At 39.5% G+C, this 144,179-nt stretch overlaps 1 protein-coding gene across 1 annotated transcript; it reads left to right on the forward strand.

The window, feature by feature from the left end:
• Nucleotides 1-18,432: 18,432 nt before the first annotated feature.
• Nucleotides 18,433-89,518, forward strand: LOC122790428 (cytochrome P450 1B1). Its single transcript, XM_044057964.1, has 3 exons — nt 18,433-19,114; nt 19,741-20,773; nt 83,549-89,518. Exons 2-3 carry the CDS (start codon nt 19,746-19,748, stop codon nt 84,138-84,140), a joined length of 1,620 nt encoding a protein of 539 aa, XP_043913899.1. The 5' UTR covers nt 18,433-19,114; nt 19,741-19,745; the 3' UTR covers nt 84,141-89,518.
• Nucleotides 89,519-144,179: the final 54,661 nt, after the last annotated feature.

A 144,179-nucleotide genomic window follows, 5' to 3' on the forward strand; every position in this document is an offset into this window, starting at 1 on the left:
AAAGACATTGGTAATCTCCAAACTCTGGACCCTACCCAGTTTGGATTTGTAAAAGGCAGATCATGTCTCCTAAACCTGATTGACTTCTTTGAAGCAGTCACCAAAGCCATAGATGAGGGTAAAATGGTTCACACAGCTTATCTAGATCTCGCCAAGGCTTTTGACACCATCCCCCACTCTGGAATTATAGATAAGCTCACTAAACTAGGTATAAATCCCTGTCACAAGATGGGTTGCCAACTGGCTCATGGAAAGAACCCACACTGTGAAAGTAGCCGATTCCAAATCCGACATCAGACCAGTGACAAGTGGAGTACCACAGGGTTCAGTCCTGAGTCCTCTCCTGTTTGGTATCTACTTCTCTGAGGTGCAGGCCAACATGGAAGGTCTTTGGCTAACAAAGTTTGCAGATGACTGCAAACTAGGAGCCATAATCGAAACTCCTAACAATGTGGACAAACTGCAAAAGGGCCTCACTGAGACAGAGACTGGTGTCAAAGCCATGGCCTGAAGCTCAATGCCAAAAAGTGTATTGTCATCCCCTTTGGTAAAAACTCTGTACCCATGAACTACCACATAGCTGATAGTCTACTTAATGCCATAAATGTGATAAGAGACCTTGGGACACAGGTGGACAGTAGTCTCTCCTTTGATAATCACATCACCACAGTGGTCAGGAAATCCTTTTACATGGCTCATCTCATCACAAAAGGATTCTCATCCAGAAAAAAAGAGGTCATTGTTCCCCTCTACTCATCACTCATTAGACCCATTATAGAGTACAATGCCCCTTTTGGTATGTACCTCACAAGACATCTACAACAACTGGAAAGACCACAGAAATACCTCACAAAGATGATTACTGGCCTCAAACAGATGCCCTATGCAGACCGTCTCAAAAAACTACAGCTTTACTCCATCGCATATCGCCTACTCAGGGGCGATCTCTGCCTAACATACAAAGCTATGTCAAACCCAGAGCTGTTGGACATGCTCCACTTAAAGAAATCCCAATCCCTCCGAGCTACACACTCTAGGGACCTAAACCTTGTCACCACAATGAACAGAACATGCTGGAGGGATAGATTCCTGTCCCAGAGACTTCCCATACTCTGGAACAGACTACCTATCTATGTCAAACAGAGCTCCTCTTTAGCACTCTTCATGAAAACTCTTGATGATTGCATGGGAAATGGGAAATTCACCCCGGGGATCACTTCTGTGGCTCTGCTCAACAGGGGCACAGGAAAATAATTTTCTTGGGTGGTGAAAGCCAGGGTACATTTTTTGGCTAGACTTGTATGGGCCCTAGGGCTGATAGCCTAGTACCTACCTATGAACCTATGAACATGAAGTCTGAAATTCAAATGCCTGTCATTTTTATTTATTTAACATTTGTTAACCAGGAACGTCTGACTTGGAACAAAAGCCAATTTTCTACAGAGGCCCAGGGAGACACACGCCTTTGTAACATGGGAGGACACCAGACCACCCAGAGGAAACCCACACAAGGAGGACATGCAGACTCCACACGGAAGGCACCCTCGCCAAGAATCAAACCAGAAAACCTCAAGCTGTGAGGCAACAATGCTACCATTGCACCATCAACTGTGTACTGAATTAAAAATCCACAGATTTTATGAAGAACAGAACAGAACAAAAATATGAGGCAAAAATTTGCAAAGTTTTCACAGAGGGTGATGTGTAGGGAATTCAGGCTCTTGCTACCTGCACCCAAGGTAGAGGGTTCAAGCATGAAGTATTCCCTACCCAGCACCAGTTAGGAAATGTTCCGAGACTCGCAGATTTGTTTTTTTTTTTTCCTTTTCCACAGCTGGGGGAGCTGCAGTCCTTCAGTCCTATAGCATGAGCCACCCCTGACTATTCATGTATTACACATAGATATACATTTTTAAAGAAAGAACATATTAATGTGTTTTTAACTTGAGAGCACACCCAATTAATTAATTCATTTAAGTTAATTGTGATTAATTAATTGAATTGTATATAAAAATGAAAAAATCCAGCACTAAGATATTTCCAAGGACAAAGCCACGATCCACTCACTGTTCACTTGAATTTTTTAATTGTAAGAATCACATACACAAATATAGGTTAAGCGCTTTCATCTAAATAAAAAGACTTCATCAGAACACACAATATTCAAAGTACAACCATTATATAGTTAAAAGCCTACCAAAATCTTGTGCCAATTGCATTAATTAATCAATTAACAATAATAATTCCAGGCCTATTATTTCTGGGAGCCACAGCAAGGCCTTTCCTTTTGGAAGGGTGATTGATCGTTGGCTCAAGCATATGTACAGTACTATCAAGCACATTATGAAAGACTCATGGGAATTTTTAGGTGTTTTTACTCAGGAAATTTGGAGCACCAATATGATATTTGTCACTATAGATATTAAAGATTTATTTTCCTGTATTCCCAAGACGGACGGTGTACACAGATTTCTCAACAGCCTATAAAAACACAGTGGGCTTAACTCAGATAAAATCAACTTACTCTCTGAATTTTTAGATATTGTACTTGATAACAATTTCATTTATTATGAAGGAGAGTATTATAGGCAAACCTCTGGCGTTGCTATGGGGGCGGCTTGTGCCCCCATATACGCCAACTTGGTTCTGTTAGACTGGGAAGAGGAATTTGTGTTACATTCAGACTGGAAGGAACATCTGATATGTTATGTGCGTTACTTGGATGATTTATTTATATTATGGAATGGGGACGAGGTACAGCTCCGAGATTTTATTGATTATATTAACAACACCACCAGCTACTTGCGGTTCACATACCAATACAATCAAGGGGGGATAAATTACCTGGATACCTTTATCTACAATGATGGTACCTCTTTTCAGTCTCGGATTTACAGAAAAGAGACCTTCAGCAACGGATATCTACACTTTGATAGTGTGCACCCTTTGTCACAAAAACGTAGTATCATCAAAGGGCAATGCATCAGAGCGGCTAGGATGACCTCGGTCAAAGACAATATGTTACTTGCACTGGAGTTCATCGGCCAGCTGTTTAGAGAGAAAGGGTATCCTAAAAGAATGATTGATGACGTTATTTCGTACGTCACTAATGAATGGGGTAAAAAATATCCCCCACTTTTGGGTACAGGGCTGACAACACATAGTGATCTAAGTCTAGTACGGACTCAAAAAAGTGATTATTTAGAAGATCAATTCTCTAGGGCTTGTATATTAAAATTTGGACAACATGTTAATGATGTTAAAGAGATAATTAATGCTAATTGGAACATCATCACTTGTGATGAGGGTATTAAAGATAAAGTTAGTGACAGACCGAAGTACGTATACAAAACTGGCACAAATTTAAAAAGGATTATTGAATGGAAATCTAATAACAAATGATCTAGTGCTTTGTTAAACAGGACAGGAACCAGGAAATGTGGTCATTGTACCCAATGTTGTTACATTTTTGAGGATGAGGGTACAATTTTGAAAAATTGTATTAAAAGCAAGATCAGGTTTTGCTATGGCAATTGTCAAACTCAACATTTGATATATTTGGCATTATGTTGTTTCTGCCCATGTTATTATGTGGGCAAGACGGATCGTAGGTTAAGGAATAGAATATACGATCACATATATTGTATTCGGAAACAAGACTTGAATAATGCACTTTATCGACATCTAGCCAATGGTTCTAACTGTAGTAGTTTTAAATTTGCCATTTTAGAAGTGGTTTCACCTTGCCCCAGAGGTGGTAACATCAAGGCTGTTGTAGGAGAAAGAGAGATCAAATGGCAGATTAAGTTAAATGCAGCCTGTCCACCTGGGTTAAATGAAGTTATCTCCACCAAGCCTCTCATTAGAACTTGAAGTATGTATAATGGTTTTTGATTGTTTGCTTTATTGGGAATATGGAATACAATGTCACAGCATTGTGACATATCTTTATTATATTTGTGATTTTATAATTTTTTTACATATGGAATCAAATTTTGTGGTTATATGTACAATCAATTTTACTGTCTCAGATGCTCTCTGAGACATGGGTAGGTTTCGTGACAGTTGAATTTTGTCTATTTTAGTTTATACATTACTTACTAGAAATGTGGTTTTTAAAGGATTTGTGATCCACATAAATTTTCAGTATTGTTTGTTTTTTATTTACAAAGTTTTTTATTTATAATACGATATGTATTTCCAGTTGATGGATGTTTATATCACACAGGGGCATTGTGATTCACACGCTGGTCATTATTATTGTTAATTGATTAATTAATGCAATTGGCACAAGATTTTGACGGGCTTTTAACTATATAATGGTTGTACTTTGAATATTGTGTGTTCTGATGAAGTCTTTTTATTTAGATGAAAGCGCTTAACCTATATTCGTGTATGTGATTCTTACAATTAAAAAATTCAAGTGGACAGTGAGTGGATCGTGGCTTTGTCCTTGGAAATATCTTAGTGCTGGATTTTTTAGTTTTTGTTGGATTCCAGGGATGTTGTTGTATATGAATTGTATATAAAAAAAGGGGGAAGTGTGTATGGTTTTGTATCTGATGAAGTTCCATTTGTATTGAGTGTGAAAGGGAATGAAAGCGCTTATAACCTTACCCTGCCTGGTGTCTGGTTCTTTACAAGGAGAAGGTATCCTGTGACATTTTTGTTGGATTGTTTGCTTTTATGTGTTTTGCTGTTAAGAAATGGTCTCCAAAACTGTAAATGGTAAGGAAATTGTAAGGAAATAAGGAGAAGGAACACAGTCAGATACATTTTATAATCCCCCTAATTTTAGCTGTAGAGCTGTGGTACACTGAACTCCATAGCTCTCAACCATCCACTGACAATGTGTTGGAATATCACCTCTCATAATGTGGAGCAAATGGGCAAAATGTGAAACATATACTTCTCATAATGTGGAACAAATGGGCAAAATATGGAGCACTACCTCTCATAATGTGGAACTAATAGGCAAAATGTGGAACATTGCCTCTCATAATGTGGAACAAATGGGAAAAATGTGGAACATTACCTCTCATAATGTGGAATAATTGGGCAAAATGTGAAACAATACATCTCATAATGTGGAACAAATGGGTAAAATGAGGGACACCTACTAATAACTCTAACAGGGAAGCTCATTGCATAGTTAAAATTGTTATACTGCAAAAACTGTTCTTGCTGAATTATTACTATTCAATATTAGTGAACATTGATATTTGCTAAAAAATTCTCAGTGTGACCATATACCGCTTAATGTGGAACAGAGTGGAGCTTAGAATTGTTAAGATCCAAAGTAAAACATTTTCTGTACATGGGCATTTTACATGGAGCATTTTGACAACACATAAAATAACACGTTGCCGATATAACAGGCAAATTAAACAGATGGTAAACATACTTTTTGTGACTGTGATCTTCTTAAAGAATTTTGGAAACAATTTCAATATATGTCTCAGACATTATGGCCAGATATATTTGTTATAAATAAGCAGCTCCTCCAGTATATGTCATTAAAGATTCGTTACTACGAATGTAGTGTTTTTGGCAAATGCAAGAAAGACAATAACAAAATTGGAAAAAATCGAATCCACCTAACTTTTCTGAAGTCATTACTATAACAGACTTGGTATATTAAAAGTAAATTTAGATCACTGATTTAAGATCCAAAGGTAAAACAGTGAATTATAGATACCAGCCAAAATTATCATTATTATTATTATTATTATTATTAGATAAATGGAATCTGAACACTGTGAAGGTCTAATTAGCTAAAATATAGTGTAAAGATAAAATAAAAAGTTATTAAACACTGACGCTTATTTTGAATAGTGTAAATAATTTGAATATCATAGTAAATATTACAATAACTTTATAAATGTTAAAGTAACAATCTATATGCATTTAAATACATATATGACATAGAAATGGTCTTTTAATTGTCATCAACTCATTTTTTTCTTTTTTTTTAATTAATTAATTAATTTATTTATTTATTTATTTATTTATTTATTTATTGGGGTTTTTTTTGGCAAGGGGACAGAGTGTCACGTCAACAGTGACCACTACCTAGAGCCAACGTTCACACCGCCAGGTGGCAATAATATGTACTATAAACATATTAAATATAATATATATTGTTTGTAGTATGTTATTTAAAAGCTGTAGTAGAGATGTTTAAAAAAGAATGCCTTAGATACGAAACAAAGTTCTTCATAATGAGATACAGTGACAGGTATGCAAAGATTTGAGTCTGATGTTTATGCCCTTTGTGTGCAAAACTGCAAATGATACGTTTGTCTCGCTGGGTCTAACTGAGTCTAGCTGTAAACAGAAGATTCGCCCATTTGAGATTCACCCAGTTTACTTTTGTGGGTAGAAGCTGATCCTATAGCTGTTGTGGAAGCATACGAGGATTTCGGCTCAAAAGTTTGCTCTGTTCCTCCTGAATCTGATTTTGGGGGGGGGGGGGGGCAGTGCTGCATAACAATAAAAACTGACAATAATTCCCGTTACAAATTTTTTTTATTTCAGATCATACATACCGATTCATGCCATGATGCCCTCGTCATCTATCAACTGTATAAGTCAATGCTACCACAATTTTAAAAAGTAGCCCTGGTCTGGTGCGTTCGTCCCAGATTCTAAAATTGAGAGATTGAAAGCTGTGGGTGGAAGGAATTGACATGATGTAGTTTAATTGCCATGGTTTTGAAAATTAAAGTAAAAATACGTCTTGACAGACTATTACTATTACTATTCCACATGGTAACACAACAGCTGCAAACGCACAGGTGCAGCCTGCCCCCTTCTGTTGGGTTAACCAGGTCATCAAAACACACAAACAAAACAAATACACAAATAAATAGCATTTCAGCGCTCGTTGCCTTTCGAATAGGCTTTCAGATTACAGTCGAATCTGTAATTAGTGGCATCAAAAAAGCTCGGCTAATAATTTGCAAGTCGGGAAAAAAAACGGCAAGTTGTAAAAGTGAGCGTTTCAAAGCATACTTGTTGTTTTAGTATTGCTGTTTTCCCAGTAAACACCACCAACTGAAAATAAAATATCCCCATTTTTGTTAATATTATTTCTATCTACGCTGTCTGTTTCGACAACCTTAATAATAGATAATAAAACGGCAAAAGGCTGGGGTACATGAAAACGAAATCGCTCAGAATTTTAAGATTTAAGGCATTTGAAACCGGAACCAACTTAAGGCTTCCTACTTTTTCCATTGTACAACCTGCATGTTCGAACCCATAGTATATAAAATTAATTTATAGCAGAATATTAAATGATTCTGCTCTACTGTAGTAACAACTGCAGCTGCGCTTAAGATGAAAAACAAACAATCCTGCTATGCATTTCCTCTATTTTGAAGATTTCTTTATCACTACGTGCTTCCGCTTTGGTTAAAAAAACAAATATTTAAATTATGTTTATAAGAATATTGGCATCTTGTCTGTCCAGTGCTTATTTGCAACTGTCTGTTTCTGGTGTTTTTGTAAAACAAATTGGAAATAAAGTTGATTAAAATTACCAGTTAAATCAACATCTCCGCCAAGCAAAAATAATAGGTGTCAGGGGTCCAAAAATCAAGGGTGGATTTTAAATATTTCTCTTTTAAACTTAGATTTTTTTTTTTGCATTAGCATATATTTCTGAAGGATACAAAGTCTGAAACTCAAATGTCTGTCATAATTTGAAGATTTCAATCGTCGATGATTTGCCAGGAAACCACAATTTTTGTGAGGAACAGACCAAAAATATGAAGCAAAAATCTAGACAAACTGTGAAAATATGGAGGTTTGAGAGGTATATGGTCTCTATTATCCATTAATGTCATTACTTTACTTTTAGGCATATAGTATTCTGGCCTCTTGATTCTTAAATTGCAAAACATTTACAAACACTGAAATAAGCTGAGCAACCTTATCTTGATGTATTTAAGACATTTAAACAAATGGAATGATATCACCTGCCCTGTTTGTAACTTTAATATTTCTCGTAATTTAAATTAGTATGCTTTAGAACGAAAATAGAATATGTGGAAAATTGTTCTTTTGAAAATTAAAAAATCCAAGATATATGTAGCAGTGGGTAAACGATGGGACCATGTTAGAAAACGTGATATGGACGAGATGTAGAATTAAAAACAACCCGGTGCATCAAATTGCATAAAATAATTAAAATGAGACCAGGAAAGTCAAATCGATAACACGATTGTATCCAGTCTTCGGCTCTATGTGTGTGTATCTATGTTTATATGCATTTGCTTGCATAACTTTTCCTTCTATGTTTAGTTACAATTCTATATATTACATACGGTGTTAGATCCCACGATCAGAATACTATATAATTTATTCCACACACCGGGGTACTTTTACTATGAAGCAGGGCACTTTGAGATTACAAAGCTGACCCTGTGCGGTATGCAGCGGTGACAGGGGAGTGGCACTTTTCGCAAAATCCGTGCCCCCACACCTAAATAATCTGAATGCTGCCCGTACCTATCAGCTGCTACAAATACTGCTGAGGTGCACCCATGTTTTCACACTAAATTTCATTTATACATCACAGGGCAGATTTTATACACCGACACAGTGACTTTTTGAAGTATAAAAACATTGATTATTAGTGATGGTCTCTAAATATGGATGTAGGCAGTGAAATCCATTTTGTGCTCATAGATGCTTATTGTGGTAATTTCACTCAAGTTGCTGCCCCCCCCCCCCCCCCCCACACTAGACACACACATTTACATATGTGCAACATTTTCAACTGCTCAGTCTAGGCATTGTTTTTAGACTTCCAGTGTTGTTAGAGGCATTAAACTAGTTGGTGCTATACATACTATAGCTTGATAAAGTCCCAGTGTTTCTAACATACTCATAAAAGAATTGTACTCTTTAAAGTACAAAGAGTATGCGTGGCTACACCCTTGTCTATAACACACGGTCTGTATTTACAAATTACTGCATATGTCCCTGCTGCGTTTTGTGCTTCCATTTTCCGGCTTGATCATTTGCCATACAACTTGTCGACACTGTCCCCCACAATGTCATACATTTTGCCAAAAAAGGCTGAGAAATATGAGTGCCTCTACAAATCCTAGGCAGCCAGCTACGGTGACGGAGTTGAGCTGAAAGGCATCGACTGTACATATTTGCATTCACTTTGAATGTAAGTAGCGCAGAAATCGAGAAATATAACAGGACTTTTTATTGCTCCAGCAAACAACGAAATACGACTTGTAAATGTAGTTAATATCCGGTAGTCACTGTACGAATCGACATTGACTACTGTCATGTTAAAAAAAAAACAAATAATGCCCTTAAGCTAGAGAGTCAAGAAAAAAGGGGGTCAATGGGCTACCCTGTGGTGTGCAAACTAGAAGTTCAGTGAGTTAAACTTCTTCAGTAATTCAGATTGCATAATTCGCTTGAAGTTACACTTCTACTAAAAGCCACGCTTGGGTATGTGTTTAAAGCTGAAGCATTACTTCCATTGTTTTCTTTTCTTAATTAATATGCTTAAAATTCTAAATCTTGTAAAAAAAATCCATCTGTGTGTGTGTGTGTGTGTGTGTGTGTGTGTGTATATATATATATATATATATATATATATATATATATATATACACACACACACACACACACACACACACACACACACACACACACACATATTATCAGGGATTAAGCCAATGGCCATGGCATGCAATCACGTTCCTTTGTACTAGACTCATTGTTTGCAAACAGACAAAGTGCTAAACTCTGCTTGCAGAGTTATTCCTATAGGTTATAAACCATGGGACTTCTGTAGAGTTTAACTCACCACTGGCATCCTGTAATAGCCAGGGCGAAGGTCCACAGAACTGAGTAAATTCCACCACCCACGGTCCATATCGCCTGTGTCACATACTTCTTCTTTCGGCTTTTCACGGTTAGGGGTCGCCACTGCGGATCACCTGTCCGCTCATGATTGGCAGTGGAGTTTTAACGGTGTCGAGTTGCCAGCCCGGCGCCCAACCTTCCACTGAAGGCACACACACACGGCCGTCCTCACACCTAGGGATAATTTAGAGTGCCCAATCCACCTACAGCATGTCTTTGGGATGTGGGAGGAAACTGGAGCACCCGGAGGAAACCCATGCGACCACAGGGAGGACATGCAGACTCCACACAGAAAGCACTCCAGCCGAGGATGGAACCGGAGAACCTCTTGCTAACCGCTGCACGATTGTTATATATTGTTTTATTATTTATTATTTTATTACACAAAAACTAAAGACCTAAGTTCCATTTGTAACATTGCTTGATTGGCTAATGAAGTTAGGGGTGGGGGGCAGAATTAACACCTCGATCCCCCTTCCTTAATTTAAAAAGTTAGATGTTAGACGACCACAGGGATTTTTTTCTCCCGCATCATATTTTATGGCGGGGCAAACACCATAATTTTTGCCCCAGACCCCTTCTATGTGACTGGAAGAAAAAGCGCAAACTTTTACAAACACACACGAACACACATACACAATCATGCACAAAGGCACGCACACTCACACACCTATTTGCACTGTCGCAATGTGTATTGTTGGAACACTCTTAAATTTTCCTCCTCACTCTACCAACCTTCGCCACTTCAGCTCCTATTCTAACTATTGTTTCTCTGTTAGTTATATTTAATAAATGACTATGCTGGCACTATACTCAGATAATCCTGGCCATTTATATAGTCACCTTGTAATGTAAACACATCTGTCTATGCAAGTCCGTCATGATGCAACTGCGCCTCCCATATAAACAGCCTATCTACCACATTCTGTTAAACTTCCTATTAAAATGTATACCTGCACATTTCTTTACTCTTCACTGTAAAACTTGTTTATTTTGATATGCTTGGATATGCCTGTTTATCCACCACACATGTAAAAACATAATGTACACGACTTCTTGTTCGTCTGTAATTTTTTTTCCTCCGTTCTGTTTCTGATGTTATGTTAGACCTATAATTGTGTTTCTTTTCCTAGAGATGGCGCCGCCCCCCCCCCCCCCCCCGCCATATTCTGTTAAACCATTATATCTAAAATAATTATCTGTAGATACATTTTTTAATCTTCTCTGTAAAACTTGTTTGTTTTTTGATATGCTTAGATATGCCTATTTATCTACACATGTAAAATTGGGTGTGCATGACTTTTTGTTCATCCGTAAATTGGCTCTTTTCTCTGTTTTGCTTCTGATGTTAATTACGTGAAAGCTATTTTTTGTAACTTTTTCCTTGTGATGGAGCGGTTCTCCCCAGGCTTCTGCTGAAAATGTGTTTCTTGCCCAGTCGGATTTCCCCGGTGACCAAATGTCAAATAAAACTAAATAAACAAACTTGTGATTTCAGGAAACCGTTTCCTACTTACAGTCTACTGGCACTGTGTGCGTCCTTAAGCGTTAAGTGTGCTGATTGTGTGATTTTGGGGCATCACTGCTGAAGTGAAACCCCGACCCGATGTGCAAAATGTGAAAAGAGGTAGAGGGATGGATGGATGGATTGCTAATTTTGCTGTGTTTATCAATGGCGCTATACTAATAACAGACCGCTGACCGAGGTGGTTCACTGGCTCTCAGTCGACATCACACCATTGGGTTTTGTGACAACCTGTTTCTTCACCCGAGAAAAGAGTCTTTAGACTACATTTCATTACATTTAATGGGGGCTGGCAAATGAACCACGAAATAAAACTGGCTGCAACGGATCAATGGTATTGGCCATTATCGGAATTCCATAAACCGTTTATTTGCACGAAATCAAATGAAATGTGGAGTGGTCACTGAAAAAAAATGCAGAGAATGCTTACTGGGTTTGTTGGCTCTGCTGTTTGGAATAAGAACCTGGTCAGATTTGTTAAGTGATGCTTGATCCTGTAAAGACTGCAGACGATTATCCAACTAAAGCTTGACAAGTGAAACTGAATTGATGGGCAGTATTGACTAGTGTCTTGTTGATAAAGCCAGGGGTGTAGCCATTAATTTACATTTTGTACTCAATCCTCATGTTGTTGCCTACACCACCCACCTGCCATTTTGAAAATGTATTAAACTTTGAAAATGCTAGTCTTAGACATATAAATCCGTAAAAATCTATTTTATAGGTGCTCCTTTCACACAAGCATTTCATTATACATCTGTACTAGAAATATTCGTTTCTTAAACTAAAATTCTGCGCTTAGTTTCCAAGAGATGCACAGAAAAAAAAATGTACTTAATTGAATACACTGCGTATGCCTGTGTATACCCTTGCATGCAGTGCAGAGTGTTCTGGGGAGAAATTATGCCCTTTCTGTGGGAGTATGCATGTTATAATGAGAGGGTTGTATTTTATATTGCACACTATTCCCACAAAAGTATGCAAGGTTTTTATAATACTGGATTCAATATGATTGTTCTACTTAATCCAATGGGAGCGTATTCACAAATAAACACCATTCATACCTCTCAACCTTTTCAGGGGTGCCCTGATTTTGACTCAGATTTTAGCTCTACCTCTCTTAATCCTTTCTAAAATTGATGTGACTCAGATTTTAACTCTGTCCCTCTTAATCATTCCTAAAACTCACGATGTTTGGAGAAAATGTGGTGAATTACACTTAATAAATAATGACCATAATTAGAATTATAGTCTTGCTCCAGAACTATATGTTTGCTCACATTCTCTTATACTGTCAACGTCTCAAATTAATAGTGTCAATATTTTAAAAGTGTGATTGCCCTCGATTATTTCTGAATTTGTCATTGATTCTGTTGAGATTTGTCCCTGATTGGTTGAAAGCTATGGCGCCATAACCTTTACTCAACAGTGCTGTATGGATCAACTTATATTCCCCCCTGCCGGGGTTCATGCTGCATTTTTCTAACCTGATAGCGCCAGTCACAAATCACGGTGGTAATATCTGTAAGAACCCCCCCCCACACACACACACACACACACACACACTGGGGGTGCAGGTGGACTTTTCGCTGCAGAAAATGCGTTTAATGTGTAGCAGTATCACGCCAGACTTTTTTTTTTGGGGGGGGGGTCCAGTTTTGAAGTTCTTGTACAACAACTCCCTCACTGTGTAGCATTCTGACCCCCTACACTAACCTTAATAGCCTTCGATCATCCAACAGCACCCAGATCCTAACCATTAAAGCTAACAACTCGGGTGGTGATGCCCTCTATGCCAACTCCATTGGCAAGCCGTGGAACTCCCTGCCAAACTACCTAAGACTTACAACCTTGCATAATCAGTTCAAAAACAACCTTAAAGAATATCTCAAGACACAATGGCTATGTCCATGTCGTGAACCTGACTAACTATATATCTCAAACCCACCTAGTCCAATATCTCCTTAGTCCATTTCCCTTACGCAGATCTTTAAAATCTCTTGACCCCTAATCGTAAGCGGGTGATTCTTGATCTAGTCTATATTCTATTAGTATATACTAAATCACTACTATGTATAACCTGCTGTTTGTTCTTTTGTCTTATATAACATCTATGTTATTATTTGTTTTATCCTGTAAATGTAACATGTATTCTCTTTTTGTAACATGTATTTTCAATATGTATTTTCCATTATGTTGGAGCTTTTCTCCTCGGGCCTCTACTGAAAAAGGATATGTATCCAGCTAGACTAGCCCGGTTAACAAATGTAAAATAAAATAAATAAATAAAATAAATTGTAGCGCCTCAGATGAGTACAGTGATCTCAGAGTCAGTATACCTAAATACACATAAGGAGCACTGCGGGTGTAAGGGCTAGGGTTACCACCTGTCCCACTTTGTGAGGGACAGTCCCTCTTTGGGCAGTTGTGTCCTGCAAAAATATTGTAAGAATGGCAACTGTTCTGAAATATTAGGGCAAAATTATTTCCTATATTTTATGTAATAGTTGCATAAAACAGTTATTCTGTATCTGAAACACCTAAATGTTATAAGAAACAGAATAAGCAACTAAAATGTTACAAGATTAAGCTTTTGTTTACTGGCCGTGGGTATGTTTTGGCCTGCAAAATCTGATGTTTGTCCCACTTTGGCCATCTGAAAAGGTAGCAACCCTAGTAAGAGCATAGGCTCTGATGTTTGTCCCACTTTGGCCATCTGAAAAGGTAACAACCCTAGTAAGGGCATAGGCCCAATGTTGGGAGAACACAGATTTGTAATGACTCCTGCAAATAGTGTCAATAATAAGAAGGAAGCCAGCCGTTTGTAACATAGACGATTAATGTCTGATGCGGATATTTATTTAAAAGCGTTTAGTTAACCAACTTCAGTTTATTTATTTAATTCAAAGCATCGCCAATGCATCTGTTTCCCTACAAGTAGTCCCGGATGGTGCTGCTTGTTAATTTAATTAGGGCTAACCTGTACCGGATCTTGTAACAACCAAAATAATATTATGTTAACACACTTGTGAACTTGTTTGGTAAGAAAGAATTAGAAATCTAAATTAAATGCAAACCCGGTTTTAAAAATGTCGGATAAATATTCCCCAGGAGTGAAGTTAATGATCAAGCTAATTAACTCTTGGGGTATACCTCTCAACCTCTAAGCGTAAGAAATCTGGGCAAAGCTAAAAATAACCAGGACACAAATGCACAAAATCAGGGACAAATTAAAAAAAAGTGTCATACCGATCAACCTGTTATGGCATGAAAGCTTTAAAAAGTCTAAAATAATGGTGGGAAAGGCCCAAAAAATTAGGGCCAGGTTTTAAATATTGCACTTATAAACACGGGCAGTTGCTAAAACATCCGGGTTTGTGTTAGCATGCATTTTCTAAAGGATATGAAGTCTAAAACTCGTGTCTATCCGTATTTAGTGACTTAATTCCTCGGTGATTTACCGGAAACCCACACATTTTATGAGGAACAGACCCAGAGTATGAAGCAAACATCAGGACATTCTGCAGAAACCTGGGCAATTGAGAGCGATGAATACTGCTCGTGTAAACTTAGAAAGCATCTGGAATGATGAGTCTTGTGTCAGCATGCATTTTTGAAGGAAATAAAGTCTGAAACTCAAATGTAGGCCATTGCATAGTGATTTAAATCTTCAATAATTTGCCAGAAAAACACAAATTTTATGTGGACCATATCAAAAATATGAGACAAAAATCTGGACATTCTGAGAAAATCTGGAGAGCTGAGGGGTATGCAGTATGGCATTTGGTCACACTACACTTTGTATCATATTGCATCCCCGATGGTTGATTAGCTATCACGTTCACATAACCCACTGGCTGTAACCTGCTTCTAAATAAGATGAGAACCAAATGACCGCTGCCATTTAAGGACAAGTGAAACTGCTCGAGCAATTCAATGTGCCAAAACACAGTTAGCCGTGGGTGCATGAGCTATCTCCAATATTTTGGCCAAATGGTACTGGACTTACTGTAGATTCCGCATTTGCCGCATATTTTCAGTAATTGTCGTATAAAATATGTGGTTGTCCTGCAAAGTACTGATGACTGCAGTCACTAAATAATGTCAGACGTGAGTTGCAGACTTCGTATCCAATGGACTATTTAAGGTACTGGAACAGTAGTGGTCTAGCAACTCTCCAAGTGTGGCAGAACAGTATGCAAACTCAGTCCCTTATTCTGACTTTGTCCCCCAAGTAATTTCTTCTGTTTCACCAGTTTCTGTGATAAGAGATGGAAAGCTATGCCACACATTCAAAGAATGACAACACAGGACCGTGTTTTGTATTGTACGTTCTACAAACAAACCAAAAAGGCGGGCTATAAAAGAGCTAATGCTCCGTTCACCCTCAAGGCATGAACCATTAGACAGCCGCATTCGCATTCACTATTGCTTCTGTCACCACTGACAGTTCAGTTGGCTTTCAGGATCTGATCATAGACTCAAAAAGAGGACCACGCTCATTTCGGAAAATGGATGGTCCTCTGATAACTTGACCACATATTCGAAAATGATAAGGGATGTTTATTTCAGTCATAGTACTATTATTTAATACACTGTGTCCTTTTAAAAGTCTGCATTTATTAAAACGTTTGTAAATATTAGAGAAACAAAACAGAATAGGGGGCAAAAATTATAGCGCCATGCTTAATTCGTAGCTGAGAGGTATGAGTCCAAACAGCCATTACCTTCGCACCACCCCAGGCCCAGCCCCAAGAGATTAACAGGGCAGTTCCTCGTGTGGGTCGTTACATACCAGGCATAACTCCATGGTTTATGGTAAGAATCGGTGCTCTGGTATACGATACGCAATGCCAGGCACAAATCCATACACAAGCCACCTCTGGTTGTCCGGGTTTCGTTCCCCCAGCGTCCGCTTACTGTTGTGTGTCCTACCCAATGTAAGGAGGCTGGGTTACCGGGCAAATTCCCTCAGTGCCCGGTGGGTTTGGTGAATGATTGTAGAACGGTCCAGCAGTGAAGTCAATATTATTCAGTTTCCTGACCTTTGAGCATCTTAACTCGTTGGTTACATGCGCTTGGTGATTGTACTCTACAGCGTGCTGAGTCTCAGGAACTAGTACAGGAACTAACCCCCTCATACCTTATGACTTGCTTATCTACATCGAGCCCTTTGAATTGTTTCCATATTAGTGGATTTTGCATTGCTTAACATGTGTCACTAAAGACATTGGTTTTACGTGTGTTGTTTTCATTCAGCATATCTGTATAATTACTTACTACAGACTTTCTCCTGGATACGTTTACTTTTCTCCACGACTTAATTTTGGTTACGGTATACTCTTTTTGTCAAAGAGAGCTCATCGCTTAATAAAACGGTGCGATATCTTATAGTCATCAATTCTCCCTTCCCTATTGTAAATGTAACCATTTTACTAACTGCTACCACTCTAATATTATATGATGCTCAACGATAACTGATGAAGAGTTAGTTCCCATGCTCACTCCCCGTTATTTTACAGCCTGGTTTACAGGTCAAGACTCTTCGTCTTTCTAGAAAACAGCTCTTAGACTGTAAAGATGTTGCGCTTTAGCCAACTTCCAGATGTATCCCTAATATGCATAGCCTATTTTGAGACACCCAGGCTTCAAGAATATCCAACTTCTAATATCCTGTGCACTAAAATCAACAAATTCTCATGAGCAAACGGTTCTTGAGAGACAAATGTTGCCACCGGTGAGAACTGTTAACAGAAAGTCCTAATATGTTTAAGTTTCTCACCGAGTATGAATTAAATGATCGTTATGATTAGAACTACTGTAGTCTGTGATTGCTCAAATTTTCAGTGAGATAGTAGTGTAATCAAGCCAAAAAAAGAGATGGGATTGCGATTAATATTTCCCGTTATTGCCATCTTAATTAAGATATAAAGGAAACACCCAGACCTAAAGATTTTTAGCGTGGGATTGTAATGAATTGTAGAAATTGTGTTTTTTCCCTGATGGCTTGATATCACATTAAGTGGAAGAACTCACCTGGTAATAAAACTAGGTTGTGGCACAAAAATGGTTTTAGGACTAGTCCACCTACCCGATTAAGATATTACATGAATAAACGAATAAATAAATACATAAACACGGATAAATAAACTATTTGATCTGGATGCAGTTAAGTCATGAGTGAAAATCTGACCTACTGCAGTGCCCTAAAAAATCACACTTCTGTGATAAACCAGTAACATTCAGAAAGTTGATATTCCAAAAACGCATGTAAGGTTGCACCTTTTCAAATATCCAAAGTGGGACATTTTTTGTACAAACGTCAGATTTTGCAAGGCAAAACATACCCACGGTCATTACAAATGACAGAACTTCCGTTTTTTGCCTAAGTAAACGTTTATTCCTGTAGCATTTTAGTTGTTTATTCTGTTTTTATAACATTTAGGTGTTTCAGAAACAGAATAACTGTTTTATGCAACTATTACATAAAATATAGGAAATATGTTTGTCCTAATATCTCAGGACATTTGCCATTTTATTCAGGACACAACTGCCCAAAGAGGGACTGTCCCTCGCAAAATGGGGCAGTGGTAACCCTAAACACATGCGTATGTATGTATGTCTTTAATTGTGGGTTATAAGATACAATTAGTTGCGAATACGGTTGAAAAAGAAGAGAGAGACGCTCCTACTGCTCCCCATCCCTAATCGAAATGCCCCACCCCACAAACGCGCACAGCGTCCTGCACATAGCTGTAGCTAAGTGTTCCTTTGCTGGACCACCAGTGCACCTAATGCATTACCTATGAAAGCTGCAGCTATTGTAAGAGTAGTGTAAGAGACGGATGACAGCCTACATCATGTTCAACAGCTGCGTGTTGCGCAGCACAGGCTTGGCACGCACCTTGTAGCGCTGTCGAGGAAACCAGTTTGCAGCGCACCAACTTACTGCGCATTTAAGGGGACAGTTGGCTGGGAGACCAGGGACTGCCCTCCTCTCCGAACTGATCTGGTGAAGTGCACTTGGAAGGCGTGAATATACAGCATCCTGAGCTGAATCACTGCACAACCCCTGCAGCCCGCACAGTCCAATCGGGAAACAACTTGAATCCCATTTGTTGCCGCTTGTCCCAAGGGATCTGCTCGGACATTGGGCACTGGAGCAGGAGGGGCTATAAATTGTGAACAAGGCAAGCGGTAACTTGAAACTAACTTTTCATTTAATGCAAGAAAAGTGAGAGGATTGCGCCCATAGTACTTTACTGCACTCATACCAACATCACTTTGTTCACAGACAGCATTATAGTTCCATTCGTGCTTCACCGTAGTATTTAGCAGTTCAAGTTCTAGCCTCGAAATAGAAGAAGCTACATCCGTTTGATAATTCATTTGCTACGTTTTAGAAAGGAGTAGGACTATTAACTACCACCACGCGAATACAAGAATTGAACCTAGAGTGCCTGGAAATTCTAGAACTGCAAGCCTTTTCTGTTAACTATACCGGTTGTAAGTGAAAATAAATAAATAAAATAAGCAAGTAAAAGATCGACTTTGGCTGTGGATCATTCTTCACGTTCATATGCAACGTAGACTATTGTGTAGCGTTGAAAGTCGCGACTGTTCTAGACTTTTCTGTTTCTTGTAACACTGCTTAACTAAATCCCATTACACGTATCTCAACAACTACAGGTATGTGTCATACTAATATTATGTTGCATGTTTGTTTTGACAAATAAACCCGCGATGAATGGACAGAAGCGTACATCTCAACCGTCCATATTTTTGCAGAATGTTCATATATGCCTAATGTTTTTGGTCTGTTTCTCATAAAAATGTGTTTTTCAGGCAAATCAATTGGGACTGAAGTCACTAATTAGTGGCATACGTTTCAGTTTCAGACTTCATATCCTTCAGAAAATATAAAGTAGCACAACTCATGTTATTCAATCAACGTTTTAAGTTTATAGCAACAATATTTAAAATATGTCCCTATTTTAGACCTTTGACCTCTTATTATTTTAGTGTTTATTCAGATTCTTTACACCATAAGGTACAGATGTATGGAAAGTGCGGATCTTCGGAGTATTGCAGACAAGCTCGGGCGAAGTAAAGATAAGCTTTCTAGTCTCTATATATTTAATAGTTGTAAGACATCGCTAGGTTTACCTCTAATTTCTATCTGGACATGCACAAGAGTAGCCACGTCTAATTTAATAGAATTATCATTCCTTTATGTGCAAAATAATGATTTCATTGGCGATATCACTGATTTTATAATGGTATTACGTTTCCTTTTTTTTTCCTAACCGTTTCAGGAGACATGGACTTGGCGAGATCATCAGAAAAGGTAGCTAAACAGTCTCTCCAGAATGTTATGCTCGTCTTTTTCTTGACTCTGACAATTATACACCTGTGGAAGTGGTTGCAGCAGCAGTGGACTGGCAATGGACAGAAGACACTAAGACTCCCTGGTCCTTTTCCATGGCCAATAATTGGCAACGCGGCTCAGCTGGGCAGTGCTCCACACGTGGCTCTAACCCAAATGGCGAAATGTTATGGAAACGTTTTCCAAATTAAGTTAGGATCTCAAAATGTAGTGGTCTTGAACGGTGAAGATGCAATTCGGCAAGCTCTCGTCAAAAGAGGGGCAGATTTTGCAGGCCGGCCTGATTTTGCTTCCTTCAGATTTGTATCTGGTGGGAAAAGTATGGCTTTTGGTCATTACAGTGACCTCTGGAAACTTCAGAGGAAGATCGCACATTCCACTGTGAAGGCATTCTCTACTAATAACCCAATGAACAAAAAAGCCTTCGAACAACACCTGGTGTGTGAAGCCAGGGAACTAATCACAGTGATGTTGCAGAAAAGTCAGAAATATGTTTATTTCTCTCCGGTCCGTGACCTGGTAGTGGCCAACGCCAATGTTATGTCCGCGGTCTGTTTTGGCAGAAGGTACAGTTACGATGATGAGGAGTTTAAGTCCATGGTGAACAGAAACGACAGGTTTGGGAAAACAGTTGGGGCTGGCAGTGTTGTTGATGTGATGCCTTGGCTGCAGTACTTCCCTAACCCGGTGAGGACAACTTTCCAAAACTTTAAACAGGTCAACGACGAGTTCTATGAATTCATTTACAAGAAGACTATTGAGCACAGAGCCACCATTAAACCAGGATTAACTAGGGATATTATGGACGCATTTATTAACATTATAGACAGTGGCAAAGCAGTGTCACAGATGGGCACAGCTCTAGTACACGACCACGTGCCTGCCACTCTTACTGATATCTTTGGGGCCAGCCAAGACACACTCTCAACAGCTCTGGACTGGTTAATATTGTTTCTCATCAGGTAAGTGATACGGCCACTAATTGCTTTTACGTACACGCTTTGCACAAATAAAATAAAATGTCAGAAAAAAGCTTGAAATCTGAAAAAAATATTGTTCTGGCGTGTGTGTGTATATATGTGTGTGTGTGTGTGTGTGTGTGTGTGTGTGTGTGTGTGCGCGCGCGTATGTGTGCCTGTCTTTTGGGAGATGGGGACATGGGGTGGTGCAGTAGTTACATTTATAACATGCTTTTTTTAACAGCAACATTATAGGTAAAATCGGGATTCAGAAGATCCCAAGTTACCTAGTAGAAACAGTGTTTGAGGACCTTTAACAAAAGTGTTGTTTTAGGAACCCAGGTACTCCCACATATAATGTAATATGGCTCAGCATTACGGAGAACTGTTGGTAACAAGCAACAGTCGGCATGCTATCATATTAGGGAAGGTGGTGCAGTTTCAATCGAATATTATGTGTATTTATTGAGGAAGGAGAAAATGCTCGAATTTTAATATATGACTCGTATATTAATATGAGAGTATAAACAGAAGCCAAACACCTTCCTGATAACGCTTTTAAAAGAAAACCGGAGTCCTACTGTACTGTTACATACAATGCTGGTACTCACACGTGTGTGATGACCTAATGTAATATTTTTTTTAGCTTATGCTGCTTAAATTTTAAACATTTGATTATTTCACGACCACGCTCTATGAACGGTTCTAGACTTCTGAACCCCTATCTCAATTTTATGACAATTCTAGGCAAAGGCAAAAATGGGGTGGGGGTGCAAACACCCAAAATCACGGCCAATTTTAAAATTTTGCTCTTATGAATTTATAACGCTGCTAGAAAAAAACAGCTCTATTTTTGGACAATTGCCTTCTGAAGTCTGGATGCCAGTGGTTTCCTTCTGAGATGTAGTGTGGACTTGCTTACTGTCCTGAGTAATATGCATGTAGGTTCATACATGATACTGCCATGCCCATTGATGTAGCTTGAGTTGCAGCCTGTTTTCCAGTCTATTTTCAGGTTGTTGACACCCAGGTGACAACCCTGCTAATTAATCAGCTAAACATTAAGACTCATGTTGATTATTACATGATTTATGTAACTGCATAAGAATTTAGAAAGAGAAATATGCATCCACCACAGTGCAAAGCAATGTGTCAACAGGAACAATCAGTGGTGTATTATTACTCCAAGCACAGACAGTTAGTTTCATAAGACAGGAACTGCAGTGCTTAGTAAACCCTTCTACAGCAGCACCACCACTTCAAATATCTGACATGCTGTAACAGTGCAAATAAGCATTTGCGTGACTTGCCTTTCCAGACCTGTTCAGCATGTCTTTGTAACACACACCCATATGCAAACTTTCTCAACTCAATAGAACTTGTCTTGTGATATGTTCCTTTAAATGAACCAGACAGGGAGGTTAAAGACCGCAAGTAAGTGTGAAAGAAATAAAGCAACTGACAGGTCAATGCTCTGGAAAGATATTTGTCAAGACCCTTTGGTTTGATATAATCAAATGTCTCTCTCAATAAAACAGCTGATCAATTGGTTTATTTATTATTTGCAGAGGTCAGTGGCCTTGCAGGCAACTAGAGCAGGAGCATTCTCAGGAAAATCCATTTTGAACTCATAACTTTATATTATTGTTTGTATCACTTTACATTAAAAAGAGTATACAAGTGTGCATAATTAAATTCATGCATTAGTTGTAGTTGTCCCTATCAACGTTTGGTTTTGGATGACTAATAATAACACCCTTAGCAAAGTACGAACCGATGTATGCTACAGGTATTAGTATAGACATCAGGAATGATAATGTGAGCTCTGTGTCCCATAGTATTTAGGAAAATGCCCCAAAGTTGTTTAAGGAATATGCCTTGCAAAATCCTTGGACAGATTTTTGGTTTAAGATGAGGATTGATTTATATTTTAGGGGTACATTAGGGATTTAAGTTAGGTATAAGGCTCTGGTTTAATCATGCTAGGTGATGCTATTTGGGTATATGTTATAGTGCTTAGAATAGATGTTTTTTTGCAGATACTATTTTAAGTATTTCCTGAAAACTGACCATGTCAAGGGGAACTAACCCGGTAAATGTATAAAAATTAGTTTTTTTAACAAGCTGGTTTGGTTTCAAGCTCTGGTGCCATGATGTTTCTTTTTTGTGTGGAATTGATGATGTTATATTCAGTGATGCTGGTTTAATTGAATTACTTAAATCCCCATTTCATTCACTGACTGAGGCCTTCCAATTTTATTTCCTAATGAAAAAGATGCCACAGTAACTGTTGATTAACTAAATTATTACTGTACACTTTGGGAGAAAATACTGGCCACTGGTAAGGGCCATATTGTACAACAAGTAAGACTGAACTGAGTAAACTGGGGCATGTCTCAGTCTCTCATATCTCAAATTGCAGCTAAAATCTGCTGTTTTGCAGTTGTTTTCACTGTATTGTGTAAATACCAGCCATAGTCTGCTCTTTCTTTCCACCATTTTTGGCAGGGTCTTAAAAATAGATAGCTTTTCCTTCCCTCTTTTATATGTCTAAAACTAAATTTGCAGAGGTAGGTAGTTAAGGCAACATTATCAGCAGTTAGGCTATACCTGTTTGAACAAATTTGCTAGCCCAAGCACTTAATGCAATGACTGAGTCTGTAAGAGAGAACTCAGGCTGTCCTTAAGCAGTATAGGTTAATGAGGATTGGTAGGGCCCTACACCCAGTTACACAATGGGACTCAAACTCATAGCACCAAAGCACTTAGGAGGTTTATATTGTTGATAAATGCCAATGTAAAATTCCCCAGCAACAATGTAGCCCATGGAAGTCAATGGGTTATTGTGGCATAGCAACAGTTCCACCTGTATGAGGCAATAGGTACCTCAGGCAGTATATGGTGGCAAGCCTGACTGTCTCTTCTACCAGGTGTGCTAGACCTCACATACAAGTGGAGCTGTAGAGCAGGTCTAGAGATTCCAGTCACTGTGGTGGCCTAGGATGAGTGCATGCATGTAAATGTCTATGGTGACCCATCCTCACTATGCAGCAGGGAGAGCTTAACACATCATACAGCATACCCTCCCTAATGTTTGACCAGGGAGAATATATGCATGGCAGACTAGTTATCTGACATACAGGCAGAGCTGTGGCAAAAGCTGCTTTGAGTGTCCTCTGCAAATGCACAGTGGCCTTGGTAGTGGTTGGAGTACACACATAATGAAGTTCATTAGCATAAAAGATTTCTATGCCTCATTTCCCACTCCTTGTTCATAGATTAGTACTAAGCTAACTGCCCTTGCGGGCCATTTTAAGCCTAGCCAATTATTCCTTGTGAGACTCAAAGCCTGCACCTTGTGTTTGTAAAGCAAACACCTTAACCTTTAGACCACCCTCCCAACCGTAGTAGGTCTAAGACACATTATTTTACTGGCAATGTGAGGGGAGGTGTAGGGTATACCATGCCTCCAGTGATGCCATACGATGGGGTTGGGTTGAAATTTAGAATTAGAGTAGCAAGGCAGGATGTCAAGAGGCCTCCTACTACTCTACCCTGGGTCTTGCAAAATTCATCCAGTACTGTTTTGTTTTTGTATGCATATGCTTGTTTATAAATACATAAGGTAACACAGACAAAACTGGAAGAAAGACATTGCTAAGCTAGAGTCTTGACTGTATCATGCCTTAAATTTCATGCAGTGTATGTTCATAGCATATATGTAAATAACACCTTCAGGAGCAGGGCATACCAGTGTTTCATCTACATAGCTTCAGAACATGCATAATAAAACCAAATCCTTCGATACCAATGCAGACACTGTGGCCTTTTTTTTAATTCTTTGTTGCAGAACATGGGAATTACTTCACTGTACTTTAGAAACACAGAACTTAAAATTAAGCCTGATGTCTGTAAACAACAGGGTGACTGTAAAGTATCTCAAATAACATCCAAATCAAGGAGCAGAAAGATCACCCAGACAATCAATTCAGTAAAAATTACAAAAAAGACCTAGGTAAGCTAAAATATTCATTGTGTAATACATCAAACCTCATGTAGTGGAGGCTCATGGGATATATATATATATATATATATATATATATATATATATATATGTATATATATATATATATATATATATATATATATATGTATGTATATATGAATGACCCCCTTAAAGGGCATACCAGTGTTTCCATTATATGGCTTCTAAAAGCCCATAATATGTGTGTGTGTGTATATCTATATCTATATCATATCTATCTCTCTCTCTCTCTCTCTATATATATATATATATATATATCTATATATATGTGTGTGTGTGTGTGTATGTGTGTGTTTATCTATATCTAATCTATATCTGTATCTATATCTATATATATATATATATATATATATATATATATATTACACACACACATAGATACTTACAAGCCAAAGGGTAAAAATGTCATTCAGACAAACCATTCAGTAACAACTACTAGAAAGAAACAGTTAAGCTAGAGTCTTCACTGTGTAATACCTTAAACCTCCCATAGTGGAGATTCATGCAATGGGGTATGCTGCAAAAGATCCAGTGTTTCAACTGTATGTCCATAAATGTTTACCTCTGAGTACATTCAGACTAATAAAGCTAAACTCACGTGTCCGTGTGTGTGTGTGTATGCACGCGCATGTGTGTGTGTGCGTGCGCGCGCGCGCGTGTGTGTGTGTGTGTGTGTGCGTGCGGTTCCACTTCATATCATCGAATTATCATTTCATTAAATTGCAAACCATCGAGACCAAATCGTCGAAAACCCATTTCATCGAAAACTCATTTCATCGAATCTCAAATCAATGAAAACTATGAAGCAACTACAAATAACATCCCAGACACTTTGTACTATGTGTATGCAGGGGGGCAAGCCCCCCTGCACCCCCATGTGGGGGGCTCCGCCCCCCACACCCCCGTAATTAAATATACCAACTCCAAGGTTGCACTACAGTGGGGGAAAAAGGTAATTTCCTAACCCCACTGTAGTAAAACATTGTGGAATGTTATTTGTAGTTGCTTCATAGTTTTCAATGATTTGAGATTCGATGAAATGAGTTTTCGATGAAATGGGTTTTCGACGATTAGTCTCGATGGTTTGCAATTCAATGAAATGATAATTCGATGCTATGAAGTGGAACCGTGTGTGCATGTGTTTCTATGTGTGCACACACATGTGTGTGTGTGTTTAAGTGTGTACATCCCCTGTCATCAAAAGAGGTAGCTCATTGAAAGTTTCACCTTTCCTTTATGGAGGTATGAGGGAGGTGTTGCTATAGTTAAGTAAGGGGGACCTTTCCCACAAAGGGGAATGCAGGATATAAATGGCCTGAGTTCTGCCATAGTGCTGGAGGGGCACTTTTGACAAGTGTGGTTTTCAGTGAGCTGGTACTCAGTGAGTTATCTTGCAAATGCAACACTTGCATTTCAATCATTTTATGGGTCAGATACTAAATTATAACAACTTAGAGACATTGCAGGAAGCCTGTTTGCATAGAAACAACAACTTGTACCATCATGGCTAACCCATGAGTCTAATATTGCATAACCAGATAATGTCTAGCCCTTTTCTATCAGAATCTAATGATTTGAAATTGTTTACTTCAGCTTCCTGGCCACAGAGCAGCAGTTAATTTCTTAACAGTTTTTTTCAACTTCCCTGGAGTGACGAGAAGAGCAAGAGTGACAGTAAAAATGCAGAGTAACAGGGTAAGAGATTTTTGAGGCAGTGAGAGACCTTCATTACCTTATACTCCTGGATGCATACAGATTACAAGAAGAATGTTTATAGCATCCACTGAATACTTGGAGTAGTAAATATGTTCTGCTCATTGTTAATGCCTGAGCCTGAACAGTTTCTCTATCAGATCTTCTCTTCAAATAACACATTCAGTTATGCAGAGCATTTTATGATATTAAATTATTCTTAAGTACATTGATAAATATATTTAGTGCTTGAAAGCTGCAAAACTACTGCCAGCCAAAATTTAAGAAAATAAAATTATTAGTAAGGTGTCATACCTATAATACCTATGGAGGATGTGGAGTTTATGCAGGATGTACTTCCTTCTGGCCAGTGTATTTGATACCCTGGGCTTCATGCTTGGAATAGAACTTGACCATTCCAGAATAAATCCATACAGGACTTCACACACAGCAGATACTATAGTTGCATTCTTCTTACTAACTCCAAAGGTTCTGATATATGTAGAACTAGCAAGTTAAATAATAGGATCATAGAAGGTTACAAGGCTAATGGCCCTATCTGTGTCCAAAGTTAAATTTATTCTCCTGAGCGGAAGTGGACACAACTCAATTTGGACATTGAAGCATTACTTACCTGTCACTAGAACCCCCGTCCACCACACACACACACACACACACACACACACACACACACACACACACACACACACACACACATATTCAGCACTGTGAGAGTTGAACCTTCTATATAGTGACACAATCATTACAAATTATGTCTTATTCTAGCCTTTTGGTCTGTTTTCCAAATGCCAGTCACATGAGAAAGATTACTAAATCATGACTTCATATAATCATGACTATAAAGACAGAACAGCATCCAAAATCACAGTGAAATTCAACCTACTGACATTGCAAATAGGAACAAAGGCCCTTGAAAAGTAGAAACAATCAGCTAAGACTCTGGCTATCTAATTAACATAAAATTTGAAAACCAGTTAGCTTATAACTCTCCCAACTTCCAATGTCCAATAGGAATGCGAGTTACTACTCAGAAACATATGTTTAAAAACACAGAGTGTGACAAAAATGATGAAAAAATATAAGCACATTATCAAAGAGACAGTGTGCACAATATGGAAACTTTAATGAACTGTAACGCAAAATTCTACCATACAAGGTCATTTATTTTTGTTTAAGAAATGGGAGATACAAGATGTGTGCCCTCTTTCTGTAAATTATTGTTGCCACCAGTATGTTGGTCATGTAGTGTGTTTTTTTGTGTACTAGACAGCTTCAAAAATCACACATGATAAGGAGGATTTAGAAATAGAGACATACTGTGCAGGGATATATCAGGCCATAAAATGGGAATGTTCTTCCAAAAATGGGCCGGTTGAGAGGTCTGCTAAGCTACACAACTCTGCAGTTTGCCTTTTTGGGAAGTGCTTTGCTCCACTTGCTGTTAATGTATATCCTTACCGCTTAGTATGACTAACTTAAGTATGCATGCTTCATCAAGAGTAGGAAAATGCTTAGGATTTATGACATATCTAGAAATTTCCTTTGCTTAGACATAATCAGACCATCTTGTAATAAACTGTGATTTGTGAAAACTGCCCTGCTGCCAGAACACCAGGCCTCAACACTAAAGAAAACTGTAATAGTTTTATTGGACCTGAATGCTAACTAGGGTGTTTCCGTTTGGTCAAGACACTCACAGACATGTAGATATGAGTAACCACTTCAAACATTTCCAGGTTATCTTGATCAGGCTATAATATACCTTTCAGATCTGGCTAGAATCATGTCTCTTTCTCCTTAAGGCAACATTCTATTTTTTTAAGACTTCTTCTTTCAGATTTTCCCAGTTAGGGGTCATCATAGCAGATCATCTGTCCAGTCATGATTGGCAGTGGAGTTTTACAGTGTTGAGTTGCTAGCCCGGCACCCAACCTTCGACGGAAGGCACACACACATGCATTCATACCTACGGCCAATTTAGAGTTTCCAATCCACCTACAGCATGTCTTTGGGATGAAACCAGAGCACATGGAGGAAACCCACACGACCACAGGGAGGACATGCAGACTCCACACAGAAGGCACCCCAGCCAAGGATTAAACCAGAGAACCTCTTGCTGTGAGGCGACAACGCTAACCAATGCACCACTGTGGCCGCCCAAAACTAAGTGCTGCTTGGAATGTTTCACTCATATGTCTAGACCAGGTATATATTCAGAGTCTTTTTCCCTACTTTCTAAAGTGTATTATACACACATTTTAAGACTACAGGGGATTTCAAATGTCATTTAGTATTTTTTCCTAGAATGCATTGTGTCATGCGACAATAATGCAGCAAGGCTATTTATACAGTTGTGGACTTATCCCTTGTACTTCAGCTTTTTAAGCAGGTTTAATTTAATCTTGTTTTATATACTAGTCAAGTATAAGTAGCAAAAAGTAAACATTTGGTATTTTCCAAATTTACTAGATTATATATAACAAAGGAGCAGTGCTTTCATTTGAAACGCATGCTTCCAGGCATCCACTTAATGTATGCATTTAGCAGCCTTACTTGGTTAGTTAGCCATTGTTTATTTTCAGACCATGCAGGTAAAACTTTTACTTTTATATACCTCTTTTGTTTAATGGAATGTAGCCTAGATGTGCAACAACATTAAACAATTTGTCACATTAAGGTCAATCTCTGTGGGTAGCACAATATACTATATAATCAGCAGTACCATATTTGGAGAAAAGGGAAGGAAACTATAAGGCAATAGAATCAGTATGCCTGAAAACTTACTGCTACAAATGGTGGTATTTATTTCATAAATGCGCAGGCATAGCTAACCTTTCCTGGAGCACATTAGTCATGACAGAAAGTTTAACAGGCCTATAATTTTAAGCATGTACTTTGCTATATGCCTAAATGTAGTAGTATCTATAAGTTAAACTAATACATAAATACAATGAAATTTGGATCTGGGGAATCTGGTTGAAAAGCAGGTTACCAGGTAATAGTTTTAGCCTGAACAAGACAGCAAACACTGGTTCTTCTCTGGAGGCAAAAAATACCAATACATTCATACAGGGAACTACATTCCATTACTTAATACAACCAAGCTGAGGTTACTGAACCTTGGGAAAAATGTGTACAACCTTACAATCGTCAGTACTGAGTTTCTTGTTTTTGTCAGGCCCTGGGGCCCATACAAGCCCAGCCAAAAAGGTACCCTGGCTTTTGCCACCCAAGAAAATTATTTTCATGTGCCACTGTCGAGCAAAGCCACAGAGGTGATCCCTGGGGTGAATTTCCTATTTCCCATCCAATCATCAAGATTTTTCTTGAAGAGTGCTAATGAGGAGCTTTGTTTGATATAGATAGGTAGTTTATTCCAGAGTATGGGAAGTCTCTGGGACAGGAATCTATCCCTCCGGCATGTTCTGTTTATTGTGGTGACAAGGTTTAGGTCCCTAGAGCATGTAGCATGGAGGGATTGGGATTTCTTTAAGTGGAGCATGTCCAACAGCTCTGGGTTGGACATAGCTTTGTATGTTAGGCAGAGATCACCTCTGAGTAGGCGATATGCGATGGAGTAAAGCTGGAGTTTTTTGAGGCAGTCTGCGTAGGGCATCTGTTTGAGGCCAATAATCCTCTTTGTGAGGTATTTCTGCGGCCTTTCCAGTTGTTGTAGATGTCTTGTGAGGTACATACCAAAAGGGGTGTTGTACTCTATAATGGGTCTAATGAGTGACGAGTAGAGGGGAACAATTACCTCTTTTTTCCTGGATGCGTAACCTTTTGGGATGAGGTGTGCCACGTAGGAGGATTTCCTGACTACTGTGGCAATGTGATTATCAAAGGAGAGACTACTGTCCACCTGTGTCCCAAGGTCTCTTTTCACACTTTCAGTGTTAAGTATACTACCACCTATGTTGTAGTTCATGGGTACAGAGTTTTTACCAAAGGGGATGACAATGCACTTTTTGGCATCGAGCTTGAGGCCATGACTTTGACACCAGACATCTGTCTCAGTGAGGCCCTTTTGTAGGATGTCCACATCGTTAGAAGTTTCGATTATGGCTCCTAGTTTGCAGTCATCTGTGAACTTCATTAGCCAAAGACCTTCTGTGTTAGCCTGTACTTCAGAGAAGTAGATACCAAACAGGAGAGGACCCAGGACTGAACCTTGTGATACTCCACTTGTCACTGGTCTGAAGTCGGATTTGGAGTCTGCTACTTTCACAGTTTGGGTTCTGTCAGTGAGCCAGTTGGCAACCCATCTTGTGCCATAGGGATTTATACCTAGTTTAGTGAGTTTATCTATAATTCCAGAGTGGGGGATGGTGTCGAAAGCCTTGGCAAGATCTAGATAGGCTGTGTGAACCACCTTACCCTTGTCTACGGCTTTGGTGACTGCTTCAAAGACGTCTATCAGGTTTAGGAGACATGATCTTCCTTTTACAAACCTGAACTGGGTGGGATCCAGAGTTTGGAGATAACCAATGTCTTTGTTTATAAGTTCCATGATGAAACGTTCCATTGCCTTGCAGACCAGGCTCGTCAGGCTAATGGGGCTGTAGTTCCCAGGGTCCATGGTGGCTCCCCCCTTGTGGAGTGAGATAACCATTGCTGTGTGCCATTCGGCAGGCACAAAGCCTGTGGTGAGGCTATGATTGAACAAGGTACTTAGGTGGGGTGCCAGTTCATTCTGTAGTTCATGTAGAATGCAGCCTGGGATGTTGTCTGGTCCCATGGATGCTGTGTTCTTGGCTTTGGAGAGTGTGGTTTTTACCTGTGCAGCCATAATTACAGGAACTTTGCATTCTTCCGGTATACAGATGGGCTCTTTAGGGGATGGGGGGGGGGTAAAGTTAGCACTGAACCTATCTGCCAGGATGTTGGCAGTATCAGTTGGGTCTGTATATTTAGTGCCATTGTGCTGTAACTCAGAGCAGATCTGAGTGTTGCCATTGAGATTCTTGACATAGCTATAGAATGCTTTGTGGTTGTCTTTAGAATCAGTGGTGATTTTGTTTTCATAACTAGCATTGGAGGATTTTATCAGGGATCGCAGCTTCTTACTGAGGCTGACCAGAGAGCTCCTCCACTCGTGGGAATTTACTCTCTTTTGCAAGAGTTTCTTCCTTCTGTTGTACAGTTTGTTTATGGCAGGGGACCACCAGATTGGCTTCCTTTTTTTGGAGGATAGTGTCTTGGTTCTGTTTGGGATAGCTCTATCCATGCACTCATGTAAGTGCTTATAAAGTGCAATTGTGTAGGATTCAGTAGTCGTAACTGCATTGTCCATCTGCATGGGTGTCATGAAGTTCACCACTTCTGTCTTAAGAAGCATGAAGTTGGCTTTGGAGAAATGTTTTACCATGGTTTCCTTAATGGGGGGTGGAAGCAGGATGTGGATATCTAGGGTAATTAGCTTATGGTCGGCTCGGACCAATGAGGCATTGACTTCAGGTGTGGAACACCGGTCACTCATATTGGTAATGACTAGATCTAGGATATTGTTGTCCCTGGTGGGGGTATAGATAAGTTGATCCAGGGCATTGGCGTTTATGAATTCCAGAAAGCGTTGAGGAAGGAGTTGGTACATGAGTAGTTTTCCCAGTTAATGGTGGGGTAGTTGAAATCACCCATTATTAGGGTGTTTGGTTGCACCCTAATATTTTCCAGTACATCAAGAAAAGAGGAGTGGGAATCCTGGGGCATGGTGGGTCATCTGTAGCAAGCTACAATTTGGATTGCAGTTTTGCCCCGAGTTAGTTGCACTTGGATAACCTTGGCTGCATTATGCTGAGCACCTAGCCTGGAGGTGTGGATATCCTTAATGAATATGGACACACCTCCGTCTTTGGTGTTCCGGTCCAGGTTACATGGCCGAAAAGTGTGGTATGAGTTATAGCCTGGTAGTGCAGGGGTGCTCTCTGGAGCCTTGAACCAGGTCTCAGTCACTGCACAGATATCGATGTTCTCCATTTTAAGCAGTGCCTCGAGTGAGTGCATTTTGAGATTTAGACTTCTAGCATTGAGTAGCATCACCCTCAGTTTTTGCTTGCCTGTTCCTGTTACAGTGGTGAATTTGTCATTTGAACCTTGCCTAAAAAAGGCACTATAGGGGCGGCAAGAACCTTAGCCAGTATCCGGAATCCCAGGGGTGACAGGTGCAGGCCATCTCTGGCCAAACATCGTGGTCTGTTGACCATGTCATCCCAGGCAGACAGATACTGGATCCCTTTAGAATGGCACCAGAAGCTTAGCCAATTGTTGAAGTCAGTCATTTTGTCCTTGTACTGCGGCATCATTCTGGGTGATGGCAGAATGCTACTCAGGGCTAGGGTCATACCTGCCTGGGCTACAAGATCGGAGAGCTCTTCCATGTCTCTTTTCATGTAGCCCAGGGAGGTATGTCTCAGGTCGTTCACACCAACATGGACGATGACAGAGTCATATCTGTACTTGTTGTGGAGTGACCTGAGTGCGTGGGTTATGTGGCGGATCCTGGCACCCAACAGGCAGCTGACAGTAACCTTCTCCTTGTTTAGCCTGGTGAGTGGGACATCAGTGTGCCTGACTATAGTGTTACCTATGACTAGTGTGATGAGTACATTGTTTTGCCTTATTTAGTTGTGGTTGAGTGGCACACTGAGTCTGCGGGCTATGTGTCATTTGGGTTGTGTTGGGGGGTGGAGGTTGCTTGCATTTCTGCTTTGGAGGTCTCTGTTGCTTGAGCAGATTATTATTGAAAGCCTCCGCGAATGTTTTTGTGTTTCTATGTGTGGATTTTGGTGGTGTGGATTTAGTGAGACTATGTGATGAGTGTGGTGTGGTGCAAGTGTTTACCTTCTTCTCTTGACTGTCAAGTTCAGTCTTGATTGGACAGAGCTTTACCTCCAGTTTGCCTAGATAAGTGCATCTCTCACAGGTTGTAGTATTGGGTGGTAGGAGGAGAGGGTTGTCTGTGTACATGAGGTACTTTCTACATTGCCCCAAGATGCCCAGATTCATCAGATGGACAGGAGAGAACACTGGGAGCTGACCCTTGGACATGCCTGAATAAAAAACTATTTTCCTCTAGATAAGTGAAGAAAGTGAGTACAAGAACTGTTTTTGTCTAAGCAAGTGAGGAAAGTAAGTACCAAAACTGTTTTCCTCTAGGTAATGAGGACGGTTGAGTGCTGTAGTAATTAGTAGGTTATTTAGTGCTTACAAGTTCTGAACAAGTGCTGATCACGAATAAGCAAATTCAAGTGCTAAAAGTAAGAATCTGTATCTGGACTAAACTAGTTACAGGAAAGGGGGGAAACAAGTGCAAATGAGGCTTTTAAATCAGAAAGTTGAGAGAGATGGAAAAACTGCCCAAATGGCCAATAACTACAATTTCTGGGCCAGAATCACTCCTTATGTGGTAGATAGGTTACCTAGTGCTTACCACTCCCACTGATAAGCTAGAAGGCTTCCCCCAACAGAGAAAGCTTGGGGGGGGGGCTCAGAAGCTTACATACAGTCCTGGATACAGCACATCTGAATCTGGACCACACTAGTTACAGGAAAGGTATTTTTTGTACATACAGAAAAGTAGCTAAAACAGCAGTCGAAACAATTAAAATGCAGTGCAAGCTAGCACACTTGAGGATGTAGCAATGTTAGACCAAACAGTTTAAAAAATGCAATTAAATTAAAAATGACTAAAAACAATGCAGAAGGAGTCTATTGGGTAGAATGAGGTAAAGAGATGGGACTGGGGGGAGTGTCCTATATCAAATTTACAGTGGAGGTGGGCAACTGCAAAAACCTCCAAATTTAAACGACAACACAGGAATAGGGAGGGTGGGTATGGGGAAAACCTACACCTTCAGTAGAGATCTGAAAAAGTATACAGTGAAGCAAAAATAACAGTGCACAACTCTGAAGTCAGCTAGCAATGATATAAAATTAGTCAAACAACAATTACCAGTACACAACTCTGAAGTGCCACCAAAATATACTCAGCTCTGTATATCTCCAGATAGTTTGAAGAGCACTCTTTCAGGACACAGGAAGGCTCCAGCAATGATATGCAGACTTTTTTACTAAGAGGGTCTAACTTTATGCAAGTAATCCTTGAGATGGTCAGATAACACACAGTATGTAAAACCAGTTATACCAACTTAAGACACAGAGAAATAGAGGGAGGTGGGGAAAACCAACACCTTCAGCAGAGATCTGAAAAACTATACAGTGAAGCAAAAATAACAGTGCACAACTCTGAAGTCAGCCAGCAATGATATAAAACTAGTCAAACAACAATTACCAGTACACAACTCTGAAGTGCAAGAAAAATATACTCAGCTCTGTATATTACCAGATAGTTTGAAGAGCACTCTTTCAGGACACAGGAAGGCTCCAGCAATGATATGTGTGTGTGTGTATATATATATATATATATATATATATATATATATATATATATATATATGTATATTTATAAACACCCTGACCCCATGAGCAAAAATGAGAAGGTTAGCATTGTTGCCCCATGAGCAAAAATGAGAAGGTTAGCATTGTTGCCTCACAACAAGAGGTTCTCCAGTTCAATTCTTGTCCGGGGTATCTTCTGTGTGGAGTTTGCCCTATACTCCCTGTGTTTGCGTGGGTTTCCTCCCACATTCCAAAGACATGTGTCTGGAGTGTTTCTCACTGGGCCTCCCCTAAAAATGGGCTCTGTCCCATTCGGACTTTACTGGTAAACAAATGTTAAATAAATATATAATTTATATAAGGTCTATATTAAGTGATCAAATGATTAGGTGATCAAACACCTAAACATCGACCACGTAATATCGAAAGTCAAAAACAGCGACCAGCCAATTTAACACAGGGAAAGATTTTCCTAGGCCGTTCACTGGATTTTGCCATTTTCTCCAATGTGGTGTGATCTCAGAGTTGGTATATTTAGTTGGGGGTTGTGGGGAGGGGTGAAGCCCCCCATTTAATTTGGCCTTAAAGTAAATTTTTTTATGGCCGGTAACATTTCCTGGCAGCATTCACTATTTTGCAGTTTGATATTACGTGGTTGATTTTTAGGTGTTCGATCACCTAAGTATTCGATCACATTTTTTATATTTATATATATATATATATGGATCTACTTCAGTAGATCGAACTTTTACAAGTTCGAAGCTCATATGGCCAAGACCATATGATCAAACTTGTAAAAGTTCGAACACTGAAGAAAAAAGAAAAAAAAAAACACAAAAAACAAAACTAGACATCTGTAGCAGGGGGGCTACACCCCCACTGCAACCCCCATGTGGGGAGCTGCACCCCTCCACACCCCCCTACATAAATATAAGAACTCCGAATTCACACTACATTGCAGAAAAGGGAAAACTTCCCGTTCCGCACTGTACATAGATCCCCATTCAGTCGGATCGAACTTTTACAAGTTCGATCATATGGTCTCGGCTATATGAACTTCGAACTTGTAAAAGTTCAATCTACTGAAGGTGACCCATATATATATCTATATATATATATATATAAATATATATATATATATGTATATATATATATATATATATATATATATATATATATACACACATATACATGCAGTATATATATATATATATATATATATATATATATATATATATATATATACATAACACACAGTATATATAAATCAATAACAAAAAACTTCCGAAGGTATCTGTAAAACGTAAATTAAACTAGGTATAACACAAGAAGAAAGAATGCAGCAAGTAGAACCTGTGATTGAGCGCACTTTCGCAAATAGAACCTGTGACTGAGCGTGCTTTCGTTCTTTATTTATTTAAGAACTTTGAAAGGACACTCAATCACAGGTTCTACTTGCTGCATTCTTTCTTCTTGGTTTATACCTAGTTTTATTTACATTTTACAGATGCCTTTGGAAGTTTTTTTGCTATTTTAATAATTTTCTTCACCAGTGTTTTTTCGGTTTTATTTGCATATATATATATATATATATATAAATATATATATATATATATATATATATATATATATATATATATATATATATATATATATATACATATATATATATATATATATATATATATATCTGTGTGTGTGTGTGTGTGTGTGTGTGCGTGTGTGTCCATGTAGCAACATAGTTGCATTCCAACTGCTGACTGACTTCTATTTTCAAGCCTTTGAATTTGGAATAGGTGAACACAGTAATCCAGCTAGAGAGGCTTTAGAAAAACAGGACACTGTCGATGATGATGGGTATACTTTCCTTTATATCCAAGGAAAAGTTACTTAGTTTTAAAATAGTAAAATTAAAATAAAAAAAAAATGAGAAAATAGCTATTTAGTGACATCAGGCTAGTTATTGAACCAATAAATCACTTGGAAAGGGAAAAAGAATAGCACTTTATTAAAATAACGTGTTGTATAAGTAAGAAATTACATAAGTGTTTTTGTCCTGTTGCCTTAAGAATTTCTTCAAACACAAGACAATTCACTTTAGTAGTTTAAATACTATTAAGCAGATCACATGATGGCAAGTAATTCGTGGGATTGGATCCCAGTTTATCATTCTTTATACAGTCTAAAACATCAGTTTAAACTTTTACATAAGAACATAAAATATGTGTATTTTGAATAAACAAGTGCTTAATATTTATATTTTACTTTAAATATTGTTGCCATCTCCGTGAAAAAAATATAGAAATTGTGTAAGAAATCCAAAACCAACAGTGCCATCTGGTGTTACAACATTTAATGCACCAGTCATGGATTTCAAATCTTTTTATATTTAAAGTATCATTAAATCCAGAATATACATTGGTATTCAGCACTAGTTGCCAATGTAGTTCACATCTTTTGAATAATGTTCCTTTGTCCCGTCTCCTCAAATCATCTAGTATCTACTGCAGGACATAATACTCAAACTTTGAATGGTATTTTCAGATTGTAATATGACAGTATTACATTGTTACCATCTGTCCATCTGTCCTCAAAGCTCCCATGTGTTCACAGATTCTTTGTCTGAATGTTCTAGAAGTTTTCCCTGTGTAAAAGCTGGTGTAATTCCTGCACAAGGCAATGTAAGCCACCAGACTGGACCTACCAGTGTACCCTATCAGTACACTTTTTCTTAGTTCTCAGAACCTTCTCAGTTACTGGGATGGCACAATAGTGGCTTTAGCCAAATATCTTCAGATCTTACACCCCCACCACATGCATAAATGTCCTTTGGTTTAAATGAAAGGTTAACATCAGAACAACTCTTCTTAATATCCATACCAATGCCTGTCTCAAGAAACTCCTTTAAATTTTTGTCTCTTTTATGGACAGACTTGAGGTGTTGTATCAACTGCCTTGACTAGTGTTTAGCTCACTAAAATAATATTAAAGTTGCTGTGTTACACTGTTTTGATACTGGAATTGTCCACAGAATAAGCCAAGCCCTGAGCGTCAAATTGTCTGTGTTTTAAAATGAGAGGTTGCTTCAATAGTATGCCCACTGTTGTAACAGAGGTATAATTGTAAGCTCTCTCCTTACTGACAAACTCCATAATGCCAGATAACAAACCAAGGACTGATACAATTCTTCCATTGTTCCACAAATGCTGCATTCGACAAGATTAGTCTGAAGCACCATACCACCTATCCTTTTACCACATATTTTACATGGTATGGACATGCATTCTTAAAATTTAAATACTGGTTACCACTGATCTTTTTTTTTAATAAATCTTAGTCAACAACATGATATAATGAACATCCATATACACTATTATACCCAAGAAATTAATGTTCTTTTGCAATATGGTGAAATTCAAAAGTGTTGCAGAATTATTAGGAAACCTGTGGAATTCCATTAATCCCTTCATTATATCATGCCACAAATAGAAAGCAGTGTTTATGTACCATCTGTAAAAGCTAATATCCAACTGATATATTGAACTGGTTGATATATTTTTCCCAAGCTTCTATTTCCAGGTCAAGTCTGAAAAAGTCCATGAAGACCAATGTTGTGCCCTGGTTAGGCAGAGCCTTGATTGCCCCCATAGCAATCCTAGTGTCTGTTGATATAGATATGACTCAAATATAAAGAAATTATTATTCAGAACAAATTCACTCAATATGCATATTAATGGAATATTAATAACCAATCTTTACCTTTCCTGACCAGGCATTTCTTAAGCATCTCTACTCCTGCATGTATTGGAATGAAGGAATACAATGCAAGAGCATCCATGCTTACCCAAACAGTCTCATTATTTATAGAATTATTTCTAATTTTACTGATGCGATATCTGGCATCTATCAACAAACTTGAAATTCTAGTCATGGAGCTCTTGGGACTATGTACTGTCCATTGATAGGCCTAAAAGGTGGCTCTCAGAAGTTCTTAAGAACTTTCAGGATTCTCAAAAACACTGGGATATGACATTTTTCAGCTTTCAAAAATTCAAGTAGTACAGAGGTTAGAAGTGCATTACTGAGTAATTTCTCAAGCAAAATATCACTTACTTCATATGCTTTATTCAAAATATTTTATCTAGCTTTTTGTAAAACTATAATATATAAAAGTAATTTTAATTTAATAAACAGCAACAAAATGCTCACAAACGAAAACGAGCCATGTCCTTGTAATGTTGAGAAAGTTTAATGTTGTAAAGCAACACACCGTGTAAACTGCTTTTCGTCTCATGAAATTACGAAACTTCCTCTATTTTATCTATTTTATGTATTTTAAAATTAAAAAGCTTGGCTAGATAACCCCTTACATGCTTCCCTTATTTTATTATATTATATTATAATATATGTATATATATATATTTTTTTTAACATATATTTTTACACATACTTATATTTATCCATATTTATACTTACATGTATGCATATATACACACTTTTATACATATATTTATATATTATATTTTGAATGCGATTTAGTGTTATTATTATTATTATTATTATTATTATTATTATTATTATTATTATTATAAACATAAAGACCTACTACTAATATTTACACAAGAAATATTTTAATTTTAGTTTTCCATATACTTATAAGCAAATAAATTGATGTTGTTGATGCTTTTTATCTATTTATTTGTTTTTATAAATGTTTTTATCTAGGTTCTTCATTAGTTCTTATTAGTTTTTATACAGAAGGAATTAAACTGATTAATGTTTTAACATGGTATAAACTGTATCCAATTTGTGACTATTCAGTGATACTAGCTGAAGGATGCGATAGAGAGAAAAATTGACCGATCCAAGGTTTACATTTTAATTATGTGTATTATTTAAATGTGTTTCCATTGTCAAGGTAACTTGTCTGAGGAAGTTTCGTAATTTCATGAGCCGAAAAGCAGTTTACACGGTGTGTTGCGTTACAGCATTAAACTTTCACAACATTACAAGGACGTAGCTCGTTTTCGTTTGTGGGTGTTTTGTTGCTGTTTCTTGAGTTTGTTATTTTTTGTTTTTGAATTTTAATTTAATGACGTAGTAAGGCATGTACATGAAAATGTGTTAAATTGACATGTTAAATAATTAATTAATTTATTTATAATTTAAGTTAACTTTTTATACAATTTTCTGAATTAGTAATATTATTATGGTTCTCAAGCTGAAGTCTAAATAAGTGCAGACACAGTCAAGCCTAAAACTAGCTGTACAATAAAGTACTGTGAGTAAAAGTTTTCATATGTGCGTCAGGATCTGCATGCCATCTTTTAATATATTTTATCTATTAGTTTTCAAAATTTGACTAATCAGTCATTAAATGCACATTACTTCTAGCCTACTTTCATGTCATTGAGGTTGCTAGAATTCTAGTCTATCATTACAGAACAGAGAATTATCTCATAATGAAATCAGCAACATGGGAACAAAAAACTTCTTGGTGATCAAGCAGTCAAATGCACAGTAAAAGAGGCAAGTACAGTGCAGTACAAATCAAGCACATTATAAAATGCAGATGCATTCACTGTTATCAGCCAAAACAAACATAGTTGTTTGAAAGAAGGTGTAGACTGATGGAACTTCAATGACATCAGGAGTGTAGACCTAGAGTTCCATTCAAAGTCAGCCATGTTAAACTGTTTGAAGTGAAATACAGAACTCCTGAGCATGGACAGGAACCCATTTCTGATATAAGACAGTTGTAATATCTCAAGGTAACTTGTGTTTTTGTCAAGGGAGATGTTTTACTTATGCACTGTTCAGTAAATCCCCCTCAGTGAAAGACAGTCACCAAACTCTGCCTCAGTGAAGTTTATCAAATTACTGCCAATTGATTGTTTCATCATGCATCAGTTTTCAGCAGCTTGGCAAATCCACAAATAACAGTGGTCCTGGAGCAACCAAGCCAATGAATAAATGCTTGCTGAGTCCTACTTTTGTTTTCCAAAACAAATACCAGATTGTGATTTTTGTTATTAAAATCACCACACAGATGACACAGTTAGAATGTAAACTTTTCTTAGCTTTTGCAGTTTTATAACTGCTCATAGTAGATCCTATTATGTTCTGATGAAGCTAGATTTTTTTTATGGTTTAAACAATACAAAGAAATGATAGAATGGTATTAGCATAACAATTTAAGAATGACCATAAATATTATCAAAATAGACAATGCCAACTCAGTAATGGCACTCATAGGCCTACCTTTTAAGTTTCATACTTTGTCTCAAGAAACTACATCTCCTGGGGTATAACAAATTTGGTTCTTCTTAGTTGTTTGCTAATATTCCCTTCCAGGTTATATAGTAAAACATTTTCCATTGTGTATATTTTCTTCCTGAATCACTCTGGATATAGAGTAGGGCCCATTTGTTATTTTTGCTTGCTTTCTTCCATATCAAGGGTCATGTCTGTGGATCTTTATCAATATGGGACATCAGCTTCAACTTTCATTCTAATCTGTATGACTCTGTAATTGGTGCTGATTATGGAAAAAAGGGCAACAACTTGGCTAGACTTGTAAGGGTCCCTGGGCCATTAGCTTAGTAACTTCCTATGATCCTGTGATCCTGTGAATGCTTCTAATGAGGCTGGAAAAACATTTTATCAAGTATATTCTAAATTTCAGACATGTGAAAACTCAGTTAGTAGCTGGTCATAGCAGTAAACAGAGTTCCAATAATTACAACCTTTTGCATAGCTGCTGTTTGTTTCTCTAACTATGTAGGATATGGAATATCTGACTCTTTTAGTTACAAAGCATATGACATGTAAACTTCTAGGTAGTTGACTAGGTTAAGCTCCATACCCTGGAATGAAGTAAGGAAAATGTGGAAGAAATAACCAGTGTGCATGTGTAAGGTAGAATGGTTATTTTTAGTTTTAGTTAGGAGACTGGTCAACTTATGTTTTCTACTTCGGTATGATATAGAATTTGGAAATACTGGTGTTAGTTTTTGACGCTGGGTTTTCTGTAAACCTATAATCTTACATTTTTATTTATTCTCATTTTAATTCAGTTTGCGCATGCATGCAGACACACACACACACACACACACACACACACACACACACACACACACACACACACACACACACACACACACACATATATGGGAGTCATAACCTTCAGCAAATGTTGGTCTGGTCGACATCTCTTTAGTTGACAGAATTCGGATGAGTTGACTGATGTGTGAGACTGGACAATTCTCAGACTTGGGTGGGGAATATATCTTTTTCAGTGATATTGTTCAATGTTGGAGTTAGTCTCTATAATTAGTAAGGGGTATGGAGGTGTACTGGGGCTTGCCTTCCTGCAAGATTTATTTGTTTATTTATTTATTTATTCTTATTTATTTGACATTTGTTGACTGGGTTAGTCCATCTGAGCTGTTGCCCTTTTTCAGCGGATGCCCTGGGAGAAAAGCACCCCAGTTAACACATAGATTTATACAAATTTTAAGAAAGTAGATACACAGTTTGCCATATAAAGGAAAAAAAGATCAAGAATAATACATAGAGAATATGTAAGCATAACCTATAGTACAGTCACTAAAGTAGTATATCCATTGTATATACTTGTGCCATAAGCAAGAATTAGAGCCAGAATCTATTAGTTGAAATTAGGTAGTTTCTAAATAGAATTAGAATAGTAAGTTTGTGCAGAAAAGTCTAAGCTCTTTACAAGTAAAATCTCACAATGTGGCTGTTAAGTAAGGTGAGAGAAGGGAGGGAGGGGAGGTAGGTTAGCGATAGTAGAAGAGATAATAGTTGACAGTTTAAGGAGGATGTTTACAGTGGCAGGTCCAGGTGCTTTTTAGATAGATCTTGGTAGCAGTTTTGAATTGTTGTGGGTACTTAATGCTTCTACTATCCAGGGGAAGTTTATTCAATGTTTTTTTTTGTGTGTGGTTAAGTTTGCATGCACTGAGATTATTGCTTGGAGCTTGCATAGTAGTGGGTCACCATTTACATTTTCAACATTTTTCATCAGCATTTGGACCATTCAATTATTTTTAAATAGACTAATCTATATGTATCTATATCTATATCTATATCTAAATCTATATCTATATCTATATCTATAGCTATATCTATAACTATATCTATATCTAAATCTATATCTATATCTATATCTATATCTATAGCTATGCTATATCTATATCTAAATCTATATCTATATCTATATCTATATCTAATTATATCTATCTCTCTCTGTCTCTCCCTATATTTTATATATATATATATATATATATATATATGTATGAAACATTTTAAATATATATGTATATGAAACATTTAAATATATATGTACATACATGTATAGGTTTACTATCAAAACATTGAACATCAGAACGTAAACCGTTCAAAAATGCTGTTTACATGTTCGATGTGCAGAATATTAATTAGGTTGGAATATCGACATCCTAACTGAGGCAAAGTCAAATTCAACTTCTGAAGTCCATTGTCCCCTTTGCAGCAGTACGTATCTACCAAATCCGTACTGCACAGCGCTGACATTAATGTTTTTGCAGAGGGGCAAGCCCCACTGCACCCTCACGCACTGCCACTTATATATTCCAACTTTGAGATCGCACTACAGTGCAGAAAAGGGGAAATCTTCAGATCCACACTGTCCCGCAATCTCAATATGTAACATCGCCCACATATGAACAAATGCACAGTGGTATTCGCTGAACAGGAGACTCACAGAATTGAAGGTTGGCAATATGGGAATCGGCTAACGTTCGGCATTCCCCATGTTTGCCAAACCTTCATTCTGCATTGTGATAGTAAACCCCACACACACACAGATATATATATATATATATATATATATATATATATATATATATATATATATATACACACACACACATATGTATATATATATATTTTTTTTTCCCATAGCTATATAACTATATATAGTCATCAATTTTTATCATTCCCTAATAAAAGACAGCTGTGTCCCAACTAATCTTACTTCACTACTTCCCATCATTCCTTGAGCCAGCTCTGATGTTTATGTAGAAATATTTACATTGCTGAGTGGGTGTACTCACACAAGAGGTGAGCTCCTTTGAGGACCTTTCTTCATTTTGTTCTAATTGGACGAGCTGAGAATGGAGAGCAGTGATCCAAAATGTTACTATAATCAGCAGTATGTTGGGATGTTAAATTATTGCACAGGGTTTTAGAATATGCAAATATGAGCTATGGTATTATAGCTTTGATATCTACATTAATAGCTAGCAAATCAGCCATTTCATTATATTGGACAGTTTTAATTCCCTGGATATCATTCATGATTGTTAGCTGTGTAGGTATGAAAAAAAAAATTCTGGCATGCAGTGCTATTCCAAATGTTAAACATAGCCAGGAAACATAGTCTCACTAAACAATTCCCATGTCAGAACAGTTGTATTAATCTTACAAGTTTTGTATAAAAATATTAAGGTTAATATTAAAATGCATCATAATTAAAATGATTTATAAATTACTTCAGTTTTATTTGAAATGCAATAGGTCTTCATGGACATAGCAGGGATGGGTGCTGGTGCTGAGAACTGTCATATTGTTATGACATGAGCTTGTGGACAATCCTAATTAAAATGGCCATCAAGCTTAGAGGAATTATAGAGAAAGGGTTTTAGTATACTGTAGGCAGCTTGACATTCTACATGCATCCTTTACCAGGGTACCATTCAATTCACTTTAAGATAAATGTGAATCACAAGACCCTAATTACATGAGGTAACCATAATCATCAAGAGTGCATGTTAAGCATGCTTCAAATATACATTAGCTGGTAAGTAATTTACTCTTTAAAATATTTCCATGTAAGCACCAGCATTAAGGAACACCACGAGTCACATCTGTTCATGAACACCTGCATGAGAAATACCCCAGTCATTTTTTACTTTTAGCTCTTTGGTTTGAAAATACATCCAAGCCAAATATTGTCATTTAAATTAAAATAAGAGGGAATCAATTCCATGGTTCTCTAGATTAAACTAAAGCAAGAGATGGTGTACCTTTCAAAGCAATTGTTCATTTTTTCCACTATGTTGTACGTAAAAAAGGTATTTAAAAATGATGAATTCTATCATGGCCTAAAATGCTTAATGCCAGAGATTCATCTGGGAAGTCCACTTCATGTCTTGTCTGCACAGACTGATGCAAAATGAATCAGATGTTAGGGAAAATGTCTGCTTCGGTGATGACAATGAATGCAAACATCTGCAAGTGCTGCTACATTTGTGATCCTAAAATACATTAGACAAAATGTGTCTGTATCCCAGGATGATGGAATGTCTGTTCTAATCAGACAGAGAATTGAATTTAATTTTGATTGCACGGTCTTCCATGCATTTGGCCAGTCCTTTAGCACCAGCTCAGAAGTGACATGACGTGCACCTCAAACCACAGAACATTCTGACACCAGTGTAACAAATTTCTTAAAGCTAGTGCTAAACAGGGGTGCTTTGCAGGTATCTCATTGTTTTACTTTTTAGACTAAATGGAGTTTGTTTTGATGGCATGTGAATTTCTTATGTCTTACTGCGATTTCTACATGCATTATGGTCTCGTCATGGTCTGTACTGGACCTGCTATTCTTTTATTCCTAATGATAGGTTATGATGTTGTCTGCATCATTAACAATTTTCATTTTAGCTTCCTAATTTTCTGATAGAATATTAATCAAACTATTCTTTCATGTGTCCGTTTATTTATTAATTGGGTAGGTTAACTGATCCTAGCACATTCTTTAAGCGACAGACAACATAAATGACAAAACTGAATGCAATATACTAACTTGGGGGGGGGGGCTTTTTATTTTACTTATATTGAATAGCCAGTCAAACAGCATATTTTCAGAAAGAAAAAGGATGAGTGAATACTCATATAGGAAAAAAAACACGCTGAACAAGCAATCACACACTCCACCATAGAAAATAGAAATTAGGACTGAATCTCTGGTCCCTGGAGCTATAAGCAAATATGTTTTAGCTATGTTTTTGCTCACTCTCCAGCCATCTGGTGATAAACGTTTGAGTATTACTAGGTGTTATTCAGGATTTGCTAAATACTTAGGAAATGAATAACTTATTGCTGTAAGGGATTCCCAACTGTTTCAATGTTCATATCTTCATCTGCTGTTTTGATTGTTGCATCTGCTTGTTTCGTGTACTTTTAATCTTATATTGCCTTTGGGCTGGGCTGTAGCTAGAAACAGTCATCTGTTTTATCTTACTAACTTAATTAACAAATGACTACAACAATGAACATATTCCCAGAAGGGAAGTCTATGTGCAGACAATTTCTAAACATCATAACATACCTCTTTTTTATATTCAAGGGATTCATTTATTTGAGCAAGTCAAAATGTGAAAAAATTCAAAGTAATCATCCAAAACACTTTTGTTTGTCATCTTTTCATTTATTTATTGAAAAGAAACGTGAAGCAGCTGAAAACTTACCAGAGGAAAGCTAATATTTCATTTGTAGATTTTCAAACGTTGTGAATTGCATTGTCACAAGTTGTTCACTCAAAATAAAGTGAAAGGATATTACTTGCATTGTTGTTAAGATTAACATTTTAATATAGAGCAGTAACAAATGAACATATTATTCATGATAGTTTCAATAAACAAGAAAACAATTATTTGCTTATGGGTGTCCACTGGTATAATGAACATGAAGGAGATGAAGTGATAAATGAAAATATCAAAAATCTGTAATGATGCCAGCAAGAATATGAAAACCAAAACCAATAAAAACCGCTGGGAGCCCCCAATGGAGGAACGTATCCAATCAATGAAATAGTCTTGTTGGAGTAAAATAGATTTAATGACTCCACGTAACACATACACTTAATACATAAACGCTTCAAAACAAACAAATGCGTTTTCGTAAAAACTTCTTCAGATAATGCAAGACCCATTACGAAAACGCATTTGTTTTGAAGCGTTTATGTATTAAGTGTATGTGTTACGTGGAGTAATTAAATCTATTTTACTCCAACAAGACTATTTCATTGATTGGATACGTTCCTCCATTGAGGGCTCCCAGTGGTTTTTATTGGTTTTGGATAAATGAAAATATGTTTTGGTAAAATTAATAGAAGTTAATACTGAAAACAAGATGAAATAACTTCAAATATCTGTGTATTTATGTTCATTGACTAGACAGACATGGTCTTGAATGTGCTTGCAAAACCTGACTGAGCATTATGTTTGCACCATGACTATAAATACAGGGTATAAATATTCATTTATAACACCAAACAGATACAGTACTGCCAGCACATGCAAAAATAACTATTTACACCTGCAAATGTTTAAATGCTTGCACTCACACAAAGTCCACAAGTAAACAGCTCCATCATATTCTCTCACAGGGGACTGCACTCTTAACTGAGAATAACTCTGAGGTCTGTGCACCTTAAGAGTAAGTACAAGGTCCTTTGTGATCCCTTTACTAAAGGCTACTATATGACAATGCAAGTGCATATCCCACTGTGGCCTCTGAACTTTAAACTTATGACATGTCATCCAGTTGGCATTTCAACTCACTGCAAAACCCATTTTACTCACCTTAAACTACATCATACAAACTAACCTGTAACAAAATAAACTGAGCAAATTCTCATACTATTGGCCAAAGTATACTTCAGAGCATGTTGTGACATTTCTGCACAAACAGCATCAGTAATGTTGCATAAGTGGTAAGATGTTGTTAAAGTGGAAGTGTGTTGTCTGATACTGATGTCACAGTTTAGTAGCACAGGATGCTTTCAGGTCAGATATTTATATTATTTAATACAATCTAGTAAGAACATGTCACATCTCTCTCTCTCTCTCATGACTTACACTTGCTGTATTTAGAACATACATCCAGCAACATGAGGTTTTTTATATGTTGGGACTGTCATTCATAGCAAATATGATGTCATTTAAGAACCTAGATCAAGACAAAGACTGTATCTGAGTAGAGTAGGTGTCAAGTAGCCCAGTAGTCAGGACCTGAAATTGTACCACTTAACCATTGTCAAATGAAGTTGCCATAGTCAGAGTTTTTCATATCTCAAGATACAACAAGCTCTGAGTTAATTAAGTCCAGAGGTAAAGAGAACAAAATTGTCAGCATTGGGTACATGCATGATTGCCCAGTCCATAGGAAGATTTCCATCTATCCATCCACACCCCCTTTTCCCATTTTTGCACGTGAAGCCAGGCTATCACTTCAACAGTGACAATCATCTATTGCCAAGGTTTAACACCACCAGGTGGCTAGCCCTGCCTTGGTAGTTCTTCCACACCACACACTTACACATACATTCACACCAATGGCCAATTTAGAGTGTCCAATCCACATACTGCATGTCTTTAGAATGTGGAAGGAGACAGCATCACCTGGAGGAAATCCATGAAGATATGCAGACTCCACTTATGTGCTATCCATTATACCACTGTGTCACCCCCATAGGAAGATATATCATTTTGAAATGTGAGTGCCTCATTTTGCTTATAATGGACTTGGTTTCCAAATAAATGAATTTCAGTAGATTGTCATGGATTTATGTAGAGTATTAAAGATTAATTACTTAAAAGACACTGTGCTAAAGACTATGACTTCTGAAGTAATGGCTAAAGGAAACCCATCCTGATATTCAGAAAGGCTTAGCATGGTGTGGAAGTCTTAGCATGAAAGACTTCTGCATCACTCTAAGCCATTTTAATTCACAGACCACTGTACTACTGAGGTTACACCGTTTTGCAGGTGAAGTCACAATGCTGATGCAGCAGTCCTGGGGTGTGGCTAATGCTAATTAGTCATGAGCTTTCCCCAGAAGTCTCTGTGGCTCCTGATTTGTTTGACTGAGCAATTTCAGATAATTACTCAGCCATGAAATATTTTACTCCAGGAGAAAAAAGTGACTGCCATAAAATCACAACAGTCACCCATTCGCTCCTATCAGAGTACATACAGTGCAGGTAAGTTCAGCAAAGATGTGGGAGTGCTGGTGGATGTGCATGTGTATGTGTGTTGAAATGTGTATGTTTGTGTATGTGTGCGAGTGTTTGTGCGTATGTCTGCAGGGGGATGAATTAGGCTAAATAAGTGTGTGTGTGTGTGTGTGTGTGTGTGTGTGTGTGTGTGTGTGTGTGTGTGTGTGTGTGTGTGTGTGTGTGTGTGTGTGTGTGTGTGTGTGTGTGTATCAATGTCAGGAAGAGTGTGTGTCTGTGCATGGTTATCTGAATGTGTGTGTGAATGCAGGTGGGTGCCTTTACTAATACAATGCATGGGTTGTTAGAGAGAACACTAGCACAGTCAGATCTGGCAGCACTAGTGTTTGATTCAGAGACATTTTAATGAGCTGATAATGAGGTCATTCTCATTGTGGCCATAACTGTCTTTGAATCATATTTTTTCACTGTCATCTAACTGGCCAACCCGCATTGTGCAATTACTATGAGCAGTGAGCATTTTATTGACTCCTAGCCTCTATTAATCTATATTGGTTTGTTGGCAATCTAGGGGATAATTTCCCACTTGTCCAGAGGTAGACAAGAAGCAAAGTGTTTTCCAAATGTCAGGAAAAAAATTACTGGTCTTGTAACTGTGGAGTTGCTTAAGCAGGTGAAGGAATGAACCTGAAGTAAGTGTACATTTTAATACCTATTTAATTTTATTGGTTGGATAGTACTCCTTAATGTTATATACACTTACTTTTGTATAGGAATATGATATATCATTTTGCATTAATTTTCCTGTATGTAATATTTTTAGTTCTCTCCAGTTCCTTAACACACTCTGTAAACTCTTCATTTGCCTGATATTCAGTTCTCATTTAAGATGACCATGCAATGTTTATACAATTGATCATTGTTCTGTTTATCAAACTCTCATTTTTTTATTTGTTTTAAACTTCTATTTCATATTATACTATGTATAAACAATGTTTTGTACAGTAATGCCAGTGAAGCCTTTCTCCCAGACTCCACTGAAAATCAAAAATGATAAACTCCTAGATGGGCATTCTGTGTCTGCCATAGCTCTCTATTAGACTTTTAACTTATTTATTTACTTGATTTGTTTACCAAGTAGTGGTCCAGTCTAAGGATATCGGTTTCAGCCACTACTTAGACCAAAAGGAAACACAAGGCTTAAATAAATACATTTGACATACATTTCAATAAACATGGAAAGCAAACACTTCATAGTTACAGATTCTTATTTGTGTTCAATGTCAGTTACTAAACTATAACAGCTCAGTATAAACAATACTCAATAGTTATACCTATATGCTACATTAGTGTGTATTAGAAACTTAACTGATTGCACAGGAAAAGAATAAAAGATGTCTTAACAGACTGAATTTAGTATAACGAAGTATATGGCAAAATAACGAAAGGATCTAAGAACATTAAGAAAACTAGGAAAATTAGATAAACATCACCAGACTTGGAAAGCAAAGTTAGTGTGATCTCAGAGTTGGAATATATAATTTGCATTGGGTATGAAGGAGTGGTGGGGGGGTTGTCCCCCTGCAAAAATGTAGATTTTTGCTGTTTTCTTTCTTTTGAGTTTTTAGAAAGTCTAATATATGCTCTTGACCATATGAAGTGTGAGTTTATATATATATATATATATATCTATATATATATATATATATATATATAGACATATAGGTATACTACGTTTCATCTAACATCAAAGAAACTTTTCATATAATCACAAAACATCTAAACATTTAATATAAAGCACACATAATCAAATCATATTTAATCTAAATGTCATATACAGTCAATACTCTTCCAAAAGTTTTTTTTCATGGGGACAAGCCCCCTGCATCCACACCCCCTTACTTTATATTAACTCCACTGTGACACAACCATAGAGAAAAGAGAAAACATCATGCGCAATGAATCACTGCTGAATCACAAACACAAATTTATTGGTGGCCATTATCAAGGTACAGATGGTGCATGAGACTAATTGCCTTGTAATTCATACAGTCCTAACATCCTAAACCACATCAGCATTAATTCTCTATAGCTTACTTGACTAAATGTCTTTTAGACCAAGTTTCAGGTTAAATTTTCAGATATTTTGAGTTTAGACAAAATGAATCTTAGCTAAAATGTCACATACCCATACCTATCTACCTACCTGTATGTATATATATATATATATATATATATATATATATATATATATATATATGTGTATATATATATATATATATATATATATATATATATATATATAAATATATATATATAAATATTTATATATATATATATATGTATGTGTGTGTGTGTGTGTGTGTGTGTATATATATATATATATAGAGAGAGAGAGAGAGAGAGAGAGAGAGGGAGTGAAAGCACAGAAGGTCAGATACTTTTTACCTGAATAAATGTGAGAGAATATAATCTTAGCAAAACCTAATACCAAAATGCAGTTTGCTTTTCTTAGATGATTTATAGTGTGGGTTGATTATATTTTGATTTTGGATGGGTTTTGTTTAAGTTTTCTATGAGGAGTTTTTGGTTTTGCTAATTACACTTTGTAGTTTTTGTTTTTAATGGTAATTTGACTTTCAGTGCAATTCTCTCTGCAAGTTGGCAGTGAGTCTTGTTATAAGGTAGTTTTCTCCTTTCTAGTTTGTGCAATCATGGAGTTGATGCATTTAATTCTAGGGGTGCAGGAGGCTTAGTCCCCAAAGTAAGGTGAAGCAGGAGGAGCAGGAGACATCTGAAGAAGAAATATGGACATGGGAAAGAAAAATAGATCTAATATGGTTCAATATTTGTGCAAAGGAGAAAGCAAAACTAATCAATACACAAAGAGTAGCACCAGAGATATTTGAAGAGAAATACAGGCAAAGGCATTCAAACATGGACAATTTTACAAACAAAAAGTAAGAAAACAAAGAGGAAGAGCAGAAAAGAGGATTAGTTTCAGAGAAGTTAAAGAAATAGAAACTGAGGTTATGGATACCTGCAAAGTGAAGGATTTAGTGTAGAAAATCTAACTCAGATAACACCACAGCAGGATAGAGCAATGGATCCCCACTTTAAGGAGAAACCAATGGAATGGGTAGCATCTAATCAGTCATCATATGAAGATACTTTCGAGCCTTCCATAGGAAACCAGGAAGGAACAGGAACCTGTGGCAACTCTGACGCAGTCAATGCTGTGCAGTGTCCCACATGAAAGAGCAATGGATGGCACAGGATGAAACTGAAGAGAATGTGGCACAGGAAGATGCTGTGGAGCTATCTATAGAATGCCCACAGGAAATGGAGAATAAAGAATGTGCCCTCAGTTTAGAAAAAAAATGATCTAAGAGAAGAGTTGCTTGATTTAATAGAGATGGACAGACATATTAAGATCAATAAAAGAAATAGACTGCAGAAGGTCAATAAACCCGAAAAAGTTAGAAGTTTGATAAAACAAATGAGCACAGTAATTATGACTGTCCACAGAGATTCATGCAATATAACAGAAGTAAATTGCATGTATTACTGTGTGGCTAAATTAATAACAGATAAAGTCTTACCACAGAAACACAGAGCAGTAAGTGAAACAAAGGGGCTAAATCGAATGCCATCATGGAAGTATCTAAGAGAGAAAACTGTAAAGCAATTAAGACAAAAAGTGTCACTGTTAGAAGAGTATGAAGAGGGAATAGATCAACAAAACATACTCAGAAAGATAAACTTGATAAAAACAATATGTAGTATCAGAACAGATCAGGCTCTATCCTGCACTATAGAAAATAATAAACTAAAAATAAAAATATGACACAAAAAAGTTTCATAGAGATTGGAAAACAAGGCAAAAGAAATTGAAATACTACCAAAAAAAAGAAGAAATAGATACGTTTTGCAGAAATATCTATGAAGATCCTGTGGAACACAACAAAGATGTTAAATGGATAGAAGAAGTAAAAGAAAGAATAAGAAGTTCAAATGTACAGGATATGAAATGGGATGAAGTAATGGCCAGAAAGAGTGAAACAAAGCTAAGAAAAGCTCCTAACTGGAAAACCCCAAGCCCAGATGCAGCACCTAACTTCTGTCTAAAAGTATTAACATCTGTGCATGAAGATTTAGCCATGAGTAAGAACTATTTAGATGTGCACCCTGAACAGACACCAGTCTGGTTAACAGCAGAAAAAACAATGCTCCTACTTAAGAGCTAGCCTGCAAGCCATCCTAAAAACTATAGACCAATAACTTGCCTTCCAACAACATATAAACTATATGCTGGAATTGATGCTGACAGAGTTTATAGTCATGTAGAAGAAAACTTAGTCATGGCAATAAAACAAGTCATAATGGAGAACTGTAAAAAGGGAAGAATCTAAGTATGGCTTGGATGAGTCTACTTTATCCTCTCGAAATCTGAAAACCCAGAATACAAATAGCGAACCGCGAATACGTCGAACGTACTAAACCATGAAATTTCAAACCCCTCCCTAACCCTATGGTCCGCAACTATCGCACACTTACCATATGGAGCTATACCGCAGACGGGCTAACTATGCAAATTCAATATTTCCACTTCGCGGTTTCATTCGTTTGCCATATTCACGATTTGCTCTTTACGTGTCGCTCTATTTGTATTCGGGGTTTTCGGCTTTCGAGCGGCTAAAGTAGACCTGCATGGATAGACTACAAAAAAGCATTTGACAGTATCCCACATTCACAGAAAAAAGAGTGCTTAAAAGTGTATAAGATACACCCTACACTGATTCATTACATCACAGTGACCATGAAACAGTAGCAAACCACTTTGCAGTTAAGCCCTGATAAAGAGCAAATTATTATTCCAGGGATTCCAGAGATATCCCAGGTTCCTAACTCAGAGACTTCCTATACTCTGGAACAAACCTTCCATTCACGTCAAGCAGAGCACTTCACTGGCCCTCTTTAAAAGAAATCTTGATGAGTGGATGGGCAATAGGAAGTTCACCCTGGGGATCACTTCAGTGGCCTTGCTTGACAGGGCACTGGGAACTAACTTTGGGTGGCATGATGCCAGGAAATCTTCTTGGGCTAGGCTTATATAGGGTCCAGGGCTGTTAGCTTAGTACGCACCTATGAAACTATGAACCTATGATAAAAATTCAAAGGGGGATATTTCAGGGTGACTCTCTATCACCACTGCTCTTTTGTCTTGCCCTTAACCCATTAAACTGTCTGCTTAATGGATTAGGTGGCTACAATTTGGCTCCCAGAAAACAACATAGTGTAAAGACTTCTCATCTTCTTTTTGTAGATGATTTAAAACTGTATAGTTCATCAGATGAGGAACTAAATCACAACTGCAAGTGGTCAAAACTTTTTCAGATGATATAAGAATGTCATTTGGTCTTGAAAAATGTGCAAAAGCAACCTTTAAAGCAGGAAAGCTGCAGCACCAAGAGAATGTTTGGAACAGGAATGTGATATAAAAGAACTTGAGCAAAAGGGAGCGTATAATATTCGGGAACTGATGAAGGTGCAACAATAAAACAAACAAATGTGAATAAAACCCAGTAAGGAATATTTAAAAAAAACTAAAATTAATACTAAAAACAGCATTGACTTCTAGATACAAAGTCCAAGCTATAAACCAATTTGCTCTTCCTGTCCTGATTTACAGTTTTGGAGTGATTTACTGGCCCCAAAAGGTGTTGGATAGGTTAGACAGGAAAACAAGAAGAATGCTTCATGCTCATCAAATGATTTATAAAAATAAGTGTATACCAAGATTGTATATTCCCCATTCTAAGGGAGGCAGGGACCTCTTTGAAATTAATTACATGTATAGATTTGCTGTTGTGGGACTCCATACATATATGCTGACCTCACAAGACCCAAATGTAGTGAAAGTTTTGAAACATGAGGGGAATTAGTATAAGAAGATTTTCCTGCTTAGTTTAGCAAAAGCATATCGGCATCAAGCAGAAATGGAAATCAAACCAGAAGAAGATAAAAATCAGGCAGCAACTGAATGTGCCAAAAAAACTAAAGAATATAAGGTGATCGATCAGATGAGAAGGCAAGAAATGTGGAAAATGCATAAATATAGTTGCAAATATAGAAAACTCTTGGAACAACCTCATGTTGATCAGGACTGAATGCAGGAATGGTTAAGGAGAGGTGAATTTAAACCAAAAGACAAAAGGTTAATATTGGCAGCCCAAGATAGTGGACTACATGCATGTTGGTTTACAAAGTCCATTGAACATGTGGCAGAAACAGGCAAATGTAGGTTTTGTAAAACAACATTTGGAAACAGTCACACATCTTGTAGCTGGTTGTGATATATTAATGGCAGAAGGACTGTATACTGAAAGGCATAATAATGTGCCAAGACGGTTGCATTGGGGATTTTGCAAACATTATGGTACTAAAGTGGCTGAAAAAACACTGGAAATGAGCCACAAAACATCAAAGAAAATGAGGAAGTTTATATCACATGGATCACCCATTACCAACAGTTCAAAAAATAGATGCGAGAAAACCAGATATAGTAATCCATGAAAAGAAGACAAAAGTAGCATTGATCATTGAAATTGATATACCCAGTGATTACCATGTTTTATGTACCGAGAGACACAAAGTCATAAAATACCTGGATTTAAAGGCATCATGCTTAAATATGTTACCGATACATGTAACTCCAAATGAATTGCAGAGGGGGTCATTAATGGGCACATTGCAGGTGCTACAAAGAGCACTTCTGGTTAACATCAAAGACTGAAACAATACTAATTTCATGAACTTTAATTGCACTTTGGCTTAGGAATCATGTCCATTCCTGTCATGGTATTAGAAATCCAAAAGCCTTGGAGAAATAAATAAAAAATAGATAGATAGAAATGGTATAAAAAGCTCATACCACTCACAATCACAGATATCAATGATCACTATGCAGAAGTGTACGCAGACGCCCTGTACAAACACTTAAGTGAACTGCATAAACTCTGCTGTACCAGACCAGATCAAAACCAGGTCTTCCTGTAAAAGCAAGCCTCTGTGGTAGACTTCAAGTATAAACAGCTGGAAAGGCCGCAGAAATACCTCACTAAAAGAATCACAGGCCTAAGGCAGATGCCCTATGCTGACCATCTAAAAAAAACTCCAGCTATACTCGGTGGCATATTGTCTACTCAGAGGCGAACTCTGCTTAACATACAAGGCCATGTCAAACCCTGAGCTGTTGGACATGCTCCACTTAAAGAAATCCCAATCCCTCAGAGCCACATGCTCCAGGGATCTAAACCTTGTCATCACAATGAGCAAAACATGCTGGAGGGATATGTTCCTGACCCAGAGACTCCCCATACTCTGGAATTGACAGCCCATACATGTCAAGCAGAACACCTCCTTGGCCCTCTTCAAAAGGAACCTTGACGATTGGATGGGAGATAGGAAATTCACCCCGGGGATCGCGTCAGTCGCCCTGCAAGACAGGGGTCCAGGGAAGTAAATATTGTAGGAAGAAATATCCAGGGAATTGTTATGGCTAGGCTTGTATAGGCCCTAGGGCCGATAGCCTAGTACCAACCTATTAACCTATATAACATAAGGAAGAAACTGTTGTACAAAAGCAATAGACATATCACTCTACAGAGGAAGAGTTCCTTCCTAAGCCTAAACAAGAAAATCAGAAATCTTGTAAAGTCTTCCAAAGCAAATTACAAAACTAAAATTGCATCCCTAGCCAAAGATTCTTTAACTACACCCAAAGTCTATATTCCCTTTGGTTCATAGGTTCATACTAGGCTATCTGCCCTAGGGCATTTATAAGCCTAGCCAGAATGTGTTTGGCTTTCACCACCCATTTTAAATTTATTTTGCTATGCCCTTTTTCGAGGTTAGTATACTGTGCCTCTGTCTAACAGTGACACAGAAGTGATACCCGGGGTAAACCTATGATCTCCCATCCACTCATCAAGATTCCTCTTGAAGAGAGTCAATGAGGGACTCTGCCTAACCTGGACTGGAATTTTATTCCAGAGTGAAGGGAGCCTCTGGGTTATGAATCTGTCCCTCCAGCATGTCCTATTTATTTCAGTGCTGAGGTTCAAGTCTCTTGAGCGCGTAGCTCGATGGGATTTGGATTTTCTGAGGTGCAGCATGTCCATTAATTCCGGGTTCGAAATGGCTTTATACGTCAGGCACAGATCGCCTCTGAACAGGTGGTATGCTACTGAGTAGAGCTGGAGTTTCTTTAACCGGGCAGTATATGGCATCTGTTTGAGCCCTTTGATCCTCTTGGTGAGGTACTTTTGGGGTCTTTCCAGTTGCTGCAGGTGTCTGGTAAGGTACATCCCAAAAGGGGCATTGTACTCAATTATGAGCCTGATGAGGGATGAGTAAAGAGGCACGATGACCTCCCCTGATCTAAATGTGAATTCATGATTAGGTGGGCTATATAAAATGTTTTTCTAACCACTTTGGCCACGTGGTTGTCAAATGAGAGATTGCTATCAACTTGGGTCCCCAGGTCCCTAATTACTTCTTCTGTACTTAATGGATTACCACCTATGTGGTAATTTGTGGGCACTTTGTTTTTGCCAAAAGGGATGACTATACACTTTTTGGCATTTAGCTTGAGGCCATGGCTCTGGCACCAGTTGTCTGTTTCTATGAGGCCCTTTTGGAGGATGCTTGTGTCGGCTGGAGAGTCGATTATGGCGCCCAGTTTGCAGTCATCTGCGAACTTGGTCAGCCACAGTCCTTCCGTGTTGGCCTGTACCTCCAAAAAATATATACCGAACAAGAGAGGTCCCAGGACTGAGCCTTGTGGGACACCACTTGTAACTGGTTTGGAGTCTGACATGGCTCCTGCAATTCTAACCATGTGGGTTCTGTCCTTGAGCCAGTTTGCAATCCATCTAGTGACATAGGGGTTTATATTTAAGCTGGTGAGCTTATCTATAATGCCCGAGTGGGGTATTGTATCAAAGGCTTTTGCGAGGTCCAGGTAGGCTGTGTGGACCACCTTCCCCTCGTCAATGGCCTTGGTGACTGTTTCAAAGAAATCAACCAGGTTTAAGAGGCAGGATCTGCCCTTAACAAAGCCGAACTGGGTAGGATCCAGTGTCTGTAGGTCCCCAATATCTTTATTTATGAGGTCCATGATGATCCTTTCCATAGCTTTGCAGACCAAGCTAGTCAGGCTTATGGGGCGATAGTTTCCAGAATCCGCTGAGGCACCACCTTTATGGAGAGGGACCACTGTTGCTGTACGCCACTCTTTGGGCACATATCCTGTAGTAAGGCTGAGATTGAACAGTAGTTTTATGTTTGGGTTTAGCTCTTCTTGGAGTTCATGTAGGACGCAGCCCGGGACACCATCTGGTCCCATTGATGCTGTGTTTTTTGCTTTGGAGAGGGTGGCTCTTACCTGAGCATCTGAGATGTCAGGGGGGCAGCACTCTGCTGGGATAGATATTTTCCCTTTTGGTGGGAAGGGGGGGGAGAACTTTGCGCTGAACCTGTCAGCTAGGATGTTGGCAATGTCTGTGGGTTCAATGTATTTTTTGTCATTTTGGACTAATTCTGAGCATATCTGGGAATTACCACCCAGGTTCCTAACATAACTAAAGAAAGCCTTGTGATTATCCTTAGTGTCCTGTGCAATTTTTCTCTCAAAGCTGGCCTTAGACAATTTTATGAGTGCCCATAGTTTTTTGCTAATATTGATCAGTGATGCCTTCCCTTTTTGGGATTTTGCTCTATCATTTAGTAGCTTCCTCCTTCTATTGTATAGTTTGTTTATGGCTAGGGTCCACCAGACAGGATGTCTGCCTTTGGAGGATTGGGTCTTGGTTTTATTTGGGATCGCATGATCCATGCATTCCTGAAGGTGTTCATAGAATGCGTTTATAAAGGATTCTGCGGTCTGGGCCGTATTTTCCACAGGCCCGGGGGCTTTGAAGGATTCCACCTCGGTTTTGAGGAGTGTGAAATTTGCTTTAGATAAGTTTTTCACTGTGGTTTTCTGGGCAGGGGGTGGGGTCGGGATGTGAATATCCAGTGAGATTAGTTTATGGTCTGATCTTACCAGTGAGGGATACACTTCTGGTCTGGAGCATAGAGTCCCCATGTTGGTGATGATCAGGTCCAGTATGTTTTCCCTCTTGTGGGAGTGGTAACAAGTTGTTCCATAGCATTTGAGTTTATAAATTCTAGGAACCTTTGGGCTAGGGTGTTGGAGCTAGAGTAATGCTCCCAGTCTATGTTTGGGTAGTTGAAGTCGCCCAATATAATGGTGTTTGGAGAGACCTTCATATTTTCCAGTGTTCTCAGGAAGGCCGAGTGGGGTTCCTGGGTTTGGGAGGGTGGTCTGTAGCAGGCTATAAACTGGAAGGCAGTTTTACCCACTGTTAGTTGCACATGGATAGTCTCTGATGCTTCGTGCTTTGCCATCAACCTGGAGGTGTGGGTATCTTTGATGAATATCGATACACCCCCTCCTTTTGTGGTTCGGTCCAAGTTTTGGGGCCAAAAAGCATGGTATGAGGTATAACCTGGTAGTGCTGGGGTGCTCTCGGAGCCCTGAACCAGGTTTCTGTTACTGCACAGATATCGATGTTCTCCATGCTAAGGAGAGTTTCGAGTGCATGCATCTTGAGGTTTAGACTTCTGGCGTTGAGTAGCATTACTCTTAGTTTCTTATCCCTTGTGATACCTATGGAGGTGGGTTTGTCTTTTGAGCCTTGCCTAAAAAAGGCACTATGCAGGTAGCAACAGCCTTTGCCAATATCCCAAAGCCCAGCGTTGACAGCTGCAAGCCATCCCTAGCGAAGCATCGTGGCTTGTCGAGCATATCATCCCAAGCTGACAGGCATTGATCCCCTTTGAATGACACCAGTACTTTAGCCAATTGTTGAAATTGATCATCTTGTCTTCATATTGTGGCATCATTCTTTGTGAGGGTAAGATGCTACTCAAGGTCAGGGTCATACCGGCCTGGGCTACATGCTCAGAGAGCTCCTTTATGTCTCTTTTCATGTAGTCCAGGGAGGTACATCTCAGGTCATTCACACCAGCATGGACAATGACTGAGTCATATTTGTACTTGCCTTGGAGTGACCTGAGTGCTTGTGTTATGTGGCGGATCCTAGCGCCCGACAGGCTTCTCACCGTGACCCTCTCCTTGTTCAGCCTGGTGAGCGGGACGTCCGTGTGCCTGACGATAGAGTCACCTATTACAAGTGTATCAGGTGTGTTGTTTAGTCTTAAGGGCTGTGACTGTTCGGCACACTGGCTTTGTGAGATATGTGTTGCACGTGTTTTCTTTTGGGGTAGCGGTTGCTTGGGTGTCTGCTTTGGAGGTCTCTGCTGCTTAGGCAGATCTTTATTTAGAGCCTCCGAGTATGTTTTTGTGTGATTATGTGTTTGGTTTGCTGTCGTGGTAGGTCTTTGTGAGACTGGAATTGTAGTGAGTGTGGTTTCCTTCTCCTCCTGACTGGTTATGCCAGTACTGAGTTGAGAGAGCTTAGCCTCCAGTTTGGCTATATGGTTGCATCTCTCACATGTGTTGGAATTTGTTGGGAGGAGGAGAGGGTTGTCTGTGTACATGAGGCAGTTGTAACATTGCCTCAAGTTTCCCAGATTCACAAGCTGGACCGGAGAGGAGATTGACAACTTACCTTTGGACATGCTAGAATAATATTGGGAATTCCTTAATAATTGAAAACAAGGGCCAGTGGGCCCATTTTTGGCAAAATGGAATTCCCTTCAAATTGCAATATTGACAGCCCCCATCCCCCCAGGGTCCAACCGGCGTGAGTCTTGGGAACATACAGTAATAACAATCTGAATTTTGACCACCATGTTTCCACAGTGGTAAGGAAAGCCTTCTATGTAGACCACCTCATCAGCAAGGACATAGCATCCAGGTCATTAATAGAGTATAATGCACCCTTTTGCATGTACCTCACCAGACACCTCCAGCAGCTGGAGAGACCTCAGAGGTTTCTCTCTAAGAAAATACAGGGACGCCAAACCATCACCTACATGGACAGGCTGAAAGCCTTGTCAATTTGGCCTGTAGGGCAATCTCCAACCCTGCCCTAATAGAAATGCTGCGCATCTGCAAATCAAATGGGACAAGAGTCATTTACTCTATGGATCTCAACCTAGCTTGTGACATTAACAGAACATGCTGGAGAGACAGGTATGTCTCCCAGAGACTGCCACGTCTCTGGAATACACTTCCTATTCACGTAAAACAGAGCTCCTCACTGACCCTATTCAAACACAACCTAGATAACTGGATGGGAGACCGCAAATTCACCCCTGGGGTGGTACCCATGTCCCTCATGGACAGGGGAATCTGGTATTGATCACAGACCTGCTCTGTTCATAAATTCATTCTGCGAACTACCCAAAAAGAACAACTGGGGATACTTGAGATTAACATGGCTAGGCTTATAAAGGCTCTAGGGCCACTAGCCTAATAACTTCCCATGATCCTATGAACTAGTTATAGATACAGCTATAGATATAGATATGGATAGATATAGATATAGTTATAGATATAGATATAGATATGGATACAGATGCACCAAAAATCCAGCATTTTATATTTGTTTGTTTGTTAAACAATGGTTCCTCGTGAAGTCCGCAACAGACCCATGTGTGTATATGTATGTCTATACAGATAGATAAATATGGGCTTACTTAAAAGATCTAAACAAACTAATGTCTAAATACTTAATATCAACAAAAAGATCTAAACTCACAAATATATAAACACAAAAATATCTACACTCTAAAATATCAACAAATTGAAGTTATACTAAGGAAGGATTTATACTCTTTCCCCACTGTTGTGTCTACTTCAGTAGAATGAAATCCCACTTACCCAACTTTCAAAACACTGAGACAAGAAACCCAAAGCTCCAGAAGACCGACCGCTCGGAACACCGACAAATTGGTAAGTAACTGCTCACCCAGGACCCCACAAACGCACTAACAGTGAAGCAAAGAAAACCCACCCATGTGAGGGGCTTTGCCCCCACACCCCCCATGTGGGGGCTGCACCCTGAACACCCCCCTAACTAAATATACCAACTCCGAGATCACACTACTGAGGCGGTAAGGGGCAAAGGTCAACATGCTGGCCAAGTGATCTGTCGGTGTTCCGAGCGGTCAGTCTACTGAAGTAGACTCATATACACGCGCGCGCACACACACACACACACACACACATATATATATATATATATATATATATATATATATATATATATATAATTTTTTTTTTTTTTTTGGGGGGGGTGAAGAGGGTGGAACACAAAATGTCAACAAATCTAATCACATCCAAAACCAATATTTTTGCAGAGGGGGAAAAGTCCCCCTGCACCCCCACACCCCCTGCTAATTATGTATACCAGCTCTGAGGTCATATAATAGTGAGGAAAGGGTATAAATCCTTCCTCAGTATAAATTAAAATGTGTCAATATTTTTTACTTTAGATATTTGTGAGCTCAGATATTTTTGAGTTTAGATCTGAAGTGTTTAAATATTAATGACTTTAGATCATTTTGTGTAGACCCATATAGATAAGTAGGTAGGTACATATATAGACTGATAGCTAGATAGATATGTATATTTAAGAAATCAGCAAAAACACCATACATATGTGAAATTGCTTATTCATTGAATGTTTTTCCTACAACTGTTGTGTTTGTGCTCTGTCCTGTTGTTTTTGCTGGATATTATACTTTTTTTCTTTAGAGGCACTTAATTCTCAGGAACTTTTGTTTTTATTCACTTATATTTAAGAAATCCTAAAACAACATATGACATCCCTCAACCCTGGAAATAAATGCAGATTTGTAAGAAATGCAATGAATCTTTAAGCTCAGTGTAATATCCTTAAACCATTGTTGCAGGGGATTTTACCACCTGCACCCCCTCGCAGTCCTATTACTTTCATGCATTAAAAGGGAGAATGAGTCAAGCTACTTAAAGTTCATATGGAGTATATGCTCACCATAATAGCAGTACCCGTTTGTTTTACCAGGTAAGCCCATTGGACATAGTCCCTTTTCAGGAACAACCCAGTGGGAGCTACTTGCTCAAGGTCACACAGTAGGCGAATGAGGGCTGAGGAAATCAAGTTCTGTGCCGCAGGAACTACCGATTACAGCCTTAATCCTTTGTGCCAACTAACAATATTTGTAGTTCCATTCTTACTTTTCTGAGGATTACAGGAACCCATCAGCGGTGCTGTGGTAGCGTTGTCTCCTCACAGTAAGACGCTGTCTGCTTCGATTCTCAGCTAGAGCGTCTTCTGCGTGGAGACATGCGTGAATGGGCATACCTTCGTTGAAGGTTGTGCGTCGGGGCTGGTAACTTGGCCCGTAAAAATCAACTACCAATCATTAGCGGACCGGATTTCCGCTGTGGCGACCCCTAACCCGGGAAAAGCCAAAGGACACAACAACAGGAACCCATCTGGATGCACAGAAGTTTCTGGATATTTTGATCAACCATAGTCAGTATGCTAAATTTGACAGTCATCTTAGAAATATTACCTGTATAACTTGTGGCCAGTGAAACTGGTCTTGATCCCGTTCTTATACAGGTAAATTGCTTTTAATGTACCACAGAGCATATCATTCAGCTAATCAGCAGCTGAGTGTCAGTGTGATAAAATATATATTATAACCCTCCTGGAATGACATGTGACCACTAAAGGTAACCTGCTATGATACAGCAACAGCGTGTAGCCAGAGCAATGGCAGTAGTGATAGAAAGCCACAAAATGTAAACAAAAAAAGTAAATAAATAAATAAAAGATCCCAACCCCAGATTTATATTACATAAAATTAATTGCAAACAAACTGAAAACATAAACAACATTTCACACACAGCTAACAATAAATTTTTATCATATTGATCACTGCTGCAGTAGTCTTAGCTATATAAGGTTATATCCTGCAAAGGATATTACAGCCAGCCAACTTCCAAAGCTTTCGAGCACCTTCTACACACCTAAACTGTCTGGTAGCTTAAGCTGAGCTGGCTAAAGACAAGTTTGCACAACAAACACCAAACCCTTCATGCTTTACTGGTGCTTTACTGGTGCCAATGATTACACTCCTCTGAAGCTTTCAAGGTTCAACGTTTGGCTTGTGCAGTTCCTTTGCTGGGCAGATCAGTTCCCTTTTCAAGGGGTCTTCCATTCAATATTATTTGTTTATTAATATTTTCATCTTCAGGAAAGTTATTTTAAAGCTAGGAGTTTGTATTTGATAGGACTGTCATGAAATTGTACTGTACTTTTAAATATAACCCCTTTTTTCCTGCCAGTTTAAAAGTTGTTCAAAGTAAATGAAAACCATTTTTTCTTCTGCAGATAAATTGTGTTTATTTTATTTTGTGGGAGCTGGCAAAGTGTTTTAAAGTACTTTTTGCTGTATTTGTCTATGAAAAGGTGACTTTTAAAGACTTTTAGTTTTTATCAGCATTTTCTTCTTGTTTTTTTGTGGGAGAGATACACCATTTTGGCTTGACCATGGACAAATCTGTTGATTTCATGGTCGGCCCTTCTTCCAGCCACAAAAATGAAAAGTTAAACAAACAGCCTTTGCCACCACAGCAGGCTATCAATTTGCTTCAGCCACAGGTGGGTGACTCTGCTGTAGCCATTTGTTGCACCTCAGACCACTGATCTTTTACCCTTGATCCCTGTGGCTTAATGCTTACAGCCACTATGGACCTGGGGTTAGCCACGTCCTCTGTGGCTGTTGGGGTCTCCTCAGTGGGCAAGGGAGAGCCACTTTTGTTGGTCCTGGAGGAGAGAATATGCTGTCCCAGGGAGCGCAAAAAACAATTATGTTCTTAGTGCCAAAGAAAGAAAGAAAAAGAAAAAAAGAAAAATGCTTGGAATATATTTCTGGGTCATTCTTTCCCAAACCTGTTTGTGATAGTACCCAAATTCAAAATGATGTCACTTCACAACCTGTTACCTCTTTGTCCTCATTCAAGTTTCTTGTTACACCAGGTTTAAAATATGCTTATCATCACATTCCTATTCACCCAGACTTCAGACATTTCTTAATGTTCTGTGTTTCTAGATCATGTTATTAGTTCTCTGCCTTACCTTTTGGACTATTCACAGCACCAAGACTGTACACAAAGTATCTCACTCCAGTTATAGCTCATTGCAAGTTACAGGGTATCAACATTTTTCCATATTTAGACAACTTGCTTATCTTTGCAGAATCTTTTTCAAGGTGTCAGGAATCTCTCTCCCTTGGGTGAGAGATCTCTTACATAAGCTGAGATTTCAAGAGAACACTCAAAAATCTTTCTTGATTCCTTCTCATAGGACTGTGTTTCTGGGATGTCAACTAAACACCACCGTTCATAGGTTCATAGGTTCATAGGTTCATACTAGGCTATCTGCCCTAGGGCATTTACAAGCCTAGCCAGAGTGTGTTTGGCTTTCGCCACCCATTTTAAAATTAATTTTGCTATGCCCTTTTTTGAGGTTAGTATACTGTGCATCTGTCTAACAGTGACACAGAAGTGATACCCGGAGTAAATTTACGATCTCCCATCCACTCATTAAGATTCCTCTTGAAGAGAGTCAATGAGGGACTCTGCCTCAAACAGCTTTTCTTCCACAGGAAAAAAATAGATCGATATATGGATTTATGTCTAGAGTTTTCCACTCAGACTTTGATCACTGCGAGGGAATACCTCAGGATTGTGGGTCTTATGGTTTCTATGACTCCATATGTGGAACATACAGTGGTATCTGAAGTCTCTTTGGTCCCAGCACCAACATCCCTTGCCTTTTCAGATCTCAGTGCTGGAGTTTGTCAAAAGGGAAATCACTTGGTGGAGGCAACAAATATCTCTAAACCAAGGTCTCCCCTTCTCCCTTCCTGTTCCAAAGCAGTCAGTCAGTCACCACAGCTGCCTCGGACTTTGCTTTGGGAGCAGATTGAGGAGGAATAAAAGTGCAAGGTGTGAGAGACACCAAGGACAGATGCAAGCACGTAAGTATAAAAGGTGCTTGCCCTTATCAAGCCACTCAACTCTCTGAATACTTTTTGGTCCCTTGGACCCCTTCAAGTTATTATAGACAATAAAACAGCCACGTGGTACATCAACAAGCAAGGGAAAACCTGGTCATACTCCCTGTATAGACTAGTCATGTTTGATTGGAATATAGCTTCACAGCACAAGATCACTCTACAGGCATCCCACAATCCATCAGAGCAAAACTGTGTAACAGACAAACTGAGTAGGACAAGGGCAGACCCTCTCAAATGAAAGCTAGATCAGGGGAGTCTTCAAAGGTTTGATCCATGTGTGGGGAGTTCCTCAAGTAGCCATCTTTGCCTCCTCTATGAACAATAAGCTGCCAGATTCTGCTCCAGGACTCCATGTAAAAAGGCCTGGAAAACAGGTGCCTTTCCTTTCCTTTTCTTTTCTTTTCTTTTCTTTTTTTTTTTTTTTTCCTTGGACAGGATTGTTCCTGTATGCTTTTCCACCCTTTCTACTAATATGCAGGGTACTTCTGAAGATTCAGAAGTAATCACCTAAGACTATTGTGGTGACTCCCTTCTGATATAGGCAACAGTGGTTCTTCCTTATTTTGAAATGGCCAGGGGTAATTACTAGAAGCTTCATCACAGACTGAATATATTCATAGAAGAGCAGGTATGTTTGATACACCCCGACACCAATCAACTTCAATTAATTGCCTGGATGATAGGATCTTAAATCCCTTTAGGCACCTGTTTACAGAGGATGTGCAGCCGTTACTAATGGAGACAAGAAAACCTGCTACTAGAAAATCATTTATTAGGAAATGGAAAGGTTTTTCTAGTTTTTCTGTATAGTTTCTCTGCTTGGCCAAACTGTCACATCTAATATTTAGTGCATGATATTGTGCTTGCTTTCAAGTTTACCTTATAGCATTTGTGATACTAGAGTTTAACAATCTGCATGTAATTGATATTGCTGTGTAACTTACTTGGAATTGTGTAAGTGACCATTTTTCACACTGTCAGGAGATATAGTGTATAACAGTAAGTTTTTGTTATTTCCTACTGTGAATGTCCTAATTTCCCTCACACTCCCCACTGATTTAGTTACTTCTATCTGTTTCCACTAATACTGCTCTTACCCACTGCTTATTCTTTCCTAAATGTTTACCTCAATATTTTAATCTTCTGCAGCCTCTACTAATACTCACTTTCCTACCCTGATCTCCTCTAATCCTTCTTATCCTGCCTTTCTTCCTTCTTTTACAGAATTACAACCATACCTCAACCAGCCTTTTAGCTCAAGTGCCTACAAAGCCACTCTCCTTAGTAGCGGTACAGAAATAAGCTTAATAATAGATTCCTTGACCAACCTGATGCCTTACACGTTTCACTCAAAGTATGTCTGTGTAAAATGACTAAAGTCTGCAGTATAACATTGTCAATAGACTTATACTTACCACCAGAACTTGCCCCCCTTTTTGTTGCTTTTTACCAATAGTAAAATTCACTCCCTCTGTTTATGCTCTACTTATCGCATTAATCTTCATCCACAAGTACCTGTTTTGTCTCTTTTGATTTTTTTTTTGTTCTGGTGCAGTGCTTTAGCATTCTTTTTATTCATTTGTCTTTCTCCAAAATTCATCCTATCTGAAATACAGTGTATGCTTGATTACCTAATTCCCAATTACACTGCACTCTCCCAGTTCTCAAAAGTTTTTTCCCCTGATAATACTTTTCCTTTCCTCAAACTAACGTCTCTTCTAACTGATTGTTTCTCCTGAGCTGTTGTTCCAGCTCGGTGTAGCCACACTACTGCTCCCCAACCCTATCCAATTCCCACCCACCACCAAACACTTACTTTTATATTCATTGTAACTTCTCCCCCTCACCATCACCATCCAGTAAGGTCAAAATTTGCTGACCACACCCTGTTAACACCTATGGAATATTAACTACCACACTATATATACTCTATTTTCTCTTAAAGGCATAACTCCAAATTATAGCCTCAAACACAACCAGATCCTTTATATTTCAGTCTCTCCTCATTACCTGCAATTTTTCTCCCCCTTTTCTACTCTCACTTCTCTCAGAACCAGCAAACAAATCCAAACATACTTTCACTATGCCTCTTCCCTTTGACTCTACTATTTCCATGTTATCTCTTACCACCTCTCTAAGCATACTTATACAACTCACATCTTTCAAATGTTCTCTAACACATCGACCTATAAAACTATCCACTCAGGCCACACCTCTTACCACGCACATGGATAGTTTCTCTCATATATGTGCCAGCCTAATGAAATACAACCATATCCACCTCAATAATATCCAGTTCTTTTCTAAACCAACTGCCTCATATGGTCTCCAAATCTACCAATAAAACCACCTTCCTTTACCATCTCATTAAGCACCTCCTCAAACGTTCCTAGTGTGGAGATATTCATCCCAACCCTGGGCCTTCTCAGTCAGGTACCTTTCCTCATTCTCTCCCCTCTAAAAATATGCTTCTGACAACAATTAATGTTTCCAGAATATGTAATAAAATTACACACTTTCACTCATGGCTCACGCAATACTCTCCAGATATAGTTGCAGTCATTGAGACCCGGCTAAAGCCACATGTTCAAGATACTGAGATAGTTCCTCCAGGTTACAACATACTTAGAAATGACAGAAAAAAATAGAAAAGCAAGCAGCATAGCAGTAATTTACTGTAACACCTGTGCTATCTCTCCCCTATTAAAATCAATCCCTTCCTTTGCTAATGCAGAAATTCTCTTTACATCCTTACAACTACATAAGTCTAAACAAATATGTATTGCAGTAGTCTACATACCCCCTGGCCAAAACATTTCAACACTAGAAAACCTCCTTGCTTGAACCACCACAAATATTAGCAATAAAATGGTTATTATGTGAGACCTAAATATCAACCGGCAAATTCTCATCACTGACACTCCAGAAAATAGCATAAACCTTTATGGTTTTGCACAGCTTATCACTACCCCTACCAAAATGCAAAATAATAATCGACTAGGTGCAGCCTTAGATGGGATCTTAGTATCAGAATCCCACAAATACTCTAATTCTAGTACACTCCCAAATACTCTAAGCAACCATCTACCAGCTTATACCTATAGAACCCTTCCTCAAGAGTCTAAAGTCCATATGTACAAAACTACAAGACATCTAACCAAATTCAATCAACAAGCACTCAATAACATCTTAAAAAACTGAACTGGTCCCCTTTAAAAACTCTGCCACTGGCTGATGCCATTTCCTACTTTACCAAAGTCTCCGTAGATACCCTTAATAGCATAGCCCCACTCTGTACCAAAAGAACAAAAATAAATTATGCAGCTTGGCTCATTAAGGCCACAAAATAAGTAATGCTAACTAGGGACCTAGCTTGGAAAAAATGGTATACAAATAAAAATGACACCAGCCTACTTTTATACAAACAGTTACAGAATAGATCCCAAAAATTAGTTATTGCTGACAAAAAGAGTTACTTATCTCAGCTACTAACCAATCAAAACAATAACCCCCAAATATTCTTGAAATCTATCTCAGCACTGCTGACTCCAGGGTCCACTCAAAACCCTTCTCCAGCACCTGAAATAGCCAACCTCTTTAACTCCCATTTCATAGAAAGTATACTTAAACTAGTAAACCATACTACAATAAATACAAACTCCACCTCAATGCTAAATCAACTCCCATCTGATTCACTAAATAGTAATACCAACACTACTAACCACCCTAATCAAGGAACCATCCGAACTATCTCAGCAGCTCCTACTTTCTGTCCGCAACCTGTTCCCACCTCTCTAATACATAAGCTTCTTCTCAAATTAAAACCCTGCTCCCTCTCCTCAGACAACCTCCCTTCTGAATACCTAAAACTCACAGCAGATGCTATAGCCTACCCTGTCAGCATAATGATTAATAGATCTATCACTGAATCTGAAGTTCCTCAACTTTGAAAAAAAGTCTGCTGTAACACCCTTACATAAGGGTAAAAAACAATGAGCTGACAAACTACAAACCCATCTATATCCTCTCCCCTTTATCTAAAGTACTATATAAGTTTATTTATTTGCAACTAATGAAACATCTCACTGAAAACAATCTCATTGCTCCCACCCAACATGGTTTTTGCAAGCACACAGCACATCCACTGCCCTTATGTCATTCACTGATACTATAAACAAAGCCTTGGGATTCTGGATAACTAACTTCTGCAATCCTACTGGATCTATCGAAGGCCTTTGATAAAGTATCACATCACAAATTACTACAGCAATTAACTACAGTAGGATGCTCTGCATCCACTCTAAAATGGTTTGCCAACTACTTAACAAATAGAGAACAATGTGTCCAATGGCAAAATAATCTGTCACAATAGCTGGTAAATAAAACCGGCATCCCCCAGGGTTACATTCTTGGACCCCTGCTTTTCAATATTTTCATTAATAATCTCCATACTGCCTCCCTTCAAAGTGCACTCATCCAATATGCTGATGATTCCACCATTATTTCCTCCTCCAATAACCTCCAACATCGCCTAAAAACAACTCAAGATACCTTCACTTTCATTGAGACCTGGTTAAGCAATGCGCAATTATTACTTAATCCCAATAAGACCAAACTGCTGTTGTTCATCCCAAAAACCTCTGCTCCATGACTTTAAAATATACCCACAAAACAATACAGAAACAGAAATCATAACTCAAGCTAATTTATTGGGTATCACCATTTATGATAATCTCTCCTTTGAACATCATATACTAAATACCATTGGAAGCACACATTTAAGCTTGGTCAGCGGTATAGACACACACATTTCATGTACATCTCCACCAAAAAACACTTGCCAGTACCTTCTTGCTCCCTTCTGTCTTATATGGGTCCCCTGTCTTCACTAATCTCCACACTACTCTAAAAACAAGCTACAATCATGCTACTATAAAATTGCTAGATTTGCAACTGGCTTATCTTATTGCACACATCACTGCTCTGCCCTCAATGAATTAAACTGGCTAGACTTTCCCCATTACCTCAGTCTGGTACAACTAACTCAAGCACATAAAAATATATAATCCAGACAGCTGCCTGGCACTAAATCATATCCTACAGCTATATACCCCATCCAAAAATCTCAACTATACTAATAAACAGCTTTTAGATGTATATAAACCCAACAAAAGAGCTGGTCAAAGCCTCTAATCCTTTGCTATTGCAAAACAAAGGAATACTCTGCAATCAAATATTACTGTCTTGGACTCCTTTAAGACCTTCAAACTCACCCTAAAAAAATCACTTTCTAAACACTCATACCTGTCCTTGTTCCTCTCCCTAAAACTAACATGCTCTACTCTTATCTCTTAACTATATAGGTCATACTACTGAATGCACCTTCTTACAAATATAATCCCACCTCATAATCTAGATAGACTTGACAGTAAACTGTTACTCTATTTACTTATTAAATTGCATTATTTCTGCAACTGTATGTAATAATGTATTAAAGTTAAAATGTAATTGTCTCTAATAGCGTGAAAAGTGTACACACAACTCTTAATTGTCAAATTTTTGTACATTTGTGAAGCCTTTCTCCCCAGGCCTCCATGAAAATGGGCTTCTGACCCAGTCAAACTTTCTCAGTCAACAAATGTCAATAAATAAAAAAATAGTTGGTGCTACAACACAACCAGCATCTGTTCAGGGCCAGTTGTTCTCTGGTTTTACAATATTTCTGTAAGCTACTATTCTATGACCTTTCTTACTCCATTATCAATGTTAGTTTTAGCCATTTCAGCATGTCTGCCCATGGATCCTTCAATGCATTCTCATGACAAAATGCTTTTGAAAGGAGTCTTGTATAAGAGGCCCCCGAGAAAACATGCGACCTCTCATTTGGATTTTAATTACATGTTAGAAAAGTTAACGCTTGCTTCATTTGGAAAAGCTAACCTGTTTAACTTGAGGTTCTTAACATGGAAAACAGTTTTACTCATAGCTCTGACCTCTGCAAGAAGGCTACCTAAGTAGCAAGCTCAAATGGAGAGTTAACCCTATCTTATTTTTCCACAGGGACAGGATGTCTTTGAGAACTAATCTTTCTTTTAAGCATAAAGTGCAATCAGAGTTTAATTTAAGCCAAACTATCCATCTCCCCACTTTCTTTCCAGAACCTAAAAATGAAGGGAAAAAGGACACTCCAAACTTTGGATCCATCCATGCACAACCCCTTTTTTCCAATTTTTGCACATGGAATTGGGTTATTACTTCAACAGTGACAATCATCTAGAACCAAAGTTTACATTGCCAGGTAGCTAGTCCTGCCACAACTTAACTACTATCTTGACAGAAATAAATATTTCATATATTCAGAATAATTGCTCCTTTCTTGTGAAGGTAAGAAGGGACAGCCTGTGTTAAGACATACTATTTCCATGGTTGTCTGAGGCAATTACCATCTTTTATACTCACACAACAAAACTATTCTGGGCAGGATCAAGGCACACTCTACCAGGGTCATAGCTTCATTTATGCCATTTTTGGAAAGGGTTGGATTCTAGAAGGATTCTAGAAGCTGCTACTTGGTCCCCTATACAAACTTTTACTAAGTACTATAAGCTTGAATTGTTTCCTTAGGTCTAGGTCATGCTTTGCTAGGACCATTCTCAAGGGACTCCAGGACCTTTCTCCTCCCATCTTCAAATGCAGTAGGCTATGATAATCTCCCCATATAGTTTAGGCCATTGCAGCAGTGATCAATGTGATGGACATAGTACAGATGTGTATGTAAAGATACTGTAATAATAGATGTTTGAATGATCACTGCTGCAGTTGTTGGTCCTTCCCATCCATCCACCTTGTTTTTGTTGTGTTGTTTATGCCAGGGTATGTTACTTATTTTTTATTCTTCCCAGCACTGGCCTTTCAGGCCTCAGCCTCCCTCTCTCTGTTGGCAGGAAAGCTCTAAAGGGCTTGGCACACAAACTTGTGTTTTAGTCAGCTCAGCTTCAGCTGGCAGACAATTTGGGTATATGGAAGGTGCCCTGAAATTTTGGAAACTGGCCAGTTGTTATATCCTTGGCAGGATGCAAAGGCAACTGCAGCAGTGACCATTCAAACACCTACTGTTATGGTAAGTTTATTTACACAACTGTACTTTCACAGCAGTTCAAAAAATGACAATAAATGTTTCCCTCCAACTTAATATAGACACATAATAAAAGGAAAACTAAAAAAACATCAGTAAAAAAGTTCATTGTGTTGGGAAAAGCTAACAGAAATTTGACTTTTTGAGATGGACTTCAACACGTACACTCTAAAACATGTGTTCTTGTTTGTTCCTCCATCAGACACTCCCTGTGTTCTCCCATCTCAAAATAAGCACATTACACCTAAGTTAATATCCATAGCAGTCAACCCAAACAAGAGTAATAATAATAATAACACTAATCCACTCCCATAATTAGGGGAATGAGCAAAAAGCTGATTGCTTGTATTATATAAATGATGTTATGCAAATACACAAGAACTCATATAAAAAAAGTGCAGAAAAGAGCTTAATACACATGGAGGGGAAATATACTGCTATTCTTAAAATAACATTACTGAGTGGGAATAACACCCCAGCAGTAGCCATATCGCAAGCACACACACACACACACACACACACACACACACACACACACACACACACACACACACACACACACACACACACACACACACACACACACACACACACACACACACACACACACGTAAAATCACACAAGTAAAAACGACTGTAGGAATTATCTTTCAATACTGTGTTAATCCATTAAATGTAAAACACAAAACCTAAAAGACATAAACTAAAAAGGCTAGATTAATACATGTGTATATACACATATAAATAAATAAAATGTAGTCCATATAAAAGTACTGATCAGTGTTTATTCACATCTAATTTTGTTGGACCACCACCCACTTTGACTTTATCATTATGATCTAACTGAAGCACCAGTGGGTAAGTACCGCATGCTCTCACCATTGAGCGTTGCTTAAATATGCCATGGTATCTTTTGAACCATTCTACATGCCTTTTTACAGGGGATGAAAGAGATGAAGGGGAAAAGCCTATAGCTTTATTTGTAGGGAAATAATCCACAATCTCTGCTTTATGTCACAATACTAAGGAAAGAAACAAAGGAACTCTGACCTGGCTGACTTCCAATTCAAGACTGCTCATTCATTTAGAGAATATACAGTACAAAAACTTATTAAATAGCTTATTTCTGCAGCCTTTCCAGCTGTTGCATATGTCCCGTGAGGCACATGCCAAATGGAACACCGCACTCTACAATGGGCCCAATGAGGGATGAGTACAGTGGGACAATGACCTCCCCTTTTCTGGACGAAAAGCCCTTAGTGATGAGGTGTGCCACACAAAAGGACTTTCCGACTATTGTGGCAACATGGCTATCAAAGGAGAGACCACTGTCCACCTGTGTCCCCAAGTCACTCACCACACCTCCAGTGTTCAGTGTACTGCCACCCATGTGACAATTCATGGGTCCATGGTTTGTGTGTGTGTGTGTGTGTGTGTGTGTGTGTGTGTGTGTGTGTGTGTGTATTCCCTTCACAAGCTTGAAGTTTCAAACCTTCAAACTGCAAACGGTCGAGACCATAAGATCGAAGTTTTGAATAGAGATCACCGTATAGAGTGGAATGGGAAATTTACCATTTTCCTCACTGTAGTGTGATCTTGGAGTTGGTATATTTATTTAGCAGGGGGAGTGGGGGTGCAGAGGGACTTTTCCCCCCTGCAAAAATGTAAAATAATGTTTTTGTCTTAATTTTTTTATTACAATTTTGAAGTTTCAGTACTTTGATCTTACGATCTTAACCATTTGCAGTTTGAATTTTGAAACTTTGAGCTTGTAAAGTAGATCCCTATATATATAATCTATATTTTTATATATATATATATATATATATATATATATATATATATATATATATATATATATATATATATATATATATATATATATATATATATATATATATATATATATATATATATATATATATAGGGTCTATATCACATCATCGAACTTTTAATAGTTTGAATCTCTTAGCATCGAACTCAAGTGATCGAACCATTAAAAGTTTGAAATTATGTGAATGGCATTTCCATTGGGGAAATTGAACATAAAGGGTGTAGATCTTGCCACCTGCATAGAGCAATTTTTTTTTTTTGTTTTACACTTCACATGTTTTTTTTTACCTTCGAAGTATTACAGTTCGATCATTTAAGTTCAGTCTTTAGTGATTCAAACTTGTAAACCCTATATATATATATATATATATATATATATATATATATATATATATAAAAACATATATATATATATATATATATATATATATATATATATATATATATATATATATACAGATCTAGAACATTTGATCGAAAGATCAAACGTCCGAATCCATAACCACTGAGCACACTTTAACGAAAGCTCTTTCATCGAGAAAGCGCTTTTGTTAAAGTGTGTTAGTATAAAAAAAAAAACACTACATTAATGTTCCTGCAGGGGGGCTTTGCCCACCTGCACCCCCAACCCCACTACTTTAATATTCTCCTTCCCTATCCTCACCGTAGTACGGCCTCAGCAGCAGGTATACTTACGTGAAAGTGCTTCTTCGGTGAAAAGCACTTTTGCTAAGTATGCTTGTCCTAAATGGATTCGGACATTTGATCTTTTGATCAAACATCCTAGATCTATATATATATATATATATATATATATATATATATATATATACATATATATATATATATATATATATATATATAAGCTTCTCTGCAACTCTTCTGGATTTCCATGTGTTGGAAATATTTCCAGATTTATTCTGATATCTTCCTCCATGTTTACCCTTTCTGTATAGTGTTTCACCCTGAAATGCTACTTTAAGCATAAATTCCCTTAACAGAGAGGGGCAACAACTCTGAACTGGCTGACATAATTGATTATCTTCATTAATGGAAATCCCATGAAATATTATGCAACTAACAGAGTAAGGTTTTATTAATTTCTTGAGAAATAAGGCAACAAATTTCTTTACAAAAAACATCACAACAGTTTTATACACAGTGTTTGCAGCAATATTAATTATATTCTTTTATGCCATTTCCAGTTAATTTTAATATACCACTCAGCAATAAACACCATCTATCTATCTCTTTCTCTCTCTCCACATACACACACACACACACACACACACACACATATATATATATATATATATATATATATATATATATATATATATATATAATTCAAAACTACCATACATACAGATTATGATTATAATTAAAAATATAGAAACCTTAAAATACAGAAAGGTTTTGAAGTGTTAAAAGTAAAAGGGAGTGGTAAGCACTAGGTAGCCTATCTACCACAAGAGGAGTGGTTTCTGGCCCAGAAATTGTAGTTTATTGGCTGTTTGGGCAGATTTTACATATTTTTCAACTTTCTGGTTTAAAAGCCCACTCTTGCACTTGTTTCCTGCTTTTCAGTAGCTAGTCTAGTCCAGACACAGATTTGCTGTATCCAGGACTGTTTTTAAGCTTCTGATCCCCACAAGCCTTCCTGTGTCGGAGGGAAGCCTTCTAGCTTATCAGTGGGAGTGGTAAGCACTAGATAGCCTATCTACCACAAGAGGAGTGGTCTCTGGCCCAAAAATTATAGTTTATTGGCTGTTTGGGCAGTTTTTTCCATCTCCTTCAACTTTCTGGTCTAAAAGCCCACGTTTGTGCTTTTCCCGTCTTTCCTGTAATTAGTCTAGTCCAGACACAAATTTGCTGTATCCAGGACTCTTTGTAAGCTTCTGAGCCCCTCAAGCCTTTCTGTGTTGGAGGGAAGCCTTCTAGCTTATCAGTGGGTGTGGCAAGCACTAGGTAGCCTATCTACCACAAGAAGAGTGGTTTCTGGCCCAGAATTTGTAGTTTATTGTCTGTTTGGGCAGATTTTCCATCACTTTCAACTTTCTGGTTTAAAAGCCTGTGTTTGAGCTTGTTTCCCACCTTTCCTATAACTAGTCTAGTCCAGATACAGATTTGCTGTATCCAGGACTGTTTGTAAGCTTCTTAGAAGTGCCAAAGTCTGCTCTTCAATTTTTCCCTTAGATCTGCTAGTTCTCTCCTCTCCTGCACTTTTACTGGCTTATTAGTGTAGCACTTTACCATACCAGACTTCTTGTAGCAATTATTGCAGCAGACAAAAGTGCTACAGCACTAAAGATTCTACAAGAAAACAGCTTCAGTACTTATTATTAATGCCCACCCCTCCAGGCATGTCTAAAGGTCAGTTCCCTGTGCTTTCTCCTATTAACCTGGTGAACTTGGGCATCCTGAGGGAATGTAGCAACTGCCTCATGTACAATGACAACCATCTCCTCTTACCTCCCAACACTCAGACTTGTGAGAAATCCACTTATATATCTAAATTGGAAGCCACGCACTCTCCACCAAGACCGGAATAGCTGGTCAAGAGGAGAAGGTCAACACTTGCATCACACCACATGGAAAACATAGCCCTCCAGAACACACACCAGCACTGTCTTCACATAAAAATACAAACCACACACCCACCTTCACAGAGGCTCTCAATAAAAATCTACCCAAACAGCAGAGACATCCACGGCAGAAATGCATTCGACCACCACAACACAGCACTAATCACGAGACACATAACTCTCCTAAACAGTGTGCCACTCAAAGCCCCTAAGTCAAAACAGCATGCCCAGCACACTAGTCATAGGTGACTCAATAGTGAGGCACACTGATGTCCCACTCACTAGGTTGAATAAGGAGAAAGTAACAGTCACCTGCCTGTCAGGTGCCAGGATCTGCCACATAACGCATGGACTCAGGTCCCTCAACAACAGGTACAAATATGACTCTGTCATTGTACATATGGGTGTGAATGACCTGAGACGTTCCTCCCTGGACTACATGAAAAGAGACATGGAGGAGCTCTTGGATTATGTAGCCCAGGTAGGTATGATCCTAGCCCTGAGCAGCATCCTACCATCACCCAGAATGATACCATAGTACAAGCAGAAAATGACTGATTTCAACAATTGGCTAAGTTTCTGATGTCATTCTAAGGGGCTCCAGTATCTGTCTAGGATGGCATGATTGATAGACCTAAATGCTTTGCCAGAGATGGCCTGCATCTGTCACCCCTGGGCTTCTGGATACTGGTCAAGGCTCTTGCCACCCCTATAGTGCCTTTTTTTAGGTGGTGTTCCAAAGACCAAATTACCACCATAACAGCTACAAACAAATGCAATCTGAAGGTCATGCTGCTCAACACTAGAAGTCTAAATCTCAAAATGCACTCACTTGAAGCACTCCTTAAAAATGGAGAACATCGACATTTGAATATCAACATTTGTGCTGTAACAGAGGCCTGGTTCAAGGCAGCAGAAAGTACTCCTGCACTACTAGACTATAACTTATTCCACACCTTTTGTCCCCAGAACTTGGACCAAAGCTCCAAAGGCAGTGGTGTTTCCATAGTCATAAAGGATGTGCACACCTCCAGACTGGTAGCCCAACATAATGCATCAGAGATACTTCAGGTGCAGCTAACATTGGGTAGGTCAGCGATTCAGGTTGTAGCCTGTTATAGGTCCCCAACCATGTTCAAAGACTTACACTCCACATTCCTAAGCACCATGGAGAATATTAGGGTCCAACCTAACACTCTCATACTGGGAGACTTCAACTTCCCCTCCATTAACTGGGAAAACCACTCATGTACCAATACACTTGCTTATTGTTTCCTGGAATTCATTAATTCCAATGCCCTGGACCAGCTCATTCTTACCTCCACTAGAGGTAGCAGCATCCTTGACCTGGTCATTACTAACATGGGTGACCATTGCTCTACACCAGTAGTCAGCTCCTCCCTGGTTAGCTCTGAACACAAACTAATCACCTTGGAAATCCACACCCACCATGAAAAGCTTCTCCAAAGCTAACTTTGGGCTCCTAAAAACAGAGGTGACTAACTTCACGGCACCCATGCAAATGGACAATAGTTGCATGACCATCAAATCATACACCAATGCACTGTATGAATATGTACACAAATGCATGGATCTCACCATACCCAACAGAACCAAGCCAAGATGCTCTCCTCCGAAAAAGGAAGCCAATCTGCTGGTCTAAAGCTAGCTATGAAAATAGAATTTAAGCAGATAGTAAAGACAACCACAAGACCTTCTATAGTTATGTAAAGAATCTCCACGGCAATGCCCAGATTTGCTCTGAGCTACTGCACAATGGTACCTTCTATGCTGAGCCAACAGATATTGCCCATATACTGACCGACAGATTCATTGTCAACTTTACCCCTCCCCCCAAATGACCAATCACAATACCAGTAGATTGCCAGGCACCCAGCAGTACTGCTGCACAGGTTAAAACAGCACTGTCTTATGCCAAGAATACAGCTTCTATGGGACCTGACAATATCCCCGGCTGTGTTCTACATGAACTAAAGAGTGAACTGGCACTTCACCTGTGTGCCCTATTCAATCACAACCTCACCTCAGGCTTTGTCCCTACCAAATGGCACACTGCTATAGTCACATCTCTCCAAAAAGGAGGAGTGACTACAGACCCTCAGAACTATTGCCCCATTAGCCTGACAAGTGTGATATGCAAAGCTATGGAACGCATCATCATAGACCTAATAAACAAGGATATAGAGAATCTCCAAACTCTGGATCCCACACAGTTTGGTTTAGTGAAGGGTAGAACATGCCTGCTCAACTTGGTTGACTTCTTTGAGTCAGTCACCAGAGTTGTGGATGAAGGCAAGGTGGTTCATGCAGCCTACCTTGATCTGGCCAAGGCCTTTGATACCATTCCTCACTCAGGAATCATAGAAAAACTCATTAAGCTAGGCAGCAACCCCTATATTACTAGGTGGGTTGCAAACTGGCTCACAGATAGAACCCACAGTGTGAAAGTAGCTGACTCCAAGTCAGACTGCCGACCAGTCACGAGTGTAGTCCCACAGGGATCAGTCCTGGGTCCTCTCTTGTTTGGTATCTACTTTTCAGAAGGCCAAGCCAACACAAAGGGACTCTGGCTGACAAAGTTCACAGATGATTGCAAGTTGGGAGCCATTATTAACTCCCCAATTGATGGTGACCGTGACACCCATGCACTGGCCCAGCAATCAAGGACCCTGAATCCTCACCACTAACACCAGTGAGGGGCATCCACATAGGGAAAGGATAATAAATACACACACAGTAAAGTACAATTTCCCTTAAGAGCACACAGAGATCACAGTCAGTCTGGGGCTGGTTTCTCCCTTTCTCTCCAGGTCCCCAATAAGTCTCCCCACTGGCACAGCTATAAGGTCCAGATCTCAGCCTAGTGGGCAAGCTAAAACCTCCAGCACCCTCTCTGTCCAACCAGTGCTTCATGTCCCTGCCCAAGTAGCTGACACACACACACTTTGAGATAGTTATATACAACTACACAGACACTCCTGTGAAAGGCTGGCACAGGTTCTCCAGCTGTGCCCTTTTTCTGCCCAGTCTAAAAGGTAGTGCCAGCTGCCACCACCCACTAATATCAGCTACTCAAAGTCCCTTCTGAAAGGGTGTCCAATTATTACTGTGCAATATTATTATCCAAATGGTAAGTGTGACTGAACAATCAAGGCTTATTAGAGTGACTTGGTACAGTATCACAATATACATGCAATGTACTCAGACCTTAAATTATTTCTACACAAAACAGCAACAGTTGAAAGGTTTAAAAATATTTAATAATAAATAATAACAACACAAGACAGTACTTCTTACTACACAGTGCTAGTCAAGAGTTCAGAGATCACAGAGAAATACTTAAAATAATATTGTAGAAAAGTTCTGACATCACAGAAAAACAAACTAGTCTAATATTTCTATTTCCTAGCTATATCTAAGAGAAAACACAGTTCTAAAAAACTTATATATAGAGCAAAACAGTGCTGGTGATGTTGGATGTTCTCAAGACAAAATGTTCCAAGCTCTCTGATTCTCTCTCTTTAAATTGATAACACAGAGCTGCTTCACATGACATCATTCCTCACACTTCTCTTGTGTTTCCAGAATAACAGAAACTACATTTACATTCTTTACACCTGGTCAGAAACCAGAGCAATAAAGGACATTTATACATGCAAATTCTAGCCATTAACTCTGGCCACAAAACAATAGGCAGAATTCCTTCATCCAGACATATTGACTCCGAATTTTGATATCAAAGATGGTCAGGAAATGCTTGACTTAGCTTTCTTATGGTAGAGTGCACTGTTGTTATATTTTTGTAGTTCAATATCCAATGCAGTCTTCTCACATTTAAGAGAACATGCCTGTGGCTTACATTAATATTTACAAATGACAGAATTATCTGCAAAATTCTATCTGGCTAGGCTGGCAGCCTTTACCTATCTTCACATTGACATCCTACAGAAAGACCTCATTGAGACCAATGACTGGTGTCAGAACCATGGCCTTAAGCTCAATGCCAAAACATGTGTCATCATCCCCTTTGGGAAAAACCCAGTTTCCATGAATTACCATATCAATGGTAGTCCACTGAACACAGGAGTTATAAGAGATCTGGGAACACAGGTTGACAGCAGCCTCTCTTTTGACCACCACATTGCCACTGTGGTCAGAAAGTCCTTCTATGTGGCACATCACTTTACTAAGGGTTTTGCATCCAGGAATAAAGATGTCATTGTCTCCCTCTACCCTTCCCTCATTAGGCCAATCATTGATTAAAATGCCCCATTTGGTATGTACCTCACTAGACACCTGCAACAACTGGAGAGGCCACAAAAGTACCTCACAAAGAGGATCCTAGGCCTTAAACACTTGTCCTATATGAAAAGACTAAAAAAACTCCAACTATTCTGTCTCATATCGCCTGCTTAAAGGCGATCTCTGCTTGACTTACAAAGCCATGTCTGACCCAGCTCTGTTAGAAATGCTACATCTAAAGAAATCCCAATCCCTCTGCACCACATGCTCCACAGACCTCAACCTCATTACCACAATCAACAGAATGTGCTGGAGGAACAGGTTCATAACCCAGAGACTGCCCATGCTATGGAATAGACTTCCCATTCATGTCAAACAGAGCACCTCACTGGCCCTCTTCAAGAGAAATCTTGATGAGTGGATGGGAAATGGAAAATTTACCCTGGGGAATCACTCCAGTGGTGCTACTCGATATAGGCACTGGGAACTAAGGTTGGGTGGCACTATGCCAGGGTAATCCTATGGGCTAAGCTTGTAAAGGCTCCAAGGCCATTAGCCTAGTACACACCTATGAACCTATGAACAATGCACAAATGACTAAATGCATACTTCTGAGAATCTAAAAATGTTGAATTAAAGTTTTAAATAGTGTGAGTAAGTAGGAGTGGTCAGGAAAATGAATGTGCAAGTGTTTGCAGGTCAGGTAGGATTAAGGTTTAGATAAGGAGATATTGTTAGTGTTGCTCAAGTTTGGTGTTGGGTGTGTCTTCCATGCCCTTTTGTTTCCTGTAGTAGTACTGTTAGGGAAAGGATATTTAGTAACATAATGTGTAGGGTCAAGGTTATGGTCAGCACACGTGTAAGGTGGGCAGGGATGCAAAGTTCCCTCTGCCCATCTTACTCATGTGTGCTAACCTTAGCCCTAACCACCCCCCATTCCTAACCCTGATCCTACATATCAAGTTACTAAAATTCCTTTCCCTAAGAGCACCACTACCAAGACCACACTTGATCTAGATTTTGTAGCTGGGGTTTTTAGATAAAGTGTTGTTTAGGGAGAAAGAAGCGTTCATTGTTTTGTGATCAAGTATTTTTAATAATTAGTGTTATGTGCATTCAGTCTTTATATAAATATATAAATATATGTCTATATCTGTCTATCTATCTATCTATCTATCTATCTATCTATATACATGCGGGTGTGTATATTGAGGTCCATTGTTTTCATTATATAAATCAGAGTATATATGTATATATGTATATATGTATACATGTGTGTCTGTTTGTGTGGATTTGCTTTGGAGTTAGTGATCATGAAAATTCTAAGCATAAAAATAATGTGACGAGCAGATTGCAAGCCAGAAATGTCAAGAACCACGTAATTGTACACCTGAACTTGTTCCCCTTCTGATCCCATCTTAATAGTTGTTCATGTGTCCTTGCAAGTTGGGATAAACTTTGTTCAATGTGCCTCTTTTTTATGGTGCTCGACTTACCCTGCTTGCAATCTTCTCATTGCATTATTTTAATTTTCAACACACACACACACACACACACACACACACACACACACACACACACACACACACATATATAGATGTATGCTGGATTTACTGTCTAGCTCTTGTCAGCTTTAAAAGTCAATAATTTTTTCTTTTCTTTACTAATTAGGTTTCCAGATGTCCAAACTAAGATTCAAGAACAAGTTGATAAGGTTGTTGGCAGAGATCGTTTGCCCTGCATGGAAGATCAACCAAATCTACCTTATGTTTCAGCCTTCTTGTATGAATTTATGCGTTTCAGCAGTTTTGTGCCACTAACCATCCCCCATGCTACCACAGGTGACACCTATTTAGATCAATATTATATTCCTAAAAACACAGTGGTATTTGTCAACCAGTGGTCTGTTAATCACGATCCCGTCAAATGGCCCAACCCAGAAAAGTTTGATCCCTTAAGATTTTTGGATGAGTCTGGATCTATAAATAAAGATCTTGCAAGCAGCGTGCTCATATTCTCAGTGGGAAAGCGCCGATGTATTGGAGAAGAGTTGTCTAAGATGCAGCTTTTCCTCTTTACCACAATCCTGGCCCAGCAGTGTAACTTTACGGCAAATCCAGCTGAGGACACGGAATTTCATTTTAACTATGGCTTGACAACTAAGCCAAAACAATACACGGTCAATGTGGCTCTCCGTAGCGATATGAACTTACTGAATTCTGCTGTTGAGGAACTCGAATCAGATGAACTCATGAACTCGTAGTGGTGAGAGGCCAACTGTGGAACTGCAGGAGACTAATAATAAGCTAATGCTGGAATAAAGTCCATGCCAGCCAACAGTTTGAGCTTTGAAACAATGCACTTTCATGGAAGGAATTTAAACAAACCAAGAAAGTTAATACTTTGAGAATCAAATTTGTAAAAGAAAAGTTTATGTATGTATCTTGCTGGAATGCACTGATGTATATTTAGTTTGTATGTGATACAGATGGGAAAATACGGAACTGTGCTTTAAGCTACTTTATAACAAGTAATTCACTAGGCATGAAGGCTGTAAGCTTGTTAATATATTAGTGCCAAAACTGTTTAGCGATGTAATAAATTATTTTAAATGGCACATTGAACCTGATTATATTTGACAGTTTATCAGTTTGTTGCAGCTCATTTTGTTATAAACTGAACTAGAAAAAAGCCACTTTGTGAACTTTTAGCATGGCTGAAAATCCCAGATATAGTTATAAAACTAAATATAGGCATTCTTAACTATATTTAACTTATCTTGTGTTTAGTAATGTTAAAGTTAATATATTTAGTTAGAGGAAAGTATAGGGAACAAAGCATCCCATGTGTGGTGTGCTACAGTCTTTGTTTCACCCCATACTGTCATGTAAGTCAATTTAAGAACTGATTACCACCAAAGAAGTTTTGTAACCTTTTATTCTGTGAATTTGTTTATTTACAGAGTGACATTAAAGGTGAACAGCCAGCACCAAAAGCCTATAAAAAAGGTAGGCTTGCAGCATACTATTGGCTTAGACATTTGTTTTCTCTTAACTTTATGAGATGATATTTTCCATACTAGTCACATATGTTGGTATTAGCATTATGGAATCTTGAAAGAAAAATATTCTATAATGCAGAACTTAAAACCCCAAATTCAAAGTGTGCCTAACTAAAAAATGTCTGGTTTTTTTTAAAAAGATATCCCTAATATACATGGATGGAAACTACAGGGGTGGACAGTAATGCATCTAGGATACTATTTATGAACATTTGCACCATGGAGCAAGCTTGGTGCTCCAGAAACTGGCATACCGAGACTTATTGTGATTCATGAAAGTAGAACCACAATGGTGTAAGATATTGTATGTTGTCTTACACCATTATGTAGACATTGTACTGCATGGGAGTAATTATACAACCCCCCCCCCTTCACTATATGTATGCCATTCATAAAATAAAATCTTTCAGAGTACAAACTGGTCCTACTGGAGTGGCCAACAGGAATCCATCTGTATACAATCTGATGGTGCTATAGATAGTGTCACTATGATCCCTCTCCCCTGCTAATATGTAGTTGAGCAAACATAACCGAGTAATGCATTATCATCATACTAACAAACAAACTTAAAAAAAAAATCAGTAGTACGGTAGGAATGTTTTTACCCACAACAGCATTCCTTACATTGCAGGTAAACCTCCTAATGCAATGTAATTGCCACCCCCCCCCCACACACATACACAGTGATACTGCTTATCTCCCATCAGTGGGAACTCATGGGATAGTCATCACCTCATTACCATTGTGTGGTAATTACCACCAGTCTATCAGCATGGCCAAGAAGAGAACTATTTTAAGAACTGCTGAAGGCATGACAGCAGACCACAGTACAACAGTGACAGGCAGTTCAGTAAGGTATGTTGTACCTTGCTTAGTGGCTACATGTAGTTACACAGTAATCTTACTTAGTACCTATATATAATTACTTAGTAAGGTACAAGATACCTTACTGAGCTGCTTGTCACTGCTGCGCTGTGCTGTGTAATGTAGTTACATAGTAACCTTACTTAGCACCTACATATAATTACTTAATAAGGTACAAGATGTCATACAGAACTGTCACTGCTGCGCTGTGCTGTGTAATGCTGTCATGCTGCACAGTGCTTCCCTGCATCCTGAGCACAAGAGCACTCAAACCACGGTAGGGTAATAGGCACTCTTGTGTTATGTTCGTGAAAACAGAATGGCTTTTGACGCCATTGCAGACTACACTGTTCCACATTCATGAAATGTGGCACTCCGCAGTCATACTCAAGACACACTCTGACAGATGCATGTATACATCTGTGAGGTGTGTCTGTGAATACCTGGGCTAGAGTCTGGTTAACCACAAGGCATGCTTACTTAATGATGTTACTTCCTGTCTTATTAAAACACTCTTCTTGGATTATTGTGATCTCATCTTGAAAATATATAAGGTTCAGGATAGAACAGGAGTGACAGAGTTCACTTTCCCCAACAATATGCTTGTCTGTTACAGGTACTTAGTGTCTTTCTGTAAGATGCAACATTTTTTTTTCTGTTGTGCTTGTAACGTTAGTCAGTATTGACCATCATTCCTTTCTTTAGGACTTTTTCAGTTTCAGCTGTCTTCATTGTTGAGTTTTGCATCTTGCTATTGCAGTGTAAATTGTCATTAATGGCAATACCAACTGGGTAGAGTGGGGAAGATTACCAAAGCATGAAGGCTAAGTGCTTATCTAGGTATTTCTGCATAACATACTTTTATCAAACAGGATCACTACTTGAGGGATTTTATACCTTTTCTTGAGTTGCAGTGATCACAGAGTTAATTGTATTATGTCTGGGATTAAGGGAGGGTGGATTTTGCCTTGATGGTCAAGGTGTTTACCTCACAGACACAAAGGACAGGTTTGAATCTCACCCTTGGTTACAGTCCAGTTATTGGCTAGACATGTAATAGTCTACAGATTTATTGCCTAGTATTTACCTATGAACCCATTAACATGGGGAAAAGCCTCACCCTGGACAAAAAAAAATATATATATATATATATATATATATATATATATATATATATATATATATAGGCAAATCAACTACTTTGCATTCAGTGGACTTGCTTTTATAGAAATGTGGTGTTGAGGAAATAGTGTGGAATCCTTGGATGAAGCAAGATAAGTTAGTTTAGCAGACTTACAGACTACTGAATGTCTGAATTTAGACAACACAAAAGTATGTACTTGCTATGCTAATGAGTGCATCAGAACTTTTTTTGTCCTATGAAACTTAAATACAGTGGTCCCAGTTTGCAATGTAAGTATTGTTTGGTACCTAGTTCCAAATGCTACCAGCCCTTCATTTTGGTATGATTTCTTAGTGCTGATCTTCCTTAATTTCTTATAGTCTCTCTCCACATAAATGTATGTGACACCTGATGAAACTCTGAGCTTCCATTTTGTATGCCTTCATTAATTCCATTTGTTATGACCATGTATAATACGATGACATTCCTGTGTGAGTTTTGAGTATTGGGAAATGGGATAAGAATAGTGAAATGTGGAGGGGTAAAGTACAGATGTCAATTTTACAAGCAAAAGGAGATAATGAGTGTACTGGGAAACCAGTAATTACCTCTGGACCTTTTCTGTGCAAAATATAACACCTACAAACATTTGGACACTTTGCTGCTAAAACTCTTCATGTTAGATTTGTAAAGGATATGTTTATTTTCTCTTATTTATAAGGATATGTTTATGTTCTCATATTTGTTTTCTTAGTACTTATTCTGTTCTAAATTATACATTCACTTTGCTAAACCTAGATAGAACATCAGTTTTACTCCATACTCAGAATATATCTGAAGTAAGGGCATTGTTGCTCTGCATTCAGCTATTTGAGTAGCGTCCCAGTTATATGAGAGTTTAATAGACAGGTGTACAAAAATAAATAGTTTCAAGACAACCATAACTACTATTATAAAATTAATGAAGCCATGCAAATACAAAAAACATTGCTTCACTTCAAGGACCTTTTCTTTAGCTAACAGTTATAGTATGTGCACCAACGCACATACTGTACTTGTAAACTATCTAAAATAAATAGATTGGAGTTTCACTGCACAGGTATCGAATAGCCCATATGCAATGAATAATCTGAAATACACTTTAATGCAGATACTGCAATATACCTGCCATTTTGTTAATACTGCACTGCCATTTATAAATGACTTTACGTACAAGACATAATGCCATTGTCAAACATAGTACTGTGTTCATATTACATTTTTCATGGGGAACAGTTTAAGAATCCGTTCTGAAATTCTTGCAATTATTTTATTTACTACCTCATTTATAAATTTATTTAAATAACTGGAAACTGAATCTGAACCAAAAAAAAAATATCTGGAAAACAGACAACAGCTGCATTGCAATAGGGATTATTGTTAGTTGAATTTTTGGATATCTGTCCTATAAGTTGAGTTCCCCTTATGTTTTAAATATTGTTTCTGTGGTACAAACTTAAGGCATTTTTCTAAATAATTTAACAGTACTACAGAGTGTAGAAGAGTATTGCCTTATTTTATTTAGAGGAAGCTTAACCTAGTTGGAATTATAGAGGTATACTAAAGGATAGACTTGCACGGACATGTGCATGTATGTGCTGATGTGTTATTAGACAGGGCACCCATAACTCTACTTTCCTGAAGCAATACTTATGGTTACAAGGCTGTCTCATTACCTCTGAAAGCAAGGAAACTCAAAACATACGTCAGTCATTGTACCGCCATAAGTAATAAATGCACTGTTCCCTTATTATTATTTAGCCATAGATTCTCTGTGTCAGAGACCGGACCAGGATTTAAACAAATTTGTGGTTTCTTAAAGCTTTTTTTTTTTTTTATGTGCTTAGTGAATAGTGTATTGTTACACTAACAAGAATAGTCCATGCAAAACATGTAATATAGGCAAGTGCTATGACAGATTATGGATTCTATCATTACCTCTAATAGGTTTTACACGCCACATCATTTACCTTTGCTTGTCTTCTCCATCAGACCTAAAAACAGAAATTTATATTATTAGAAATCACTAGGCATGCTAACAGTTCAGAATTATTGCATTTACACTTCCATGGTGATTTGTTAGCCACGCATTTTAAAACATCTGTTATTGCTGTATGTATTAGCACTGTGAAATGAACCATGTTTACTACTGCATCTGAAGAAGTAATTATGTATCAGTGGCCTGCTTATTTAACTTGTATTATCGCATTATATTTATAATTGTATGGCTGCTTTTATAAAAAATGCGGCCTGTTCGTCAGTGTAAATACATTCTGTATTTTATACATTTTTAAGTATCAATGCACTTTTAACCTGTTGTTCAGTCAAATGGACATACTTATTTGAGAGTTTCCTCTTCTTATTCTGCAAAATAAATATATCTGTTGCAGAACAGAGTAGTCTCAGGTGCTGACATGGACACAGGCTCCAGAACTTAGCATACATCTGTGAACTATTATAATATACTGTTATGCATATTCTGTGCTTTTTCAATCTGTAAAAAATGTGACTTTCCATAATTAAATGTAGAAGTTGTTTCATTTTTAATAAAATAGTGTACAATGATTATGTAAAGTTAAAAAAAAGTATTGGTCCTAAATGATAGTGCATTATGTGTGTCTGTCTCATAATCTTTAGAAAGCGATCGTGATGCATTTCATATTTCAGTTTTCATGGTGAAACTACTGAAAGGGCAGAGCACAAGTATGTTGGGAAAATTTTTTGTGGGAGGAGAGTCATATGTCAGCCTACCTAAATGCAGTTTGACATGTACAGTTAGTTAATATGTATTACCAAATGGTACCTTAAGGAACAATATGGCACTTACGTGACATCTGAAATCAGAACAGAGCTATTTCAGTGTACATTTAACAAAGCATGTCCATGTTAGATAATAGGTCATTTGTTACTATTCACCAGGAGGCAGGCCATGACAGAGTATCACATGGTAGTGATATACAGCATGCATATCCACTGTTCTATGCAGTGTATCTGCACACCACCATACAATGTGTTTCCACACCCCTGCACAATGTATCTCCAGACCTCTGTACAGTGTATATGCACACCAATATGCAATGTATCACCACACCCCTGTATAATGTATCTCCAGATTTCTGTACGGTGTATATGCACCCCCACCATACAATGTATTTCCACACCCCTGTATAATGTATCTCCAGATCTCTATACAAGGTAGTTCTTTCTCTCTATACAATGTATCTGCGTTCCTCAGTAAAATGTATCTCCACACCTCTATGTAATATAGTTCTACTTCTCTATAAAATGTATATCTCTACACCCTTGTACAATGTGTCTGCATGTATGTCCACATCCCTGGGAAAAAGTGCCTGTCTCTATATATAGTGTATCTCTATTACTCAATAAAATGTATTGCCACACCCCTATACAGCACATCTCTTCTTCTTCTTCTCAATGCAATCAGTGTCTTTACACCCCTGTACAATGTATCTCCACACCTCTGTACAATTCTTTGCTTCTCTATAAAGTGTATCTCTATTCCTTAATAAAATGTATCACTATACCGGGTCTATATTAGAACATCAAAGTTTCAAAACTTTGAATGTTCTAATATCGAACCCTATTCAGCGAAAGCTGAAAACATCGAACATACAGAACAGCAAATGTTTTCCTAGGGAATAAATTTGCTGTCCCAAAACACATACACACAACACAAGCACACCAAACAAACAGCAATCCACACACATAGACTTAAAATCTTACACCTAACCCTACACTAAACTATATGCACACCACTAACTATCCACTTACCTTAACCCAAACCCTAACCCTAAGGTCCGTCACGGTCGCACACTCACCTCACCCGCGCCCTAACCCTAACTCACCTACCCTGTCCTAACCCTCACATCCACACAAAGGGACACTGACCTGACCCGTACCCTAACCCTAACTCACCTAACCCGCCCTAACCCTCACGTCCATACAATCGCACACATACCTAACCCGCAACCTAACCCTAACTAACATAACCCGCACTCAATCGCACACTTACCTGAACCTGACCCGTAACTTTCCACCACAGCGCTGAAAATACCAAAGCAACAGAAACGGACAACCAAATTATTTCCCTAGGAAAAAATTCGATTTTTTGTTGCTTCAATATTTTTAGATTTCGTTGAATAGGGTTCGATATTAGAACATTCAAAGTTTTGAAACTTTGATGTTCTAATATAGACCCAGTATACCACTATATAATGCATCTCTAGGCTGCATATTGTACATAGAATGTAGTAAACCACATCAGGGCCTCTATATTGTTTTCTATGCCTTGTGAAGGTTACCAAAAAAAGAAAAAAGATATAAATTATCCTTGCCATGAATAAAATTAAGAGCCATTAGCAAGCATGTGTATGACAAACTCTTCTGCATACATCATAGTTTCCCTTTAATGAACACAGTATGGTTACCACTGGTATTTTATTTGGCTAGTAATGCATAGTACTGTAATGCATGTGATTTGAAATAAATGTACTCATTAGGTCTATTGGGTTGGTTGTCTCTGTCGAGTTTTCATGGTTATGGCTTAGTTCTGAGGATGTTGGTGCCATCAACTAGCAGCTCTTCTAAACGTGCAGCATTTTTTATCAGTCTATTTATATCACACATAAAAGTAGTACAGTCGAACACTGGACATTGCATCCAGTATTCAGCTTTTCAACATGACAAAACATTGCACATTCACATGCAATGCACTCGATGTACCACAGTGCCAACAATGTTGTTTATTACACTGATTTAGAACATCTAACCATGTGTATTAGGCTGAATAAGACTACATAATGTTTGCCCTGTGTTACCTCATCAGTCTAGGCAGAGCTAATATGAAAAGATTCATTGACTTTTCAGTGCAAGGCAGAGAACAGAGTAGATTGCCTTTATCTCATTGTGCTCATGTAGCCAATAAAATTGTAATACATCCTAGAGGATTCCCTTTGGTAATAGCATGTCAGAATGATGTCAGTGTCACAAGCTAAGGGTTCTGTTATGCTGTACTTTCAACTCGAGACAACGATGCATTTACCTTTGAAAAATTCCAAGGCAGTACTAATCAATTCAAAGTCTGCACAGATGTGGTGCAATACAATGGTGGATAGGTATCACATTACTTGGGGGAGCTTGCAATAAGTAGACCAACTCTCTGTGTATGGATTAGATATAATAAGAAAGGAAGACAAGACCACCTGCTTATCAGGTAATCCAGGTATTAAAATTAGGTGAAAATGTGTCTTCTTAACCAAAATCACTTCATTTGCCATTTATAAAACAAATTAATATTCTAACCTCTTTCTCAAAAATAATTGAATTATAAAATCAAGTTCCAACATACATTTACTATCATCTAATGTTTACCTGGAGACTCATTTACCTCTGGGATATTTGGCTTTCATAAAACATGGATGATTATTGCAATAATGAAGCTAACTCTTAACAAAAAGATTCCTTCTATGTGTCTTACTTATAAACATTTTTTTGATCTTTCAACATCACAACTTCAATATACAAAAAAACATTATTTCCCATACTACCAATAGTAAATTGCAAAAAAAAAGTAGCATTATTAAGTTCGGTCACAGAAATCCCTAAATCCCTTTCATCCTGATTCCATATATCATCTGCAAATATTTTTTACATACTTACACTAGTGCTCTAACTATACTTAAATAAGTAGTTACCTACCAGCCAAGAACCAAGATGGTAAAGGAGGGGGCTACCCATAACCACTCCCAAGCAATTGATTATAATATCTGTAACTAAAAATAAAGTTATTATTATCCAGTACCAGTTCTAACAACAGGGAATATGGTATTAATAAACCTCATTGTTAAAGCTGTGAATTTAGAAAGAAAAATTTTCATGCAAACATAATATTCCCATCTCCAGAATACTGATAGTTATGTAATTTGGCCAAGAAGTCCTAACAATCTTTTAAATAACTATTTAAATGTTGTACAAAAGTTAGAGATTGTATCTAAAAACACAGAAATTCCCTCTGTTAAACTTTCTGATGCTGCCACAATGGGCCTAACAGGAATAAAACATCCACCTTTTTCACTTTAGGAACCCCAAACGTAGTTCCCATTTTAGGAAACTCTATCCCCGGGATTCATGAAGCTCGGCACAAGGATGGCGTTAACCTTGCACCAACCGTGCGACGTAGAGATGGCGCAGCATCACCACATGCATATTATTGAAGGCGCGCTGCCATAACGGCCACGTGCATAGGAAACCTGCATGAGTGCAGGGGGCATGTCCAAGTGCTGCACGGAGGCGTGAACATGTCGGCTGCATACGCGCAACCTAAAATGCTGACTAGTACGGCCTGCCTCTAATAGTAATCACTCCTGTCAGTGTCCGTGGATACTGGAATGTATGCAAAGCATACAAGACAGTTTTGCGAACACCAAAATAAAAAGTAAACACAAAGGCATGTAGCTGAATATTGAGTCCCCGTCCCCCGAACAAATAATATTTAAAACCCCGTGCCCGTATTCCATTGTAGTGTCGATAGTTATACCAAGTAGAAGTGAAATGCATCGTGTTAGAGCCTCGCCAATTGCTAAGCCTAGCCCAATGGTTAGGGTTACCACCTGTCCTACATTGTGAGGGACAGTCACTCTCTAGGCAGTTGTGTCCATACCAAAACCATTATAAATGTCAAATGTCCTGCAATTGTAGGACATAATTATGTCCCATATTTTATGTAATAGTCCCATACAATACTTATTTCCGTATATAAAATACCTAAATGTTACAAGAAACAAAATAAGCAAGTAAACGAAACAGAATAAGCAACTACACCTCTACAACAATAAAAACTTATATTTAGGCATAAAACTAAAGTACTATCCTTTGTATTGACCATGGGTATGTGTTGGCCTATAAACTCTGATGTGTGTCCCAAAAATGTCCCATCCTGGTCATATGAAAAGGTGGCAACCCTAACAATGGTCAGAGCATTCACCCAATATCTGCCCATTCGCATTCCAAGTCATCCTTGTCAGGATGGCCCATAGATGAACGGGTATTACCCAGGTCTACCTACCATGTCATGAAAGATAAGTATTTGTGTGTACCTATGTGCGTGAAGTACAGCATGTGGATGATCAGAAATGCTAGGGTAGTCCTCACAACCATATTGGTACCAGAGATATGTAGTGTACGCAATGTGTTCTGTTGACTGTGCCATGGGCCATCAACCAGAGAAGGGATGGATGGTGTCTGTGGAATATGGGGGTGGGGGGTGACAGGTAATGTGATAATTTGCCAAGGGGAGACTGGGTTGGATGCACAATAGGTGAACTGGAGGTGTACGAGGGAGCAGTGGGTGAATCAGGAAGATATCCAAAGAAGAAATATTCACATCCGCAATACAATCCCACAAACATATGAACATTAAAAATTGCACTATACATGTACAGAAACATTACCAGCACATACCCACATAGTGATCTGGCCTGAACTGAGCCATCCAACCCCAATACACCTGGATACATAATTGAATACCCATCATACCCTTTACAGCACACCCCCCCTTCCTGAACATCTAACAAAACCACCCATGCTCAGGCTGCTAGATAGGTGCAGCAATATTTGCACATAGTGACCCTTACTCATATCTAGTAGGCAGTCTCACCCTAGGCAGTCTCAGGATTGCAAACTATGTATCCCTTGCATGTATAACCCTATCTTATTTTTGTAAAGCCAAAGGAATCGAGGTCATCGGTCCCCACAATTTTTGGATATCCCTCATGGGATAAGTATCTGTTCTAAACATTAGACTTGGTGTCACGACACGATGTCCAGTCCTGTATACATCTGGACACAAGTTGTATGAGCAGTAGTTGTCCACAGGACTGCTCAGCCTCCAGCCAGTCCTGCAGAACCTATGACCCAGGATTAAACACCTGACCCTGATGCATGTCTCCCCACATGCATTATTGGGAATATATACCTTACACATTTGCATAGTGACAGTCGGATACAGGGTGATTAAGGTGCTTTAAAGCAGATGGAAGTAGGGTTACCACCTGTCCCAATTTGTGAGGGACAGTCCCTTTATGGGCAGTTGTGTCCTGACCAAAAATAATACAATGGCAAATGTCCTGTAATTGTAGGAAATACTTATGTCCCATATTTCATGTAACAGTTGCATAAAACAGTTATTTCTGTATGCAAAATACTTAAATGTTACAAAAAACAGAATAAGCAACTAAACTGCTACAAGAATAAGCTTTCATTTAGGCAAATAAGTAAAGTTCTATCCTTTGCACTGATTGTGGGTATGTGTCGGCCTGGAAAATCTGATGTGTGTCCCAAAAATGCCCCACTTTGGCCATTTGAAAAGGTGGCAACCCTAGACATAAGCAGGTATGCAAGCGAGTATGCGCGACGGTAAGTGGCGGTGATTCAATGGTATGGGAAATGTAAATAAGCATATAGGTGTATATGCATGTGCATGTACAGACCTATATATATATATATATATATATATACACACACACACACAGACATATATATATATATATATATATATATATATATATGTATGTAGATATGAAGAATGAACATGGTCACAATATAGCAGTCATAACGAATGTGAAAGGAAACAGCAGCGGAAATCCCTGTAATATTTAGTGCTGTTATATATCAGGATGGCCATAGGTGAGCACACCTCTGCATCCCTAACCACAGGTAGGTTGCTAAAAGTGGAATGAACGATCTCCCCGTGCTAAGTCTGACTTTCAACTAGGTACAGAGCAGTCCCGGTCCCCAGTCGGACAAGCCTAAACCCGGATGACCACATGAACACCCTGACAATCAAACACATGTATGTGCCAGGACTATAGGCTTTGCAGGTCTGAATATCCTCGGAGTGAGTCAACATGCGGCAAGGGTCCAGAGCAGTAGGGAATAGGGAATGGCGCATGTGTAGTAGTGCGGTTTTCCCAACAGGAAAATGGATGCATGCTGTGTAAGTGAAGTGATGAGGTGTGTGTTCTGGTAACTATGAACCATGGGTATACATATAAATGTAGCAGAACAACAATAGTGTAGTGGTTAGGGCATCCGCCTAACGAAAAGGCATTCACGGTTCAAGTTCGACTATAGCGTATATCATTTTCCTTGTGGAATGAACGTTGCTCTGCTGTAAAGCTGACATTTATACATGTAAAGGTGAACATGTGTATCACATGGGACTATTAACCAGATCCTTTCAATCAAAGTGGTACTGTCATAATGAATAAGGCACAAGTATGCACAAATAAGCGGCAGTAAACATACGTAACGCACAGTAAGCATAGGTGAGTGCGCCTGCGCGGGTGTAAGCAGCTCCCAGCATAGGAAATGTATGTTTGTATGTACATATATAATATATATATATAGGTTCATAGGTAGGTACTAGGCTATCGGTCGTAGGGCCCATACAAGCCTAGCCAAAAAATGTACCCTGGCTTTCGCCACCCAAGAAAATTATTTTCCTGTGCCCCTGTCGAGCAGAGCCACAGAAGTGATCCCCGGGGTGAATTTCCCATTTCCCATCCATTCATCAAGATTTTTCTTGAAGAGTGCTAATGAGGAGCTCTGTTTGACATAGATAGGTAGTCTGTTCCAGAGTATGGGAAGTCTCTGAGACAGGAATCTATTCCTCCAGCATGTTCTGTTTATTGTGGTGACAAGGTTTACGTCCCTAGAGTGTGTAGCTCGAAGGGATTGGGATTTCTTTAAGTGGAGCATGTCCAACAGATCTGGGTTTGACATAGCTTTGTATGTTAGGCAGAGATCGCCCCTGAGTAGGTGATATGCGATGGAGTAAAGCTGTAGTTTTTTGAGACGGTCTGCATAGGGCATCTGTTAGAGGTCAGTAATCCTCTTTGTGAGGTACTTCTGTGGTCTTTCCCGTTGTTGTAGATGTCTTGTGAGGTACATACCAAAAGGGGCATTGTACTATATAATGGGTCTAATGAATGATGAGTAGAGGGGAACAATGACCTCTTTTTTTCTGGATGAGAATCCTTTTGTGATGAGATGAGCCATGTAGAAGGATTTCCTGACCACTGTGGCGATGTGATTATTAAAGGAGAGACTCCTGTCCACCTGTGTCCCAAGGTCAGACTCCTGTCTACCTGTGTCCCAAGGTCTCATCACATTTTCAGCATTAAGTAGACTACCAGCTATGTGGTAGTTCATGGGTACAGAGTTTTTATCAAAGGGGATGACAATACACTTTTTGGCATTGAGCTTCAGGCCATGACTTTGACACCAGGTATCTGTCTCAGTGAGGCCCTTTTGTAGTTTGCCACATCATTAGGAGTTTCAATTATGGCTCCTAGTTTGCAGTCATCTGCAAACATTGTTAGACAAAGACCTTCTGTGTTGGCCTGCACTTCAGATAAGTAGAAACCAAACAGGAGAGGACCCAGGACTGAACCCTGTGGTACTCCACTTGTCACTGGTCTGATGTCGGATTTGAAATCCGCTACTTTCACAGTGTGGGTTCTGTCCGTGAGCCAGTTGGCAACCCATCTTGTGACATAGAGATTTATACCTAGTTTAGTGAGCTTATCTATAATTCCAGAGTGAGGGATGGTGTTAAAAGCCTTGGCGAGATCTAGATAAGCTGTGTGAACCATTTTACCCTCATCTATGCCTTTGGTGACTGCTTCAAAGAAGTCAATCAGGTTTAGGAGACATGATCTGCCTTTTACAAATCCAAACTGGGTAGGGTCCAGAGTTTGGAGATTACCAATGTCTTTGTTTATGAGTTCCATGATGATACATTCCATGGCCTTGCAGACCTGGCTCATCAAGCTAATGGGACAGTAGTTCCTGGGGTCCGTCGTGGCTCCCCCTTTGTGGAGTGGGATAACCATTGCAGTGCGCCATTCAGTGGGTACAAAGCCTGAGGTGAGGCTATGATTGAACATGGTACTTAGGTAGGGTGACAGTTCATTCTGTAGTTCGTGTAGAACCAGCCTGGGATATATATATATATATATATATATATATATATATATATATATATATATATATATATATATATATATATATATATATATATATATATATATATATATATATATATATATATATATATATATATATATATATATATATATATATATATATATATATATATACACACACACACACACACACACACACACACACACACACACACACACACACACACACACATATTCACTGTACAGGCCGCTGATTCCATACAGTCGAAAGTCATGCCATCGCCTAATGGGCAGCCATTCCCAATACTGTAGTCAGGAGCGACCTTAGGTCAACTGGTGCCCTAGGCAAAAGGGCACAACGGCACCCCCCCACCACACCACCCAGTGCCCGTACCCTTGTCTACCTACACCAAATAAATACTGGTAAAGTGCCCCCACTAAAGCAGCGCCCTAGGCGGCTTCTTAGTTGGCCTATGCCTAAAGCTGGCTATGACGGTAGTCATGTAGTCCGATGTGATAGGCATCACAAGGTGGGAGCAGATTGTATGAGGAACACACAAATATGATTGATTCACTGGACAGGCCGCTGATTCCGTACAGTTGAACTCCATGCAGTCACCTAATGGGCAGCCAATCCTGATACTGTAGTCATGTAGTCCGATGTAATAGGCATCACAAGGTAATATTGTGGCCCTCGCTCCCACCCAGGGGTGTGAGTGACAGAAGCAAACACCAATATTGGTTCATTTGCAAGTGTAGGAGCGAGAGGGTGTAAGCATGTTTGGCTACCAGTATGCGAGTATTGCACTGGTAAAGCAATGTAGAGACTAACCGAGTGTAAGAGGCTGTAACCAGAGGTCAGCAGTGCTTAACACCACTCAAACCCATGCACACCTGCTCCCAACTGCTTTAATGTGCCTTACTCCCTCCATATCCAGTGGGCTTGTATTGTCCTGCAACCAAATAAACATCCTTTGCAAGGGTCAGAACCAGGACCCTGTGCACACAGCTAATGTGCATTACCAATATGCCATGGCAGATATACAGACAACGGACAGTACCACAAACATATCATACAGTGCAGTCATTCAACAGTATAGGAATGTATCCCATCATGTAGATGTATATGTGAGTGTTTATGTCCAGCATATAGGTACATATATATATATATATATATATATATATATATATATATATATATATATATATATAGGTGCATCAGGAACATACCATGTGGCAACAAAGCATTACAAACGAATGAAATGGGAAACACCAGTGATGCCTGTATTATAAGTGGTGTTGCTCTGTGTGATCACAAGACTCCCTCAGACAGACATGTGTCAGTCATACACGCAAATAGTTGTACATTGGCCGTATACATCACTCTGTGCATGTAATGTACATTAACACAACAGTATCTGTCCAATAATTATGTGTCAACAGTACTTTTGCAAGGTGCTGTGTGCAACATCATCATCATAATAAAGGTAAATGGGATAACCATAGAGGGACTGGTAGTGTTGTGTGTACAATAGGGTCATCCTCATCATGTGTACCTGGTCCATGTAGGAGTGATGTGCATACCAGGATCGTGCACCCGAGGGACAGGGGTGAGGATAACAGGAATATGTTGTGATGCATATTACAAGGGTTTCATGTGTCCAGTGGGCACGTGTATGTAATGGACAGCTATGTATAGGGCAGATGTTGTCCTAGGAGCCGATTGACCTTATGTGTCTGTAGGTGCTGGTCAGATGTTGGGGAAGGAGTGTAGGTATGGCTGTGGAGGATAGGTAGGATCACAGAAAAGACAGCATACAGGGTTGGTATGTGACACGTGGGGGGGGGGGGGTCTTCGGCATTCAAAAACCCATAGGAACAGTGGGACAGAGGTCCCCATCCATGGGCAACTGCCACTGCACCTACACAGCTGCAAAGGAGGCAGTGCTGGGGGCTGTCCAGGAGGGGCAGCATCACCCTGTAAATGTGAAACTCTGCCCTTGAACTAGGGTATCTGGCTTCGTAACCCCTTAGGGAGCCAACAATACAACACGTCCAGGACCACACGACAGCAGATATGTACTTGTCTGGTCCCGCTCCCAGGAGGGACATGCTCCATCCTCAGTGGTGGTACCACCAGAAGGTGGTGCAGAGCCAACAGAGGTTGATGTCTATGGCTGGGCTCCAGATGTGCTAGTGCCCGGTGCCATGGTCAGCTGAAGTGGGACAGGAGGTTCTGCCGGGACCTCCCAACCCATTCAGCCTATGGTGTTGCATTTTAAACCCACATATGTCTTAGTGATAGACAACATTATACAGGATTACCTGTGACAGTATGCATAGATATCACCAGCAACCCAACACAACAGATGGTATACATTTGCAGAGGGAGCACAACACATGCATATATACTGCATGCCAACTGTGCAATGTGTAGTAGATGTGTGACCACAGCTATGAACAGTTGCCCCTTATTGGCTTGTCACTGGGAACCCCACACAGTGTCTTTCATACCACTGTCTCATGAGACACATGTCCAGTCAGGGATGCGATGGCAGTAACACATCCCCATCATCATGTACTGTCTGCAGTCCTCACACCATGCTTCTGATGTGCACAGATGTGTCAGTGTGTATCACAGGAAACAAATGGTTGCACACACTGACCAGTTCACAGATGGCCCTACAGATGGGGGTCCCTCATGAACAGAGTACTGTCATGTCTGTATTATAACATGCAGAATATCCATTACCACACACATGTTAAACAGGCAGTAGTCTCAATGCAGCATAGCTACACTTATATGCTGTAGTCATGTGTGGCACATCACCCTCCTGTTTTTAGGCTATTTCCCATTGTGAAAAATGACTGAGGTAACATCCAGATATCATCTGTGATGCCGTGTCAGAACACCACATCCAGGTACCACTCGTAGAGACTGTCATGGCCAGATAACAGCATGTTTCTCTAGATAGTGTACTGTGTTTATCATGCAGATGGCTATGGGAACACCATCACAGCTGTACTACATACAATCAGTTAGAGGAGGACTGCAATAGGTGCAGAGGCCATCACCTGACCATGTCCATCACTTACAATACACATGCTGCTGCTGTGCAGGTGTACACCTTCACATCCACCAGAGAGTGTGTGGGTGGGACAGGCAAAGTACACCAGGGAAGGGCTTGGAGACTTAACCATAAGCATCATCTGCCACACACCGAACAGTACAGGGGTCAAACCCCTGACTACTCATTACTATTACATGTGCATGATGTTACTACATGTGTCACAAAGGCCACATGTTGCTGTGCTGTAAGAACATATGTGTGTAGGTGAGTGACATCTGCAGCAGATATAATAGACATGCATTAGTGGCACACATGGCTGTCCACGTGAATGGATGCCATTATCACCACAACCACACTCTTTAATGGACATGCATTGACACCTTTGCTAGGGATACAAATACACAGTGTAACTACTTAGTTGCCACACTGCAGTAATGCACAGGACCACATGCACCAAAGGGGATATCTGGAGGTTCTATGGGCTAGGGCATGTGAAAGTGCTTGACATCTGTTGGTATGCCAATGAGGGTTATACTGGGAGTGACTGTGGTTGGGAGCATCACAACCCACACGCAGACACAGGGTGCCAGTACTGGCATGCAGGTATGCATTGCTTCATGGGTGTGTAGTGGTTGGCTGTGCAAGATGGCTGTACAAGGCTGGGTGAGGGGTAATCCTTAGCATCGCATCACCCAGTGATGTGCAGTGCAGAGGTGTAGTGTCTGCAATGTCCCACACAGATGGGTACTGCATTATCTGGCCTGACATCCTGGTTACCAATGTGTAGACCCATAGCTTTGCAATGCATGCCATGTTTGTGTGTGATAGTCCTTCACATGGACATTGCCTGGGATGTGCATGTCCCACAATACTGTACAGTGACATGTACAGGTGTACCTGGTTTTGCAGACACATGTGTACACAGCCTGTTATACCCCAATATGCCAATACTAGCCTGGTGTGGCAAAACCTGCTTATAGTGAGCAGGTTGGCCCTGCACCTGCATGGATAGTATGATACAGGTATTCTGTGGTGTCAGTGGCATGAGTCCATACAGGGCACATGTGTACAGCATTGTCTGGCCTTTATGGATCACATTTGATGGCACCACATATGTTGCAGGCATTCAGTGTGGAACATAGTGAAGGCACAATGTCCGCATATATGTGCCTATTGTACCGCTGTACAGGGTGCCATGTCCTCTGCAGGCCACTGCATTCACACCATGCCTACTATCTGTCCTCAATGTGCATGGTACTAGCAACATAGTGGGGTATCCTAGGCAAGTTTGTTTGTGCATGGCACATGGGTGCGGGACATATACCAGGTACTAGTAGGGCTGCATACTTAGTTCACGAGGCCTTTTGCCAGATGTATGGGTATGGCTTGCCAACACAGTCCCATGGCTGACTGACAGCTGTACTCCTCGTGAGGTGGCCAATGTGTCATAAGATGGATACCATATAGGAAAACTACAAAACCCACTCCCAAACATGTCCAATGGTAAGACAATCATGGCCACCTCTACACAGGCTTTGACAGACAAACACACTCTTGCCATGTTCTGTATACAAACCCCTACCGTATCACACTGCAGCAATATGCATTTAGGGCACATGCTACAGTGAATACTACAAAGCACTGTACTTGTCTCACGCAGGCAGACACACACACAGACACATGCACTTGGCATGTCTGGGATTAGAACACCAACCTAACTACTTTATGACACTACAGCATTATGCAGTTACAGAACGTGCTACCGAGATTACATCATCAGCCGTGCAAAAGGTGGGTATAAAAAAATGTATGGAGTGTGAGCAGTCTAAAAGCATTACTCAGTCCTCAGGCAGATGGGGACACACACACAGGGCAAGTGTGGGACTTGAACACTGACCTAACTACTTTATTACACTACAGCATTACGCAGTTGCAGAACACGCTACCGAGATTACTGGGACACAGCACTCCCAGAGGTGTATTTGTAGGTGGGTGACATCATCAGCCTTGCCAAAGGTGGGTATAAGAAATGTATAGAGTGTGAGCAGTCTAAAAGCATTACTCAGTCCTCAGGCAAACAGGGACACACACGGCAAGTGTTGGACTAGAACACCGACCTAACTACTTTATTACACTACAGCATTACACAGTTACAGAACGCGCTACTGAGATTACTGGAACACAGCACTCCCAGAGGTGTATTTGTAGATGGGTGACATCATCAGCCTTGCCAAAGGTGGGTATAAGAAATGTATGGACTGTGAGCAGTCTAAAAGCATTACTCAGTCCTGAGGCAAATGGGGACACACACACACACAGCAAGTGTGGTACTAGCACACCGACCTAACTACTTTATTACACTACAGCATTACGCAGTTAAAGAACGCGCTACTGAGATTACTGGGACACAGCACTCCCAGAGGTGTATTTGCAGATGGGTGACATCATCAGCCTTGCCAAAGGTGGGTATAAGAAGAGTGTGAGCAGTCTAAAAGCATTACTCAGTCCTCAGGCAAATGGGGACACACACACAGCAAGTGTGGGACTAGAACACCGACCTAACTACTTTATTACACTACAGCATTATGCAGTTACAGAACATGCTACCGAGATTACTGGGACCCAGCACTCCCAGAGGTGTACTTGTAGATGGCTGACATCATCAGCCTTGCCAAAGGTGGGTATAAGAAATGTATGGAGTGTGAGCAGTCTAAAAGCATTACTCAGTCCTCAGGCAAATGGGGACACACACACACACACACACACAGCAAGTGTGGGACTAGAACACCGACCTAACTACTTTATTACACTACAGCATTACACAGTTACAGAATGCACTACCAAGATTACTGAGACACAGCTCTTCCAGAGGTGTATTTGTAGGTGGGTGTCATCATCAGCCCTGCCAAAGGTGGGTATACGAATTGTATGAAGTGTGAGTAGACATACACACACATGCCAGTGATGGGAAAGGAACAGCCTATTTACAGATTACCATTACAATACTACATACTTACGAGTCGCACCACACAGACTACACATTTCAAAGCTGTCATTATGACCTTCTTGGAATGTGGACATCAACAGGGATGCTGGCAGTTAAGATGTACATACCTGTGAACCTGTGTGCTTAAAGTAGGAATCCATCCTGACCTGGAGTATGCCCATCTGTGGAATGGATGACTACTACCACTATACAGGGTTACAATGGCCATGCCCATACACAGAGTCACATAACCGACACAAGGTGTCACTGGGCATGCTCACACACTTAGTAGCACAGGGCTGTTTGGAATGCACTATGTGTCCATCTACACAAGGATATACTGGGCATGCTCATACACTTAGTAGCACAGGGGGCATGCTCACACTCTTAGTAGCACAGGGCTGTTTGGAATGCACTATGTGTCCATCTACACAAGGATATACTGGGCATGCTCATACACTTAGCAGCACAGGGCTGACTGGGATGCACTCTGATTCTAAACACGGAAAGCCAGAGTGGCCATGCTATTACAGGTAGACATAAAGAACACATTGTAATGGGCTCTGGTGTTAGTAGTTGTCATTGTTAGCAGGAATGCTGTTTTACATATATTTGACACCGGTCTTTTACACAATGTCTGCTGTCATTCTGGGATGACATGTCTGACAGTAGACAGGTTTTTGACACATATCACATGCATCCATGATTCAAGGGAGTGAGGATAATACCCAAGTCACATCCGCCCACACAGTGCCATTCCAAGGCAAATGTCCTAAACACAGGATAACTTCCTGACACCTACAGGACAACTGCATTGTTTTCTTATGCTAAACAGTGCAAGATGTGTAGCATCCATAATCACAGCTGGTCAATGTAGATCCAACAATGGGGAGTACTGACATCTGTGCAGTGAGGAACACCTAGCTGATGGCTCTGTAGTGCACAATAGCACTACCACCATATAACTCAGAACCTAGCACTACCACCATATACCTCAGAACCAGACATGTGGGCCATAACACAGGTACGGACTGCTCCAGGTGGTGTCCCCACATACATAAAGGCCACTCACATGTACTGACTGGTACCCCCATAAAAGGCATCACAGATGAGTTATGTGCAGAACACAGTGTCACATGCTGCATTCTAGGATGTAAACCTCAGACACCATCATGCCCTTGGACCAACACGCATCCATACATGTTGTATGACATATAAGAGTACACCACCATGTGACCCTTGACCTGTGGACTGTACCAAGCTTTACAGCAACTTTGGAGAGTACCCATGTACTGACACAGTTGAATCATGTGTTATGCAATGCAATGATATCACTGTCTGTAACCAGGTCAGCTGTACACATACCAGGGGCCCTCGGTACTTTCCACCATTAGCAGATGATTGCTGCTGTACACCAGTACACACCCTCATGTATGGATATGACATACATGTACCTGCCCTGGGTATGTACATGCCACACACACACACACACACACACACACACACACAAAACATACATGTAAATAGCATAGCTGTTGTTGTGCTTTGTGCAAACAGGTGGCTACAGCCATTACACACATGCACATGGAATGTAGGTCCATGGCTGCTGAATGCTAACAGTACATAAGGTGTGATATCAATGTTGACAGAAGTAACATTCCCTCTGTACCGGTCACCCATTACACCCATCATATCATACAACAGTCCATGTGTCATGTATGTCATTACACATGTCCACCAATTGCAATGCCTACAAACATGCCCAAATGACAAGCTTGTAGGACCTACACACCTGTACATGTAGTGTTGTGCATTCAGATAACATGCGTGTGCAGTTGCTGATGTATGCAGGTGACATGTATCCTAGTACATCATGCAGTTGCAATGCAGCCTCAACATTGCCAACTGTATATGGTGATATGCTGAATGTACGGAAAGATGTACATCAGGTATGGACAGATGTGTGGACATAACTAAGTGGTGGGGCATCTTTGCAGATGGATGTTTGCTGTGGACAGCTCACAGGTGTGTCACAAGTGGTCCTACAATAACCTGTGTAACCAGTAAGCAATAGTTTAGTTAATTGAAGGACATAACACACAACTTAGACAGCGGTCAGGGTGACAGTGAAGGTAAATCACTTGACACCTGTTAATAGTTAAGACGTCCCATGTGCATATATCAGCATTGTTGTCACAGGCAGCATCAGTACAGTTTGTAACATGTGCAATACTGCTGTACGTCTGTCATACATATCATGAGCTAGGCAGGTCTGAGATTCACAGTACTGGCATGTGTGGTTGCGTGTGTGCCCATATATGTCACGTATGGTGGGGAATACAATTGTTGCTCACTCTCCTGTACACTACTGTACACATCTGTACAGACTGCAATGTAGAAAGTAGGACATGGGCAGGGGCGTGTATCTCACACATGTGAGGTATCTGTATGTGCGTGACATAGATGTATTCAATACTGAATGCCTCAGTGTGTGCATGTGTGTGTGTGTGTGTGTGTGTGTGTGTGTGTGTGTGTATGTATGGCTGTCTGGTCCCTGGGGTGAGGATGTTTGTTACCATACTGAACTGATAAGACCCCTCCCCCCATCCAGGTGATGCATTCTACTATCCGTGTTGATGTCCCCGATCTTAGGCCATACTGACTACCAGTACATGGGTATTCTCTGTGACGCGTCATGTAGGTGCACAGTACTGTAATTATGATTTTCACATAGGCAGGGGTCCTCAACTCACCAGTAGCAACTGTGTGCGAGTGCGTGTTACTGTGTCAGTGAATCCGTGAGTGTGTGGGTGTGTTACTGTGTCACTGAATACGTGTGTCAATACCTGAGTGTGTGGATGCAGTTGTGTGTTGGCATCCTGTCATGGGAATGTGTATTACTGATTCCCAATGAGGCATCACACTTCCCACTGGCCTCTACCCTTGTAATTAGCTAGACCACTCTCTTACCTCACCACTCCATGTAACTGTACTTGTGATGTCACCATTTATGGATGTCACGTCTGTAGCCACAGTAGTTTAATACACAGCTATCACGCTCTTGGATCAGTAGATGTCTTTGGAACATGGGACATTCTCACTGGTATGTGGCAGCTACATGGTGCATGCTGGTATAGTCATACATACCTGTGAGTAGTCCACATTGACATATGGGACACTAACTGCAAACACTGACATCAACTGGCATGTGCAATTAGACCTGAAGGAGGACAGAAGAACATCATGACCAACATGCAGTTACTGTTGTTACACAAGACACATACTGTTAACAGTACAAAATGCATTTTACACCTGTAGTACATGGTATTTCTGCTGCCTGACAATAGTACTCAACAACTGTAAACTACACTTATCTTCTTAGTCTGTTCACCCTGTGCATCAGACCATATGAGAATGTCCCTGCACCAATGGTGTGGATGACAGGGATTCGGCACAGGCATCATCGTATGCACAGGGTGATAATGTTTGCCAGAGGCCTAGGCTGCACCATTGGATGACATCATGTGTGTGGGCTAGGGCCTTTGATCTAATTGGGTGTGTGTGGATGTTATGCATGTGTGTGTTGCGGTGCCATACATATGTTTCCAGTGTGTGTGTGTGTGTGTGTGTGTGTGTGTGTGTGTGTGTGTGTGTGTGTGTGTGTATGCACACAGTTCTGCCATGTCTCTGGCCTACACAGGGGTATTATTGACAGCTGCAGACTGTACAGGTGAGGTTTTACAGCTCACAGTGCCCAGCCATGGACATGTGACCTGTGCCTGCCAGGGGTTGCATGGGCACTACTAGGCAGAGGTGCAGATTGGGTACTGTCTGATGTCACTTGTCCACTGGAACTGTGTCCCTGTTGAGACTGTCCTGGGCCATTTGCACGTGGCCTGCTGTGTCATGGTGTGGACAGCACAGCACCAGATGCACTGCTGCTGCTACTGCCACTATGGGAGCGGACATGTGAGGTAGCTCGTGCACATAGACCTGAAACAGGTGATGTAGCAGGCCTACTTCCATGTGCCTGACGTCTCACTCCTACCAGATGTTCCAACACAGACAGCTCACACTTGCGGATTGTCATGCCACGGTCAAGGACTCCAACCATGTCACCCAACTGTCTATCCAAAGCTTCAGCAATCTGCTTTTGAGCATTTACCATTGCCTGGATGTTGTTGTTTAAAGAATGGTTAGCAGCCCTCCAAAGCCTCTGATCTTCTCTGTTGTGCCATTCAGCATATGTCTGTGCCTCCATTACAGCCTGAAACATGCATCTGGTGAAACCAGCTGCTGCGCACTGTCTTGCAGGAGCATGTTGGCCAAAGGTCCTCCTACAAGCAGCACTGGCCACGTGCCTGTGTGGAGCACCACTAGTCAGTTGGCTGACACCATGGTGTGCAGGCACACCTTCCATAGGCCCCACACTTTCCTGTTCCAAGCTATCACACGTCAACTGTCCTTCCTCTATGGGCCACTGGTGATGGGGTATGTGCAGGCATGGGATCTGTGTGCGGGGATAAGGAGGATATAGCTGGAATGACAACCATTGGCAAAGTTTCAGCCCCTGACAACTCTGCCTGTGCCTCAATCATACGTTCATCATCACTGCTAGAGTCTGTGGGGACACTAACATCAGATGTACCACAGGAGGGCAAAGCACCTACATCACCTGTGAGGGCAGACGAGAACTGTACATTACAATCTATACAATAGACATACACACACGTATGTGATATGACAGAAGGCATGCAACATGCATGTGATACGGCAGACGGCATGCAGCGCAAACAATAATAGTGGTAGTTATCACACATCCTTGGGTTGCACACAACAGCATGCATGTGTCATAGCAGACGGCATGCAAATTACACAATCATAGTATTAGTTAGCATACATCCCTGTGTTACACCATGTAGACCAGCACAGGTTAACAGTACACCTGCCTGATGTGTGGCATATGACCTTGACAGTCACATGTAGTATGACATGTGATCTTCTGTCATGTGCAATGACATGCATACATGTTTAACACAATGGTGTCCTTTCAAATATACAGTGGGGTAATGGTGTCCCAATGCAGTGTTGTCTGTCCACCCTACAGATATACTGCACATTTAGCTGATGTGCATGGCCATTGCAGGGAATCATGAGGTGTCTCTATTGCTATACAGTGTGAGTTACAGGCACAGTTCATAGCCATGACTGATACAACACATATATACTGTGGAATGTGACCCACATCACTAAGGTGTGCACACACTAAACCATGATGTGGAAGTTGTGACACAGGTCACTGAAAGGTATACGGATGACACCCCTGCACATCTGCAACCATATTGCTGCTGCCTGGCAACTATGGCCAGACATTGAGAACACGTCGGTACACCATGTCTCACATGACATCTGTGTACCACACAGAAACACACACACACACACACACACACACACACACACACACACACACACACACAAACCCACACACACGAGGAGCAAGTATGACATTGATGTCCGACACCAGCATGGGGAATGCACTGTATCGGTGGGCTGATGTGGATACTGTACAGGTGACTGCTGTCAAGTTGTGACACCCTCAAATGTTCAACACATCTTATGTGGTGGATTGATGTTACGCCTACGCAAGATGTGCACAGGCCTGTAGGATGTCTAGTGTTCCACATCTACAATATAACCATTACACAAAGTCCATAGTTGGACAATGTGTAGCCATTGTATGACAGGGTGTACACACAAGCACATCATGTCTACTGTGTGTGTTGCTCCATGTCTCTGGCCATCCTCCATGGCCATGTGTGCACATGTGTTGGCCAAAGTATTGTGACGGGCATCTATTTCACATGTCTGTGTTGTCCCATATGGCATACACCCATAGATGTCATATGCTCCACTGACGACAGGGTTATGCAGACAAAGGGTGGTATGTGGGATATGTTTTCAGGTTAGGTAGGCAGTGTTGCAGCCAGGCCACTAGATGTCATGGACATGTCAAGATAGCACATCACATTGTGTGACATTCATAGCAGGGCTATGATCCACACCAGTGAATCCTGTGGGTTGGCCATACTCCATCCCACTGTGTAGTACTGTTTGTATTCCCCACATGTGTAGTTCTGATCTGTAGTACATGTCCCTACAGTGAACAGCACCTCCACCATTGTATGCACAGCTGTCCACACATCTGGCAGTGACAGTTTGTGAGGATTCATGTCAGTGAGATGATTCACATAGTTTTCAAGTGTTGCACATGGGTAGGCATTGTGATGCATTGCAGGTCTGACCTGTATATTGTGACAGGACCATACATTATGTGTACATGTTGTAAATGACCACATGGCAGATAAATCTGTGCATTACGATTCTTGATAAATAATAACAGTCTCTCCTGCAACAGGCTGCTGTCACAGCAGAATGCCAGAGGTACCTAAATAGGAGTAACACAGCAGTATGAGCATTATCCACGCCTGTATGATGGCTACAGGGTGCAATGTGCATGTTAACACATACACCAGTACATTAGACTATACTATGGTGTATGCACATGTGTGCGTACATAGAGTAGCGTACTATAGTATGTGGTATGTGTGTATACATGCATTGCATATGATGTTACATTACATATTGTACAGTGACACATGCAACTATATGGAATATAGTTGTTATAGGTGCAGTACTGACTTACCAGGCAATTCCAGGCTCAGTGGTTGAGAGACACCCACCTCCACAGTATCGGCTAAGGTGTCCCCAGGTTGGCCAGTAGCTCCTCGGTACGTGTGAGTGGGGGCTGGGTTGGTGGTCCACCACCTGTTGCACCTTGTTCCCTGGTGATTGCATTCACATGCTATTTTGCCCATCTAATGAGGTCTGTACAGTGTCTGTGCACCTGCTGGTATGTGTGGTTGTGGCCACCCACATCATTAACCCTCCTGCGAAGTTCCATCCACAGGGCATCCCGCTGCTGTGCATCCTGTGGCACATGGCTGAACAGGATATCATGATTGTCCAGTAGGTATGGGATGAGAGCCTTATCCTCCAAGCGGGTAAAAGGGGTAGCCTTGCACACGGCATACCTGAAAGACATAATGATGGAGACAGGTCACAGTAACTCACAGAGACATACTGAGCTACAGCTGAACATATATGTGTATTGCATTTATTATGTTTAAATAGCTGTATTTGCAAACCTACATGACACTGACTTGTTTGTGTCACACACATGTGACACTCAATGGTGAGTGGATATTATCACCATATATGTGTGTGTGTCACCTGAATACATTGCTCATAATCCATGTGGATGCTGTCTTGATGTGAGCATGTTTGTTTGCCTGTACTGATGTTACTACCTATCAGCACATAGCTGGATGTGTCCACATTAATGCAGTTGACCTTGATGCTGTGTATATGTCACATATAAAGACTTACACTGCCTTAACAGACATGACCTGTGACCCTGCAGACTTACTCACATAAGGTTTTACATGTATGTGTTCTGCCATATACATCTACACGGCACTGTACAGCAATTCAACATCCTGCCATGTATCACCTGTGTTGCACATGTGATACACATGGGACACTGGCTAGCCAGATGGTATTTGCAGGGATGGATATCAACTATAGCATGTACAGTCAAAGTCAACTAGTAGGCTATATGCCATGGGCCATGTATGAATCTAGGATGAAAGGTTACCTGGCAGTAGCCAACAGGCGGGTCTCTGGGGCCAGGTGGAGCAGTGCCACATTACTGATCAACAGGGTTAATGATACATTTACCATGCGGACATCACACCATGTCTGAGATGGGAGCGATGTGGAGCTTTGATGGACAGGAATGCATTGTATGGCAGAACTATGTAAAGTGTATGGGACAAGGATCTGTCCAGCATGTGGAAGGTGGATGTCCATGAAGTATATGTTTGAGATCTGGATGTGTACGTGTAGCATGCCCAACATCACTGGGTTGGACATGGATTTATTCAGGGTATGCCTCATGCTACATAGTGGAGATGGGGAATGGGAAGGCTGGTGTAGGCCATCTGCACATGGCTAATACCCCTTAAAGGAAATATGTGATCTGATATGGGTCACTTGAGTGTTGTGTATGGCTGGACAATGATTTCTAAATTCATGGATGGCATCCTGTCATTATTAGGGTTGCCACATATGACTACCTGACAGGTGTGGTGACATAGCTATCACAGGAAATACAACTGCCCAGCTGCATCCCTTACACACAAGTGTCCATTATGTTGACCGCTGCCTAGGTGGTAGTTCATGGGTACAGGGTTATTAACATAGCAGTGACAATGCAATATGTAGCTGTCAGACTGTGGCCATATGTCACACACACCTCACCCACAAAGCCCCTTCTGTATGTTGTCCACAACATTCCTGAGTCGGCTATTGCTCCTAGGTCATAGTCATTTGCATACTTCAATAGGCAGATGCCTTCTGTTTGTCTGTGAGGTATGGACTACAATGAGGGGGAATACAATTCATTAACCCTGACTTACTGTAGTTGCCACTGGTGTGATGAGCATGTATTATTCAGACACCTTCTGTAGTGTTGGTTCTGCCAGCAGTCTCATTGCAAAACACTCCTGTGACATAGGAATGTACATCTAGTATACCGAGTGTAGGTGGTATACAGTATGGGTGATGATGTCCTATGACCTGGCAAGGTTATGCTATGCAGTGTGAAATCAACCTTACTGTCATCTACATCTGTACTGCTGACATCAATTATTTCATCAAGGTTCATGGCCTTCTAGACCAGACTCAGCAGGGTAGTAGTACAGTACTTCCCATTATCAGTGGTGTCTCCCCCTTTGTGGGTTGTGATACCTGTTGGTGTGCACCATTCAGTGTGTACACAGTCTGACATGGAGCTATGTTTTACATGATGTGTACATGGAGAGCATCTTGTTTTGCCATATGTGTATGATACAACCTGTGATGTGGACAGGTCCCATGCAGCCTGCGTACAGCTTGTACCTGCATAGTTGTGGGTACAGGGGCCCCGTGGTGTACATGGATATATGATTGTGTACCTGTTGGGGGGGCAGTGTGTTTATGTTATCCAAGACCTTATCTGGATTGCTTATTCATGCTCAGCACTTGTTCAGAACTTGTAAGCACTACATAAGCTACTAAGTACTATAGCACTCAATCTTCCTCATTACCTAGAGGTAAACATGATTTGTACATACTTTTCTCACTTGCTTAGAATAAAATAGCTCTTGTACTCACTTTCCTCACTTATCTAGGGGAAAGTAGTTCTATATTCAGGCATGTCCAAGAGTCAACTGCTAGTGTTCTCTTCTGTCTATCTGATGAATCTGGATATCTTGAGGCAATGTACACATTGCCTCACATACACAGACAATCCTCTCTGCCTACCACCCAACACAACCTGTGAGAGATGCACTTATCTAGCCAAACTGGAGGTAAAGCTCTCTCCAACCAAGCCCGACCCTGACAGTCATGTGGAGAAGGTAAACATTCGCACCACACCACACTCATCACATAGTCTCATTGAATCTACCCCACCATTAACTGAGAAAATTACTCATGTACCAACTCATTCGCTCAATGCTTTCTGAAATTCATAAACACCAATGCCCTGGATCAACATATCCACACACCCACCAGGAGCAACAATATACTAGACCTAGGCATTACCAGCATGAGTGATCGGTGCTCCACACGTGAAGTCAACTCCTCGTTGGTCCGATCTGACCATGAGCTGAACACCGTTGATATCCACATCCTGCTCCCATCCCCCATTAAGGGAACCACAGTATAATATGTCTACAAAGCCAACTTCATGCTTCTTAAGATAGACGTGGTGAATGTTATGACACCCATGCAGATGGACAATACTGTTACAACTGCTGAATCCTACACAAATGCACTCTATAAGCACTTACACAAGTGCATGGATTGTGCTATCCCAAACAGAACCAAGACGCTATACCCCTAATTAAAGAAACCAGTCTGGTGGTCCCCTGCCATAAACAAACTGTACTACAGGAAGAAGACACTGTTGCAAACGAGAGTACAATCCCATGCGTGGAGGAGCTCCCTGGTCAGTCTCAGTAAGAAAGTGAGATCCCTTATAAGATCCTCCAAAGCTAGCTACGAAAACAAAACTGCCACTAATTCCAACAACAACCATAAAGCATTCTATAGCTATGTCACATATCTTGATGTCAACACCCAGATCTGCTCTGAGTTACAGCACAAAGGAACGAACATTACAGAACCAACTGATATTGCCAACATCCTGGCAGATAGTTTCAATGCTACCTTCCCCCCTCAAAGCTGCACACTCTAAAGCCAGTATCACAGCATCCTGGAAGTTAGTCAATGTTTGCTAAATTTTATTATTTGCTAGCTATTACAGGTGTGGGGTTAGCGACATTCTTTGATTTCCTGTCCTTGCCTATTTAAGTGGTACAGTGTGAAATATTTTCTGCTTAAAAAACTCAGCCTTGGCCGGCAAAGAACTAGCTGCATTCAACTGGACATATAAGAGAATTTAAGTACCTTTATCTGCACTTTTTTTTCCAAAAATACAGTATTTAAATTGATTTTAACTGTGTTGCAGGAATATTAACTGAACTGGAAGTTAGTCAGTGTTTGCTGAATTTTATTATTTGCTAGTAATTACAGGTGTGGGGGTAGCCACATTCTTTGATTTCCTGTCCTTGCCTATTTAAGTGGTACAGTGTGAAATATTTTCTGCTTAAAAACCTCAGCTTTGGCCAGCTAAGAACTAGCTGTATTCAACTGGATGTATAAGAGAATTTAAGTACCTTTATCTGCACTTTTTTTTAAAAATACAGTATTTAAATTGATTTTAACTGTGTTGCAGGAATATTAACTGAACTGGAAGTTAGTCAGTGTTTGCTGAATTTTATTATTTGCTAGTAATTACAGGTGTAGGGGTAGCCACATTCTTTGATTTCTTGTCCTTGCCTATTTAAGTGGTACAGTGTGAAATATTTTCTGCTTAAAAACCTCAGCTTTGGCCGGCTAAGAACTAGCTGTATTCAACTGGACGTATAAGAGAATTTAAGTAACTTTATCTGCACTTTTTTCAAAAAATACAGTATTTAAATTGATTTTAACTGTGTTGCAGGAATATTAACTGAACTGGAAGTTAGTCAGTGTTTGCTGAATTTTATTATTTGCTAGTAATTACAGGTGTGGGGGTAGCCACATTCTTTGATTTCCTGTCCTTGCCTATTTAAGTGGTACAGTGTGAAATATTTTCTGCTTAGAAACCTCAGCTTTGGCCGGCTAAGAACTAGCTGTATTCAACTGGACATATAAGAGAATTTAAGTACCTTTATCTGCACTTTTTTTTAAAAATACAGTATTTAAATTGATTTTAACTGTCTTGCAGAATATTAACTGTACTGGAAGTTAGTCAGTGTTTGCTGAATTTTATTATTTGCTAGTAATTACAGGTGTGGGGGTAGCCACATTCTTTGATTTCCTGTCCTTGCCTATTTAAGTGGTACAGTGTGAAATATTTTCTGCTTAAAAACCTCAGCTTTGGCCGGCTAAGAACTAGCTGTATTCAACTGGACGTATAAGAGAATTTAAGTACCTTTATCTGCACTTTTTTTTTAAAAAATACAGTATTTAAATTGATTTTAACTGTGTTGCAGGAATATTAACTGAACTGGAAGTTAGTCAGTGTTTGCTGAATTTTATTATTTGCTAGTAATTACAGGTGTGAGGGTAGCCACATTCTTTGATTTCCTGTCCTTGCCTATTTAAGTGGTACAGTGTGAAATATTTTCTGCTTAAAAACCTCAGTTTTGGCCGGCTAAGAACTAGCTGTATTCAACTGGACGTATAAGAGAATTTAAGTACCTTTATCTGCACTTTTTTCAAAAAATACAGTATTTAAATTGATTTTAACTGTGTTGCAGGAATATTAACTGAACTGGAAGTTTTGACTCTGCTCTTCAGTTAGTCCCACCCACCCTCCCTGTTTTTGTTTTGGTGTTAATCTTAGTGGCCTTGAAACTGCCCGACCCTCTTGTAAATTTGTGTTTGGATACTCCTTCTGGGCCCATCTCATTTGCTCACACAACTGAGTGCAGTGAGATCATATTCTGATTTCAGGCACTCCTACTGTGTACAAAGAGAGCATCTGGGAAACAGAAAAAAAAATTAAGCTTGTTTCCTGCCTTTCCTGTTAAGTGGTATAGACTATTTGTAGGCTTCTGAGCCCCCAAGCCCTTCTGTGTTGGAGGGAAGCCTTCTAGCTTAGTTTTTTTTCTTATAACTAGCCAGTTTTCTAGTTTCAGCACTCAAATCTGTTTCTTTGATCTCAGCACTTGTACAGAAAAAAAAATTCATCTGTTTTTACTGTACTTGTGTTTCTACCTACTTTATTTTACTTTTGCATCATCTTAAAAGTACTCAATTGTATTTATTACTGCTTGGTGTAACTCATTCTAAGCCTTTTGGTTTAAACACTTGGGCTTTGGACCTGTTGTTTTGCACTGAGAGGGTTTGTGGTCTGCACTGTAGTGGCAAAACAGGTAGCTTACATCCTTCTAGGTTGGGAACTGCTGATTGAGGGCTCATTGTCTGTTATTCTAAAAGTGTATTAATTTTGGTTTAAGCACTTGGGCTTTCAGGCCAGTTATTTTACATTAAGACGGTTCGTGGTCTGCACTCTTGTGGGAGGAGAGGCTGGACTCTGCCCTTCTGACCTGGGATTTTCTGGTTAAAGGCTTATAGTGCATACATATCTGAACTGCTTCTTACTGAAGTTGGTGCGCCTTGTTTGCTGTGGCATAGACTGGATTCGGGCCTGCTGGATCTAGCTTTGTTTGTGTAACTTGAGCACTAATCCAGGCATTCTCTAAAGTATTCAATTGTATTTATTACTGCTGGTAGTAACTTGATTAAAATGTAGCTATCATTCTAAGTCTTTTGGATTAAGCACTTGGGCTTCAGACCAGTTGTTTTACAGTAGGAAGGTTTGTGGCATGCACTGTAGTGGCAGGATAGGTAGCTTTCATCCTTCTAAGTTGGGAACTGCTGATTGAGAGCCCAGTGTCTGTTATTCTTAAAGTGTATTAGTTCTGGTTTAAGCACTTGGGCTTCAGGCCAGTTATTTTACATTAAGATGGTTCGTGGTCTGCACTCTTGTGGGAGAAGAGGCTGGACTCTGCCCTTCTGAGCTGGGAATTTCTGGTTAAAGGTTTATAGTGCCTGAGTATTTGAACTGTATCTTACTGAAATTGGTACACCTTGTTTGCTGTAGCATAGACTAGATCCAGGCCTGCTGAATCAAGCTTTGTTTATATGCTTGTTTATTTGCTTGTTATTTCCCTGGAATGCTAATTCCACCTAATACGCGGCTTCTCAGTGCTTCTGTGGATCACTAGTGATATCTGCATTGCTTACTGTACTTATTTCCTTGTTTCACTTGAAAGAAAGTTACTGTTTCTCATTTTTGCATTTAAGTTAACTGTAACACATTGCTCTTAAGTTACCTGGCACTTGCTCACTAAAGCAATTATATAAGTCAGCACTAAAAATTAAAAGCACTACACCCTCACTCCCCACTGGCCCTTGTTTTCAATTATAAAGGAATTCCCAATATTATTCTAGCATGTCCAAAGGTCAGTTGTCAATCTCCTCTCCGGTCCAGCTGGTGAATCTGGGAATCTTGAGGCAATGTTACAACTGCCTCATGTACACAGACAACCCTCTCCTCCTCCCAACAAATTCCAACACATGTGAGAGATGCAACCATATAGCCAAACTGGAGGCTAAGCTCTCTCAACTCAATACCATACTCGGAGGCTCTAAATAAAGATCTGCCTAAGCAGCAGAGACCTCCAAAGCAGACACCCAAGCAACCGCTACCCCAAAAGAAAACACATGCAACACATATCTCACAAAGCTAGTGTGCCAAACAGTCACAGCCCTTAAGACTAAACAACAAACCTGATACACTTGTAATAGGTGACTCTATCATCAGGCACACTGACGTCCCACTCACCAGGCTGAACAAGAAGAGGGTCACGGTGAGCAGCTTGTCTGGTGCTAGGATCCGCCACATAACACAAGCACTCAGGTCACTCCAAGGCAAGTACAAATATGACTCAGTCATTGTCCATGTTGGTGTGAATGACCTGAGACGTACCTCCCTGGACTACATGAAAAGAGACATAGAGGAGCTCTCTGAGCATGTAGCCTAGGCTGGTATGACCCTGACCTTGAGTAGCGTCTTACCCTCACCAAGAATGATGCCACAAGATGATCAATTTCAACAATTGTCTTACGTACTGGTGTCATTCAAAGGGGATCCAATGCCTGTCAGCTTGGGATGATATACTCGACAAGCCACGATGCTTCGCTAGGGACGGCTTGCACCTGTCACCGCTGGGCTTTCAGATATTGGCAAAGGCTCTTGCTACCCCCATAGTGCCTTTTTTAGGCAAGGCTCAAAAGACAAACCCACCTCCATAGGTATCACAAGGGATAAGAAACTAAGAGTAATGCTACTCAATGCCAGAAGTCTAAACCTCAAGATGCACGCACTTGAAACTCTCCTTAGCATGGAGAACATCGATATCTGTGCAGTAACAGAAACCTGGTTCCGGGCTCCTGAGAGCACCCCAGCACTACCAGGTTATACCTCATACCATGCTTTTTGGCCCCAAAACTTGGACCGAACTACAAAAGGAGGGGGAGTATCGATATTCATCAAAGATACCCACACCTCCAGGTTGGTGGCAAAGCACGAAGCATCAGAGACTATCCATGTGCAACTAACAGTGGGTAAAACTGCCTTCCAGTTTATAGCCTGCTACAGGCCACCGTCCCAAACCCAGGAACCACACTCGGCCTTCCTGAGAACACTGGAAAATATGAAGGTCTCTCCAAACACCATTATATTGGGCGACTTCAACTACCCAAACATAGACTGGGAGCATTACTCTAGCTCCAACACCCTAGCCCAAAGGTTCCTAGAATTTATAAACTCAAATGCTATGGAACAACTTGTTACCACTCCCACAAGAGGGGAAAACATACTGGACCTGATCATCACCAACATGGGGACTCTGTGCTCCAGACCAGAAGTGTATCCCTCACTGGTAAGATCAGACCATAAACTAATCTCACTGGATATTCACATCCCGACCCCACCCCCTGCCCAGAAAACCACAGTGAAAAACTTCTCTAAAGCAAATTTCACACTCTTCAAAACTGAGGTGGAATCCTTCAAAGCCCCCGGGCCTGTGGAAAATACGGCCCAGACCGCAGAATCCTTTATAAACGCATGCTATGAACACCTTCAAGAATGCATGGATCATGCGATCCCAAATAAAACCAAGACCCAATCCTAGAAAGGCAGACGTCCTGTCTGGTGGACCCCAGCCATAAACAAACTATACAATAGAAGGAGGAAGCTACTAAATGACAGAGCAAAATCCCAAAAAGGGAAGGCATCACTGATCAGTATTAGCAAAAAACTACGGGCACTCATAAAATTGTCTAAGGCCAGCTTCGAGAGAAAAATTGCACAGGACACTAAGGATAATCACAAGGCTTTCTTTAGTTATGTTAGGAACCTGGGTGGTAATTCCCAGATATGCTCAGAATTAGTCCAAAATGACAAAAAATACACCAAACCCATAGACATTGCCAACATCCTAGCTGACAGGTTCAGCGCAAACTCCCCCACCAAAAGGGCAAATATCTATCCCAGCAGAGTGCTGCCCCCCTGACATCTCAGATGCTCAGGTAAGAGCTGCCCTCTCCAAAGCAAAAAACACAGCATCAATGGGACCAGACGGTGTCACGGGCTGTGTCCTACATGAACTCCAAGAAGAGCTAAACCCAAACATAAAACTACTGTTCAATCTCAGCCTTACTACAGGATATGTGCCCAAAGAGTGGCGTACAGCAACAGTGGTCCCTCTCCATAAAGGTGGTGCCTCAACGGATCCTGGAAACTATCGCACCATAAGCCTGACTAGCTTGGACTGCAAAGCTATGGAAAGGATCATCATGGACCTCATAAATAAAGATATTGGGGACCTACAGACACTGGATCCTACCCAGTTCGGCTTTGTTAAGGGCAGATCCTGCCTCTTAAACCTGGTTGATTTCTTTGAAACAGTCACCAAGGCCATTGACGAGGGAAGGTGGTCCACACAGCCTACCTGGACCTCGCAAAAGCCTTCGATACAATACCCCACTCGGGCATTATAGATAAGCTCACCAGCTTAAATATAAACCCCTATGTCACTAGATGGATTGCAAACTGGCTCAAGGACAGAACCCACATGGTTAGAATTGCTGGAGCCATGTCAGACTCCAAACCAGTTACAAGTGGTGTCCCACAAGGCTCAGTCCTGGGACCTCTCTTGTTCGGTATATATTTCTCGGAGGTACAGGCCAACACGGAAGGACTGTGGCTGACCAAGTTTGCAGATGACTGCAAACTGGGTGCCATAATCGACTCTCCAGCTGACACAAGCATCCTCCAAAAGGGCCTCATAGAAACAGACAACTGGTGCCAGAGCCATGGCCTCAAGCTAAATGCCAAAAGTGTATAGTCATCCCTTTGACAAAAACAAAGTGCCCACAAATTACCACATAGGTGGTAATCCATTAAGTACAGAAGAAGTAATTAGGGACCTGGGGACCCAAGTTGATAGCAATCTCTCATTTGACAACCACGTGGCCAAAGTGGTTAGAAAAACATTTTATATAGCCCACCTAATCATGAAGGGATTCACATCTAGATCAGGGGAGGTCATCGTGCCTCTTTACTCATCCCTCATCAGGCCCATAATTGAGTACAATGCCCCTTTTGGGATGTACCTTACCAGACACCTGCAGCAACTGGAAAGACCCCAAAAGTACCTCACCAAGAGGATCAAAGGGCTCAAACAGATGCCATATGCTGCCCGGTTAAAGAAACTCCAGCTCTACTCAGTGGCATACCACCTGTTCAGAGGCGATATGTGCCTGACGTATAAAGCCATGTCCAATCCGGAATTAATGGACATGCTGCACCTCAGAAAATCCAAATCCCATTGAGCTATGCGCTCGAGAGACTTGAACCTCAGCACTGAAATAAATAGGACATGCTGGAGGGACAGATTCATAACCCAGTGGCTCCCTTCACTCTGGAATAAAATCCCAGTCCAGGTTAGGCAGAGTCCCTCATTGACTCTCTTCAAGAGGAATCTTGATGAGTGGATGGGAGATCGTAGGTTTACCCCAGGTATCACTTCTGTGTCACTGTTAGACAGAGGCACAGTATACTAACCTCGAAAAAGGGCATAGCAAAATAAATTTAAAATGGGTGGTGAAAGCCAAACACATTCTGGCTAGGCTTATAAATCCCCTAAGGCAGATAGCCTAGTATGAACCTATGAACCTATGAACCTATCCATGGGACCGGACAACATCCCAGGCTGCATTTTACATGAACTTCAGAATGTACTGGCTCCCCACCTATGCACCATGTTCAATAATAGCCTCGCATCAGGCTTAGTGCCCCCTGAATGGCACACAGCAACAGTTATCCCACTCCACAAAGGTGGTGCCACAACACACCACAAGACCTATTGCCCTATGGGCCTGACTAGCCTGGTCTGCAAGGCTGAGGAGCACATCATGGATCTCAGTCACAGAGACATTGGGTACCTCCAAACCTTTGATCCCCTCCCAGTTTGGCTTTGTTAAGGGTAGACCATGCCTCCTAAACCTGGTGGATGTCTTAGAGACAGCTACCAAGGCATTAGATGAGGGTAAGGAGGTCCACACAACCTACCTAGATCTCTCAAAGGCTTTCAACACCATTCCTCATTCTGGTATTATCGACATACCCATCCGCCTGAACATTAACCCCTACATCATGTCATCATGTGATGGTTTGCAAAGTAGCTCACGGACAGAACCCACACAGTGGGAGTTGCATACCCTAGGTCCAACTGTATACCAGTTACAATTGGCATCCCCCAGGGCTCAGTCCTAGGACCACTCATGTTTGGTATATAATTCTCTGACGTACAGACAAGCACAGGAGGGCTTTGGCTGAAAAGGCTTGCAGACAACTGCAAACTAGGGGACATAATTGTTTCCCCAGCTGTTACAGACACCCTCTGGAAGGGTCGCACTGAGATGGATACCTGATGTCAATATCATGGCCTCAAGCTGAATGCCTAAAAGTGCGTAGGTATGCCCTTTGGATATAACTAATTACCCATGGACTACCACATAGGTGCTAGTACCCTACATACAGAAAAGGTAATAAGGGATCTGGGAACCCTAAGTAGATAGCAATCTCTCCTTCGATACCCATAATGACAAGGTGGTTAGAATATCCTTCTACATGGCCCCTCTAATCTCTAATGGGTTCACATCCAGATCAAAGGAGGCCATCGTGCCTCTCTACTCATGACTTATTAGACCTATTAACGGATACAACACCCCATTTGGGATATACCTTACAAGACAACTGCAACAGCTTGGAAGACCACAACAGTACCACACCAAGAGGATTACTGACCTCAAACAGATGACCTATGCAGCCCAACCTAAGAAACTGCAGCTGTACTCGGTTGCATACCGCATACTCACAGGTGATCTCTGCTTGACATACGAGGTCCATGTCCAACCCAGTATTGCTGGATATGCTCCACCTAAACAGAGGCCCCTGAGAGCCACTTGCTCTAAGGATATACACCTAAACACAACGATGACTAGGACATGCTGGACAGATAGATTCCTGACCCGGACACTCCCCATGCTTTGGAACATGATTCTAATGTACATCAGGCAGGGCCCCTCACTAGCACTCTTCAAGGGGAAACCTTGACGTGTGGATGGGAGACAGACATGTACCCCAGGGATCACTGCAGTGGCTCTGCTGGACAGAGGCACAGGGAACTAATGGTTCTGCCATTCAGAGGCACAAGGAACTAACCTATGGGGATGGCAAAAGCCAACACACTCTAGCTAGGCTTATAAATACCCTTGGTAAGACAGCCTAGTACCTACTTTTGCACTTATTACATGTCTTATGTGCATGGATAGTTAACTAGCTCTTCCATTTTACTTTGCTATCATGCTGATAAACTGTCGGGTGACTAAAAGTCATATGTATCCTGTTATTGTGTGTTGTAAATGCCAATAGACATAACTAATGTTTGTCTAACATAACAGTAATGCTATGTAACTTGTAATACATATCTGCCTACAATACTGTACATTATACAGTTATTGGCACAATATACCACAATGCAAATCATAATTGCACAGTGGGCCAACCTTCGACATGTTATTCTCAGTAATACACCCATATATATGGCTACTGTTGCAATATATCAACATATACTATCCCTTGTTATAGCACATACTTGTTGGACCAGCCCTGCCACTGACAGCAGCTGGTGAGGAATATTTGTGTTCAAAGCCCTTATATAGCATCCCTTCCGGTGTATGCAGTGTTTGCCTTGTGACCTACAGCAGTACACACAAATACTACAAGTGTTACTATGCTCAACAATACATCACTACAAGATAACTGTTTCCTCTATATGGATTGCGTGCACTTTAAATACTACAGAAAAGGTACTAAATACACAGACATACTGACTGTTCTACATAACTTATTAGTAACCCGAGGTGTCATTAACTGTTGATTCAATCCTTTTCAGTTTGTGTTTCAATCTTCATTGTAACGTTCTGCTGGTATATACAGATGGTTTGAATGTGTGATAAGCCATCCTTTTCTAGTGAAATATCGGTAACATGTGATATCCTGACCACCAATTGGTGTTCCAAAGTAGTTAATTAGATGCACATCAGCTGTGCAGCTACTCCATTAGCTGATACCATGGCAACAGTGGTGTATAACTGAGTACACCTTTTTGGCGTTGTCCGTTTGCCACACTTTCAAGGAAGACAGCCTGAATGTGTTATTTGTGATGTATTTCAACAGCTATATGGAAGACAGACAGAGATATATTTGCTTCATGACTCCCGTGGATTGTGTGTAATGGCTAGACGATTTTGTTCTACATGTGAGTACAGCTGTTATATTTCAGAATATTGCTACTTATGCAGGGTTTGTTTGTACCTGATACTTCTGCAGATGTTTAAGTCTGGCAAGGATGTTTGGGCAGCTCAAGGCTGTATGGCTATGCATGAACTGTTATGTGGTTTACAGTGTGCTCACCAGACATCCTTGATTTGGTGTACAAGTGTAGCATACTGTGCTGTTACTCAGAAATTGGTAACACATCCCGGTGTACACATAACCCTCTGAAACGGGATTAGTGCAAACAAACCCTGTAACATCAGCAGCTGTTCCATTGTATAACAGCAACTATTTCACATAGGGCCATGTAAGTGTGTCTTTGACAAGGTATGTTAAGGCTTCTGCAGATGTCGTACAGTGAGTGAATGATTTGTGATGTTATTACAGCTCTGGACACTGAAGACAATTGCAAACATTAATAGTCACAATGATAAAATAAGCTTTTTATTATTATTATTTTTATTTTAGTAATTTCAGCGTCGATAAATTTTTATTGTGCACAGTTAGCGCTTTCACCTCTAGGGCTTCTTCAAACTTAGTAAAACAATTAAATATCCAGCCTTAAATACATTGTTATCATCAAAATTCATTACATCATATCCTGTTAACATATAATTAAAAAACAAATATACAAGCTTGTCAAAATGATAAATACATATAAATATGTATTTAAGAGTATATAAAAAAATCTCTGTACAAAGATCTATCTATTAAAAAATCATATATAAAAAATATATATATGTAAATAAATATATCTAGAATGTGTATGAAAGTGAAACTGTAAATACCTAAAAATGTATAGAAAATATATATCAAATATTGCTTAAAAATGTTTTAGGCTGATAATATTAAATCTGTGCATGTTAAAAATCACTTAATCTTTTATTTATTTAGAAACTTGCAACCTTCTATTACTTAAAATGGGCTTAAGTTGAATTTTATCATTGATGCCCGGTAGTCTATCAGCCCTAAATTTAATAATTTATTTGATTTCAGTTCGTTCTGTGTAATTACAAATGTTACCCCCTCGAATATTAAAATGGATGACCTGCAACACTGTGAACTTAAAGTGATGGTCTGAGCCAGTTATCATAACATGCTTAGCTAAGGCGCTGCGTTCATCATTTTGTCTTATATAATAAATATGCTCTCTGATTCTTTCTCTTAATTTTCTATTTGTTTTTCCTATATAGAATGCATTACATTTCATACAGCGTGCTAAGTAAATCACATTTTTCATATTACAATTTGCTGTTGCATCTAACAAATGAACATGATTGGTGACGGGATGTACAAATACATTGGAATTATCAATATACTCACATTGATAGCATTTGTTGCAATATTTCGTTCCTATAAATAATTCTTTTGTACCTGAAGTGTCAGCCTCTCTACTGTTTCTAGTTTGACATAATAGCTGTTTGAGATTCTTCTTATTTTTAAAGACAAACTTGGGCATGTCACTGACAATCTCCTTAATATTCTCATCCAACATAAGTACATCCCAGTGTTTCTTATAAATATCTGTGATAATGTTAGTATCTATACTGAAGTACATAGGAATCTTAACTACATCTGTATTCCAAGAGCATACCCCCAATGAATCAGAATTAGCAGTGTAGTCGGAAAAATAAGGTCTAGCTGTAGTACATCTAAGGGAATAAATGTTAGTAAAAGCATTATGGATTTCATCAGCTTTATAACCCCTTTCCAAAAGTCGGTTGGTCAAATTATTCAATTCATGATTAAAATCTGTTTCCAAAGGACTGAGCCTGGAGGCTCTCATAACCTGTCCTTTGAAAACATTTCTAAAGACATAACTTGGATGCATGCTAGTTCTATGCAACAATGTATTCCTAAAGCATGCCTTCCTATGTATCCCGGTGTTTACCAACCCATTCTCAAACCTTTCTAAATTGACATCAAGGAAATTGATTTTATCCAAAGAAAAATTCATAGTAAAATTTAAAAAGTCAGTTAAATCATTTAATTCTTCATTAAATCTGATTAATGATTGCTCATCACCTCTCCATAACAAAAACAAGTCATCTACAAACCTTCTATAGAAACATACATATTGTTTATAACTTTCTAGATGAAACAATTCATTTTCTTCCCAGTGGGCCATGACTAAATTGGCGTAACTATTAGCGCAGGGAGTTCCCATAGCTACGCCTTCCCGCTGAGAGAAAATAATATCACCAAAAATAAAAACATTATTGTGTAAAACTGTTTCTAGAAATAAAAAAAGTAAATCTATTTGCTTTAAAGTCATGTCAGAATATAAAGACAAAAAACTGTGTATGTTTCTTACACCTTCATCATTAGGAATTACTGTGAATAAACTGGTTACATCAAGGGTGACAAAGTAGAAATGTGTATCTTGATCCATGGTCTTCAGATACTCATATAACTCTATTAAAAATTGTTTACTGTCCTTTAAAATCTGAGGTCTACTATCAACAATAGGTCTTAAAAAATATTCTATATACATCAAAAGAGGTTCTGTTACCCAGTTTCTGCCTGAAACAATGGGTCTCATTGCAGGGTGTTCAAGGTCGTTATGTACCTTTGGGAAGCCATTAATAATTGGAATTAAAGGATAATCTACTTTTAAGAACTTAAACAAGTCTAAGTTAATATATCTACTCATTAAAATATCATCCAGCATATCAAAAACTTTATATACTTTAGCTTCCACTACTTTGAAACTGATAACTTCATAGAATGCAGTATCTTGTAGTAGCATATGCATACTGTCTTTATAAACATTTGCATCTAGAATAACCAACGGTCCTCCTTTATCAGCTGGCCTTATGATTATCGAAGTATCATTTCTTAAAGTGTTTAGAGCTTGTTGCTGTTTAAAATTTAAGTTCTTTCTTTTTAGTTTATAGTTACCTTGAGATGTGTTAGAGTAGATGTTATGTAGATCTTCCTCTACTAGTTTGCTAAAAACATCTAAATAAGAATTCAATACAGGAACAAAGGTACTAGGTGGTCTAAATGTAGTATTAGAATTACTATTACAGGCCTTGTCTTTAAAATTAATTTTTAGCTGGACATTTCTGGCAAACAATTTAGTGTCAATAATTACATCAGACAACTTATTCCTACATGCAGGAATAAAAGAAAGTCCTTTATTAAGGACCTGTAATTCATATTTTGTTAGAACTTTATGTGATAAATTATGAACTAAAGACATTACACCTTCTCCCACATTCGTTTTAGAGTGGGACCTATGTGATCTCCTTCTGACCCTTTTCGTTTTTGCCTCCCTCGACTGTAAGATCTCTGCCTTTGGGTGGACTGTACCAATGCTATAGGGAAAGGGGTATGCTCTTTGTTAAAACTGGAGCCTTTATTTGTGGTTGAATGATCTTTAGGTCTAACCGAAGGCTCACCAATCAAGATATTATCACAAGCTGTTCTATTAACATCTGTGTTAAGAGATATGTTGTTCATAGACTTAGTATTAGTTTCTTTATGTATGATAACCGAACCGATAACTCTGGACCTATTCGTATCATCTTGTTGTGTACAAGGAGGTGACCTAACATTAGAAGTTTCTACATTCACTTGGTCATTATTGTCAGACAAAATAATGTCACATTTATCTTTAGAAGAACTATTCAACAAGTTTTGTGAAGAATGATTAGTTCTTTCAGTAATGCGCTTATTTCTTGCACCATTATTATTAACAGAAGCGGTTCTAGGCCAAGTAAATACATGTCCTGCTGAAAAATCCCTTGAGTCTCTTAATATTTTACCCTTTTTCTGTTCAAGTAATCTTTTTTCATAAACTTCCACATTGTCCAATAACTGTTCAAGTCCTTGGTCAACAAAACGTTTAGGATACCTATTAACAATGTCATTTCTCAGTTCTAATATCGTATTTCTCAGTACGTCCTCTTCAGAACGAAAAAAGTCATTAAGTAACCTCATATAATTTTTGCTTAGTTCTAGGTTCAGCTATTGCCATTTAACAACAAGTCAGGATAAGTGTTACCTGTAGTAGGCATTTTTAAGATGCAGTCCGCGTGGTACAATGTTCCTTGCTAGACAAACCTCAAAATGGTAGTGCTGCAATTGCGTACTTTTAAGTTTACTCATACAAAGTTCTAAGTTGTTTAATGCTTCCATCAATCCCACTACACTTCCATTGTCCTCGTTGTTACCCTCACTGCTTTCTGGAACAACAAAAAATGCCAACTGGTTAGTAGAGCCGGAAATGACATCAAGGAAGTGTTCTGTTTTTTTTGTGTTATTGGATACAGATTCGGATTATAAGGAAGTTCAACAGTAATATTCTGTGTCTCCACCATGTCATCAATGAGCTCCCAAGATAAAATAACGTATAAAATCACCAATAACCACAACAGCAGCTCAGATAGCGAAAACGATCCCCAGAGGATGTAAAATAAGTGAAATGAAACTAATAAAATATAAATTGTCATCCACGGGATACACCACAGCTCTGGACACTGAAGACAATTGTAAACGTTAATAGTCACAATGATAAAATAAGCGTAATTTCAGCTTCGATAAATTTTTATTGTGCACAGTTAGCACTTTCACCTCTAGGGCTTCTTCAGACTTAGTAAAACAATTAAATATCCAGCCTTAAATACATTGTCATCATCAAAATTCATTACATCATATCCTGTTAACATATAATTAAAAAACAAATATACAAGCTTGTCAAAATGATAAATACATATAAATATGTATCTAAGAGTATATAAAAAATCTCTGTACAAAGATCTATCTATTAAAAAATCACATATAAAAAATATATATATGTAAATAAATATATCTAGAATGTGTATGAAAGTGAAACTGTAAATACCTAAAAATGTACAGAAAATATATATCAAATATTGCTTAAAAATGTTTTAGGCTGATAATATTAAATCTATTCTTGTTAAAAATCACTTACTCTTTTATTTATTTAGAAACTTGCAACCTTCTATTACTTAAAATGGGCTTAAGTGGAATTTTATCATTGATGCCCGGTAGTCTATCACCCCTAAATTTAATAATCCATTTGATTTCAGTTTGTTCTGTCTAATTACAAACGTTACCCCCTCGAATATTAAAATGGATGCCCTGCAACACTGTGAACTTAAAGTGATGGTCTGAGCCAGTTATCATAACATGCTTAGCTAAGGCGCTGCGTTCATCATTTTGTCTTATATAATAAATATGTTCTCTGATTCTTTCTCTTAATTTTCTATTTGTTTTTCCTATATAGAATGCATTACATTTCGTACAGCGTGCTAAGTAAATCACATTTTTTGTATCACAATTTACTGTTGCATCTAACAAATGAACATGATTGGTGACGGGATGTACAAATACATTGGAATTATCAATATACTCACATTGATTGCATTTGTTGCAAGATTTCATTCCTATAAATAATTATTTTGAACCTGAAGTGTCAGCCTCTCTATTGTTTCTAGTTTGACATAATAGCTGTTTGAGATTCTTCTTATTTTTAAAAACAAACTTGGGTGTGTCACTGACAATCTCCTTAATATTCTCATCCAACATAAGTACATCCCAGTGTTTCTTATAAATATCTGTGATAATGTTAGTATCTATACTGAAGTACATAGGAATCTTAACTACATCTGTATTCCAAGAGCATACCCCCAATGAATCAGAATTAGCAGTGTAGTTGGAAAAATAAGGTCTAGCTGTAGTACATCTAAGGGAATAAATGTTAGTAAAAGCATTATGGATTTCATCAGCTTTATAACCCCTTTCCAAAAGTTGGTTGGTCAAATTATTCAATTCATGATTAAAATCTGTTTCCAAAGGATTGAGCCTGGAGGCTCTCATAACCTGTCCTTTGACAACATTTCTAAAGACATAACTTGGATGCATGCTAGTTCTATGCAACAATGTATTCCTAAAGCATGCCTTCCTATGTATTCCGGTGTTTACTAACCCATTCTCAAACCTTTCTAAATTGACATCAAGGAAATTGATTTTATCCAAAGAAAAATTCATAGTAAAATTTAAAAAGTCAGTTAAATCATTTAATTCTTCATTAAATCTGATTAATGATTGCTCATCACCTCTCCATAACAAAAACAAGTCATCTGCAAACCTTCTATAGAAACATACGTATTGCTTATAACTTTCTAGATGAAAGAATTAATTTTCTTCCCAGTGGGCCATGACTAAATTGGCGTAACTATTAGCACAGGGAGTTCCCATAGCTACGCCTTCCCGCTGAGAGAAAATATCACAAAAAAAAAAAACATTATTGTGTAAAACTGTTTCTAGAAATAAACAAAGTAAATATATTTGCTTTAAAGTTATGTCAGAGAATAAAGACAAAAAACTGTGTATGTTTCTTACACCTTCATCATTAGGAATTACTGTGAATAAACTGGTTACATCAAGGGTGACAAAGTAGAAATGTGTATCTTGATCCATGGTCTTCAGATACTCATATAACTCTATTAAAAATTGTTTACTGTCCTTTAAAATCTGAGGTCTACTATCAACAATGGGTCTTAAAAAATATTCTATATACATCGAAAGAGGTTCTGTTACCCAGTTTCTGCCTGAAACAATGGGTCTCATTGGAGGGTGTTCAAGGTCTTTATGTACCTTTGGGAGGCCATTAATAATTGGAATTAAAGGATAATCTACTTTTAAGAACTTAAACAAGTCTAAGTTAATATATCTACTCATTAAAATATCATCCAGCATATCAAAAACTTTATATACTTTACCTTCCACTACTTTGAAACTGATAACTTCATAGAATGCAGTATCTTGTAGTAGCATATACATACTGTCTTTATAAACATTTGCATCTAGAATAACCAACGGTCCTCCTTTATCAGCTGGCCTTATGATGTTTAGAGCTTGTTGCTGTTTAAAATTTAAGTTATTTCTTTTTTTTTAGTTTATAGTTACCTTGAGATGTGTTAGAGTAGATGTTATGTAGATCTTCCTCTACTAGTTTGCTAAAAACATCTAAATAAGAATTCAATACAGGAACAAAGGTCCTAGGTGGTCTAAATGTAGTATTAGAATTACTACTACAGGCCTTGTCTTTAAAATTAATTTTTAGCTGAACATTTCTGGCAAACAATTTAGTGTCAATAATTACATCAGACAACTTATTCCTACATGCAGGAATAAAATAAAGTCCTTTATTAAGGACCTGTAATTCATATTTTGTTAGAACTTTATGTGATAAATTATGAACTAAAGACATTACACCTTCTCCCACATTCATTTTAGAGTGGGACCTATGTGATCTCCTTCTGACCCTTTTCGTTTTTGCCTCCCTCGACTGTAAGATCTCTGCCTTTGGGTGGACTGTACCAATGCTATAGGGAAAGGGGTATGCTCTTTGTTAAAACTGGAGCCTTTATTTGTGGTTGAACGATCTTTAGGTCTAACCGAAGGCTCACCAATCAAGATATTATCACAAGCTGTTCTATTAACATCTGTGTTAAGAGATATGTTGTTCATATGTTGTTCATAGACTTAGTATTAGTTTCTTTATGTATGATAACCGAACCGATAACTCTGGACCTATTCGTATCATCTTGTTGTGTACAAGGAGGTGACCTAACATTGGAAGTTTCTACATTCACTCGGGTCAGAAGGAGATCACATAGGTCCCACTTTAAAACGAATGTGGGAGAAGGTGTAATGTCTTTAGTTCATAATTTATCACATAAATTTCTACAAAATATGAATTACAGGTCTTTAATAAAGGACTTTCTTTTATTCCTGCATGTAGGAATAAGTTGTCTGTAGTTCTCTAAGTTGTTCACAGTAATTCCTAATGATGAAGGTGTAAGAAGCATACACAGTTTTTTGTCTTTATATTCTGACATGACTTTAAAGCAAATAGATTTACTTTGTTTATTTCTAGAAACAGTTTTACACAATAATGTTTTTATTTTTGGTGATATTATTTTCTCTCAGCGGGAAGGCATAGCTATGGGAACTCCCTGCGCTAATAGTTACGCCAATTTAGTCATGGCCCACTGGAAAGAAAATAAATTGTTTCATCTAGAAAGTTATAAACAATATGTATGTTTCTATAGAAGGTTTGTAGATGACTTGTTTTTGTTATGGAGAGGTGATGAGCAATCATTAATCAGATTTAATGAAGAATTAAATGATTTAACTGACTTTTTAAATGAATTTTTCTTTGGATAAAATCAATTTCCTTGATGTCACTTTAGAAAGGTTTGAGAATGGGTTAGTAAACACCGGGATACATAGGAAGGCATGCTTTAGGAATACATTGTTGCATAGAACTAGCATGCATCCAAGTTATGTCTTTAGAAATGTTTTCAAAGGAAAGGTTATGAGAGCCTCCAGGCTCAATCCTTTGGAAACAGATTTTAATCATGAATTGAATAATTTGACCAACCGACTTTTGGAAAGGGGTTATAAAGCTGATGAAATCCATAATGCTTTTACTAACATTTATTCCCTTAGATGTACTACAGCTAGACCTTATTTTTCTGACTACACTGCTAATTCTGATTCATTGGGGGTATGCTCTTGGAATACAGATGTAGTTAAGATTCCTATGTACTTCAGTATAGATATTAACATTATCACAGATATTTATAAGAAACACTGGGATGTACTTATGTTGGATGAGAATATTAAGGAGATTGTCAGTGACATGCCCAAGTTTGTTTTTAAAAATAAGAAGAATCTCAAACAGCTATTATGTCAAACTAGAAACAGTAGAGAGGCTGACACTTCAGGTACAAAATTATTATTTATAGGATCGAAATCTTGCAACAAATGCAATCAATGTGAGTATATTGATAATTCCAATGTATTTATACATCCCGTCACCAATCATGTTCATTTGTTAGATGCAACAGCAAATTGTGATACGAAAAATGTGATTTACTTAGCACGCTGTATGAAATGTAATGCATTCTATATAGGAAAAACAAATAGAAAATTAAGACAAAGAATCAGAGAGCATATTTATTATATAAGACAAAATGATGAATGCAGCGCCTTAGCTAAGCATGTTATGATAACTGGCTCAGACCATCACTTTAAGTTCACAGTGTTGCAGGTCATCCATTTTAATATTCGAGGGGGTAACGTTTGTAATTACACAGAACGAACTGAAATCAAATTGATTATTAAATTTAGGGCTGATAGACTACCGGGCATCAATGATAAAATTCCACTTAAGCCCATTTTAAGTAATAGAAGTTTGCAAGTTTCTAAATAAATAAAAGATTAAGTGATTTTTAACATGAATATATTTAATATTATCAGCCTAAAACATTTTTAAGCAATATTTGATATATATTTTCTATACATTTTTAGGTATTTACAGTTTCACTTTCATACACATTCTAGATATATTTATTTACATATATATTTTTTTTATATATGATTTTTTAATAGGTAGATCTTTGTACAGAGATTTTTTTATATACTCTTAGATACATATTTATATGTATTTATCATTCTGACAAGCTTGTATATTTGTTTTTTAATTATATGTTAACAGGATATGATGTAATGAATTTTGATGATGACAATGTATTTAAGGCTGGATATTTAATTGTTTTACTAAGTCTGAAGAAGCCCTAGAGGTGAAAGCACTAACTGTGCACAATAAAAATTTATTGAAGCTGAAATTACGCTTATTTTTATCATTGTGACTATTAATGTTTACAATTGTCTTCAGTGTCCAGAGCTGTGGTGTATCCCGTGGATGACAATTTATATTTTATTAGTTTTGTTTCACTTATTTTACATCCTCTGGGGATCGTTTTTGCTATCTGAGCTGCCGTTGTGGTTATTGGTGATTTTAGATGTTATTACAGTTTGTATTGTAATTTGTTTGGGTGTGGGGGTGATGTTGGTGGGTGTGCATAGCAGATGCAGTTGTGTAGGAACTGCTTTTATACATAATCAATATGTACGTGAGGGTTCCTTCCCTATTTGAACACCTATCCTTTAGTGGACTAATACTATGGTAATTGCAGGCTGATTCATTAAGGCACTGTTATGTGGTTCCTGTATAGCATGCAGGTGATGTTAGTCCTTGAATCCTTTCGGAAATACATCTGAATGTTATAACGTGTTGCTACATGATAGCTGTGTATTTCTGTCATAGGTATTTGCAGTCATTGTAGTTGTGTTGGTGACTGACCCTCTTTGGCTAGGGCTGCCACTTTTTCATATGGCCATAGTGGGACATTTTTGGGACACACATCAGAATTTACAGGCTGACACAAACCCACGGTCAGTACAAGGGATAGAACTTTCCTTTCTTGCCTAAATATAAGCTTATTCTTGTAGCAGTTTAGTTGCTTATCCTTTTCTTGTAACATGTAGGTATTTTAGATACAGAAAGAACTATTGTATGCAACTATTACATTACATATGGGACATAATTATGTCCTACAATCCCAGGACATTTGCCATGTTTAATATATTTGGTCAGGACACAACCGTTCAAAGAGGGACTGTCCCTCACAAAGTGGGACAGGTGGTAACACTGTCACTGGCTCATGTCCATAGCACTTATTTGTAATAGTGTATAGGCATATACTCTCCATATCCGTTATTCATAAAGGTTGGTCGTGGCGGAATGTGTGTTTGCTATGGTCCATGTTATACGCATATATGAACACTTCAACCTCTGTATACGGGATACCTATGGAATCCCAAAACCAGACAGTTCCGGTGCACACAGTACTGGGCCCAGACTCCCATACCCCACATTACCGACAGCGACAGTAACTCTCAAAAGTAACATGAACATGGAGCACACACACGCACACACAGACACACTGCTACCCACCACATCCAAACAAACCATCCTACACTACATATGAGCAGGTGGGCAAGCCCCCCTACACCCCCATGTAGGTGTCTGCGCTCCCCTCACCCCCCCTACTTTAATATTCTACCTCCTAGATCGCGCAAACAGACGCGCAAAGATACCCACACCCACACATTACAGTCCCCCAAGAACACACACCACACTCAGAACACATGCTTACACACACTACAGCCCTCAGAAATACACTTACACACAGTAACCTACCTGAACCGCAACACCAGAAGCACTGACTGTCCCTTAACATTGTGATTTTACACCTCATGCATCTGGTGTTTTGGTACTGTGTTCTTTCGGACCTGAAGCCTCAGGATTAAGTGCGTCAGTATGTAAAGCAGTCGGTATGTGGTAGGTATCCCATTTATATGTACCTCCATGGTTATGTAGATGTGGTTAACCTATCTATATATCTACATATATATGTATATCCTCATATATCGACATATATCTCTCTCTCTCCCTCTCTCTCTCTATATATGATGATGTATATAGATATTTATATATATATATATATATATATAAATATATATATATATATATATATATATATATATATATATATATATATATATATATATTACATATATATATATATATATATATATATATATATATATATATATATATATATATATATAACATACACCTTTCATTGGGTACATGCTGGTTTTTCCTATTTCAACACATTCCTACCTTTTGTATTTTATCCTGTCAGTATACACAACGCCATTGGTACATCTCAGGTAGCTTAATGGTATGTTATTGTGAAGATTATGTACATGGTTGTGTGTTCTAATCCTGGCAGTGATATTTTACCTCTCAAAGCAAGCACTGGTAGTGCAAGGGTGACTAACGCACATTTCAGCTGTTCTGTGTTCCACATGTTTATTATTCTGTGGAATACTACCTATATATGCAAGCTGTGTTTAAGGTATACTATGTAACATGTAAACATCTGTGAAGATTCCTGTCAGGGATACTCCCCATTATTTAGAACTACATCCCTGATTACATTATACAAAACCCCTCACTATCACTTCAGGGAATCCTTGCAGAGTGGGTGGGGAACAGTGGATACACCCTAGGGATCCCGCAATTGGCTCTGCTCCACAAAGGGACAGTTAGTTAATCGATGAGGTGGTGACAGCAGATACTTTTTGCCTATGTTTATGAGTGGCCTCAGCAGTAGGGCATGTACCTACCTATGTATCTATGAACCTCTACATACAGTATGAACACATGCTGATAGCTTAATTTACTGTTCACGTATTGACTTACCTTGTGCCAATGGCAGTTGTGTGTACAATAGTTGAGGGCTACCTATGTAGGATGCACACAGTAGACCACCTATACATGACAATTTACAGGTGGTCGTGTGTGTGTGCCATCCATGTTTGCTATGTGTGCAGGTGGAGAAGGGTGTCAGCCCATGAGTGCCTACACTGTCAGTGTGTGTGCTATACGTTCCCTCTTTGCCAAGGCATGGGCATACTGGGCACACCTCCATCTGCCTACTGGGGCTGGCACAGGGTGTTCATGGTCTGAGTCTCTCTGTGCCAGTGGGTCCCTTGGCAATGGTGGTGGGTTGTGAGGGCCTTCACCATTCTGTCCCTGCTGCAGCTGTTCCCACAGGATCATATTGTGTAGCTTGGCACATACTATGAAGATGTGGGCACACGTGACTGGAGAGTACTGCAAGGCTCCACCAGATATGTCCAAGGAACAGAACCATGATTTCATCATCCCAAACACGAGCTCTATGATGAATCTGGTTTCTGCGTGTGCCTCATTATGGCATTTTTTCGTGGCTGTGTGTGCATTTCTGATGGGAGTCATCATCCATGGATCCAGTGCATAGCCAGCATCCACCACCAGGTGGCCATATGGGATGTCCCCCCTGGCAAATGCCTGATACAGCTGTAAGGCATGCCAGATGTGGGAGTCGTGATAGCTTCCAGAGCTGCCAGCACACACATCCATGATAATGCCCTGGACATTGCACATGACCTGGCAGTTGATGGAGGGGTATCCCTTGTGGTTTATGTAGCACCTACCCTGCTAGTGACTTGATGTGTATGTGTATGAGCGTGCAGTCTATTGCACCCAGTACCTCCGGGTAGTCAGCCACATGGTGGAAAAGACGCATATTGCTGGCCAACTCCTCCTGCATTCGGGGGAAGTATATGTGCTCATTGGCATGTGGTAACATGGCATCCAGGAACTGGTGGTGTACCCTGGATGCTGATGCCTGTGAGATCCCCATGATATCCCCAGTTGGCCTTTGGAAGGTACCTGTGGCTAGTATTCTCAAGCTTACACATACCTTCATGTCCACTGGGATGGGTTCCCCTCTGTTACTTCTGGCTCTGAGGCATGGCTGGCACAGCTCAACAAGTTGCTGTATGATGTCCCTGTCCACCCTGTAACGCTCTACTGTCTCCAGATCATGTAGCCCCTGGTAAGTTACCCTGAGTCTGAACACTCTTCTCCTCCTCTGGTGCCTGAGATGGTTGTCAGCATCATCCTCCACACCACCGTCAGTCTCTAATACATGCTGGTGAATCAAAGCTATGGTGGCCCCTAACATGTACATATTAAAAGTTCCTTGTCTATATACACCAATGGTGCAGAGTGTCTGGTAATAGACAAGTGTGTGTGTGGGGCTTTCACAACTTATACTATTGTGCAATGGATGATGCTGGTGTAATTGGGGAATGTTTGTGCAATTCCAGCTGCAGGGTATCTTAATTATTGGTTTTATAGCAGGTACTGCTATTGCGGGGCCTTTGGTGTTGACTTACACTTGGCTGCCATGATTCATCTATTGCCCTTCACTTCAATTTTCAACCCGATTCCCCTCCCATTGTCAGGCATGCATCCAGCTGCCGGCTTTCTTGTTTTGTACTTCCGCAACCCAGGATTGTGTTGGGAAATGTGTTATGTAGCTAATCTACTGCAAGTTTGCTTTGTTCTGCTGTGACAGTTCTCTTTTCTTTGCTTTGCTGTATGGCACCTCCCCTTTCCTGTTCTGCAGGTAGCTACTAGCAGCCTTGTTAGCTGTTGTCCATGGCCCACTGTGAGTTCCCAGGTGTTAATTACTCATTTGTACTCCAAATACCATGCTGCAGCATTTCCTTATTGTCTTCCCGTATCCTTCCTTTTTCAGCTGTGATGCGTGCTGCACAGCCATTTACCGGGTTTCGAGCGTGTTTTCATCCACGTTCACATGAACATTTGGTTACCTTGTGTGCTCTCAGCTAAGCAAAACTATAGCTACTTCCACACCACTATCCTCCAACTTTGCTTAGCAACAGGCAACCCAGATTAGCAATGATCCAATGTGCTTACAGCTACAGTGGTGAACCCCTCTCTTGATGTCATGTTTACCTCCAGGCCACTCCTCGGTGCTGTACCACTACGCCATGTGGTACATCCTTACGCCAGCGGGGCGTTTGCGATTCAGTATTACTTGACTCATTTGCATGGCATTGACTACTAATTCCTAGTTACCGCACAGAACACAGCCACAGACCCTTAGCAACCCTTGCGCCATGGTTGTGGTGTAGCATGCATGCCATTGACTATTATGGGGATATCATGAATTGTGTTACATTGCAGTTTTATGACATCTAAATATATTTTCCTTGTGATCCCATTTGCGCACAGATGCACTGCGGTTTTACTTTGCATTAGTGTGGCCATGAAATTAAATGTTATTTTTTATGTGTTGTGCATGTTTTTTTATGCCATTGGCTATATATTTAGCCATTGGCATATATTAACATTATAATATGTAAGTTTGGTCCGCTTTCATGGCTCCGATTTTATGTTTGACAAAATGTAAACCGTTTATTTTGGTTTACATTTCTTTATGCTTACGCTATGCCTGCACAACTTCATGAATCGCTATATACCTTCATTTGCATGCTACACTGCTGTGCATAGGGTAATTAGCATACATGCACCAGGAGCTGCGCAGCTCTGGTGTACGCTGGTAGTGCACGTGGAAACAGCTCATTCCTGAATCGCTCGGCAGCCATATTTGGCGCTAGTTTGCTGAAGCTACTCCGGCGCCTGGCGCAAGCTTCATGAATCCCGGGGTATATATATATATATATATATATATATATATATATATATATATATATATATATATATATAAAAATCAAATAAAAATGTTACTATACCTTTGTAACAGCAAATCTACCAAGTTGATATGTATTGTTTTATATGCCTGATAAATTTTATACAGTACAAAATCTTTATATTTATTTATATCAGTAAGCATGATATCCATCTGTTCAATATAACCTGTTTGTAACATAATTACAAATCATCCACCCTTATCTACTGTCATCAGAAATAATCAACTTCTCTTCCAATGTAAAAAAAAATTGTGCTTGGTCTTATAGTTACAAAAGTTAACAATTTCATTTTCACAAGTTTCCTGAAAAAATGGATAAAGTAGAATTTAAATGAGGATAGTAAACTGGAGGTTTACAAAGGCATTCATATTTTTGTTCTGCATCTTTAAAGAATATATAAGTTAAATTAAACTTTCTCACAAATCATGTAATATTGAGCAAAGACTGAACTTTGTTAGCTCTTCTGGCAGTAAAAATGAAAAACCTAACTGGAATAATCTGATTTGCTTTTCATAGAATCATAGGATCATAAGAAGTTACTAGGCTAATGACCCTAGGGCACTTACAAACCAGGCCAAGTTCTACCCTTATTTACATGATCAGCACCTACTGCCCCTGTCCAAGAGGGACACAGGTAGGACCCCTGAGATGAATGCATGGTTACCCATCCAATTGTCCAGATTGCGTTTGAAGAGGGACAAAGAGGTGCTCTGACATGAAGTGAGAGTCTGTTCTAAAGATGTGGTAACCTTTGGGAGACAATTCTGTCCTTCCAGCAGGTTCTATTAATGCCACATACCAGGTTAAGGTCTTTAGAGTGAATAACACATGTACCATTTGACTTATGGATATGCAGCATTTCCAGTAAAGCAGAATCAGAGATTGCCTTGTATGCAAGGCAGGCATCACCTCTGAGTAGTCTATATGAAACAGAATAAAGTGACAATGATTTCGGATGATCCACATACGACAGATGCTGAAGACTTTGAATTTTTCCTTGTAAGGAAACTTTGTGGTCTCTCCAATTGTTGCAGGTGCTTGGAAAGGTACATACCAAAAGGGGCATTGTACTCAGTTATTGGCCTGATGAAAGAAGAGTACAGGAAGGTTATAATTTCTTTTTTCCTAGAGGCAATGCCCTTACTTCTGAGATAAGCAATACAGAATGCCCTTCTTACCACTGTGGAGACATGGTGGTCAGAGGTAAGGTTGTTGTCAACCTGTGTGCCCAGGTCACTCACCACTGAGTGTGCACTTAAGGTGTTGCTATTGATGTGGTAGTTAGCAGTAACATCACTCTTACCAAAAGGGACAATAATGCATTTTTTGCATTGAGTTTAAAGACATGACTTTGGCACCAATCATTTGTTTGTATAAGACCCTCTTGTAGGATGTTGACATCATTTGGAAATGTTATGACCACTCCCAAATTGCAGTCATCAGCAAACTTTGCCAGCCACAGACCTTTAGTTTTTGTTTGTACTTCAAAGAAATAGATTCCAAACACTAGAGGTCCCAGGACTGATCACTGTGGAGCACCACTGGTCACAGGTCTGCTGTTGGAGGTGGATTCCCCTATTTTGACTATATGGGTTCTATCAGTGAGCTAGTTAGTGTCCCATCTAATGATATAAGGTTTAATACCTAGCAGGGTGAGGTTGTCAATGATGCCTGAGTGGGGGATAATGTCAAGCACCTTGGCTAAGTCTAGGTAGGCTGTATGCACAGATTTCTCCTTGTCCAAGGCCTTGGTGACTATTTTGAAGAAGTCCATCAGGTTTAACAGGCATGATTTTCCTGTAACAAATCCAAACTGAGTAGGACCAAGTGTTTGGAGATTATCTATATCTTTGTTGATAAGGTCCATGATGATTTGTTCCATGGCCTTGGAGATAAGACTAGTCAGGCTAATAGGTCTATAGTTCCCAGGGTCAGTGGAAGCACCACCTTTGTGCAAAGGAATAACAGTGGCCATTTTCCATTCATCTGTGATGAAGACAGTGTTTAGACTATGATTGAAAAGAGTACCCAATGGTTTGCTAATTCTTGTTGGAGCCCATGTAGGATGCAGCCTGAGATGTTTTCATGTCCCATTGATGCTGTGTTTTTGGCCTTAAAGAGGGCGTTTATGACCTGCTCTTTAGAGATGCAAGGTAGAGATGTCATGGGATATGTGTGGCAGGGACAGGGGAGTGAAGTTTTCACAGAACTTGTCGGCTAACAAGTTAGCTATGTCCACCTTTCTTTTTAGTTTATGGATGTAACTAAAGAGCACCTTATGTTTGTTCTTAGTTAAGGAAGCTAAGTTGGATTCATAGTTTGCTTTGGAGGACTTCACAAGAAGTCTTATTTGCTTGTTTAAGCTGAGGAAGGAGTGTTTCCAGTTTAGGGCTTGCTCCCTCTTACTCTTAGACAACAATTTCTCCTCTTATTGTAAAGCCTGTTAATTGCAGTTGTCCACCAGACAGGTTTGCTCTTCCTTGAGGAGCCTATTTTGGTCATATCAAGTATTACCGAGTCAATGCAGTTATACAGGTGTTTCTGTAAAGCACTGGTGCAGAACTTGACATAGTTGTCAGTTCCATCAGAAGGGGGAGGGTGCAGTGACGCTATTTATACCATCCTGTAATAGGTTATAATCTGTTTTGCAGAAGTTTTTTAGTTTAGTTGCTGCTGCGGAGGGGTCAGGTGTGATAGTTACTTTGAATGAGATTGATTTATGGTCAGATCGCACCAGGGAATACCTCACAGTGGGGGTGCTACAGTGGTCTCTCATATAGGTAAGCACCAGATCCAGGATGTTGGCACCCCCCGGTGGGGCTGTCAACCAGCTGGTCCAGGGCATTGGAGTTAACAAAGTTGAGGAACCTCTGGGCAAGTGAGTTTGAGCACGAGCAATTTACCCAGTCAGTGGATGCATAGTTAAAGTTGCCCAAAACCATAGTGTTCGGATGTATCTTGATAGACTCAAGTAGATCCAAATAGGCAGAATGGGTGTCCTGAACCAAGGAAGGGGTCCTGCAGCTGACAATGACTTGAATAGGTGTCCTACCAGTAGTTAATTGCACCTGAAGTATCTCCAGGAAATCATACTGTTTAACCAATCTGGAGGTGTATTTATCTTTAATGAATATTGATAAACTACCTCCTTTAGTTTTCGTGCCTTTAGGTTGTGGTCTGAACGTGTGGAAGAAAGTGTAATGTGGTATGGCTGGGGTGCTCTCCACAGCCTTGAACCAGGTCTCCGAGACTACACAAATGTCTGCGTCTTCCAAGGTGAGGACTGCTTCCAGTGAGTGTAGTTTCGTGTTAAGACTCCTAGCGTTTAGCTGCATAACCTTGAGGTTGTTTTTAGATGGAATTTTTACATCAGGAATTTTATCCTTGAGACACTGCCTAAAAAGGCACTATGGGGGGTGACAAGAGCCTTACCCAGTAGCCAAAATCCCAGGGGTGACAGATGAAGACCATCTCTGGCAAAGCATCAAGGTCTGTCGATCATGTCATCCCAGGCTGACAGATACTGGATCCCCTTTGAATGACAACAGAAACTAAGCCAATTATTGAAGTCATTTATTTTCTGTTTGTATTGAGGCATCATCCTAAGCAAAGATAAAATGCTGCTTAGGCTAGGGACATACCTGCCTGAGACACATCGTCCGGGAGCTCAGTCATGTCTCTCTTCATATAGTGCAGAAAGGTACATCTCAAGTCATTCACACCAGCATGGACTATAACAGAGTTGTTGAGAGATGTGAGTGCAAGTGTGATATGGCATATCCTGGCATCTGACAGACAGCTGATTGTGACCTTTTCCTTATCTAGCCTGGTGTGAAGGACATCAGTGTGTCTCATGATGGAATCACCTGTGACTAATGTGTTTGGTTTTGTGTTTTGCCTTATGGGCTTGACAGGAGGTTAGCCACTGGTGCATGAGCTATTATGTGTAATGTGTTCTGCAGGGGAAGTATTCTGTGTAGCATGCTTGCGTTTGTGTATGGGAGGTCTGTGGTGTTTATGTATGTTTCTGATGAGGACCTCCACATATGTAGGTATGTGCAATGTGGGTTTGGATGGAGTAGGAGGTGAGGTGTGCATGCTGACAACCTGCTCATTGTCACCTGTACTGACTGGTGTATGAGCGAGCATGGATTCATGGTTCTTAATATAGTAGCATCTCTCACATGTTGAGTTTGTGTGGACTATGAGTAGATGGTTGTTGGAGAACATAAGGCAGTTACTACACTCCCTCAAGATGCCCATGTTGACCAAGCTGGCTGGAGAAACTGTATTAAATTGTCCATCCATAGTGTTAGGTAAATTTATATAGTCAGGAAAAGAGGTCGCACTTAAAAATGGCTAGTGGATGAGAGGTGTTTTGGTACCTCTGAGGCTAAGCTTAGTGTTCCACCTGACAGTAGAGCAGGACCACAAAAAATCTCTGGCGGACCATAAGCAAAATGCTAAGGGAAAATTTAACAAGCAAAACATTTGGTCTATAACTGCCAATGGTAACCACAGCTACACAGCAGTGCATGATGGTGCACTACACAGAAGCAAGCACAAACATGGGGATTCAATAAAACAAGAAATAACATTTTTAATTCAAACTAGCCAATAAGGTCACTCTCTCTGAGCTTTAGTCCAATCACCCTGTATTAGATGGGACCCAGACACAAGGGTGCAGAAGGCCCTTCACCAACAAAGATGGCTTGAATTTGATGCTCAGAAGTTACAAAACAGACCCAGAAACAGCAAACCTGGAACTGAGCTATGCTACAGCTGAACTAGGACAGTATAATGTGGCAAAAAACTGTTCAGATAATTCAAACAGACAGTAGAATGCAAATAAAAATTAAAAGTCCAATATAAGAGCAAAAACAGGCACTTGCAGTTATGTGGAAACAAATGGATCCCTCAGATCCTTCAGTATCTCAGTAAAGAGCTGGTTTTAGTGCTCAAGTGATACCAAACAGTCTACATTCAACAAGTCTGAATATAGC

The sequence above is a fragment of the Protopterus annectens genome, chromosome 1.part2, assembly GCF_019279795.1.
Source record: "Protopterus annectens isolate FY-2018-M chromosome 1.part2, PAN1.0, whole genome shotgun sequence".
Lineage (NCBI taxonomy): Eukaryota > Metazoa > Chordata > Ceratodontiformes > Protopteridae > Protopterus > Protopterus annectens.

Coding starts and splice junctions, on each gene's coding strand:
- LOC122790428 (XM_044057964.1), top strand. CDS start 19,746: ATGGACTTGGCGAGATCATCAGAAAAGGTAGCTAAACAGTCTCTCCAG. Junction 20,774..83,548: donor TTAATATTGTTTCTCATCAG/GTAAGTGATACG, acceptor TTTACTAATTAG/GTTTCCAGATGTCCAAACTA.